General features: G+C 41.1%; 10 protein-coding genes across 18 annotated transcripts; 7 read left to right on the plus strand and 3 right to left on the minus strand.

Moving 5' to 3' along the window:
* Positions 1 to 19,417: 19,417 nt before the first annotated feature.
* Positions 19,418 to 22,189, plus strand: LOC113028339 (zinc finger protein 503-like). The gene is made up of 2 exons (XM_026178536.1): positions 19,418 to 20,108; positions 20,592 to 22,189. The coding sequence occupies exons 1-2, from the start codon at positions 19,854 to 19,856 to the stop codon at positions 22,029 to 22,031; spliced, it is 1,695 nt and encodes a 564-aa protein (XP_026034321.1). The 5' UTR covers positions 19,418 to 19,853; the 3' UTR covers positions 22,032 to 22,189.
* A 28,425-nt stretch (positions 22,190 to 50,614) lies between these two features.
* LOC113028346 (catechol O-methyltransferase domain-containing protein 1) lies at positions 50,615 to 58,212 on the plus strand. 2 transcript variants are annotated; one of them, XM_026178542.1, is made up of 7 exons: positions 50,615 to 50,737; positions 52,543 to 52,667; positions 52,781 to 52,886; positions 55,904 to 56,022; positions 56,618 to 56,672; positions 57,759 to 57,892; positions 57,991 to 58,212. In XM_026178542.1, the coding sequence occupies exons 1-7, from the start codon at positions 50,641 to 50,643 to the stop codon at positions 58,141 to 58,143; spliced, it is 789 nt and encodes a 262-aa protein (XP_026034327.1). In that variant the 5' UTR covers positions 50,615 to 50,640; the 3' UTR covers positions 58,144 to 58,212. The 2 variants fall into 2 exon arrangements, with proteins under 2 accessions (XP_026034327.1, XP_026034329.1); XM_026178544.1 differs by lacking the exon at positions 50,615 to 50,737 and adding an exon at positions 51,034 to 51,186.
* Positions 58,213 to 59,554: 1,342 nt separating this feature from the next.
* Positions 59,555 to 65,797, minus strand: LOC113028345 (voltage-dependent anion-selective channel protein 2-like). Its single transcript, XM_026178541.1, has 9 exons — positions 65,643 to 65,797; positions 64,741 to 64,812; positions 64,563 to 64,612; positions 61,394 to 61,546; positions 61,266 to 61,318; positions 60,950 to 61,177; positions 60,700 to 60,850; positions 60,517 to 60,574; positions 59,555 to 60,430 (listed from the first exon to the last, which is right to left on the minus strand). The coding sequence occupies exons 2-9, from the start codon at positions 64,805 to 64,807 to the stop codon at positions 60,339 to 60,341; spliced, it is 852 nt and encodes a 283-aa protein (XP_026034326.1). The 5' UTR covers positions 64,808 to 64,812; positions 65,643 to 65,797; the 3' UTR covers positions 59,555 to 60,338.
* A 2,217-nt stretch (positions 65,798 to 68,014) lies between these two features.
* Positions 68,015 to 73,775, minus strand: samd8 (sterile alpha motif domain containing 8). Its single transcript, XM_026178540.1, has 6 exons — positions 73,582 to 73,775; positions 72,181 to 72,756; positions 71,556 to 71,651; positions 71,367 to 71,484; positions 71,140 to 71,290; positions 68,015 to 69,607 (listed from the first exon to the last, which is right to left on the minus strand). The coding sequence occupies exons 2-6, from the start codon at positions 72,735 to 72,737 to the stop codon at positions 69,303 to 69,305; spliced, it is 1,227 nt and encodes a 408-aa protein (XP_026034325.1). The 5' UTR covers positions 72,738 to 72,756; positions 73,582 to 73,775; the 3' UTR covers positions 68,015 to 69,302.
* Positions 73,776 to 74,371: 596 nt separating this feature from the next.
* LOC113028347 (dual specificity protein phosphatase 13) lies at positions 74,372 to 75,475 on the plus strand. The gene is made up of 3 exons (XM_026178545.1): positions 74,372 to 74,538; positions 74,632 to 74,849; positions 74,963 to 75,475. The coding sequence occupies exons 1-3, from the start codon at positions 74,390 to 74,392 to the stop codon at positions 75,154 to 75,156; spliced, it is 561 nt and encodes a 186-aa protein (XP_026034330.1). The 5' UTR covers positions 74,372 to 74,389; the 3' UTR covers positions 75,157 to 75,475.
* Positions 75,476 to 78,461: 2,986 nt separating this feature from the next.
* LOC113028348 (dual specificity protein phosphatase 26-like) lies at positions 78,462 to 80,181 on the plus strand. 3 transcript variants are annotated; one of them, XM_026178547.1, is made up of 4 exons: positions 78,462 to 78,822; positions 78,989 to 79,026; positions 79,123 to 79,206; positions 79,705 to 80,181. In XM_026178547.1, the coding sequence occupies exons 1-4, from the start codon at positions 78,695 to 78,697 to the stop codon at positions 79,914 to 79,916; spliced, it is 462 nt and encodes a 153-aa protein (XP_026034332.1). In that variant the 5' UTR covers positions 78,462 to 78,694; the 3' UTR covers positions 79,917 to 80,181. The 3 variants fall into 3 exon arrangements, with proteins under 3 accessions (XP_026034332.1, XP_026034331.1, XP_026034333.1); XM_026178548.1 differs by having other exon boundaries at positions 78,775 to 78,826; XM_026178546.1 differs by having other exon boundaries at positions 78,467 to 78,822; positions 78,989 to 79,206.
* A 3,079-nt stretch (positions 80,182 to 83,260) lies between these two features.
* LOC113028352 (dual specificity protein phosphatase 13-like) lies at positions 83,261 to 87,892 on the plus strand. The gene is made up of 4 exons (XM_026178551.1): positions 83,261 to 83,329; positions 84,529 to 84,713; positions 86,318 to 86,538; positions 87,278 to 87,892. Exons 2-4 carry the CDS (start codon positions 84,559 to 84,561, stop codon positions 87,496 to 87,498), a joined length of 597 nt encoding a protein of 198 aa, XP_026034336.1. The 5' UTR covers positions 83,261 to 83,329; positions 84,529 to 84,558; the 3' UTR covers positions 87,499 to 87,892.
* A 1,682-nt stretch (positions 87,893 to 89,574) lies between these two features.
* Positions 89,575 to 91,558, plus strand: LOC113028353 (dual specificity phosphatase DUPD1-like). The gene is made up of 3 exons (XM_026178552.1): positions 89,575 to 89,860; positions 90,087 to 90,304; positions 90,900 to 91,558. The coding sequence occupies exons 1-3, from the start codon at positions 89,733 to 89,735 to the stop codon at positions 91,085 to 91,087; spliced, it is 534 nt and encodes a 177-aa protein (XP_026034337.1). The 5' UTR covers positions 89,575 to 89,732; the 3' UTR covers positions 91,088 to 91,558.
* A 2,290-nt stretch (positions 91,559 to 93,848) lies between these two features.
* Positions 93,849 to 95,092, plus strand: dusp29 (dual specificity phosphatase 29). Its single transcript, XM_026178553.1, has 4 exons — positions 93,849 to 94,000; positions 94,134 to 94,353; positions 94,446 to 94,669; positions 94,757 to 95,092. The coding sequence occupies exons 2-4, from the start codon at positions 94,172 to 94,174 to the stop codon at positions 94,969 to 94,971; spliced, it is 621 nt and encodes a 206-aa protein (XP_026034338.1). The 5' UTR covers positions 93,849 to 94,000; positions 94,134 to 94,171; the 3' UTR covers positions 94,972 to 95,092.
* Positions 95,093 to 97,634: 2,542 nt separating this feature from the next.
* On the minus strand, positions 97,635 to 121,295 carry kat6b (K(lysine) acetyltransferase 6B). 6 transcript variants are annotated; one of them, XM_026178556.1, is made up of 17 exons: positions 120,920 to 121,295; positions 117,766 to 118,628; positions 113,643 to 113,751; positions 111,642 to 111,757; positions 111,341 to 111,422; positions 110,710 to 110,839; positions 108,310 to 109,271; positions 107,069 to 107,190; positions 105,670 to 105,791; positions 105,398 to 105,539; positions 105,105 to 105,266; positions 104,625 to 104,718; positions 102,888 to 103,119; positions 102,459 to 102,618; positions 101,765 to 102,034; positions 100,671 to 100,962; positions 97,635 to 100,545 (listed from the first exon to the last, which is right to left on the minus strand). In XM_026178556.1, exons 2-17 carry the CDS (start codon positions 118,381 to 118,383, stop codon positions 97,745 to 97,747), a joined length of 6,414 nt encoding a protein of 2,137 aa, XP_026034341.1. In that variant the 5' UTR covers positions 118,384 to 118,628; positions 120,920 to 121,295; the 3' UTR covers positions 97,635 to 97,744. The 6 variants fall into 6 exon arrangements, with proteins under 6 accessions (XP_026034341.1, XP_026034342.1, XP_026034343.1 ...); XM_026178557.1 differs by lacking the exon at positions 120,920 to 121,295 and adding an exon at positions 119,376 to 119,526; XM_026178558.1 differs by lacking the exon at positions 120,920 to 121,295 and adding an exon at positions 119,268 to 119,369.
* Between the last annotated feature and the right edge of the window lie 2,145 nt (positions 121,296 to 123,440).

Raw genomic sequence — 123,440 nt, forward strand, 5'->3', positions numbered from 1 at the left:
AACTAGGCATCTTCCAAATTTCAATCATTAAAATATAAGTCAAACGAAAAAAAAAACAACATAGTGTGAGATTAACATGGTACTATCATATAATTGGTGGCGAATTGTAGCCAGCTGAAAAACAGGACCACCGGGACTGCAGAACTCAAGCTTGTCATTGTCAGCCCACCCTCCTCAGTGCCTAACACACCTCCTCACCCCATCACATGAATCCCAGTCACCACCCTCCCCTGCATCTGCAACAAAAGATACTTTGAGGTCATGCTTCTCTTCTTTGTGCCCACCACAGTGTGAGAACAGAACCACTCAAGACAAGGATGACTTAAGTGGCACTAATAATGAATAAAGTCCATCATATAAGGGAAAACCAGTAGTGCTCCAGAAGAAGCTCCAAAGCGATGCGCAAACAAATCAAAAGTGAAGAATTTAATATTTTGTATAATTTTCCCGGCCTTTAAACTGAAATTATTTGACTTCCCTCATCAAACTGCGTAACGGACTTCATTGATGATAATATGTCTGAGCTTTAAGCCGCACCCCTCTCTATATTCATCGCCCCGAGAATCCTCTGTGGGGGTTTAAAACTTCAAACAGTTCCTCATGAAAAAGTCAGAAGGTGTCAGACATGTGTTCCCCCTCCTCGCACCCCTACCCTGCCGGCTTGCCAACACCAAAGGCCAGAATTGATTTTGTGTGAAGCAAGACCAGCTCCACCCCCATCAGGGATCACCTGCCTTACTCCCTGACTGTGCCTCTCACACAGCACTAACAATCAGGGGAAAACATCAAAATACTGACAAGATATCTGTGGTTATCAGAGTATATTTTGCTAATCAAGCATCACATAGTGTAGAAGAATTGCAGAGCGCGTTTTGTACAAAGTGATTTCCTGTCAGAACATCTGACGGACGTTAAATTGTTACATTTAATTTCTTTCTACTCTAATTCCACATGGATGATCCTTGTGTATGAGCTAATAAAGTGAGGTTTATGTTAGATTCACGGCAGATTATGTGAGATAAGAGCATTGTCCTTCGACTCAGAAGGCTATAAAGCTAATCTAGCTGTAAATAAAAAAAAATGCAGCATGAAAGGTCAGTCAAGAGCCAACAGAGATAAAAGTCTGAGATGGCTTTTCATGTAGGGTGATCCATTCACGATCCCCTTTAAATTAAACATTCCTTCCTGTTTGTCTGCATGTGCTCATCCTGGAAGGCACCGGCAACATGGAGTGGGTCAGTTTCTGATTTGTTTTGTGTTTTGAGTTCCTAAATTTGTTGTGATCCATCATCACAACATCAAAATCTAATCTGATAAGTTGTTTAAGGAGAATTCAAAAGGCTAATCCAGTTTACCGTAAGTAAGCTATTTTTTTCCTATAGAAGACATTTTGACTTGTCAGAGCAGGTGTAGCACAGCTGTAGCTAACGCCATTGTGTATTTAATAACATTACTAATGGCTCGGTTTGTTGTGCGTTCCAGTAAGCCAAGCCAGCAAGTGTGTTTAATAACAGGACCGGAACAGCTAAATACAATACAGCTATCATTAATGTAATGGCTTGCACCTGCTTTCTTCCTACTGTGACAAGTTAGCTTCCACCAATAGCAAAAAATGTTGTGTTGAGCTGATTGCTCAGATTGCTTTTGTTTACTGACCGATTCAATAAATGAGTTGAAAGTAAATAGAAATGCAGTAAATATACAGTTTTTACTCAAAATGATAGTTTTGTCCGTCAATGGCAGCCATGAATTCCAGTTGACTGTTTGTTGACATTATCTGATAAATGTTCACTCCATGTCTCGTGAACTTCCTCTCACAAGTTGGATAACAGACATTTCATTGAAGGCACTGAGCTCCAGTGGCTACTATCACCACTCCATCATAGACAGAATTACAGCTAACAGCTTCTTCTCTAAATATTTCTCGTCTGGCTGTGCTTTGGGTCATTGTTCTGCTGCAGGAGGAAATTGGCTTCAATTATTTGATAATGTTCCTCATTCCTAGATCTGAAATCAACTTACCATAAGCTAAAATGTTTCAGTGGTTTACGGTATAAAAATGCATGTGCTAATGTAATGCCTGCACCTCATTAGCAGGCTACTCGTGAACCATGCTAACATTTCTGTCTGTGTCTTTCAACAAAATACAATGTTGATATTTAAGGACATAGGAGAATCTCTTTGGGTTCCTTTGTTGCGGTGTAAAACTGGATATTTAAAATCGTGTGATTCTACTGGTACAGATACTTGTTTCTAAATTTCTGGCACTGTGGCATCCCTAACCTGTACTAGTTTTTTCTTAGCTTTCTCTCTCTACAGTTGAAATTGTTGAACTTCCATCAAGAAGACCCGCACCCAGGTGTCACCTCTTCACTGTTGCTGTTAGCTCGTGTTTCGTGCCTACTTTTTAATGAACCTGCCAGCTGAGGATCAGTGAGGATCCCTTTCTTAAGCGCTTGTTAGTTATCCACCGGGGTCTTCCTCTTGTCTTTATATTCTAATCAGAGCCACTTTGAGTTGTTTCATGAAGGGAGTAGTACACGCCTTTGCATGAAATTGTTTTCATGTTTTTAGCCAGTTGAAAAAAGTTCTCATTTTGTTCTTTTCTAATAACCTTGTAGTATTTTAACATGCTAAATTTGCAATAGGTGGCACGATGTGAAATCTGTACACCTACATAGATTCCACTAAAAATATTTACTGTTATATATAAACTTAATTCATCATTTCTGATCATTTTAACAAGCAAGTCCAATTTCGTAAGTCATCTAGAAATTATCCTAAACTTCGAAGCAGTAAGGTTTTACTACCTTACTGCTTCGAAGTTATTATTACTGGTTGATATTTTAGAGAAAACTACAAGAACACAGTTTGAAATAAACCCAAACACTCACAGAAGTTTAAGTTCTAGCATTGTCACAGATAACGCTTACCTCAGCACCAGCAATCAATGAAACTGCGAGCGAGTTGTGCAGTACTTTACTAAAAGGATACCTAAACACATTACAAAACCAAAGCTGAACATAAAATCCTAATGGCAAGCTAACATTTAATGACGTGTTTAAGTGCTAGGGAAGTTTATGCATTATGATAGAGCATCCATAAAAACTCAGTTTAACACAGCTGACTTCACTCATTAAATATTAATGCATTTTAACAGATTTGACATAATGTTATTTTCCTACCTACTAACAACATGTGTCATTCATGCTATGTAATAGCTTAATAAAAGCATCTATAAAGCAGAAGGGAAGCATATGAAAGGCCCAGAACAGGCAGGGAAACAAGCAGCCATGAATGTGTTTTGGAATGGAGGTTTTAGGAGCCTGGCGTCAATGTGTGAGACGCGACTTCCTTATTTTTAACACTGGGCACTTCAACCACTGGCTTGATGTCAACCTCTCATTCTAATGGACAGCCACAAAGCTGACAGGCTGTAAATCAGAGGAACTATAGAAAGCCATTAGTCCTGGGATACACAATAAAAAGCGGTAATGGTCTCATAAAGCCTGCAACACCACAGCAGACATTCTGATTCTGTCTATTAAGGGCTGCACAGAGCCTCGGATGAGTGAAAATAAGGAAGCCATTTTTCTTTTGTGCATTGTTGCCTGGGGTCTCGTGCTCATGATCAATGTACAGCAAGATGCACTGCGCTGAGAGCTATTTATTTACACTGTACTCCAGCTGAGTGAATGTTAGAGGAGAACATTGTGATTATGAAGTGCTTCTGTTGAGCCTCTATGCTACAGATGCCTCATTGATTTACTGTGAGTTGGTTATAAATGCCATGTGTGCTCAGAGTGCTGGTTATGGAACCAAGAACAACAGTTTACATTAGTTTTTATAATGAGCGCGATGTCATACTCAAATTGTAAACAACAACATGCTTACCTTTAGTGCTCTCCTTTAGTCTTCTATGATGGGTGGGAGTGGAACTTCGTGTCTACTGTTAATAGCAGCAGTAGTAGTACTCCTCTAGGAAATATGAACAGCTTTACCAGATTCATGGTAATCTATCCAATAATGTTGAAATATTTCAGTCTGGGACTAGATCTACAGACCACAAACAAACGGGCATTATCATCCCCATACAGCCATGACTAAAAATGACACTATATAACAGCAACATCTCGTTCTAGTGATCTTCAGTCTTTATCTTTCTAAAGCTTGCTTTTGTTATTCGGTGTCAGACAGAGATATCACCATGAAAAGAATTCTTTGAAACTGCTTTCTACTGATAAAACGTCCCATTTAACTTTTCCACTGTTTAAACTATGACTAACGCATTTCTACAGGACGTCACGGACTGTAACTCCAAAACCTCGGCAGAAGTAATCGAAACTTTGGGGATGGTTGTGTAAGACTTAAGGTTTGTGTTTTGTTTTACATTTACTTTAACTATATCTGCTTTCCCTATTTTTGGGAAAGCTATTCCAGAAGTTTAAAGTTAGACTGCTTTATCCATTACAATACCAGTTTTGATGTGTACTGGGTGTCAATGTCATGCTGGAACAAATAATTGTGTCCAAGTTTCAGGTTTTGACAGTTGTTACACTGTTCTTAGGTTTGGAAGTCTCGCCTTTACTCCTTTAAAGATATCTTATGTCCTTGAGGCCAAATAGCTCAGTTTATGTCTTATCTGACCATAAAAGGTTTCTCCAGAAGGTCTTTGGTTTGTTCCTGTGGGCAGCTGTTAGTGTCACTAAAGTTTGAAGGTGTAGTTTTTGGAGGAGGGACATCTTTCTCGTGGACAGTTAATGGCAGGCTAGAGTCTTGGTGGTTCATGGGTTGTAGGTTTCCTTCGAATGGAGCCTTAGCTTGACGCTCCGCTTAGTCCCTCTTTCCATATCCAAAAAAACAAAAAACAAAACAACAGTCCTTGATAGTTTCTCAATATTTACTTCGAAAGTCCAAACAGGTACACAGCAACAGAATTCCAAATTACGAAAACTTATAAAGTTCAATTCAAAATGGATGAAGAGAGATTGCGAGGTCAAAAAACCATGTGGCTCCACTCTCCTCTCGCCCAACTTCCTGTTTTTTCTGCACTATCAAAATAAAAGCATACATTTCAAATTAAACTGCATGTAGGCTTCTACATTACCGGCCCCTAATTGTTATCAATGTCTTTGAAACAATTACTCCAGAATCTTTAACTTAAATGAAAAGGTCTATGGCTACATTACTTAACTGAACTTCAACTATCTTAAAGAAATCTTCTTTTACTTTCCTCCCCTCAGAGGAAACTAGTTCTTGACTTTCGAAGAGTGCATCAATTATCTTCAGCTTCTTGCAAAAGGCACAGCTTTGTAACTGGTCGACAAAGCTCATTGGTCTTGGTCTTTACTTTCACCTGATGCACCAGACCTTTCTGGTCTGGAAAGATCTCTACGATTCTTCCTAGTGGCCATGAATTTCTGGGTGCTGTGTCATCTACGATCAGCACAACATCACCAACATGGAAATTTCTCTTAGGTGTAGTCCATCGTTGACGCTCTTGGAGCTGCATGAGGTATTCCTTGCACCAGCGTTTCCAAAAAATGTCTGCAAGGTATTGGATTTGTCTCCACCTGCAATTTACATACTGGGCATCCTTGTTGAAGATTCCTGGGGGTAATTCTGGCTTAACCTTCAGCAACAGGAGATGGTTGGGTGTTAAAGCCTCCAGGTCATTGGGATCTGAAGATTCCTTTGTAATAGGCCTGCTGTTTATAATAGCCTCAGCTTCACACAGCAAGGTGTGGAGACCTTCTTCATCCAACAGTTGTTCTTTTACTGTGACGTTCAAAATTTTTCTCACTGAGCGGATGAGTCTCTCCCAGCTTCCTCCATGGTGAGATCCTGCTGGTGGATTAAAATGCCATTGGATCCCCCTTTGCTGCAATGATTTTATGATCATACTGGAGTTCCATTCTTTAATTGCTTTCTTTAACTCACTGTTAGCTGATCGGAAGTTGGTTCCATTATCCGAGTACATCTCTTTGACTTGTCCTCTTCTGGCAAGGAATCTTCTGATGGCGTTGAGACACGCATCAGTGTCAAGTGAAGATGCAACCTCCAGATGTACAGCTCATGTGGTAAGACATGTGAAAATGACACCATATCTCTTTACTTGACTTCTTCCCCTTTTTACCAGGAATGGACCAAAGTAGTCAACACCTACTTTGGTGAACGGAGGGTCATCAGGCAGGATCCTGCATTTTGGTAAATCTGCCATTATTTGTTTGCCAGCACTTCCGTGTAGCCTTTTACAGGTGACACATTTTGACAAGAACCTTCTAATGGCTCCATTTGCTCCAGGGATCCAAAATTTTTGACGCAGATGAGCCAACATGTGATTCCGTCCGGCGTGAGCTGTAACATCATGGGTGTGTCTTAACACAAGCTGTGTGATATGTGACTCCTTTGGCAAGATGACTTGCTGCTTAGCATCATCTGGTATTGCTGCTCGACTCAACCTTCCTCCAACTCTTATGACTCCATCTTGCAGTACTGGAGTCAACTTGAGAGCCTTTTTTCTTCACCCTTTGATGTTCTTTCAGCATTGCCAAGTCCTGTTCAAAACTTTGCTTCTGACAGTACTTCACAATTTCCATTTCTGCTTCAGACAAATCGTCACAGGTTAGATTTTTTCCCTTGAAAGCTTTCTTGAATTGGCTCATCCTGATTTCCTCACTCATTGTGCTTGCTTCCTTTCTCTTTGCTATTAATTCCTTAAGCAAACTCTTCAGTTTCATGAACCAGGCTACAGCACGCTTTAGCTTTGTCCAAGATGAGTAGTGATTCATCAGCTGGTCTACTGAGTCTTTGAGCCCTTGCATCTGAATGACATGTGTCTGAGCTTCTCTTTTGACCTCTAAGTCATCAAAATCCAGCATTCTGGGATCTGGATTCTTCGGCCACTGATCTTCTGAGCAGAATAGGAAACTTGGACCCGAAAGCCAATCGCCACATTTTAAGAATGCTGCAACAGTCTGTCCTCTAGAGACATGATCTGCTGGATTCAAAGTGGTATTGACATATCTCCACTGCCGAATATGAGAATGGCTCAAGATCACTGAGATCCTATTAGAAACAAAGGTCTTGAATCTTGTGCCTTCACTATTCAAGTACTTTAGCACAGCCGTGCTATCTGTCCAAAAAACAGATTCATGCAGTTCTACTTCTAGTTCCTTCTTTAGAAGTTTATCCATCTTCACTGCAACTGTTGCGGCAATCAGTTCCATTCGTGGGATGGTTGGACACTTCAAAGGTGCAACCCTTGCCTTTGCCATTACCAAGGTGGACTGAGTCTCGCCACTTGCATTGCGCAGCAACAGGTAGCTTGCCATAGCCTTCGCTTGCGTCAGCAAAATGATGCAGCTGCGCAAAGACTGGTGCACCAAAATGCTTTGACTTGATGCTCCTGTCAACTCCAAAGTCGTCAAGCCTTCGCAAATCTGCAACCCACTTATTCCAGCTCTTAATGACATCCTCTGGTAGGGATTCATCCCAGCCGTATTTCCTCCGACATAAATCGTGCAAGATTTTTTTTGCACACAAAATCACCGGAGCAACAAATCCCAGTGGATCAAAGATGGAGCTGAGAAGGGAAAGCAGTCCTCTTCTAGTGTTCGGTCTGTTTTTAAGGTTGATCTTGAACTTGAACTGATCTGATTCAGCACACCACTGAATTCCCAATGCTCTTTCCATCGGCAAATTACTCTCGTCCAGATTCAGAACTTTAAATCCTTGTGCTCTTTCTTCATCAGGAATTGAGTTGAGCAACTTTCTGCTGTTGCTTGACCATTTTGTTAGTCGAAATCCGCCTTTTGCCAACATGTTCCTCAAGTCAGAACACAGGGTGATTGCTGCGTCTTCCTCTGCAATTGACTTAAGACAGTCGTCCACATAAAAATTTTTCTTGACTGTCCTTGCAGCTTCTTGACCAAATTCCCTTTCGAAATCAGTAGCGCATTTCTGAAGTGCAAAAGATGCAACACTTGGCGAAGAGGTGGCACCAAAGATGTGGACCAACATTTTGTGTTCTGCAAGCTTCTCCTTGTAATTCCCATCAGACCACCAAAGAAACCTGAGGAGATCTGTATCTTCCTTGCTGACTCTGACCTGGTGGAACATGGCCTCCACGTCAGCCATTACTGCCACAGTCTCCTGTCGAAACCTCAGGAGGACTCCCACCAGTGAACTTGTCAAATCCGGTCCCTGCAAGAGATGCTGGTTCAGCGATGTTCCTTGAAAGCTTGCCCCACAGTCGAAGACAACACGTAACTTTTGCTTGACTGGATGTCTCACTCCATGATGAGGCAAATACCATGTTCGTCCCTCCAGTGACTTACATTCAGCATCGTTCAGTTTGATCGCGTAACCCTTTTTTAGGATATCATCCATATGTGCAACATATTCCTCGTAAAACTTGACATCTCTGGTGAATCTTTTCTGTAAGTTCAGCGCACGTTGCACTGCGACTTCTCTGTTGCTTGGCAAGCACAGCGCCTTGCTTCTCACTGGAAGACAAATACTATAATGTCCATCCTCCAGTTTTGCAGACTGAGACACCATGTTCAGAAACTGACGATCTTCCTTGGACATTTCAAGATTTTCGTCTTGTCCCGCATCAGGAAAGTCCTGCTTAAACTGTAGCTGCCAGAGCTCTTCCAACCTGGCTACTGATATCCTATTCACAGTCACTTGTGCCAATCTGTTTCTCCCACTCATGTCGCCTCCACTCCTAAGTGGTCCATTTACTGTCCAACCTAATATTGTTCTCACTGCGTAGGGTCCATTGTCCACGCTGTTTACCACCTTAAGCGGTTCCATGGCTTTGGGAACATTCACTCCTATGAGTAATCCAACATCCACTTGGATAGTGGGAAGTTTCACTTCCGTCAGGTGTGACCACCTGTCAACATCCTCCTGGCATGGGATATTGTTTTTACTTACCGGAATGTGGTCTTGTGCATACACCTCTGAAAGTTTAATAAACTGGCTACCATCCAGACTACTGACTTCCAGTCCAGTCACAATGCAGGTGTTCACAACAGATTCATTTCCCATCGTTCGGAGTGAAATTTTCGTAATTCGTCCGTTAAGGTTCAGTTGTTTTATCAGTGACTCTGTCACAAAGGTGGCCGAGCTGCCTTGATCCAAGAATGCATATGTTGTTACTGTCTTGGTTCCTTTCTGGGCCTTGACACGTACTGGAACGATTGGAAGAATACAATCTTCCTTACCGGCCCCAGTCATGCTGAAAGTTGCTGTTGTTTGTACAAGAGCACTTGATACGAACTGTTGAACCGCCCCCCTTGCTGTTTCTTCTTGTGAGTCCCTATTGGTGATGTGCAGCAGGGTAGGATGCAGTCGAGAGCATTCTTGACAATGGAGCTTGTCTTTGCAACTGCTACTCATGTGACCATGTTTCAAACAGGCAAAACACAGTCCTAAGCTCCTTAAAAACTCAATCTTGTCCTTATGAGGCTTGTCCTTGAGCTTTCTGCAGATTTGGAGGTTGTGTTGCTCTCCCTTGCAATAAACACAAGGCTTGCTGCTTGAATCCACTGGGACAGTCCGTGGTTTTGATGCCACTTGTTTGGCACTTTCTGTCTTGTTTTCCATTTGAGGGTCAGTGATTGCTGTTGTAAACACTTTCTTTGGTTTGAATGCCTCTGCATATTGTGGCTTTGCTCTTTGCCTGAATGAGTCCTTCACACCTGTTGTAGTTTCCCTTATATTTCCATAAAGTGGGTGTAGCACGTACCTAACTTGCTGATTGATAAAGTTGACAAAATCCTTAAACTTGACTCTTTTCTTCGTTTTGTCTTGCAGGTCACAAGCATATTTTCGCCACGATTCTTTAAGTTTGTAAGGAAGCTTGTTAGCTAATGCCCTTAGGTTAGACGTATTATCCAAGTCTTCCATGTAGTTAACATCTGTCATTGCATTGTAGCAGCCGGTAAGAAACAATGCAAAGGACTGTAGTGCAGTGCCGTCTTCTGGCTTAATTGTCTGCCAATCCAAGGCCTCCTTTATGTAGGCTTCAGCTATCTTAAAGTCATCTCCAAAAAACTCTTTGAGCATTTGTTTCGCCTTTGTATAACCCACTGAAGGTTCCATGTGGATGCAACTTTTAACCAACTCATGGGGTTGTCCACTCGTGTACTGCAGCAAATACTGTAGACGATCACGATTATTATCAGTGCGGTTTTCAATTCCATGTTCAATGGAACCGATAAAAGAGTTGTATTCAAGTGGATCTCCGTTGAAAGTTGGAATGGAGATGTCAGGTAATAGAGAAGCTTTGTGATTCTTTACCAGGTACTCAGTGACATTAAGCACAGGTTCACCAGCCCTTTCAGGGCTTGGCGCAGGCACTGTCCTTTCTTGCATTGGTGTCTGCACATCGTCGTCATCGTAGGGTGCAGATGAGATGTATTGCGATGTTGGGTGGAATGTGGTTTTAGTCTCAGTTTTGCCATTCTGATCATCATCTGCAAAAATGCTCATGTCTGGCTGTGTATCTTCATATTTTTGCAAAACTTCCAGTTTTGCATCTGACTCAGCAAGGGCAGTCTGCATAGCATGCATTTCCTTTTTAGCCTTTATTGTAGCCTCTCTTTGTTTTTCTTCCGCCTGCAATTGAGCTTCTTTTCCTTTCATTTCTGCATACCAATCCGCTTCTTCCTTTTCTATTGCCAAACTCTTCTCCAGAGCTGCAGCCTTTGCTTTTAATGCAGCACGCTCCATTTCTACCTTTAATCTAATAGAGGAAGATGTAGAGGAAATGCTTCCACGTTGTGATCCAGATCTACTGGAGCGTTTGCTTGCCGACTTTGATGACGTGGACCTATTATCTGCCTGCTTTCCTGTGTCGTCCTCTCTGTTCTGTTCAGAGCGTTTCATGACTTCATTCATCCACCCTTCACATTTCCAAAAGAAATCATTCAGGGACTTGTTCTTTGGATCAAACCAACTATTTTGATCTTCCAAAAATTCATCTTCACTCATAAGTTGTTGCAGTTCAGAATTTAGGCTAGCAAAGTCTTGCTGCAAAGAGCTAAAGTCAACTCGTAATTTATTTTTAACGAGGTCAACATTTGCATCATCTTCCATTAATTGCTCAATTTCTTTTTTTCTCATGCCTGTTAATTGAGAGAGCTTATAGAATAGCCTTTATAGAATAGAATAGAATAGAATAGAATAGAATAGAATAGCCTTTATTGTCATTGTACAGAGTACAACGAAATTGGAGTGCCACTCCCTTGGTGCAAGTTTCAATAATAAATATAAATGTAAAATATAAAAAGTACAAAAAAAACAATCGTAAGTACTAAAACAATAGTATGTACAATATATACAGGATAGCAGCATTAATATATGTTATGTCTACGTGTGTTGACATTTCTAGTCTTGCAGTCTTCCATAGCCTTCTCAGTCATTTTTACAATCCTTTTTCCACTGTTTTGTTCATCCATGGGCAGCAAAATTCCAAACTCAATCAATACACATGCAACTCAGCAAATTGAAAAAGGGCAAGGCAATTTAAAACTTACGGTTTTCCATCTTCAGTTTTTCCTCGGTTCGGTATTTCCTTCTTACTTTATAATCAGGTGTTTTCAAACTCCATTAATCTGTGAAGAGCTGGTTTTTTGACTAATGTAGGTTTCCTTCGAATGGAGCCTTAGCTTGACGCTCCGCTTAGTCCCTCTTTCCATATCCAAAAAACCAAAAAACAAAACAACAGTCCTTGATAGTTTCTCAATATTTACTTTGAAAGTCCAAACAGGTACACAGCAACAGAATTCCAAATTACGAAAACTTATAAAGTTCAATTCAAAATGGATGAAGAGAGATTGCGAGGTCAAAAAACCATGTGGCTCCACTCTCCTCTCGCCCAACTTCCTGTTTTTTCTGCACTATCAAAATAAAAGCATACATTTCAAATTAAACTGCATGTAGGCTTCTACATGGGTTGTTCCTGAACATCCTTACCAAATTCCTGTCATCTGAGGGTGACAACCTGGGTCTTCTTTCAGACACTGAAAAAGTGGCAACATATCTGCCTAACTTAGACTTATGATGATTAACAGTTCTTTGAAATGATCTTTGAATCTGGAGTTGTTTAGAAGTGACTCCAAGAGACCTTCCCGACTCATGTAAATCTACAAGTCTCCTTCTTAGATCTTTACTGAGTTCCTTTGACTTGTTCTCAGTATTGGTCAATCCAATGACTTCTGTCAAACAAATCTTTTTTTACCCAGCAAAGCTGTAGTCAATCAAGTTAACTAATGAGAAGTTAATAGGCCTCGGCCTTGTCAAGATAAAAGCCACTGTAGAAACTCTAAAGTCATTAAAGATATGTGCTGTACAATGATTCCACCTGAAAAAAGAGCAGTTCAAAGAAATTGTTCAAACCCAAAAGCTTGACATGCCCATGATGGATGTATGTAAACCTCTAACCACAACTGTACAAAGTCAGTGTAGTTTAATTGAGTTCATATACACTCAACAAAAATATAAACGCAACACCTTTGTTACTGCTCCCATTCCCCATGGGATGGACGTAGAGACCTAAAATTCATTCCAGATACACAATATAACCATCCCTCCCAAACAGTGGTCACAAATCAGTCCAAATGTGTGGTAGTGGGCACATCTGCTATATTGAGATAATCCATCCCACCTCACAGGTGTGCCACATCAGGATGCTGATCTGACATCATGAGTAGTGCACAGGTGTACTTCAGACTGCCCACAACAAAAGGCCACCCTGGAATGTGCAGTTTTTTGTGCTATTGGGTGTCTGGGGACCCAGAACCGGTCAGTATCTGGTGTGACCACCATTTGCCTCATGCAGTGCAACACATCGTCGCATGGAGTCTATCAGATTGTCAATTGTGGCCTGTGGAATGTTGGTCCACTCCACTTCAATGGCTGTGCGAGGTTGTTGGATATTTGTGGGAACTGGTACACGCTGTCGTATAAGCCGGTCAAGCACATCCCGAACATGCTCAATGGGTGACATGTCCGGTGAGTATGCTGGCCATGCAAGAACTGGGACATTCTCAGCTGCCATCTGCCCTGAACAATGTGAACCATGATTCATCCGTGAAGCGCACACCTCTCCAACGTGCCAGACGCCATCAAATGTGAGCATTTGCCCACACAAGTCTGTTACGGCGACGAGCTGGAGTCAGCTCAAGACCCCGATGAGGACGACGGGCATGCAGTTGAGCGTCCCTGAGACGGTTTCTGACAGTTTGTGCAGAAATTGTTTGGTTGTGCAAACCAATTGTTCCAGCAGCTGTCTGGGTGGCTGGTCTCAGACGATCTTGGAGGTGAACCTGCTGGATGTGGAGGTCCTGGGCTGGTGTGGTTACACGAGGTCTGCGGTTGTGAGGCCGGTTGGATGTGCTGCCATATTCTCTGAAACGCCTGTGGAGACCTGATGTGGCACACCTGTGAGGTGGGATGGATTATCTCAATATAGCAGATGTGCCCACTACCACACATTTGGACTGATTTGTGACCACTGTTTGGGAGGGATGGTTATATTGTGTATCTGGAATGAATTTTAGGTCTCTACGTCCATCCCATGGGGAATGGGAGCAGTAACAAAGGTGTTGCGTTTATATTTTTGTTGAGTGTAGAAATATAGCAGATATTTGTCTGTGAATCCAGTATGCTCAAACTAGACTCGAACTCTCGATGCAAGCGTTTCCAGTTTATGTTGCATTTGAGAAAGTGTAATGTTGTACATAACTGGTAAAAACGGCTCTGAATAGTCGCCTTCCAGAAAAATTTCAAGAATAAATACAATGTGGAGAAACAAAATGCCAAAATTTTAGACTGATGATTTTAAATAAGCTTCAAATGAAGGCTGGTGGCTCATGATAGGTTTCGATGTTCAACATAACAAATCTAATTTACCAGAAAGCATCTTTTTGAAACCACGCCAACCTTATTTAGCTATTCCAAAACCCGATGCCAGATGTCTAAATAATTTCACCAGATCAACCCAAATTTCCCCTCTCAAAAGATAAGAAAGTGTTCTGAGTGACATTTCAACAGGCTGTTCCCAACTTCCAGCAAGATTGAACTTGCCTGAAGACAATGACAAGCTCCTCTCTGTCTGATGTCACTTCCCATTTCCAGGCCGACTGCTATCTGCTACTGGCTTCTGCCAATAATAGCTCATCAAAACAACACAACCCTTCTTGGCACCAAAATAAAGGCTGCGGTCCGCGTCTGTGCCACTCAGTTGTCAATTAAGACTCCTCTTCACACTGACACTTGTGACTTAAAAGAAACAGTCGAGAATGTGATGAATTTGAGCCGACAGATGAGAAGGCAGTGCGCTGCGTTGCAGTACCATAGTGCGCTTGAGATATGGATAACAACTGACACAACTGGCAGGTCTTATGAAGTTTGATTTCATTTGTCAGGCTTGCTTGCTCCCTCACTTTTCAATCATCGTGGTAATAGCTCATTCTGATCGCCTGAAGACACTCACTCTCACTTCCATTTAAAATGCAAAGACATAAATATAGTAGGTGCCGCTATGGGCTGCACATCAAGATGGCATTTGTTGTATCCGAGATTCTGTAAATTCATATGTTTAAATGCGTGTAATATAGGTATCAGCGAGGATACTGAACCAGGTTTTGGGTGGTTACAAAGGTGTCGTGATCTCTAGAAGTGACAAGGTTTTGCAAAAGAAAGAAATAAAAATGAAAATACATATCACATAAACCATAAATGACAAGGAAATAACCATCAACCTTGGTATTTGATCGCTAAGTAGACAAATGGAGCAGTAAGTGTCCAAGCCTGTCTCGGCGAATACCTTGCATGCTTGTCTCCAGCCGACCACATGACGCTAATTCCTGACTGAAGCGCTCCTCCTGTGCAGCCCTAATCCTGCCTGTGAAATGTGACAAGATCATTCTTAAGGCCTACTTTAGTCTGAATAATCTGCCCATCACAGACATTCATCCCAACCTGCACAGTGCCTCCAGCATCATAACACGCTACCTGTATGTTTTCACCATGACTTAGGCGCCATAAATTAAATCTACACGAGCAAAATGTCGGTGTATGTCCATGTGGACATTTTACATTGATTGCACTGCAAACATTATGAACAGTGTCCAGAAGATTTACTGCAAATGATCAATTAATTGCGTCAAAACACAACAGGAATTCTTAAGTCATGATAAACAATTCATTAAGCTCTTTTTTGGTTTGTTTGTTTGTTTTATATCCTTGCAAATGCATTAATATCTTGATTTTTGGAAATGGTGATCCGACAAACAAGAAATTCGTCAAAATAAATAAGCCCGACCAAGTTGCGTGCCATAATCTCACGAGTGCTTTCCTTGTTTTCTTACAGCTAATAAAGTACAGTACAGTGGATCTCACAGGCGCTTCTTGAAGTTTCCACAAAGTTCTGTACCAATAATATGGCAGCTGTCAGATTGAATTGAGCGACTGGTTCCCGACGCTAACGTGAAGGTTAGGTGAAGTTAACTCTTCTTTACAGCATGACTACAAGCTGCCAGGAGCCTCACCTTCCCGATGGCAAGTGGACGACAGCATATAATCTCCACGGGCTTTACTTTCTACTCCTGACCAGCTTTAACTAATTGAGAAGACAAAGTGAAAAAGACCCTTCACTGCCACGATCTTGGCTGCACCTCAACTTTTCTAACTCTCTCAGTCATGCTGCGCTCCTGTCATCTGACTTCCGGCGAGACGGCATAAGTTCTTCGTGTCAGCTCCGAGTTGAGAGCTTGCAAATGAAGTCAACGCTGCAGTATTTGACACTCAGATTGGGGCGTGTGTGTGGGTGGGTGGGGGCGAGGAAAATATCTTGGGTGTAGTCAAGGGGAATGGGTATGACTTCTAAGTATCTGAAATGTCCTGTCTTAAACACATAATATCCGTAATACTTCCTGACACATTCGCCTATAACCTCTTATTCTGTGCCAGCTTCTGTGGGTCCCTTTTTTCTCTCTCTGGGCATAGAAGAAAAGCAGTCTATTTTCTTGTCATATTTGCTTGAAAGGGGACTCTCAACTTGGAGTCTAATTTCCTGCACTTTAAAGACAGTCCACATGCAAGGTGCATTACCATGCTATCAAGGTGATGGGAGCAATTTCAAACTGTCAGTCAGTCATGGAAATATCAGAGAGACTTAATGTCTAGTGCAACCTGTCAAAGGCTCCTGTGAAGAGGTGGAGAGCATAATCTGAGTTTTATTCACTCAGTACCATTTACTTGTCAGTGTGGCTCTCTGTTTCACTCTAGATGGTAGCTCATAAGGAGATGGGGATATAATATGCCCATATGTATAGAAATATATATGTATAGAAAGTGGGAGAGAGCTACTTAAATGAAGAGGTCACTATGGCAGGTTTAAAAATGTATAAGAAGACCAAAGACAAAGAAGGAAAATGTAGAGCTGCTGCATATCAACAGAGAGCACTTATGTACCAAGTACCATAGCTTCAGCCCGAGTATAAAACTGCTCCATCTCGTATGATCTTACAGCGCTTGCTTCGCAGACAGCAGTTAGTTAAGGCTGTTAATTTCCCGATAGACGCACCACTCTGGGTGACACACTGGGGCTGTACTTAACCATTATTAATGTGACAGGCCTCACTGCAAAGCAAATCAATTAAACAGGAGCAATCACCATAGTCTGGATAACGGCCCTTTTAAGGCTGTTTTCATGTGACAAGGAGGTCCTCGATCCAGGCCTCTGCGCCGAGACCTGACAGGTCAAGAAAGCGGCATGAAACAATAGCACCTTCTAACCATCATCTCCCCTTTTTACCTGTCAGATCCAGTCGGCCTGTCTGGCTGCTGACGCGGCGTGCCCTGCGCCGCCTGCCACAAGGTGAATTTTCATGTCATGTCGGGGGAATTTCTTATTCCATTTGCTCGACATTATAATGCCGCATTTATCGACCATATCCTCTTTTTGAAAGCTATATGTCAGGGCGCCTGAGTTTTTGTCATTTTTTTCCCAACAGATTCAGTTACTTGTCCCTCGTAATTAGCTCAATGTACACGTGCAAGCATAAAGGGAGCGTAATACCAAAAGTGGAGCACGCACTTACTTTAGCGCTTTTCGGGCGATTCTTTCGCTTGTGACCTCTGAAGTGTCTGAAAGGGTGGAAGGAAAGCTGCTTTCAAAAAAACACGACTTTTTACACTTACTCACGATGTTGGTTGTCATTCCATTTTTTTTTATAAAAAGACAAAAAATTATATAAAACCAGCTGAAATATATTACAAGCATGCTTTTGTCTAATCAACCCTGTTGTGGAGACTATCCATCAGCCCGCAAAACTGAATTATGCAATACCCATTATATAATTATACATTATACAATACAGTCATGATAGAAGCTCCTGACAGGGTGACCCTAATTGCCATTGTTTTCCATTTTTAATAATCCCCAGAGATAAATTGTCAAGTCGTCTCCAGTGCTTCAGCACAGAAAAACCACCACCTGAAAATAAAACGAAGACTAAAAGCTAAACTAAAAACACAAAAAGTGCCACAAAGAGGACAGAGGAAAGTCTTCACCTCTGATCTCGCTTATTTTACTTCCACATGAATCCTCAATAAAAAATATTTTGATGGGCAAAATGTAGAACCGAATAAAAATTGTCAAAGCGATGTGAAAGATGCATTTCTTTGTATTTTCTTTGCCCATTAAGGCAAAAGATAAGCGTGGTTAACAGAACAGAACTCAGAAAAATAGAAAAGCTGTTTCTAAGGATCATTACTGAATGTGTGTTTTTAAAACACATGGATTAAATATCTAATTTCAGATGATAAATTAGGGCTATGTTTTTGGATATTTTTAATAAAGGCCAGAGAAGATGCTTTAATGAAGAAATGGATGCAAAAAGAACTGGGTGAATTAAACCTGATTTCTTTCTTTTTTTTTTATTTGCAGAACTTAAAGTTCAGACATTTTTGCTGAATTCATTATTAAATGTGAGCTGGAGGGAACTTTTGTAGAAGAAAACGTGAATTAATCCTTTAAAAAAATAAACAAACCCTTAATATTTAATAGTAAAGCCCAGAGATGTGCTTTCTTTCGGTGTAATCACCAACTAGAGGTACCCAGCCCTGCTTGTAAACGTTTGTATTTGCATGGATTCTGGGTGATTCATAAATGTGTCCTTGTGTGAAATACTAGCGGGAGATTTCAAGCTTTCTGTTTCAAAGTAATGAATTGCGGCGACGGAAAAAAAAGTGAAGCCATTTAAGGATAAAGCCGAGAATTTGGTGTCTGCCGCTGCGAGCCATCCATCACGTCCACAATAAAGGAGCTTTTGCCTGACGTTCGAAATTTATGGTCGCCCTTCTCTGCCCTAATAACTCAAAGCGCTGTGTCAGAGCCTGACAGCCGTTGCCGAAAACAGCACCCCTTTTATCAATCAAAAAACACTTGCATATGTTTAACTTTCGCCTGATCAGCAAGACATTTATAGGCTATTGAGTAATAAGATAAGTGGGTCTATTTCGATGGGAAGAAATGTGGACGCTTTAATGATTAATGGCAGCCACAAGAGAGTTTTTTTAAGCGCTCTTGGAACAAAAAAGAAGGATTTTTGGCATGAGTGCGGAGGAAATGTGGAGGTGTATTTTTTAATTTCCTACACCCAGAAAAAAAAATATAATAATGATAATCACTTGGAAAAATTACATGCTATTAAATCAGTGTCTGTAGCAGAATTACAGCGCCATATAAAAATACCTTGGAGCTTATCTCCAATTAAACAAATTGCTGTTTTTAGTTTGACCAGACCAGGCGGTGTAAAGCGGCCCTGTGCGGTGATGGAGCGGTTAGGGGAGATAATACAACACGTATTATCTGCCCTTCTCGTGGATTCACTTTACAGCTTTTGACCTGAGCATGGCTGAGAAGAGGCAAAAAATAAATAAATAAATAAAATAAATCTGCAGACAGTTGACTGGCAGGACAGGGAACTGACAGATGACAGGCTGTGATTGAGGGAGAAAGTTGCCGAACATGTGAAACATGGCGATAGATGTTGCACACTGTAGGCAGGGGATGTGACCTTACAAGTCCCTCGCTTGATTACTTTTTATTGTTTTGAGTAACTGGGTCCAAAGACCGTCTCCTTTATTAACTGCAGTCTAGTTATGCAAAGAAGATGCAGATTTTAAAGCAGATTTTAGCCGCAGGCGATAGTTTGTCCACTCCTACTCTCTTCTTTTAGGGGAAATAAATGTCGGCTGTACAAACGTTTCAAAACAAATCTTTTCATAATCTTTGTCATCTTTATTCCCTGGTTCCCCCCCCCCAAAAAAAAAACCCCCACACAGGATGCAGGTGCAGCGCATGCGTCAAAGTGCCAATTACGCAAAAGGCGCGTGTAAAGTCTGGAAATTAAAAGCGCTCGGAGTGGGTGAAATATGAAACAGACACCCGTGTGAGCAGGAAACGTCACATTACCTCGACCCTCTGATCACATCGGCATCTCTTTTTGATTGGGGGGCTGCACGGGCAGCAATCCGCGGACTGATTCAGATGCTGCTAGTGAGGAGGCGGAGTGATCCCTCCTGCCCGCAACCCACGTAAACCGTGCCCGCTCTCGGACCCACAGCCACAGTGTTAGAGCGACGCCGGAGATGAAGCAACGAGGCTGAGAAGCGCACGGATTCTGCTCACACACTCCGCGTCTCTTCCGAGGATTTAACTGTGATTTTCTTTTATTTCTGGCAGCGGCTCCAACCGTCAGACGTTTTGAGTGCTGGCTTGCTTAACCCTACCCATGGCATTTTTCAACCATTTATAGGAGAATTGGGTCATGATCACATCGCCCACGGTCTCTGTCCTGAGAAATAGCACAAATCTAGCGTGGGAGAGCGGCTCCTCGGGGGAGAAGGGAGCAGTGAAGATAAGCCAACTATCCGTCCACAACTCCGTCTCTCCCGCAGACCCTACTCGACAAGCCAGTCGTCTTCCCATAAAGGTTTTGAAAATGCTTACGGCACGGGCAGGACACATTTTACACCCGGAGTACCTACAGCCGTTACCGTCCACTCCTGTCAGTCCCATCGAGGTAAGCGCTACAGCGGTTAAAATAAAACACGTTGTTTTTATTCGCTTATTCTCAAACTACTGCGTGTTCACTCCGAAATTGCAGGACACCAGAGCTCCCGACACGACACGAGTGGACAAACTGTGGTCAAGATTTGTATTTAGGCTATGTGTTGAAATACAGTAATAAACTGTACTCTCGATGTTCTACTCACTTCAGACTTTAACGACCCTTTTATGCAAACTGATGCCAATATTTTGAATGTCATTCCGTCGTGTTGTACAATCTTATCTTCCACCTAATGTAGATCAGCTACGTGTGTGCGCCTTCCTCCTTTACATACCTATTATGCTGAGTTGTTTTGAGTTTCATCCCGAGATAACTTTATGCGCAGTGCGTAAAATGCGCGAAACGGACATATGTGACTATTTATCGCAAAATATTACATGTACGTGTGAGTGTTTTCCTGAATTTTTTAACGTTGTGTTTGTTTCAAATTCTCAGCTGGATGCCAAGAAGAGTCCGCTGGCCCTTCTGGCCCAAACGTGCTCTCAGATCGGCAAACCGGATCCGCCGTCCTCCTCCAAGCTGTCCTCTGTAACCTCCAATGGATCTAGCGACAAGGAGGCCAAATCCGGCCCGCTGAAGATGAGCGACATCGGAGCCGACGACAAATCGAGCTTCAAACCTTACTCAAAATCATCAGAGAAGAAGGACTCGAGCAGCAGCCTCAGTGGAGATAAAAACAGTTTCCGAGTGCCTAGCGCCACCTGCCAGCCGTTCACCCCCAGGACAGGCAGCCCCGGCTCCTGCACCTCCGTTTCTCCTCTGCCATCTGAAGGCAAAGCGGGGGACAAGGAGGAAAAGAAGGAGTCTGATAGCAATAAAAGCACTATGACGGAGAGCAACGGCAGCCACGGGATAAGTGGGATTACCTCTGACGGCAACCAGCAACAAGAAAACACATCTGGATCCAAGGCTGTTACATCAGACTCCATATCTGTAACCTCGTCATCATCATCCGTCCTCGGCTCCGGGCTGGTGGCCCCTGTCTCCCCCTATAAGCCCGGTCATACAGTTTTTCCTTTACCACCTGCTGGTATTTCCTATCCTGGAAGTTTAGCCGGTGCATATGCGGGTTATCCGCAGCCGTTTCTCCCTCATGGAATGACCCTTGACCCCACCAAATCCAGCAGCCAGCTTTTAAGCGCACAGTTTGCTGCTGCCAGCTCGCTGGGATGCAGCAAAGCGGGAACGAGCCCCTTAGCTGGAGCATCCCCACCGTCTCTAATGTCTGCTAGTCTGTGTCGAGACCCCTACTGCCTGAGTTACCACTGCACGAGCCATTTGTCCGGCGCAGCCAGCGCTAACTGCGCACATGACTCTGCGGCAGCTGCGGCAGCTGCCTCGGCGCTCAAGTCTGGATACCCGCTCATGTACCCGACGCACCCGTTACACGGCGTGCATTCCACGACCCCTTCTTTCAGCGGACATCCCTTATATCCTTACGGGTTTATGCTGCCCAACGACCCCCTGCCGCACGTGTGCAACTGGGTGTCGGCGAACGGACCTTGCGATAAGCGCTTTTCATCCTCCGAGGAGCTCCTCAGCCACTTGCGGACTCACACGGCCTTTGCCGGCACGGAGAAGTTGATATCTGGGTACCCGGGGTCGTCTTCTCTTGCTAACGCTGCTGCTGCTGCTGCTATGGCTTGTCACATGCACATGCCTCCAAACGGAAGCCCGAGCAGCCCGAGCACGCTGGCCCTCAGGGGCCCTCACCACCCCCTCGGACTCAGCAGTCGCTACCACCCGTATTCAAAGAGCCCCCTGCCCACTCCCGGGGCCCCGGTGCCCGTGCCCGCGGCTACCGGACCATATTACTCCCCGTACGCCTTGTATGGACAAAGACTGACGACAGCATCGGCCTTAGGATATCAGTAGTGACAGAGAATTACACATTTATAAAGGAGATTTAGGCCCAATGAGTTTTATATTGTACTTAATGCAGGGATTGGATCCAGGTGGGGATCAGTGTATTTATTTGCGATAGCTTCAAGCGTGACTAAAATAAAAAATAATTATAATATAAAATTTCAAAAGACTCAATGTGCATTATTTTTACACAGGAGAAAAGCGTCTTTGCAAGTTAAATAAAGTTAGGACCCTTTTTCTTTCTTTTGAGTAATGTGGAGTTTATTGTTTATTTGATTTATTGTGACTGGTGGGGTTTTGTAAAGCAAAAAGTTATTTTAAAATGTGCCTTACTCAGAGGGATTAGGGGGCTGCCAGAGCTGAGTGCGTGACGGAGTGATGGACGTGGAAAATCAATCAGAGCAGTTTCTTACAGAACTGCCATCGATTTATTTTATTTTATTTATTTATTTTGGGGGGGGAGAGATAAACGTTTCATGAGGGTGTTTGATTTACCTGAAGAGTATAAGACAGCTGTTTGGTGAGGGTTTTTTTTTTATTATTATTATTTATTTATTTTATTTTAAGGCTCCCTTTTTATTTTTAAGTATAGGGCAGGGTCAAATCAGGTCAACAGTTTTAATTTACAATAAGAGGATTTTCTCCCTCCAGTAACATCTTGTTTTGTTTTTGCTGTGTTAGTTTGACTATATATATATATATATATAATTAATTATTTAACTTCCCCAACTTTATTTTATTCCTAAAGTTGGGGAAGATGTTTAATATCTCACTGACATTTATGGCAGAATTTTGAAGATACTCCCTTTTATTCACAACTGTGTTTTTGCTTCTGGTCTCACCATGAGGCTCATAATGGGGTTTTTAAAAGGGCCCAAGGATAGAGAAGCAATAACTGCAAAACCTTTGAAGTTACAGAGGCTTCTATGAGCATCTGCTGTTTTTATTTTATTAAGTTTTAGTAACAAGAAGCAAGAGAAAAAAAAGAACAAGAAAAAAACACCACTTGGTGCTGCAGCTACAGTACGTGTGTGTGTGTGTGTGCAAATGTGTGCTCAGATACAAAATCTTTTGGGCTCATCAAAACATGCTGAATCTTCTCAATCACACGGTCATGGATTATTGTTTCATTAACGAAGACAAATGAGCTGCTGATACCAGCGAGGCGCTCGCTAAACAAAGATTTACGATGACACCAGATGTGGGACGTTTCCACAGCTTTTGTGATTGCTGTAATGAAGCAGAGAGCATGAAATAAAGTGAGGCCTAACTATTTAATCAGCCCCCTTAAAACAAATCAACTAAATCAAGCCAGCAGTGTCATTATCCATCCTCAGTAAATCAGGCTGTTCTCCAGCAATAAAATCACCATCATTAATGGTCAGATGTCATATTCATCAAATCCAGCCATCCTTCATGTAGATGAGGCCTAAACATAGCTCAGTGATAGATGGTAATAAAGCTGCTAACCTATATTTCAGCACTGCGACCAGTCAACCACCGAGTCGGCATAGATCATATGTGATGCATCTTTTTTCATTTACAAACAGCACATTAATATGATGTGAACAAATTGGGTCACGATCTCTGAACTTATTGCTCGAAGGCTGATTGATGTTTGACTCTGCTGAAGAAATTCACACATCTTCACAAGCAGATAAACCCGCTAATAAATGATTCAGTTTCAGTTCAATTTTATTAGCAGTGGTTAATGAGCTAGTTTAAATTTAAGGATGGGCCTAAAAGTCTGTGCGTGTGACTAGATTAAAGGTAGACGTGCTCATTTGCTTTGCGTTGTTAAGTTGTTTTTCCTAACTAAAAAAAAAAAAAAAAAGGTGGCTTAGTGGTGTAGTGGTTAGCCCTCTCCCCTCACAGTATGAAGGCCCTAGGTTTGAATCCACTGGCCAGCTGGGAAGTGTGCCTGTTGTTGTCCCTCCTGATATTTGTGCTTCCTCCCACAGACATGTTTCTCAGTTTAACTGATGATTCTAAATCGGCTGTAGGTGTGAATGGTTGTCTCTCTATGCTTGCAACCTGTCAAGGGTGCACCACACTTTCATCCAGTGATAGCTGGAACAGGATCCAGCCCTTGACCTGCCACCCTGAACTGTACAAATGGATGGACTTTCAAATAATCCTGAACCCAATGAAGTGAACAGCATTTTGTTGCTATCAGAAATGATACTCTAATTTGCCGTCTTTAGTTTTGAATTCAAATTAAAGGACAAAAAAGAAAAACAAAACATACATTAATATGTTGTCAACGCAAACAGCAAAACCCTGGAGGTGTGTGAATGGTCCGCAGTGCTAATTCACTAACAATACTGTAGATTTTCTTTCTGTTTTAAGAGGAAGAAACAAGCTAATATCTAAAGTAGCGATTCCTTTTAAGCTATCTGCATTATGAGTGTTGTAGCATGATCTCCAGCCTTTGTGGTCTCATACAGCATCAGTGTAATATAGTAGTGTAGTGTGCAATATAACAATTGCAAATTAAGTAAGCCCGATCAAAACTGATATTTTCCTTTTTCAGCAGAAATGAAGAAGCAAACATTTGATCCTATTTGAAAGAGTGCTTATTAATAAAAGGTATGAAACAAATAGCTAATCTTCCATATTTAATTTTTTTTTTTTTTTTTTAAAGCATGTCAGTCACATGGAGAAGTACACTCCTGCATTCAACAAACCTTCAAAATCCATAAAATTAGAATCAGGGGTTCCAGGTCTGTGCCAATGGTAATAACGTCTTTTGGGAGTGACAGGCAGAACCTGCCTTATTTAAACCTCAGACATGTGGTGTTCTTGCTATTGAAGTGTGTGGTGTCATCATGCCAAAGTCTAAAGAGGTTGCTTCAGAATTCTGAGTCTGGGAAAGGATTTAAAAGGATCTTCAAATTATTTGCAATAAATCACTGAATTGCCAAAGACAAATTCATCCCAAAAACAGACTCTTTGCAAAAAAACCAAAAAAATCCAAAAAGTCTCCAAGAACTTCCTAATCTGCTGAGTTTGCAGGTATCTCTCACAGCTGTTGGTGTCTGCGATCAGAAACAGAAAGCACAAATCTGACCTGCATGGAAGGCGCACCAGGAGAACAAGGAACGTTAGAGGAAGACTACAATTTGACAGCGAACAATTAAGCAAAGATCAGGGTTTTTGGAGTAGTGTGCTCCAGACAAATGCATTAAAGATGGAGTTCTCTGGCTGCAGTAACAGCAAAGACATTTGGCACAGATCGAAGACAGCCTCTCAGGAGAAGAACCTCATACCACCTGCAAAGCATGTTATGATTCGAGGTTCTTTCACTGCCTTGAGGTGCAGGCAGCTTGCAGTCACTGATTCAACTAAAACAAGTGTTTAAGATCACGTGGGGCCAATCAGTCCTGAAGCTGAACTGAAAACTGACTTTTCAGCAGGGTAATGATTCTTAACAAATCCCCAAAGAACATGAGGAACGACATGCAAGAAAAAAAAATTTGCAACTAGGAATCTTGCCATTTTGCAAGGAAGAGTGAGCAAAAAATTTACCCGACAGATGCCAAAGACTGGAAGACAAGTATGCAAAATTTCTACAAGTAGTTATTTCTGTTAAATGGCAAAATGATTACTTCTGATGCCAAGATGTAGCTGCTTTTTCAAAGATGAACATTATCTCTATTTAGATATCTTCGGTCCAAAATTTAATAAAGCTGCAAAATGAGGAGGCTGTGGGTCGTCAACCAATTGGCATGTTGATGTTTCAATCCCTGGCTCCATCAGTCTGTATTTTTAAGTATCCTCAGGCAAGACAGCGAACCCTAAGATGTGCCTGATGCATCCACTGAACTGTGAGTATTTGTGTGAATACGGTTTGAAAATCACTATAAGTACCAGTCCGGCTATTATACGAACTCAGTGATGGAATCGGCTAATTTTGTGGTTGTGCTGAAAATTTCCATTGGATGTACTTATTTTTTTTCACATAACTTTCTATCCCACCATGATGAAGTCTACCCATCTGTTTCCATGTGACAGATGATGTCTTTTCCACGTGTCTGAAAGAAAAATGCAGCCAGGAGACTCTGGCTTAGTGACTCCATGCTGAATCACGGGGAAGGCCCCACCTGTTCTGCTTTGAACCACACCAAAATCAAGAGCCACAGCCTATCACCTAAGGAGGAACAGGCCGGCACAGTACACCCTGGGAGAGACGCATGCCAACGTTGAAAAAAAATGGTCACCTCAGCACAGCTGCGCGCCATGTGTTGCACTTTCCGTGGCAAGTTCTGGTTGAAGGCAGTGGACGCCATCGCTGCTACGCCGAGCTGACGTTCCCTCACAAAACGCCCACAGTCATGCATGAAAATGTCTTTTTTTCCAAATCAGCTCACGCAGATACATAAATCAACCAGCCCTCAAACACGTGTTGCCGTCACATAATGAATTTAACACCCTTTTGTCAGCAATATTAATGATCCAATCAAGGGATTTCCCCATCGCTACATAAACATTTACTGCTTTGAATAAACCTTCCTCGGTGCTCTGGAAAAGCAAGCAGGACTCTGTTTACAGGCACGAAAGGAAAAACCAATGACCTTTTGCGTGTTCAGCCAGCTGAGAAGTGTGTCTTCCATCTTTCAGAGAAACATGGTGGTTTATTTTTGCAGGAGAAAGGCTTTTGCCTCTCCAAACAAGCCCCATATTTATCATCACTCCATCATTTCCTGCCTTTGACAAGCAAAGTAAACGGTAGAAGCACAAAGTTAAAGCTGAGTCTTTGTGAGCCTTTGACCTTTGGAGCTTGTCTTCTATTATTAACCCTCCAGCGACATCATAAAATAAAGGAAATGAGTTGGTACGCTGAGATTATCTTAATGTGGAAGGCTTGGCATGTGTGTGTTCTATACTCACTCACACACACACAGACAAAAACAAAAAAAGCGTGCCTTTTTGAGCTAGAAGCCAGCCAATGGGAAAGGGAGAAAAGGGGAATTTTCCCTTGAAGAGTCTGTCAACACACAAAGCAAAGGAAAGAGCAACAGTGAGTTAAACAGTGGGCTCTTGTCTTTCAGCACTCAACATGCTCTATAATTTACACACCACTGACAGGGGCCATTTTGAAGTCTGTCATAGACGGCAAACTTTTTGTCTCCAAACGTCTTGCTCACAGTGAGTCGACTTCTGCCGGGGTCCGGGTGATTAATCACTTATGGCCTTATTGTGTGGAGGTGGCTAATTAACTGCAGGCTGACTGAAGAGACACGCTATAAAAACCCGCCTCTGATAACCCCAACTTTTCCCCTCCTCTTTCGTCTTGGCATGTGGAAGCTCTTACTGACAAATTTGCAAGAACCAGACTAACATTGAGTAAGATGAATGGCCTCTGCGCACAGTAAACAGCCTTTAATTTAACCATGTTTAAATGTATGACACACTGGCATTGTGCTTCCTCGCTGTTCGTGCTCTTTGGTTGGGAAACGCAGCCAAAGTTCCCCTGCTGTTGGTTTAAAATTAGGCTCGGCGTATTCACGGAGGGCGTTTCTGGGTGCTCGGCCTGGCAAACATGTGTTCGTTGTCTCTTTTGGTTTTCGGCCTTTTCTTCAAAGTGACGTTCTGAGACAAAAACAATCAGTTTCTTCTTCTTTTTCTTTCCTAAACACATTAATCGGGAAGATCTGGCATTAACTTTTATTTATTTTTTTAACTTATTTGTCGAGCAAACAGAGGAAGACAAGAAAGAAAGCATTAAGTTGTGCATTAGCAATAAACTGGAGCTGTTCCTTAAGGTCAGCAGCTCGTATCAGACACGTGGCCGGCCAAAAATTGTGCAGCCATGCCTTCCACTCCATCTCCCCCCTTCCACATTATTAGGTTTGTTAACATACTGTATTGCAGTGTTTGCAGTCATGTCGACAGGCTAACTTAATCAAGTTACTATTGAACTTGTGCGCCTTGCCCAGCATGACAGTTTTAGTGCCAGAATTATTGCCGTGACCTATGAGAGGAAATTAGCAGCGGACACAACACGGAGACTTTTCTTCCTGGTGGAAAAAAATAAATCTATCCTATATATTTACAAGAACAGTGACAATGATAGAAAGTAGGGAGCAAAAATGTTTGCTCGATAACGCCGCAAATGAAAAATGCCGCGTGGACCCAAAGTGGTGCAAAATGCATAATGCCAGCTGGCAGACCATTACAGGTGATGGACATTTCACTTACCTAAGTCAAATATAACAGACTGCTGTTCATTAATATACAGGCAGGCCTGCAGAATCGAGTCTGCCATCTGGTTAAATCGACAGAGTAATCTACAGCTCGTAATTAGGGCTGAGGAGCAGAGTTTCTCTTTAATCTTTTTTCGGCTTTCAACAAAATTTCCATCTGCACCATGTGGCACATCATTTTTCTTTAAGACAAATCGGTTGTTTTCGTATGATCCAAAATTAGATCAGCAGAAAACAATCAATCTTGTAAAGGGCCTGGGAAAAGAATTGTGATTTCGAATACTGTTTTCCCTCCTCCTGTCTTTAGCATCTCAATTCTCACTTTCCCTGCATGACTGACTTTGCAGCCATCAGCATCCCTCCCATGATGCTCTCTGCTCAGTGCCGTCACATGGCATATAATGGGGACCCGGGCTAACGATGAATATGAAATTGTGCCTTAATATAGCGATCTCTCCTCAGCTGCTTTCCCTGTGGCGTTCCACAACAGATGGTGACCTGTAAGAGTCTGTGACACCAGAACTAAAATCCACACTGAGGTAAGAAAGAATACTTCGTGTCACCCTGTCTGCAAATTAGTGAGATGACACAACTGTCAGGTGCCAGCCTCCCGTGGCAGTCGTCTCCCCCATTACAGGAGCAGCGATGCTTTCCCTGCACGACAAAAGGGAAATGGGTGGATGTTTTTTTTTTTATAGGAGACCTGTCTGTCAGCTGGCTCTCAGGTCATAACAAATCACCAGCACTCAGCTGAGGCTGAACATTCAGGACGTCGGGAAGAAGACGAATGACCTGCAGGCCTTTGAAGTGCTCTGGCAGTTCAGATGGCTCAGCGGCGCTGACAGAGAAATATACACAACAGAGCAACCAATAATGAGAACATTAAACATTCCAGCCACCTGACAGGCTGACAAAAACAGCCTGGCCCCACATCAATCATTCACTGAGTCATAACCTTGACAATTAGTCCCCTCTGATACCGCCCGTAACCCCTGGGCCCCGCACTGCGGTGTGACTCCACTTAAAGAAGAGAAAACCAAAGGGCTTAATCTAATTTCTTAATTCTGATTGATAAAGACGTAGCAGCGACAGAGACCGCAATATATCGGTTCAGCACATGATGGATTCGGAATCGTTTGGCAGGCTCTTTGCAAAGTAATGACTCTCCAAAGATGGATGTGAAAATAGAAAAATGCACATACTGTAGTTCAATTACTTTTGCTGGCTGCCTCTGAAGATGTTTCGGCTAAGACCACAGAAATGTATCCAGCACATGTTTACGGCCCTGCCTGCGCAAATATGTGTTTTAATGACACCCCGCAGCCATTTGGAAGCTATAGTTGCAGGGGAGCCAACACTTATATTTCAATATAACTCGAGCCATAAGATCACTAACACGAGCAGTTCTTTAATGCATGCCTAACGAGGTTACATATCCTACATCTGTATTAGTGTAAACATGTGCTAAATGTCAAGCCTGCTTTTAAGAAGCTCCATAAATTTTGCTCACTAAAAGACTTAATATCATTAATGTTCTCTGAAAAAAGATGAGGTTCAGCCCATTTTTCTTCTGCACACACTCCCACATTAGCATTTTTTACAACAGAGCTCAGTGTTAAGACTCCAGTCTTCGCTCTGAATCCAAAGCAGTTGACCCTTTGAAAATAGCGAGGGGGCCATGTTGTCATCACTCCATTCACTCCAACTCTGCAGTTGCCATATGACAAATGAGCCACGTGACATGACATTTCCCTTTTGCCTTCACACCTGTAGAGTTAAAGCAAAGCGTCTGACAGAGGAATTGATGGCAGCACCTCAAAACTACTGTATCTCCTTTTCATTTGGCGAAATGGAAAGAACCGGGCCAGTGGCTGTTTACAAAAACTACCTGAGACGGAGCTGCACAGCTCCAAGCCCCGAGGATGATAAATGGCTCTGCTAACCCTGTGGGACTGCAGACCCAAATGAGGACGGAGCTAATTGCCGTGCGAAATACTTTGGCATGAATGGAAAGAAAATGCAGGCGAGCCACAGCCAAAAAAGGGCCCAGTTGCTGCTGTGAACTCGGAGCTGGCTTTTGCTTACAAGAGTTCACTTGGTGTCCATAAATCATGGACTGCTTACAGCTGAAACTGCCCTTAGTCATCAACATGCAATAGACTGAGTGACAGATTCCATCCTGACTACATTAGCCGCCGGTTCAAACGAGGCTCCTTTTTTAAAATCTCCTACCATCTTGAACCTCGCAGGAAATGAAAACCAGATGGGTAAGGATTGCTGTGTATAACATAAAGCTGAGCTTGTATGAGAGAAAAAGACACAAGAGTCTAAAAAAAGAAAAAAAAAGTGTATACATTGTTGAAGGAAATGACAGGGGTCAATTTGAGGTATCCTGGGTTTTTGATATCCTTCAAGTACAGCTTTAGATATGGCTTTACCCCGAGGCTGTGATCTGCATCACATTACTCATTTTCAGCTGACAGGAGAATTGAAATGTGGTTTCAGTCTGTGTTACACCCACACAGGTGAACACAAGTGCAGACTCCACAGTCAGTCTGAGTGATTTGAATTATAAATCCCTATCTTGGGCTTGCTCAAAGACTCAAAAAGTTATCCTCACTAGAAAAAAATGTTTTTTTATTGCGCCAGGACCGCAATCTGTTTGGGCATAATAGCAGTAAAAAGACAATAATGAGATATTTAAATAAAAGAAAAATATCTGGCACATGTGAGAGGAGAAATCAGGATGAAGTAGATGAATAGGTGCGAGGATTAAAAAGGAGATTATTTTGCAATGCTATAAAATCGTCTTCTTTCTTTTTTTTTAAATCCGTGGATATGCAGCAGTAGTGTAACCGCAAACTTGACAATTTTATTGAAATCAGTTTTGTTTTCTTAGCAGGTTTGATGGGTTGAAGTACTGACTTAAAGTCTTTCATCAAGAGAAATTAAAGGATAAAGCCGGCGATATTCTATATTTTTGTTATTGTCTACAAATCCCAAAGAAAAGACCAACACTAACAATGACTCGCTCGGTCTCATTCTCAGACACTCGCCACTGAGGAGAAAGGTTCCCACTGAAGATGTAAATATTTAACAACAGGACAGGAAAACATACTTTTATTTTTAAAAAGGCTAAATTATTTCGTAAAACAGCAGGTCGGCGTGGTTTGTAGCAAATTTTATTCAAAGATGAGTGCATAGAGCATTACTGGATTTCATTTTTAGTCAAAGTTTTCAGTTTGTTCACTTCAGAGTATTTCTGACAGTGGAATCAGGTATGTGGGGATGATCCACAACTAAAAGTTGAACTGAAATTTAATTATATTTACTTGCAATTGCTTATCAGTGGATACACTAGAATAAAAGGGTAATTCAGGTTTTCACACAATGAAGAAATAATCATACTGTAAGTAATTTTAAGTAGTGTGCATCTTTATGATATAGAAGATACAGTGTTTTCCTATTTAATAGTGTTAGATGGGCAAATTGTGTTGTGTTGTGAAGCTACACACTATCTAAAGTTACTCAAAGTATAATAATTTCTTTTTAATTATTATTTTGTTCTTTCCTGTAAAAAGCTGAATCTACCAGTAAGGATTTGTAGGTAAATATAAATAAATCACAATTTCACCGTATTATAAAGTGCTACCAAAATGCAATAGATCATTTAATAAATTAAAAATAAATGAATAAAAATTGATGGTTGTGAAACCAAAGCGTGTATTCAAAAATCACCAGCAGATAAAAGCTTCCACTTAGTCACTTGATCAGTGCCAATGTTAGGATTCAGCTCATTTGAGCTAAATAGTAAATTGATTTTGGTAATCTGATACAAATGGAACCAAAACTATCTCACTACATACGCCCACTTGCTTCATAGCGTTCTGAGATATTAGCAAGGCTAGGTTGTTTAGGTTACCTTTAATCTGGGAAGTCTTCTGGGTCAAGACTTTCTTTTTTTGTCTATGTTTATGAATGTAGAGATACATTTTAAAAGCATAAAAACCTCAGTCGTCATCAGTGGATAGCTGGTGGTTTTGAGGTTGCATTTTGCCAATGACTGCAATTTAAATGGAACCTAAGCTTGGTCAAGCATGACTGGAAAATATCATTCAGACCACAAATTGAAACCACAGACATTCAAGCATGAAACATCTCTCATTCTATATCTGTTTAAAAAGACAAGGATCTCATAGTTTTGTAGACAGTCTTAAGAGTCTTAACCCCCAAGAGCGTTTGATGTGTCATCATCAGAAACTTTAATTTTGTATTACAGGCCTGACAATCCATTAACCCATCCATGCATCCATCTTCGGCACCAAGAGGGGACAGCAGCCGAAGCAGACACACCCGCACCTTTTCCCCCCAACAATCTCCTTCTTTCAGCTCTTCCAGGAGAACAACAAGACGCTGTCTCCAGTGAGTCCTGCTCCACCTCCAGGTCTCCTCCTGGTAGAACATGTCTGGAGCACCTCACCTAGAAGAGCCTGTCAGAAGCCTCAAAGAAACCTCAACTGCTTCCTTTCAATGTGGAGGAGAAACAGCCTTATCCCGAGCTTCTCACGCCATCTCTGAGGAAGGCCTTGTGTAGGTCCAGAGCTACCCAGAGCTAATAAGTCAAACAAATCAGTATTACACACCATTCTTACTCGATAATAAAACACTGAAATGTCTATATAATGATCATATTTTTACCTCAGTGGTCAAAGCTTCACCCTTTAATTCATTACCAAGAATGCAACCAACATCTTTCACATAACCGCATTTATTTATGATGTGTTTTGTTGGGTCGAACTCGGCACTCTGGAAATTCTTCCAGTAAATACTTAATTTATGAGAGGTAGCTCTCGTAGCTCTAAATATTTGGTGTTAAATGTTTGCTTATGTGCTTAAGTACCAGCATCATTAGACCTCTAAAGCGTTCCATTTGTTGATCTCTAATGTAAAGGCCATGACGCACAAGCTCAGATGGTTAAGTAAACATCAAAGAAACACTACAAAGGCAGAAAGCTGAAGTAGAGAAACGGATGGATGCTAAGACAAATTCCTATACATTTAATCCGGTAATCTTTACAGTCAGTTGTAGTTTCTTTATTGTTGTTTTCTTGCCACCCTAAAGCAGAGCTATGAAATACTCCCCCCTGCCCTTCACGTTAGAACATTAATTGTGTTTTTTACTTTATGAGAAAAGCTGCTTGTGACTCATTTTAATTCAACTGCATGAACCAGAGGCACAATCTGGTTTTCATGTTCTCTGGCTGAAAACACCTGCCCTGTTCTCACAGCTAATATATTAAGTAGTAAGTGCCTGAGCAGATGTTGTGAGGTCAGCAGGGAGCCCGGGGCCTATAGAGCACGCAATATTTATTGGACTGGATCAGAAGGCAATGACATGGGCCGTCTTCCCTCTTGACAAATCACATTTTGCATACAGGTTGAAGCCAGAGCCTGTTTCCTTCCTAGAAACACCTTTTCCAATTTGTCAGACTTCTTAGAGAGGCCCGATTGGGTCTTTCTACTTTTAAATGCGTGCTGCCAATCACAGAGAACGCCTTTTGGAAAATATTCGTAAAACAGTCAAACTTTCTTACTGGAAACCGTAACACGCCCGAATCTTTTATTTGTGTTTGCTTTGCAATCATCCACGGAGATCAAAGGCCGTGCTTAGGGCCTCAGTGTCAGCGCGAGACATCAATGACATCTCCCATTCACACCGCATCTTCTCCTCACATCTCGCATGCACTCAGTCGTCACATCCCACAACAAAGAGAGACGCCCCGAGTTACCATCCATCAAACCAAGCCTTTTATGGCCCATCAAAAGACAATGAACTGCCAGAGTGAAAGGAGTGTTTGCAACATGAAGTGACAGCGAATACTCCAGACACAGATTAAACAGTGGGAGAAATGAGAGAACTACATAATGTTTGGGTAATTTGTGAGAATTAGACGCTATGATTCATCTTTATGAAGGAAACTAAGCTCAGATATAAGCTCAGCGCAGCTCCGCGCTCTGATAGTTCAGGCATCTCAATTTACTTTGGTTTTGAAGTATAGGCTTCTTACGGTTACAGACTGGAGCAGTTTGTTTTCAAACATTGCCACACATCTCACGCCTTGGTCGTGAGGTATGAGCTACATGTTAAGATATAAAACAGACCTTCAAGGCTTATTTTCCCTCAAAGGGATCCCATTTATTCCGTCTACTGTCAAAGCACGGAAGGTTTGAGAATTAAGGGAGCTACTGGCAACACAGTACATCATTGTGTACAATAAAAGACTTGCAACGTAAACCATCAGCAGCCCTTTGTGTGTTATCTCCCATGGATTATTCCTCTCAAGTCAACCATCAAGCATTGTGGGTATGGCAGCCTATGCGGGGTGCAGCATGCACCATAGAGTTTGCTAAAGTGTTCAACAGAGGTTGAGTGAAACGGGACACTGGCATGATTATACTGTATCCTGTCTGTTGCTGATTTATTGTGACAGCAGTAACTCCCTGCAGAACCATGTCGTCAGGTGCCACGACTGGTGCTGTGTCAGATACTTGATAGGCTTCGGGCTTTCAGTAAAGATCTTGTGAGAAAGTCTCCAGAGACGCTGCTGAGAACACACAAAATCTTCGTTTCTAAATATACAAGCGCATATCCACTAATGGTGAAGGGAAACAGACGCTCACGTTTGGCCTGCTAAGAAACAGCTGCAGTGTTTTCAGGAAAACAACCTCAGTAAAATGTGGTAAAGTCACAGACCGAGAAATGATATTACTGTATATTACAACACTTAATATCTCCATTACTGCTGTGCAAAAGTCTACAGCCACCCTCTCATTTCTGTATATTTTGCAAGGAAAAAGGGAAAATGCTGCAGTTATTTACTAAAACATAAACATGGAAATACAGTATATAAAGCAAAAACAGAGCAGGTCAAACCAATTACAGTACGCATCCATAATCTGGACCCTGATCAACTGAATTCACAACAGTCACCCCAAGGTGCTTTATATTGTCAGATAAAGGTCTGACGAATATTATAGAGGAAAACCCTGACAATCAGACAAGCATGTATGAGCAATTACTTGGCGACAGTGGGAAGGAAGAACTCCCTATTAACAGGAAAAGACATCCAGGCTATGGGAGAAACTGCCGCCTGCTGTGGCTGGTTGGGAAGTGAGAGGAAAGAGAAGAGGAAGCAGGAAATAAAAATAGGGAAGTGGAAAAGTATCACATCATGGGAATACCTCCAGCAGCCTATAGCTGCATAACAAACGGAGGGTTCAGGTTCACCTAATACAGCCCTAACTATGAGCCAGCAGCCTAACTTGCAACCATCACTGTCATTGTGTACAACACGAAATGTCTGTCTGCTATGGAAAGCAAAGTACCCTAACTCTTCCTACTAATATTAAGTAAAAATACTCAAAAGCTAATGCATACTATGGGGTCAAGTGAGGGCAGACTGTGGGTCTTGTCTTCCTGTTTAAATCTTATCAACTCCCAGAGGTGCAGCTGGTGGATTGACGGTGCAGGAGCTTGGAGAGAGAGACTACGTTCCACAGCAATCGTCTCTGTGTTATTCACTGGAACTACTTAATCATTGCTGACCGCTCCACACTGCTGTCCCACATCACATGATGTCATTCATATCCCTTTAAGCTATTTCAGAGACGCCAGATCACCTTTTTTCCCCCTTTTCTTTTCTATTTTTTTTTACATACGTTGCTCCTATGTTTCAGTAACACTCTACCCTCTGCTGTGAAAATGACACTAAAGTGTTTTAATTAGACGCTCTGCAGCAAATTATTCATGATAAATCTCAGTCTGTGATCCCCTTGAGGAATAATTGAAAATATACTTAATTAATGCTTTCATTATAAGCTTCCCTGAATATTGTGTGATTGTTGCTTTTCTTCTGTCGCTTACAACACGATTTCGTTCAATATGTGTTCGTCTGAGGGGGGGAAGGGACTTAGAAACAGTTTATAGCGGTATCACCTGACCGCAGCACTTTGAGCATGAAGACAGACATTATTCAGAATAAATGGATTATCAGGGAAACCAGCATAAATGACTCAATAAAACTGTTAAGCAGCCAGCCAGCAGTGGCCAACGTGATTAATCGCAGGCGTTCCAAGATTGGATTTATTTTGTCTTTTATTTCTCCTTTAATGACTAGCTGCGAACACCACTCTTAATACATCGCCCATGTTTCTAGATTACCGGTGACTAATGAGGATTCAAAATGGCTGTTATCTACATTAATGTCTTTTTATTTGAAAAGTCAATACTGCCCGCGTGTGTGAGGAATATTATTAAGCGAGGGCGACTTGCAGTGATCTGTCTAAGCCTCCCAATTAGAAGGGTTTCGGGAAGCATTAAGGTACGCTGGCATTTATATGAATACACAGGTGCGTCATTACATTTATAATTTTCTACCGCTCTAAGACTTTGCTTCTCCAATTATAGCTATATTTACTATGCCTCCACATACGTCTGAATTATTAAAAGGCTCCAAGAATGCGTTGTCACCCACTCTCCCCGCAGAGGATCAATGTCCTGCATTCGAGGGATAAATGAAGCTATATTTTACATGTTGCTGTTTTCAAAGCACATAGAGACACAGTTTATTCTCTTGGCGGAGGGCTCTTTGAAACCCTTGTGTTTAAGCAGGAGGCATTGTTCACTTTAATGAAAGAGTCCAGAGCAGTTATGACCCCGGTGATTCATATATTCATAAAAGAAATCAATCCTACATCAGCTAAACGCAGAAACAGAAACGTTCTGCAGCCTTAAATCTTAGCATTTTGTAATATGCAATAAACTGAGTTTAAACTGGAGCGTGTCATTGATGTGCACAATAAGACAGATGAAGTTTATTACAGAGCTAAAAACAGGTATGAAGGAAAAACACTGACTGCAATAACGGGCTTTGAAGAGAATGTAAAATGCAGGCCCAAGGCGGTGCTTTGTCAGACTGGACTGTTGTGGCACCAGACTGTTGTTCTTTCTATCTATGATTTAGCACAGCTGAGCCTGACTAGATGGCACCCAGGAGAGAGCTTGATTTTCATGTTTGCCAATCTCCCTTTATACCTGCCCGTGGTGACCATAAATACAGTTTTGTGCCTCCCGGAGAAATGCTTAAAGAAGCACTTTGTCCAAGTCCTGTATGGACCCGCGTGGTAATATTCTTGATTGATGACAGCAGCAAAGTTTAGAGGACGCTCCGGAGAGTTTTCCAATCTCATTTGTTTGGGAGTTTTACATTTTGAACATAAGTCCCGCTTGGCTGTATTTATGTGGTTCTGAGGCCTCTGCATTCAGCCTTTTGTTTCCACAGTTCATTAATGAGGGGCAGAAACACTAGTGGCCAAAGTCATCTCATTCTGGGGCACTTTGTGGGGGCACATGGAGACTTGGTCACCCCTAAACAGAACACTAATCTCCAGAAACCCATTTATATGCCTGGCTGACCCCTAATAGATAAAAATAGCTTGTGGTCTATTCAAAGCCGCTGGTCTTTACTCAGATTGACTTCCATTCCTTCGTATTGTATTTTGGGTGAATATTGTCAAAAATCTATTTAGTAACATGACTGGTATGATGAGAAATGTCAAAAAGAGGGAAAGCGTTCGTGTTTGAAAAGTTAACCATGAATTATTTGATGCATTTAAATCATATGAAGTCACTAAACTAGCTTTTATAAAAATCATCCAGTGTTTGTGTCCTCGTATCAGCTGAAAGCTTCCAGATGTTTAATTATCTTGTAAAAGCTGTTTTTGTGAATATTTTTAATTGCTGCATGTTTACTTTTGCACAGCCTCTGGAACAACACTGCTATGTCAAATTATCATCAGGACAGTCTTATCGTCATATTCTACACCTGCGTCGACGCCCAATCAGTGCTCTATAGTGCCGCTGCTGGTCAAAAAGCAGACAGAGAATGGCTATAACTAACACAAAGTGTAATTCTCCTGATTGAAACACTAATATCGAGTTTTTGTCATATATTCTTTCCTCAGAGTGACAGCTGTTTAATGCAGGCGTATTTTGATAACACAGCAGAGTTTGCCTCGACCATCTCGTCCTGACAAACTGGAAGGACTTTGTACCAAATTAAAGTACATGAAACTACACATAGGGAAGTGATGCTTTAGCCTTTTCCTGCAGATGATATGTCAGAGAATGACAGAGAGAAGCTACTGTCATAAATAATCACTGAGTGAGTGCTGGCTTTGGTTGATAAAGTTTTATACAAGCATCGTGACATTATACACTGTAAAAAAAGCAGCTATATGTGTTATCTGCTTACTTTTCCCAACTTTGTGATACATGCTCAAATAAAGGATAAATAATATGTTCTAACAGTTGCCGGATGACGAGTTGTTGGAAATTAATATATTGAAATCTAATGCCAGAATAAAAACAACAAACAAAAGTGTCACTGGCTGAAAGAAAGTCATTCTTTTTTTAGATGCTGATGTTTCCACGTCTCAGAAACAAATAACAAACTTTCTGGGTGTTAACCTAAGGGTTTAATTGACCTATAATTAGGCGTGGGCTGCATTATAAAGTGTAACCAAATCCTAAAACCAAATCCTGACTGAGTTTATTAGAGAAAGGAAAAAATGATGATTAACATTCCCCTTAGTGTGTTTGATGCTCAGAAGGTTAGGGCTGAGGTATCAACTTTCACATGCCAACAAATCAGGAAAAATAGGTCTTGGGAATGCAAAGTAGAATTAGGATAAACTCACCCAACACCCAACACTCATTATTTTCTTTTAGCTGATGTTTGAACAATACAAAAAAACATCACAGTGTTATTAGTTTTTCATGTTTTCAGATCCACTGAGATAAGAAAAAAAAAGATCCCCGCCAGTGATGCCTGCATGGACCCCAAGTGTAGCTACCTTAAGACTCAGAGCAGGAAATAGGACAGGAGACGATTTAAACTAAACAAAAAAGGGGGGAAGAAATGGTGGCAAACATTTTTTTCTGGATTCGGCAAAGACTTGCAATTACTTCTTGCAATCACAAGGTCACTACATAGGTCGCTTCTCACCAGGCAACTGGTGCAGTGACCTGTCCAACCTGTTTTCAAACGATCGCAAACCCACTCAGAGAGACTGCAATCGCTCTCAGACAGATTGCAAAGGATTGCTGTCTAATTTATAAATGCAGACAAAATGCCAACAATCTGAGACCATTTGCGCCAATTAGAGCAACTAATCTATGATGCATTTCTCTGAGGACCCCTCAATAGGGAACTCCACTCAGCTGTTTGCCAACTAGTTGTATTCTGTTCATTTTACTATATAAAATGTGTGATTTTGCAGAATTTCTGAATTTCAGTTTTAAATCTATGAGTTTCTGGCTGGACTCTGAATGTAATAAGTTTCCTTTTAATATGCATATCTGTGTATGTAAACAGCATTAATCAGTTAATTGCCAGTTTGACCTCTCATAGGAGACGGATGCCGTCTTATCATCATCTTATCGCCATTTTGACGCATCAGTCACTTTGCAGAGGGTCACAGACCTGGTCAATGTCTTGAAAGCATCCATTTCAAAGGCAACAAAAAGAAATCACCGTTCTCCATAGTGTGACTGTAAAAATGCAAACAGGACAGCAGTTTTGTGGGAGGTTAAATCTATAATACTCATATAATAAGCAGTAGATTACTAAATATGATCAGCCTAAATCAGAAAACACACCCTGACAAGTCTGATCAACCCAAAAACTGCTGCTGGGATTTTTGTAAGACATAGTAAAGCAATTAAGCAGGGAAGTCAGTAGCACTTTATAATAATGCCGCAAAATTAAGGTATTAAGTGTTTAATTCACCATTTATATGTCACTGCTCCTACTTATTATGTCAGTTATAAATACAGACATGTTTATCCATCTTTTACACCAGGTACAGCCATCACTGCTGTACATGGTGTAACTATGTGCATCTATCACTGCTACTATAACACTGAATGATCATAATCATATTAATATATCTAGATTTATAACTGACATACTAAAGAGGAGTAATTCTATATAAATGATGAATTAAGCACTAGCTAATACCTTAATAGTGTGACATTAATATGAAGTGCTACCAGGAAGTCAGATAGATATTGAAAGGTAATCTGCCCAAATACCAACTTATGCAAAGCTTCTGTGGAAAGCTCACTAAGCATAAACAAACAAAAATTCAGGTCAGAGGGATTTTACAGTATCAAATTTTCCTTTATAATCTGTTCTTCATACCACAACGTCTTTTTTAGAGCCATGCTAGTTTAGAAAAACTATGTTAACATTTATGTAATAATTATTCACAGTGTCGAATAAGCTCCAGTTTACAATACGGGGAAACAGATTTGGGACTGTGTTAAGTTCATTCGGCAGGTCTGTTTGAGAACCCACTGACCTTAAGCTAATTCCAAAAAAGTAACGGCCATTTCTAAGCCCTGTTATTTCCATGACTAATAAAACCATTGACACAGTCTGAGAACTGCCCAGACGCCTGTTGTGTGATCCGGTCTAGAAATGCTCTGAGCAAAATGGAAGAAAGGAAAAAAACTGAATCCCTCTGAATAACTGAACCACATGGTTACACAGATAAATACACTGCAATGTAGCATTTAGAGTCACATTACAGCTTTCCCAGTCAATAACAAGATGATTGGTTGGCAGTGGCAGGTCTAGTTAGCGGTACAATGTCGCGTTTGACATTTATCATAGCTCCAGGGTCGTGAACTTGAAGCCAAACAGCAGCTGAATCATTAGATGTGAACGGCTGCAGCTTTGCCATCTCTGAGGCACTGACATAAGTGTTTTCATGCTGAAATGTGACTAACTTCCGCTAAGCTAAACGCGTCTTTGTTCAAACTGGGACATTATGCGCCAAGAGGGACATATACTTCAGGATTGGTCCAACAATGGCTGCTTTAACAAGCAGATTATTTGCTGCATTAGATATTAATACCGATTACTGTTACAGAAGGATGTCATCCTGTGATTCAGTTCATGTGTTTTGTCTGGAAAGGCGAAAAAACCCCTCCGATCATCTCCACTCACAAAAATAATGCAGAAAAGCATAGTAATCGTAGTATACCATAGAGAAATAATGGCAGAAAAACTGATCAATACACAGCAACACAAAACAAATGTCCCACTGGCCTCTGCAGGAGGTCATTTACCCCTGCATGGAAACATCGTAGTTTTTTTTCGTGACTCAACGTATGAAAACATTTCCAATACAGATAAAATTAAACAAGCAAGAGGGCTTAGCCATTAGATAAATTAATTCAGCGCAGATTCTGTAGCTCAATAAAACAAACCAAATAGCTCCATTTCTACTCTTAAGCTCAAAGCAAATAGGATGCTCAATAAAAACACTGTACTGGCCCTCTCGGCTAAAGAAATCAATAGCTAGAGGACAAAGAACCTATAGCTATCACTTAATTCTCTTATCAGTGTGATTTAAGGGACACGGATGATGTTAAATAACTGTAAATCCTTATCTTTGACTTTGTGGGTGGTTTATGGCAGTTTCAACAGCAGTTCAGAGACAGAATGTCCATACCTTCTGCCGCATAGACGATTTATAGCTTTATTACTCTTTGTCTAAAAGAGCAGAGAAACATATAATTGAAAGGAAGAGATAGCAGCTAGTGAGTAGAGGAGCTGGAGAGGGGGCAGGCAGGAACTGAGAATCATCACTGCTAGAGACATATCACAGCGACAGCTTTATGGCAAAGGAGCAGCCCTCTTTGTTTTTGGAGGAGGGAGGGGGCTCGTAACGAGCAAGATCCAATTTTCTGATTCATCTGCAAACGGTTCGGGTTGAGTTTAGTATTCTGACGCCAGGCTTCAACCTGGCCCGCATGGGCGTAGAGGTCACCGAGAGGGCTGAGTGAGCTGAAGTCATGAGTTTGTGCTCACACTGTCACAGGCCTGCTCATATTTTTGCCCTCAGTGACAACGGGCCTATTGTTCTCCCTGATAAGGCTTCAGTGTGCACAGTAATGGGAATTAAGCAGGGCATATAAGTCATGGAGAAATTGGGTGACAGCAGATCAATAGATAGTGGTGAAGCCTCAGGGACCATTAGTGAAGAGGGCCCCTTTGTTTGTCCGCTGGTGGGGAGATTCTGTGGATGTTTGGGCCTGAATTAAGTGTCGAAGCCAAGAATATGCCGAGTTCACCAGAGAGGAGGGAAAGGTGCTTGGCGACACAAGCCTGACACGTGTGTTTTTGCAAATAATAGGATGTCTTTATCAGGTCACATCAACCTCTTCTTGCAAAGTCAACAGCAGCAACTGCGTCTAGTAACAATTTCCCAGTCACTCTCAGCAGTCCCCATAAACACGCTGTGATTTCATTTACAGGGACCATTATGTTATTATTCAATCTATGGATTATCAAGCTTTATTAGGACACTAACGCTCAAAAGAAATGCAGCTTTTGTTTTTATTTTTCCTCACTATAAAAAAAATCCCATGTACCTCCTCAGAGGCTGACACTTTAAAGCACATGGGCATTTTCTCTTTTCTAGCATTTTATGTGTTTATGTATAATTTGTTTTACCCTTTTACTATAATCCTTTGGCACATTAAGGTAGATTTAAACCTTTTTTTAGATTTTTCATACAGTGGCAATACTGTTGATCCTACTTAACCTGAAGCTGACTTTTTAAACAATTGTGTATTTAAAAAAAGAAAGAAAAAGTCAGTGAATATAAAAAAAAACAGAAGTCTTACACTGCAGATCCCAGAAACCAAGCCAATAATTCTGACTAAATATTGTCATGCTGCAATCAATTTAGCAATGGGTCAAGAAATCTATTTTAAATCCGTGCTAACAATGCGGCTCTCAGTATGAGTGTGTTACCGAGAGCATGCGTGGCATACAGTTACTTATAACGGACAGTGGAAACAGTGCAAATAAAGACGCCCTGCAGCCCTACTTTGGAGCTGGAGGATGAAAATGCATTAGCCCTGCGCTTGACGTGTTTAAAATGATTAGCCACAACATGTGACAACTCTGATAAGGAAGAGTCTCCCATTAAGTTCTTCAGGCAAATGCATATTGTGGCCATCACTCCGGGACATTCCCACTTAAATGCACAGATAATTTGTTGTTGCGATGCATTATTCCTGCCCCATAACCAACCCCGGCCCAGTGAGCAACGTGCCACTGATAACTAAAGATATTAATTAGTATATCACCATCGTGGCACATCCACTTTCACTATTAATAAATTCCATGCCATCAGGTTGTGATTTAATTATAAATTATGTAAATGGTTGCCATGAATGATTTAAGCCTGTGAATTTTATTGGCTAAATGGGAGAGCAGAATTTAGGCGTATCACATGATCACAGTGATGAGGATTTACACACTCGAGTGATGACAGCACAAGTACAGGAAGGATTATTGTGACTAGATTACGATTCCACGTAGCCCCGCCCCCCAGTTAATGGCAGGAAACAAGTCAGATTCCTGAATTATTGAAAAACGATACAACTTAATGGCTATTAAGGGACGTTTGTTAGCGTGTATATTAAAATTAGCCTAATATGATGCTTTTCTTAATTTGTGCATGATTACAATGGAGGATATCCATACTAACCAAAATGAAGTAGGTCGCTGTTTGTTTAAAGTAATCCCTGTAAGCCAAACGCTTTGACTTCATACTGCTTTAAACACTCAATTTGTATTTGTTTTACCTAGGGTCCGGTATACCATGCAGTCACTGTCCACTTCATTAGGTACATCAGATCAACTGCTGCTTTACACAAATGTGTAATCAGCCAATCACATGGCAGCAACAAACAGCATTTAGCCATGCAAACATGGCCAAGACAAGTTCAATCGAAGCATCAGAATGGAGAAAAAAGGTAATTTAAGTGACTTTAAATAATCAAGGTATGCAGAAGAGCATCTTAGATGTACAAGAAGCAGCAGAAGGCCACACAGGGTGACACTCAGCCAAGAGCAGGAAACTGAGGCTACAGTACACAGGGCTACACAGGCAATGTGAAATCAATGTGATATCATGTCGCTATCCACCAAACCAAAACTGAAGAATGTTTCAGGCACCTTATTGAATCAATGCTATGAAGAAATAAGGCAATTTTGAAGGCAAAGGGGAGTCCAAACCAGTACTAGGTATACCTAAAAAAGTGTCCAGTGAGTGTAACATCAAGCTGCTAATGTATAACTATGTAATACTGTTTCATTATTAACATTTTCTTTTTGTTTTGTAGTTTTTTTGTTTTTGTGGTTTCTTTAAGACTTGTTGTTCACAAATCACAAATTAATTTTTGGTTCCATTTCTTTTGGAAGGTTTAAATTGTGACGTGTAAGTCAAGCAGTTGGATTAATCAGCTAATTGCTTCACAGCCGCAGTTGCTAACTTGGTCGGCAATTTAAATCATTCTGATCTGCAGGTCACTGCTTGCTGTATTTCCTGTTTGGAGAATTTTGCTGTAATTAAAAATGAGGACATCATCTTCCCTAGGCAAAGCTAGAAATATAGTAACATAAAAATGTCCACAACAATGGTGACTAGCATGAGAAAGGCTTGTGCTAGACTGACTTACAGAAATAACACCTGATGGACACATTTCTGCATTAAAAACATTACGTTAGTCACTCATTGGAATGATTTTGGTAGGATGGGCTCAAGCACAAAACGCCCTCCTACCAAAATCAAAATGGACACGATGTCAGGCGGCACGAATGACGTGAAACTAAAATGGCAAATCAGTCTGACTGTCGGGTGATTTCTTATCTGTTTTTGACATTTTACAGTCTCATAATCAGCGGTCTGACAGGCATAAGTATTGTGTAACAGTCTATAAAGGCTAGAAGCACAAAGGGAACCTTTTTTCTGTCCTTTTACAGTGAAATGGATAGCCGAGTAGAGAGCCAAATCTTTTTCTTTTCTTATTTCTTTAAACCACTTTTCTTCCTGTCAAGTTGATGTAGTGCCAGGAACAAGGAGTATATTTGGTCTGAAGATGGCTGTCAAATCAGACTGTCAGGCTGCACTTTTTGATGGAGTTGTATCACTCGCTCATCTGTCAGTCAAAAAGAAAGACTGCTGCCAAAGTCAAATTCAAGAGTTGAGACGAGCGGACTTACGTGGCATTTCATTGTCTGGAAGGCAGAGAAATCTGAGGAGTCGAGTTCAGCTCTGGTTTAAAATTTGTGGGGCACGTTTGCTAAGTAAAGGAGTGACAAGGTGGACGGCTGATATGGCATGACACTTAAATCTTCAAGTTCTCTGAAATGCTGTGCGCAGACAGATAATTGACTCAAACGTTCCCGGTAATCAGTGATAAAAACAGAATATTGCCTCATCACACTTACAGAGAAAGCCTACACACTTCGCAGAACATTATTCATTGTGGCATGAGACACCATAAAAACACTTCTTTTCAGCACACTTGAGTCAGGCCAGACTATAAAATTCAATCATCACAACAGTGTCAGACATTGTTCTGGCATACCAGAAAAATCCCCGACCCAGGAAGCGTGCAACTCTGCCTGATTGTTATGGTGTTTACTCACACAAGAGGCTTACCCCGAGGCAAGCTCCACGCCTCGGCCGCCCAGCTGCAAGTGTCCCAACCTCCTGCAGAAATACACGATGCTCTCCAGCTGTTCGGGCTCCGTCAGCGTCCAGCAGCGGCCGGTCAGCATCGAGTTCTGCCTTGGTACAGCAGATCAGAAAGTGCAGAGATAGCAAGTTATCTGTCAGGTACAACCGGTGCGGGAAAGTTTCATTTAGGAGCAGCAATTGATCTATTTGCACTCTGAGAATGAATCCAGCCCAGTGTGGCTGACTCAGACAGACAGTGTTGTATTACTGGCCTCCAAATGCACAGGACTTACAAAGCTCCTCATTCAGTGTAATATGAGTGTTTTCTCCAATCTCCATTCCCAAAAAATTATAGACATAAAAGATTCAGCAGCCAGAGTTGCTAAAAGATTTTTTTTTAAAGACACAAATAATTAACCTTAAAAGCATCTTAACTTTTATATACACAGGAAATATGTATAGAGGGCAGATATAAAACAAAAACACATCTAATTGTTGTTGTAATACTCATTAGTCGGCTTTCATGGTAACAATTCTGGGTTTTAATTGCTAATTTTCAGCTAAATTAGTTGTTAATTGTTGGAGGGTTTGTACCATACAATATGAAGGATGCTGTTGTTCTGACCTGTCAGTATTTGCTCACCATGTTACTGTATATTAGAGTTATGTATTTAACAGCATTTTAAATTATTGTTACTTAGCCTCATTTTTAGATGATCACAATTTCTTCTAATTTGAGGTTTCTGTAAACAACTGAAAATTCATTTCTCATCACTAACACGCATCCCCACAAATGCTCCTCTAAAATCTTTATTCCCCTCTTTTATTAATCAATTTCTTCTTTTACTTTGTGTGACAAGATTTAAAACTCAAACCAATTTTTTTTGTGTTTTTGAAACAAGATGAAGATTAATAATAGCTGTTTAAAAGGTTCGAGTCTACACTTACAGCAGCTTTTCTCCCCTGTTATCCTGAGTGGCATATGAGTCATAGAAGTTATTAGAATGAGGTGTTAATCAAAGCTGTGGCTTTTAAATGGCTCTCGACAGCAGTTTGTTGAACAAAAGCTCAACTGTAATAATCTTAACGCTTACCCTGCTTTTAATCAAAATGGCCCAGTGTGACAGAATAAAAATGTTCCAGCACGCCACAATAAATAAAGGCCGTCTGTGCTCTGCTTGGTTTATTAGCTGATACTTTCCCTGAAGTGTGAGTGCAACACTTACTGTATCTATACACTGTAGGATAATCTCATCTCTTTGTGACTCCCTGACCGAACAGCAGTCATCATGATGGCACATGCTGCAGATACACAAAGGAAGCCGTTTAAAAGTTTGCATTATGTCATGCTTCTTGTTCCACATCAACACAGGGGTCAAACCAGTGCGATTTAAATGGCATAAAGGTCAACACTAATAATCCACATGTGAATAAAACAACTGCTTAAAACAACAACAAAAATGTGTCTATCAAACCTACAAACTATGTCAGATAAAACTACAGGCCACTGTTCTTGTTTAGTGGGCGGTAAACCAAAACCTCACATTGAAATAGCTGGATTTCATTAGTATGAGGATGCTGCCCCCTTGTGTAAGAACTCTTGTATTACATGTCTTCTCATTTAACTTTCTGTTTAGCAAATACAATGTAAGAAAAAAAACAATAAAATAATCTAATCTTGATCACATTATATACAGTATTACTTATGATTAGCTAATAATTTATGTCATGGATGATTTTATTTATAATATGTGAATAAAGTTCAAATGAGTACTAAACTTAAATATTAACAATGTGAAGACTGACGGATACTCAAGGAATAAAAGGAGTTATATAAGGAGGAGTAATATTAGGACAGAGATGTTGAAAATTGACTGCAAAAGACAAAAACATATTGTCTCAGTGCTCACATGGAGTTAACAAACATTAGAACATGTAAAAGACAACTGGGAATTTGGGGTCAAATTTGGAACCAGAAAGTGAGACAGTTGGGTAGTGTACACTGTTCTGCTAAAGGGACAAGTACACGCTAATTTGTGAAACTTCGGATTATTTGGTAATTTTCCACATGGAATAACTCATTCCTTAGAGCAAGAATACACTGATAAGCTTCATAAGAACATGGTTGTTGTTGTTGCCTTTACGCTTTAACCAAAGCAATGAAGGCTGGTAACGACTAACTAATCGAAATGCATTTCAATTGAATTGGTTTTCACAGATTCAAGTGTTTTTACTGGGTCATTCCAGCACATGAATTTACATGAGGTGAAATTCATGTCACAGCAAAGGCCCAAAAGAATAACACACACTGAGAGCAATTTATAGAAAAACAAGAAAGGTATTTACAGTGTAACAGTGTAACCAGGAATATATTTAAAGTGGATTTTCAATAAGAAAATAAAAATACAAATAAATATAAATGAATTTCAAAGTCTCAGAGCTGTGTGTGTTGGATAGTACAACATTTATCTTATTTTGGAGAATCAGAGGCTACAGAGCACCATCATAGTCCAACAGCCTTACAGACCTTTCAGCCTTTGTCTCCAATACAATACAATAAAATCCAACAGACAGAAAAAGTAGTTGACAATGAGAAAGCCGACCAATGGCTGGACATAGCAGCACAGGAGGCTGGGGTCTGCCACACCAGACAAGACCCCATGTGCAGGCTGTGCAAAGATGCCCCTGAGACAATCCAGCACATAACAGCAGGGTGCAAGATACTAGCAGACAAAGCATACAGTACCTGGCCAACAATGCCATAACCAAGTGGCTAGCATAGTACACAGGAGCATCTAGGCCAAGTATGGCCTTAAAGTCCCAAGGTCAAAATGGTCAAAATGTTGAGAATGACCGAGCTAAAATCCTGTGGGACTTCCAGAAATAGATGGACAAACTGGCTAAACAACTGGACATAGTAGTGGTGGGCAAGCAGAGGAAGAAGCCCATAATGTGAGATGTAACTATACCAGATGATAGCAACATCAGGAAGAAGTGACACAAACACAAACAAAAAAAGCCCAAGGTGGAGGGTGAAGGCAACAGTGGCCCCCGTGATAATCACAGTACTTGGGGCAGTGAGCCCCAATCTGGGCGAGTAACTCAAACAGATCCCAGAAACAACATCCGACATCTCTGTCCAGAATAGCACACAGCTAGGGACAACAAAGATACTGTATAGGCCCCGAAAGCTCCCAGGCCTCTGGTAGAGGACTTGAGATTGGAGGATAAAGGATGTGGATAAAGGGAATCTGCAAAGTACTATTATTAGCATTATTACTGCAGTAAACTATCATAAATATAGTATTTGCCTCCACACTTTAATAAAATGGAAACTTTGGCTTTATTAAAGTGTATAAAGTTCCATAGAAATAAAAATATTGATTATGGGACACAACATGCCACTGTGCCAAAGAAAAGTTCATTCCTGAGTGGCAGTAAAGTTTAGAGTTTATGCTATCACTAGTAGGGCTGGGAAAAATTATTTACATATATTATTTTCCTTATATCCTATAAAATCACTAGAAAAACTATCTTAAGCCCTAACTAAAATACCCTGAACCAACTGAATCATACTTAAGTCTGTGACAGTGTATGGAAAATAAAAACTACAGCCTAAAAAAATTAAATAAATCAGCAGATATTCATTCGGTTCTTAAAAACATTAATGTCACTGAATTGTTGCTGTTTATTAACTAAATTGTATTTGATTATTTGTTACATTTGTTTCTTTAATCTGAGTGAAACACTCACTGATTCTACAGCCTACTTTACAGTTTTCAGTCTACGGTTTCAGACGTAAAAATACGTGCTTTTGACACTGCATTTCATGGGAAGGGATCTCAAAACTGGATTATCTCTGCCATCTATAATCCAGTTTTGAGATCCCTTCCCAGACGCCTTAACGCCCACTCACATCCTGGGCCATCTGATCTCAGGAATTCGCATGATAAGGTGGGGCCAGGTTTCACAATGAACTCACCCGAAACTCTGGCTGATTGGGACCCACACCCAGTTTCACACCTTGGCTCAGGCGATTAGAGGATCATCAGGGGGTCCTTTTGTCCCTCTGGTTTATATCTGGGACTCTCCACCATTTGACCTTAGAACTGAAGAAGCTTCTCGGATAAGAGGTGAAACGTCTTCAAGTAACTTAAAGAAGTCCAGACGCTTTTCTTTGCAAGCTCCTTTGAATAAAACCTTATACTTCCATATTGCATTTTTTAAATTTTTACTTTACTACAATAACAGCTGTATTTACTTTGCAGATTTAGACTGCATATAAAACCTGAGTAGACTTTACAGTAAACCATGTTTCTCAGAAATAAATTAACCAAATAAATGATGAGTCACAGTGAGTCGGCTGCACCACTAGAACAATAACCAGTGGAAGGATAACCAGGGGATTATGCAATGGCATCCAACTTTAACCCCATCAATGCTCTACACGAAGAAACATGAAATATATAACATCATAAAATTAGTAACAAAAGTAACAAAAAGTATACTTACAATGACGTTTTATAGTGCAGAACTATAGAAATGAAAACTTTTAACTTTCTGCATGAAACGTACTTCTAGTTCAGGTACTTGTTGATCATTAGAAATACACATTAATCTGTTTAAAATTTATTTAATCTGCGAATGTGCGTGTTTTATTAGGATTACAGTTACACTTTCTGATATTTGTCTCCTCGCATCTTTAAATCATAGCGATCCATTTTCTTTCTGCCGTTAGGTTTCTGTTTTACAGTCCTATCAGGAGAGCTGAAGCAGGTCACATGATCGCCACTATGAATACATGAATGGCCATATTTTTAAGGTTGGTTAAGCAGGAATTGAGTTATTCGCGTTTCTGTCGCGCCTCCAGACCAACCACACCAGACCCGTCTCTACTTTGCGGTGAGTTCTCGTTTTCGTGTAGTCGATTGCAGCTACAGTATACAGTTTATTTAAAACCCTGAGTGGGTATGCAACATGTTTTTCCCTTTAGTTAAAATGATTCCGCCACTGTAATTATTATGTTTATCAAAACACACATTCCCTTCTTGTGACCCTTTCTTTCTGAATTGCCTCTCTTGTTTGTTTTGATTTTACATTTTAATCGTGGTGTTTTGTGCCAAGCAGAACACAAAACAGTAGGAGACGCAGACTTGTAGAATTGTAATCGCCTTTCACCCACCCCGGAGCGGCGCCTTTACGCGTAGTATTACGGTACAGTGGCGAGGAAACCCGGAAGAGCTCAAACAGCGCTGAATTTGTGAAAGAAATGTCATTTCGTATCGTTTCTAAAGAAGCGCTGGTGGGCTCCGTCACGCTTGGTGTTGTTTTTGTTGCCGGCTATTTTATCGGTAAGTTCAAAGGCGGACAATGCTACAAAAAGTAATCCTTATGACGTGACGTCGTCGCTAAAGCAAGAAAGCCTGTCTGTAACAAGGTGTGCGCAAGGTGACTTAAAGCCGAACCATTGTGTTTGTTTTTTATGTTTATTATTAATGAGTGGAATACAGGAGAATTGTGTGTGACTCAGACTTCTATGGTATTTTTTTTAATTGTATTTATTTATTACCGCAAGTTAAAAGCTTCAGGGTTATAGTGGTTTTATTATTGGAAGTTATGTTTAGGCTTAGCCTGTATTTGTTGCGTTGTTTTGAACGGGGGAATTTTCAAAAAAATCATATCTCAGGATCTGTTTATCGTATTTTTTTTTCTTCCTGTTAATACAGACAATTAAACAAAAAAATATTCCACTTCATGTTTTGTCGCTGTAAACACTTCGAGTTTGTGTTTATGCCGTTTATCTAAGAGGTAAGAGCTTCGATGCTGATTTGGGGTCTATTGAAATAAATATGCGGTTTCCAGTGATCTGGCTTTTAGTTAAGTTGTAAATTGTGTGAATTACCTTGGTACAACACAAGATGAAGAATATGTTGGTGCACTAATGAACTTATGAGAAGCTGAATCTGAAAAAACAAAACAAAACACAGCCTCCATGATCACATCAATCTTATTTTTAGATTCAGATTCTATTATGTAATGCATAAAGTTTGTATAAGACTGAGTGAACACCTAGTGTAAGGCTTTGCAGTACAAAGTCCTCTTCTAATCATATATTTGCTTCACTTTCTAGCTACTGTTGAGCTTGATAGACTTACAAAAAAACCCCAACAGCTTCTGAAGTGACATTTACAATACAAATTGCATGGTTCACGTGCAAATAATAATTGTTTGTAATGTAATAAAGGATTTATTCTCGACTTCAGTCTTAGAATCATCCCATACAGTTTGCTCAGTTTAAATTATAAAAGATTATGAGTGTAGAAATGTTAGAAAAACTCCTTCTCCTTCCTCCTTAAGTCATATTTTTACAGCTGATTAAATGCCATTTTACAGTAAATTAGGCCCCATATTTATACAAATTTACAGATGCCACATGGATATGTTCTATGTCTACCAAATTATATTTAACAAAAGATGTCAGGTTATCTTATCTTACAGTATTCAATATTAATTTTTTGTCTTTGCTGCTGCTGCAATAATTTAATTTCCCTGTTGAAATCGTTTGGGTTTGAACTTAATCAAATAACTTCTACTTATTAACTAGATCTTAGGTTTCCTGAAATATATTTAAGCTGGCTAGGAGTCCTCTGACATCATTGTGCTCTTAAGATCCTTATGTCTTTTTTATGGTTTGTTTGTGCCCTCAGGAAGAAAGAAATCTTCCAGAATGAGCATCTCCAAAAGTCACTGCGGGGGGAAAGAAAATCCACTGTTACAGTATGTTGTCAATCACTCCGTGAGGGAGCATCCGGTGCTGAAAAAACTCAAATTGGTAAGGAGGTCTTGCCGCTTGTGCTCTGGCAAATCTATTGTAATAAATCTAATCAGGTTTCATATGGCATTATGAAATTTTATGTAACTGGCTTCCGCTCCGCTTGCTTTCAGAGAACAATGGAAGACTCCTGGAACGGGATGATGGTTGCCTCTGAAGAGTCACAGTTGTTGGCCAATTTGGCCAAACTAATAAAAGCTAAGAAAGCGATAGAGATTGGTAAGGGTGACGAATTTGACATCACACGAACATCCAAACTGATAAAAACATGCGCAGCTTTTATGACTAAGCTTTCCCTTTTTTTCACCTGTTCAAACACAGTAACATTGCACAATATGAACACAAAACACTGGCTACTTGGAGTGCACAGGAAATTGCATAGAGAGCAGGACATAGAGCAGGCAAGTCTTCAAAGTGGACTGAACCTTTTTTTTGGCATGTTTAGCAATCAATCAATCAAGGAGCTGTGGAAGCTGCTTTAGTTCTTTAGGACCAAAGTAAACTCGATTTTAATGATTGAATCCATTTTCTAATATGTGCTTTAGTAGTTGCAGTTGGCAGCAGATTAGAATCAAGGATAAAAATATTTTACTTTCTCCATCACCACCAAACGCATGCAAACTTCAGTAGCAATGTGACATGCAGTTTGAGATGCTTTCCAGTTACAGCGAGATTTAAATCGATCACTAATCTGTTCCTGTTCTCACACACACACACACACACACACACACACACACTCTTCTGTGAGGTGTGAGCGCTGTTTGTTTTTAACATAGGTGGAGAATGGCTGCTGACATAATGTGGATCCGAAGATCAATAATTGGCCTTACTGGGGTTGAAAGTCTCGATAAATGCATTCCCACCCATGTAATTGAGCTTTGCTTGGCACATCCGACATACTGTTTTACTTTTGTTTATGATGCGCTTATCTTCAGGGTCATACTCCACATGAAGACCAAAATAGTTCCAAAGGCCAGATCTGAATGAGGGTGGGGGAGGTTCAATTTGCCATGTTGCAACGAGCTTAGCTTCTGTCTTGCTAGCTTGCGCTGCGCTCAGTGGATCTGCGCTTGACAGTGCAGCTTAGGCGGACTAGTCGAACGCAGATCCACTGAGCTCTCAACACAGACAGCATCGTCAGAAGAAAAGTTGATAAAATAAATTAAAAATTTTGTATTGTTCGATACATATGCGTACTGAACCAAAAGCACTGTATCGAACGGTTCAATATCGATAGGAGTATCGTTGCACCCCTAATATATATATATATATATATATATATATCCTGTACATGGATGACATCAAGCTGTATGCCAAGAGTGAACGAGACATCGATTCACTGATCCACACTACCAGGCTATACAGCAATGACATTGGAATGTCGTTCGGACTGGAGAAGTGTAGTCGGATGGTAACAAAGAGAGGGAAGGTAGTCAGAACTGAGGGGATTGAACTACCAGAAGGCAACATTGCAGACATAGAGGACAGTTACAAGTACCTGGGGATCCCGCAGGCAAATGGGAACCATGAAGAGGCCGCTAGAAAAGCTGCAACCACCAAGTACCTGCAGAGGGTCAGGCAAGTCCTGAGGAGTCAGCTGAATGGTAAGAACAAGATCCGGGCCATCAACACCTACGCCCTGCCCGTGATCAGGTACCCTGCTGGGGTAATAGGCTGGCCAAAGGAGGAGATAGAAGCCACTGACATAAAGACAAGAAAGCTCCTTACCATGCATGGAGGGTTTCACCCCAAGTCCAGCACCCTGAGGCTGTACGCTAAGCGGAAGGAAGGGGGCCGGGGACTGGTGAATGTCAGCACCACAGTCCAGGATGAGACAACGAACATCCAAGAATACATTGGGAAGATGGCCCCAACTGACCGAGTGCTCAGTGAATACCTCAGGCAGCAGAAACCCAAGAAAGAGGGGGAAGGCGAGGAACCATCATGGAAGGACAGGCCCCTGCACGGTATGTACCACCAGCAGATAGAGGAGGTGGCTGATATCCAGAAATCCTACCAGTGGCTGGACAAAGCTGGACTGAAAGACAGCACAGAGGAACTAATCATGGCAGCACAAGAACAAGCTCTGAGTACAAGATCCATAGAGGCTGGGGTCTATCACACCAGGCAAGACCCCAGGTGCAGGCTGTGTAAAGATGCCCCAGAGACAATCCAGCACATAACAGCAGGCTGCAAGATGCTAGCAGGCAAGGCATACATGGAACGCCATAACCAAGTGGCCGGCATAGTGTACAGGAACATCTGTGCTGAGTATAACCTGGAAGTCCCGAGGTCAAAATGGGAGATGCCCCCAAGGGTGGTGGAGAATGACCGAGCTAAGATCCTGTGGGACTCCCAGATACAGACGGACAAAGTGGTGGTGGCTAACCAACCGGACATAGTGGTGGTAGACAAACAGAAGAAGACGGCCGTAGTGATCGATGTAGCGGTTCCGAATGACAGCAATAACAGGAAGAAGGAACACGAGAAGCTGGAGAAATACCAAGGGCTCAGAGAAGAGCTCGAGAGGATGTGGAGGGTGAAGGTAACGGTGGTCCCCGTGGTAATCGGAGCACTAGGTGCGGTGACTCCGAAAGCTAGGCGAGTGGCTCCAGCAGATCCCGGGAACAACATCGGAGATCTCTGTCCAGAAGAGCGCAGTCCTGGGAACAGCTAAGATACTGCGCAGGACCCTCAAGCTCCCAGGCCTCTGGTAGAGGACCCGAGCTTGAAGGATAAACCGCCCGCAGGGGCGTGCTGGGTGTTTTTTTTTTGGTTTTTTTTATATATACACACACATATACACACACACACATACAGTATAGATATATTTTTTTGATGGATCAGTACTATATAGATGTCTTTTTAGGGATGTTTGTGGCTTAATAGGCTATTGACTTATCTGTTTAATAATTTTAAGCATGAGAAAGCACAAGTTTGACTGTATTTGTTGCTCCTTAAAATAAAAAAAATATTTTACTTTAAATTATTTTGAAGACAAAGACACATCCTTACTCTTAAAATTCTTTCATTTCATTTCATCAGTGAGGTGCTCCCGTCCTGCATATCCACACATGTAAAAAGCTAGAATCCTAGGAATGTGCAGATGTGGTCAGGAAATCAATTTCTATAGCAAATTGGCTAAAAAAAATAGAGAAAACTGTATTAAAGTATGCAGTATATCACACCCCCTTTCTGTTGTCATGCACAATGATGATTTCTTCTTGCGTCTATAGGAGTTTATACAGGTTACAACACACTGAACATGGCACTGGCCTTGCCTGAAGATGGAGTTGTGATAGCATGCGATATCAGTGAAGAGTACACCAACATTGGTAAACCCTTCTGGAAAGAGGTATGCTTCAAATCTGTGTTTTATTGTTTTATTAAATGTAATAATGCTTATAACAAAGTACCGAACAGTGCAGAGGATGATCAGTCATCACAGGGGAAGTATACAGCTCTGTCTGACATCTTTGCACATAGTTGAGTAAAAGAAAAATAACTATAATCAGTAACTACTGTAACTGATTATAGATATCACATAAAGATATCACTTTATTAAACAAAATATGATTTAGCAGGTTTTTATTTTTTAAATGACTGATATATAAGAAATATTCAGATGATTCGTCTATGATAAGTTGACTATGGCAGTGTAATTATGAAATCTAAAATCAAGCAAGAAAATATTTGTCGAAAGACAAATCTCTTAGCAGTGATTTGTGTCAACAGAATCTGAAGAGCTTAAATGGTCTGATTCTTATATAGCGCTTTAAACATAATAATCTAGGTAAGAACAAGTGTTACACAATACATCTATGTAACGGACTCTGAAAGGTAACTGAATAATCATGCAGATAAATGTATCAGCAACAGGCTTCCTGATATTTTGTGACACACCCTTCACTTCTTTTACTCTTTAAAACATTGTTTCTTTCCATTAACAGGCTGGAGTCGAGAAAAAAATTGATCTGCGCATTCAGCCAGCACTGAAAACTTTAGGTATGGTAATGTTTCTCTTTATTTGCTCTCATACATTTAACTGGAGATTTGCATTTTACTGATAAAAATGTTCAAAAATGTCTTTCCCAAAGGTCTGAGGATGCATTCAATTTCCTTTAGTAGGACAGAGCAGTTTGTGGTAATCTGCGTCCAACAACTGATTTAATTACTCTGGGGGTGTTGCTCTGTTAGTACTTCAGCTGGGGTAAAGGTTTTTGACAAGTTCAACTTGTTGAAAAAGATAATACTTGTTGCAGATGCAGTTTAACGGAGGTTTGAGTCAGAGACTTTGGTACCAGGGTAGCATGGATCGTTAAAATAACTTTCTGGAATCTTTCACCATGTATGATTTAATAAATACTAAATAACTATTTAAGTAACATTGCAAGTAAAGCAGTACTTTATAGTCTTACATTCAGATGTTAAAGTGGGATTTGGGAGGTGGTAGATCCGGTGAGCCTACTTAGAAATAAGTCATGTAAGGGTCATTCCACATCCACTGAACAATCATTTCCAGGCTGATGACCTGCAATTTCTCTAAATATGCGTCTTAATAGAAAATTGCCAAATTTGAGCTTTTTACTGTTGTAAGTTAAATTTAAAAAAAAAAAAACATTTTCTTTTTAATTATGATGAAGTAATAAAGCCTTCAAAGCTCGTGTGCAGCTGTCAAATTTGAAATAAAATCCAGCACTGAAGGCACACAGAGTGGTTGCATATGAATTCACCATTAATGATGAGCAGCACCAATGTTGGCTCTTGGTATTATATATATTGTTTCATAGACCTTTCTTTATAGATTTCTATCACACATTCTTCTGATAAGGTATCTGACTGAAGTAAATGGCACTTGGTTGATCCATCTATCCTTTTATGTGAGCGTGCACAGAGCCTGAAGCAGAAAGCCTGGGTTAACAAAGAGAGACGATAATCACCACTGTGTTAGCCACTATCTCTGCTGAGGGTTTGCAGTTGATGCAAATTAAGCCAAGCTGTGTCAAAGTTGCTTTGTAGTACACCAGCTGTGTGACAGCTACAATACCCTGAGATGGACATTTTACCCCTCGGTTTCATTGTTTCTTTCAGATGATCTCCTGTCTTCTGGCCAAGCAGAAACATTTGACTTCATCTTCATCGATGCTGACAAAGTTAACTATGACAACTACTACGAGAAGTCTCTGCAGCTGTTGAGAAAAGGAGGTGTCATTGCTATCGACAATGTAAGCGCTACAACCAAAATAAGCACGAAACACACAAATTCTTGCACCGTGCCAGTTCAAGCGGCAAAACCTCTATAAAAATGTGTCTGGTGCTGCAGGTGCTGTGGGGTGGGAAGGTGCTGAATCCGTCCCCAGATGACGCCGACACTGTGGCCATTGACAAGCTGAACAGGAAGCTGTACAGAGATGCCCGAATTAATCTGAACATGCTGACAGTGGGAGATGGAGTCACCCTGGCCATCAAATTATAGTGCATATCTGAGAAGTGCTGCTAGTGCGCAGTACTGAAGTTATACAACAGGATTTGATTAAAAAAAATTTAAAAAAACTCCATGTGTTTTGTTTTTGCATTATTTCACTAAACTGACTTCATATAATATCCTCTAATTGGCATCAAGTTAGACATGAGAATAATGTTGATTTCAGTGCTTTATTGTGAAGGACACACAAACAGCTCCGATTAGTGTCGCAGTCCAAAAATGGGAAGTGTTTAATTCACTCAGTCTGACTCAAGCCACAGTGAGGAAAATGAGAATGCATTTAGCATTGACTTGCAACTTAGCAGCTATTGAAGGTAGCAGAGGTCCTGAACTCTTAACTGAGCACAATCAAGCCTCTCTAGGAAACAAGTCCAAACCAAGAGGCTGGGTTCAGTCTTCAGAACATATTTTGTTAGTGACCCTTCCACAGGTAGCACAGTACTAACAAAACACAAAAGTAGAAAGGGTTTAAATAAGGGCAAATTCTACTGTGTGCAAAGTTCCTCTTAGTCATCTTGGATTCAGCTGTGTCAAAGGTCATCTGGTAGCCTGCCAACCACCAATTTGTTTTATTGTTCAGATTTTTTTTTGGGGGGGGGGTTACTGTGAAAAAATACAAGCATTTGGCAAAATTTTACAATAATAAAAAGGTTATGAGAATACTAAGAGTATAAGAATAATAATTTCCAATAAATAAAATCCTTTATTGTCTAGAAATATCTAGAAAGACAGTTTCACTAACCCTGGCTAACAGCACCAAAAACAACAGCTGTTACTTAACAACTCACCTCAAAATTGCTGTCATTGGTCACAAGTGAGCTTCACAGATTCAAAATCTCCTTTGACAAAGTTTTAAAGCCTCTTCTAGAGTAAATAAAGGTGGATGATTCTCACATGGCACTGACAGCTGAGGTAAACAGTGAACTGACCGCTTACGCAATAGGAAAAATCTTTGTGGTTAATCCAGTCCAGAATATGAATGCATTCACTACAGATCAAAGGTTGCCAGTTTTTGAAGTAACTCTGGGATAGAAACAGATTATTCCCTGTTTTTTGCTAAGTGATATTACAAAATGTTTTTATGCAAACAGTAGTAGAAACACGTCAGCAAGCCGACTGTGGAAGTTATGGGGTACAGTCTAAACTTAACTAAAATTTTGTTTTTGATCTCTCTTGACTGGCTCAAACATGTTTGTCCTATAGGAGCGACTGTAGCTAGGATTATGCACTCAACTGAGAGGCGTAAGAAAACCATCCAGTCGACTGCAATCTACCCTAACCTTCCTTCTGTGTGAGTATTTGATTAAAGTAAATTGCACGTGTTTTGTTATTGCATAATTTAAATAAGCTGACTTTGTATAATATCCTCTAATTGGCATCAAATTAGAGGTGAGAAGAAAGGTTGATTTCAGGACTTTATTGTAAAGGTAGACACACACCAACACACAAACAGCTCCCTGATTAGTGTCACAGTCCTCAAAGGGGAAGTAAGGTGGATAATTCACTCAGTCACTCAAGCCACAGTGAGGGAAATAAAAATGTATTTAGCATAGCCTTGCAACTTAGAAGCAGCTAGCAGAGGTCCTAAACTCTTCAGTCAGAACATTTAAACATCAGTCAAACTGCTCTTTAGTTGTTTTCTCTAAGAAAACAACTAAAGCACAGCCAGGAGGCTGGCTTCAGTCTTCATAGCATAATTTGTTGGAGTAACCCTTCCACAGGCAGTACTACCAAAATATAAATAAAATGTGCAAATAAAACAAAGGAGGAAGAGCTTAATTAAGGGAAAAATCCTACTGTGCAAAATAACACCTCAGGTTTACATTCTATGTGATCACACTTTAGCAAAGGAACAAGTTTTTGTTTTGAAAACCACTCTTTGTCTTCGTCAAACTAAAAAAAAAGCTCATGTTCAACAGCGAGTGGAAGGTTTTTCTATAATTATCATTATGGTAAATTGAAAGGAGTAATAGCTGATTAATAAATACATGTGACTGACTACTTATTGTAACCACAATCAAAGGAAGTAGGTGGAAAGGTTTCCATCTCATCAGTGCTTGTGTCCTGGGGGTTCTACTTTGTTTTGGCTTAGTCGTTAGAATATACGTTGCTGACCACACAGGAAGGCAGAAGGTCAGGTTCTGCCGATAATCCTTCCTCTTCTTATGAAGTAGCAGACATTATCCTTATGCCTCCAATTCTAGGCCTAGACCTAGTTTGTGGCCACCAGCATTGATATTCTTCCCATCAACAAGTGCAGAGAGGGTGAGTTTCATGCCTGAAATATTAAGTGAACTTAATGAAACGAGTTCCTTAAGATATAGAAGTGTTTTTATTGGACATTATTAATGAGGTTGTTCTTACCGGGCCGGAGAGTCTGGGTGTACCCAACTCCTACCAAGCTGGCATTATTCACCTTAGCCTGCAGGGAAAAAACCCCACATGAAATCATTTAAGCACTGAAAGTTACTGTTAGTCTTTTATTCTGGACTACAAACTAGACTTTATAATATCTTTAAAATGTAAGAAAATGTGAGAATATCTTACTGATATGGAGGCACTGGAGTCTAACTGGTATTTAGCAGCGATTCCAAAGGAAGTGCTGTTGTTGCCCGCTGTCCAGGCAAGATTCACAGCGGTCTCCAGGTCATCATTGACCTTCTGATAAATAGAGCCACCAAACTCTGAACCATCATTTCTGAGGGAAATGGGGGGAAACAAATACACATTACACCTTGACTCACGGATCAATAAATTATATTAGAAATCATTAAAATATTGTCTTCAAAAAACATACACATTGGTGTGGAGCTGGAAGTCCCCAGTTTTGTAACCGACAGCAAAGTTGCTCTTGGTCATCTTGGATTTAGCCGTGTCAAAGGTCATCTGGTAACCTGCCAACCATCCCTCATATCCGGCCACTGCTGCTCCATGAATAGTAGGACCAGCAAAGTCTAAATCTACGTCAACACCGGCATTAAGGTACTCCCTTTTATAAGCCGTTTTAACCTTGCCACTCTTCTTGCTGTGAAATTAAAATGAACATTTTACATAAGACTACTGAGTTAGTAACAGGCTGCCAATCACGAATTTCCAATCAGTAAATAACCTACCCAGTATTAGGTGAAAACGTTGTCTCAAATGTAAGTTTCAGGCCTTTGGTGATCTAAAAAACAAAAATTAATTTACTTTCCAATTTCATATTTGGAATGGTCAACACTATAGCCAAGATATAAATTACCTGATCTTCAACACAAATTTCTGTCCCGAGAGTGTTTTCCGTGGTCCACTTCTCCGTGAACGTCAGCCCATATTCAGCCCATTTGTACTTGGTTTCAAGGGTTCCAGTGACCTTGCTGGTATCGACATTGGATGAGCCTGATGTTTTAAATTCCTGAAACAAATAAATGAGGGAAAACGATACTGGTTAGAAAAGTCTGTTATCTGTCATACATACAAATGTTAATAAGTCTGATGTGTATTTTAGTGTATGGTACCACTTGTGCATTGTGCAAATTACTCTTGTATAGTACTTTAACCTTTTTTTTTTTAAATGTACCTTAGTTTTCTTATTTTTCTGATTTTACTGTTTTCTAAATATAAACCAGTTCACTTTTTCTGACCCTTGTGCTGCTGTCAGAAGTTCACTTCTATCTATTTCAGACTGTCTTTATATATTTTCTAGATTTTACACCAAACATAATAACAGGAGTCAAAACAATTATCCGTTTAATTTATATCTCAGAATTTAAATAAACAGTTAAAACAAAGTTGACTGATTTTTCTTTCACTGTGACAATAAATAACAATTTATAATTAACTGTGATCTTCATTTCACAATTACAAACAAGCACAATCTGATTAAAGTAATAACTCACAAAACAGTTGTACTTCACGATTCTCCTGAAAACACTGAGTATTAACGCACAACACAGCTTTTGTTTTCTTTTTTAAATTGTGTGTTTGGAGTTACAATCTTGTTGGTACATAGATTTTTATTTTTTTTTATATTTTTGGGGGGGGGGGGGGGGGGGGGGGCGCAGTTGTGCATCGTTTTCCAGTTACACTTCTATAACAATATAACAATCCTTCTACAGGTCCTGCGAAAGCTGGTGTGTTTTGCAGCAACTAATTCTTCCAGAGAAGAGCAGATTTCCTTTTGTCATCCTCCTTAATGGGAGCACCTGACTCCAAGAAGGTTTTAGAGAAGTCACTAATACAAAGCTTTATATACTTTTTCAAACCTGCACTGCATGCTTAGTGTGTTCACTAAATACATATTTGTGTGCTTAGTTTAGTTAGATTGAATTTATCGTTAAGTTTGACTTGGATCAGTAATTGCAGTAATCGTGGATTAACAAGCTTTTTTTCCTCTTCTTGGATTAGCCAAAGAAAACAAATAAACCGATGGCCACAAGTTTTCTTGCAATTTTATCCATAATGTAGCGCTGGGGGAGCAAACCAGATGTCGTGAGGTTATGCCTGATGTGACGTTTTCAAAGGTGCAACAAAATCAACCTTTTTTTAATGTCTTTAAATGATTAGACTGTAAAGACCACAATGAAGCATCTTAAGTGAAAATCTGTTATATACAGAGATGGGCAGTAACGCGTTACTTGCAACGTGTTACTGTAATCCGATTACTTTTTTCAAGTAACGAGTAAAGTAAGGGATTACTATTGCAAAAATGGTAATTAGATTACTGTTACTTTCCTGTAGGAATGCTGCGTTACTAAAACCGTGATTTTTTTGCGAGAATGTCTCATGACAGTGACGTAAGCGAGGGCGACGTCCGTGACAACATCTGTGTGCAGATCAACAATGGATAATATATCGAGTACGGGAGAGAGTATGAGCGTGCAGCGTTTAAAGCGTGGAAGTACTGACCTTATTTTGAGTTTGATTCCATAAAAAGTGACAAAAACATTAGCGTCAGTTATGCGTGGGAAGAAAACTTCTTTTTACAGCGGAAAAAAACCCCTAAACTTCCAAGCTAGCACCGAGTAGCTACGACGTAATGGGAAACTCACAGAGAAACTCGCGGATTCTTCAAGTGACTGCTGCGGCACACCTGCACCAGGGTAAACCTCCGCCTACCCCACTCCTGCTTTACAGGTGAAAATAGAGCAACAGGACCGCTAGTCTTTGATTTTATTTATTTTCTGCTGTGTTTCACTTGCATCTATTTGAAAGACTGAGTGTAAACACAAAGAAAATATTTTATTTTATGTGCTGGAATGTGCAGAAAATAGGTTTAAATGTAAAACAAATTTCTTCCAGTCAGAGAATGTTGCATATAATTTAATTTTTGCTTGATGCATAAAGTTAAAAGATTAAAACTAACAAAACAAGTTTTAAAAAGAGACTTTTCCATTTGATTACATTTTGTATGATGGATTATGCAGGAAAAAGCAGAATTGGGCTGAAAGATCTATCGCTTTATCACCTACTCAGGTTGTAAATCGTGTTTTTAAAAAGTAACTAAGTAAGTAATTAATTACTTTTGACAATAAGTAATCAGTAAAGTAATGGGATTACTTTTTTGGGTAAGTAATCAGTAATTAGTTACTGATTACTTTTTTCAAGTAACTTGACCAACACTGGTTATATAACCATATGAAACCAAAAAAAAAAAAAAAATCTCAAAAATAAACTCACAACAAACTTACTTTTAAAGGACAAACAACACAAGACATAACTTCCTATGAAACATTGACAATTTGTAACACTACTTTACAAAGTTCCATTACTAAACAATATACTCAGTAACACAAACTGTTAGGACCACACAGCACCAGGAAACCGGGCGAGGCAAAGAAAACACATTAACAGGTGTTTTTACATGGAGACAGAATTATTTTACCACCAAACTTGTTAAGACTAACTCCAAACGGAGTTCAAAGCTACATTTTATGGCTTTGCTGTGGAAACATCAACACAAACAAGCCAGATGCTGACTTTATATGGTAACACAAATTGGCATTACAGTTTACTTCATTTCCCTCTTGTTAGCAGAACAGTGGAGCATTTATTTTATTTATGATTTATCTATTTTTATGAGGCTATTAAAATCTCGTACTCCCCAGGCAGAAGAATGAGCCACTGCCAAAATACAGAAAGGCCCATCTATGCAAATAATAATAAAAAATACAATGTTATGGAGCAAGAGTATGAAACATGCAAGAGTATGCAAGAAAAAAAGTGCCTTGATACAAATGTTTGGTCATGCTGCTCAGCACTAACATGGAATCACATATTTGATAAAATGAAAGAAATGTTTGTTTGTCATTTAGGATCTGCAGGCCCTTTACCCTCTAACCTATGTGTTGATATTTCATATCTATGATAACAATATTAGTATACATTAGCTACATTTCAACATTGGATGTTATATTTACAGTTAAACTCACCACTCCACTTGAAGACTTAGTCTTCACATCAAGCTTGACGAGCCCAAAGCCTGCAAAGACAATGACAGTGAGATACTACTTCCTGTGCTTGGAAAAGGCATTTCCAGCCGCAGACCTGACCTCTTCAGGTCAGCAAATACACACTTATAAAGGTGCCTTTTATCTTTCTTCCAGTTACCATATCCCTTATTGAAGATGTCCTTTGCTGATTTGCCCAGGTCTGCATATGCTGGAGGGACTGCCATTCTGCCTATACACACAAGAGAAAAGTGAATGTAAATGGTGACACAGGAGTATAAAAAGCAGCTTGCTTTTAATTAAACGTTAGTTAATAAAAGAATTAAAACCAAGCATATGTATAGACATGGGCAAAATGTGCGTCTGTAAAGTGTGATAGCTGTGGCTGTCAAATGGAGAGGAAAGTTACAAATTTTACAACTGGAAATATTTTTAAAATTCTTGTTCTACTGTCAACTGCTTTAAACTCAATGATGGTGAAACATTATACAGTGAATGCATTAAGCAACCAAAAAAAACTAAGAGAGAAGTAGTAAAATCCCAGCTATTATAACCTTGACTACAATTAATGTTTCTGTCAAGTATTTGTAATTCAGATTTTATTTTAATATTTATTTGTTTAACTGCTGTCACTAGCTATATATAAAGACACGAGTTCAGGTGTCTTTCACCTTATTCTCAAGGTTAGACCGACGTTTTCAAGTAATCAGAGCATGGAGGTTATTGGTTAAGAAGGAAAAACGCTATAACAGATTGCATACAAAAGAGGTTTAAATAGTATGGAAAAAACTAAGTGAGCATCTGGGTCATGGATTCAATAAGTGAACTGAGCTTTACTTTGAAGACGTTATCAAAATTAAAGAGTGTTAGTTGAATATACATTTATTTTCCATGCAAATACTTGCAACCACAGCACTGAGTGTAGTAAGGGCATAAAATTACATACAGTCTATGGGTAGGGGGCGTTTTCTAGCTAGCAAATAGAATGTCTGACAGCAGTACCCCTGCACTACAACAAATAAAACACGGATAACGTGTGTAAATACTCAGCCTATTACTTACCGAGAGTTTCTTCTCTTTATTATATACCCACTAACTTGACAGATAAGAAAAGCTGCGGAATGAGCGAGTACAGCCGGTGTAGGACGATATGGAGGAGACACCGCAGCAAACAACCTGCTGACCTCGGCTCAGCAGGACCCGAAAATATAGCTGTGCGTTTTGTGCCCGACTGAAATAGGAATCGTGTAGTAATTGTTTAAATCATATGGATATTAATTTATACATAAATTATATTTTACAACAGGAAACTGAATTTTGAAAAAGCGACTTTCACGTTAATAATGCGAGAGGTCTTCCAGGCAAATGGAAGACCTCTAAATCACTATGGCAACCTATATACGACTGAAAGTTACGGGCTTATGCATACAGAGCTGTACAGAAATCAGCTATAGTGCTACATTGGTGCCGCTCACCAAATCTAACGTATCATTCACAGGTTTTACATAATCAGGAGGAAAAGCCTTTAATGACAGGATACACTCGTGGATCACTTTATTAGGTACACTTTACCTGCTCGTTAAGACAATCTTGTAGCAGGCCCTAGCATGACAGAAGAGAGTCTTTAACGGGGCATTCGCTTATTTTCTTCATCAGGAGACGTACGGTAGTTCTGAGGAACTTCTGAACATTTTTGGACATCGTTTGAACGCAGTGAAAGCTACAAAATAAAATATATAGTCCTTTTGTTGTGTCACAACATGGCACAGTCTGTGACTTCAAGCACCAAAGGAGTGCAAATAAAGTGAGAAAAATCCGAAAATAAGTGCTCAAGAGTTATACATTAAGTCATTAATGAATATAAAGTAAAGTATTTAAATACACTTGTATCTAAGTGCTGCACAATGTCATCTCATCGCAAACCTCGATCCGCTTGCAAAGCGTGCAAACACCTGCGAGCGTTAAACATTCGTCTCTTTTTCATGCTAGCTTGAGAAACACGTGTCTGAGCTAAAGACCACACTCCCTTGTACAACCCATTATGCTAATCTGAGGACTGGTGAGCAGCGACTGGTAGTACAGCTTTGCCAGTATAACTTTGAAGCGTGTTGCAAAGCCGGACAGGACAACACTAATGGGGATGGCTCCAAGATTCCATACCAGGAAGAACCTATAAGGGGAGGACACAGATGAGGACATTTTTTCCATGTGCTGAACTTCACATATCAGCACTTGATGAAAGGCGACTTTACCAGCTATTTGATCACCTTAGGCTTTATCAGCGTGTGGTATACACACAAAGACTCCATGATGGGGAAGAGATTCAGCAGCTCATTGTCCTAGAACCCTTGCAACATAAGGTATGCAAGAGCCAACATGAAGATGGGGGCATTTCAGTGCAAAGAGCACCCTCAGTCTGTTGAGGAGGACTGGCTCGGCAGTGCAAGCGGTGCACACTGGTTAAAGGTATCCAGTACCTAGTGACATTCAGCAATATTACAACACCACTTGAGGTCCTTGCAGTGGACTATGTGGTGATGGTGAGCCGGATGAACAGGTAGAGACTGCTGAGGCCTCTGAAGCAAGTGATGAGGCTCAAAGCAGCTCTGTGAATAGCCCAGTATCTTTCCCATTGACTTCCACAGAGACATAAAGATATGGTTTCTCCCTTCTTTTTGTTGGACTTTTAACCTGATATTTAATTGGACATTTCAGCTGCTGTGGTTATAACTCTAATGGACTAGGACACATTAAGAAAAAGACTGCGTGTGGGACCATATTCAAGGACTTTTGTTACTCACTACTGATTACAGACTTTAGGAGCATGTTTTTATCAGCATTGTGGGTCTTGTTATATTCGTGACACAGTATTAATCATTCCAGGGCGAGTGAATAAATACCATCTGAAGGCTGTTGGGGTTTAAAGGGGGTTATTTGGTTTTATCCCTGTTCAGTAAGCGCTCAGCATATGCTTTGTTTTTTGCGGGTCTGGGCCCTTCTCGGAGTTTCTTGAATGTTTTTTGTAATTTGCCACTTTGTCATTTGGAGCCCATGGTGGCTCACGGGCCACTGAGTTTTATCTTTACAAATTAAAATGTTGACTGTAACATGACTGTATTGAAAACGATGTTGAACCCAAGTTTCCCTGGAGTAAGGGCACCCTGCCAATCAAGCTTGGTGTAGGAAATTAGAGGAAAATTGTGTTAGGCTAGATTCCTGTCTGTGGGCGCAGTATACTTCAGGTTGCCACCATGTCAACACAAGTCGCTCTTTAATACCTAAAGCAGTGGCCTGTAACAATAAAATACACATTTAACTCAGCCTGTCAATTTTCCAAATGATTGCTCTTAAGCTCTGGCAACAGCGCGCATTCCCCAGGTGGTCGTACAGCAAGTGGGGCAAAATAAATAGATAAATAAAAAAGGAAAGGAAACTCCTGTTTCAGCTCTTTATTGATGGAAATGACTGTTGGGACAAGAAGTTTAATGGCTCTACAGTAGCACATAAACACATCCTACTTCTTCAGTGAAGGGATGTGTTAAGACTGTTAACTCCACTCAGAGTCATGTTTCTAACATGCTGCAATGACGATGATCTTTTACGATTCTCTCAATGAAATGTACAGGACAAGCTGGAATATGTAAATTAAATAACACGTGTTTCCAACGAATACAGAGTTTGAAGCAACTGTAAACATAATTCTCTATGTGCACATTGCTGCAACCTTGTACACAGAATATAAAAATACCTATTGACATTTATAAAATGGAATAAATTAATCTAAACAAATACAAATTTCAGCATCTGTTTACTACATATTAACATCAAAGAATTAATATCAAGAAAAGGTTGTTGCACTTGGTCTAAGTCTAGTAGTTTACACTGAATGTGGACTTCTTAAAAAACCTATACATATATTCAACAGTAAACATGAGCAGTTTGGAATAATTCTTCACAGAGAAATGTATCACAGTAACACTCCAGGTAATTGGCAAATGGAACTATGTTTAAGACAGCTGGATAAAACTTTATTCTAACTTTTTTGGCTGATAATGTCATTTCCTTAAATGCATATTTTCTAGGAAATAGCAGGCGATGTCATGAGTAAAGACACAAGATTCGGTGTATGTCGTTTATCTGAAAAGGAGCCATGAATTTCTGTTTCAGTCTTTAGTAATGCTGTCAAAATGTCAGCGTGTTATAAAGGAATGCAGAAAATTGAACAAACATGATGACAAATTATGTTTTTCTATATAACATAATATGAATCTATACATATTGCTTTAACAGTGGTCCATACAGATACATACATACATCGTTTTTTAAAACTCAAATGTGGGATATGAGGAAAAACTCAAGAATCCAGATCCAGATATCTTAATTGCACAGTTTCCTGTAAAGGTTTAGATGCATTTTTAAATGAGAATTTATTTCATAATTTTCTTGCTATCCAAACAGTCTGTAACAGATGTCATTGTATTGTAAAATCAAACTGGGATGGGGCCTTTTAGAAACTCTGCAGGTTTTTTTGTTTAAAAAAAGACAATAAAAGCAGGTTAGGAGCTAAATCCTAAAATGTAAAAGGATATGGCTCTGTGTATTCCATCAGGCTTTGTGCGGCTCATATTAGGCGTCTTTTTCGCACACCGCCTCAGTTGGCAACTTGACAAAGCAGACGAAAGAACACTGTCTGTGTCTAACAGTACTGCTGCAGGCTGCTTATTATCCGATCAGCCTCTTTAGCACAGCAGGTCTAGAAAAAGGCCAGCAGTACTCGTTGGGGACTGGCCCGTTGACATTGCACTCAAAGAAGGAGAACATGGGGAACCAGATGCGAGCTCTCCGGCTCTGCTGGTAGGCCCGAGTGTTAGCTAGGGTGTGGTAGTACAGGAAGAGTCTGGTAGTGATGTAGAAGGCTATGAACACGTCAATGGAGTAGTGTTCATGCGCAGCCAGGATGAAGAAGATGCCGAAGAGGTTGAGCACCCAGGACAAAGTGTGGATAAAATTCCAACTTCTTGGAGTGTCTGTGTAAATCAAAGACGGAAGAGCGTTACTGAGCACTTTATGTGATTCCATTCTAAAATGTGGCACATTGTTAAGTCTGTTAAAGTTATTTTCATTCACATATTTAATGTAAAAATATTTTTTCTGCTTGTGGCTCATCTCAGGCACAAAGCTCTCAGCCACTCCTACCTGCTATTCAAGCTTTTTGTTTAAATCAGAAAGAAAGAAGGGTGGCTCTACAGGAGGAGGAGCTGAAATGGCTTGCTACAGACACTGGAACTGAGGATGAATCATACAAAGTTTCTCTAGCAGAATCAAAGACTAAAAATATTTCAATGGAAACAACTATAATAGGTTTATTATTAATTTTCAAGAAATACTTGCAGTACCAGTAGCGGACACTGGGTGGCAACATAGGGACACCTTCTCCAAATATGGCTAATCTATGTCTGCTTTATCATTTACTACCACTATAGGGTTTATTGTACTGTGTACATAATAATAGTGCTCTTTAGACTTGGATTGAAATTAATAAAGCAACAATAATTTTTTTTAAATCAAGTTTTAATTATATAGGACCAATTCACCCGCCCTATGCATTCCTTGAACATATATGCACATTTAAGGTCATATCATGGTAAACCTGACTCCCAAGTTTCCACACAGTGTTACTGTTGGCCAAGGTACTGCCACCCAGAGCAAGCATCTAATATGACAGCATGTTTAACAGGATTTATAGAAGGTAAGGGCCAAGTTCAATAACCTCAGTTTTATCTGAATTTAGAAGCAAGAAATTTGAGGTCACCCAGGTCTTTACGTCTGTAAGACATTCCTTAAGTTTAACTAAGTGGTGTGTCATATCTGGCTTTGTGGATAAATAAAGCTGGGCATCAACTGCACAGCAACAAAAATGTATGTTATGCTTGGAATGATACTGCCTAAGGGAAGCATGTATAATGTAAATAGAATTGGCCCCAGCACAAAGCCCTGTGGAACTCCATAATTTACCTTATTGCGTGAAGAAGATTCCCCATTTTACATGAACAAATTGGTGTCTATTAGGTAGATATGAGTCCAACCACTGCAATGCAGCATTTTTAATTCCTCTAGCATGGTGTAATCGCTGTAATAAAATATTGCTGTCGGTAGTATCGAAAACTGCACTGGCATTTAGCAGGATAAGCACAGAAATAAGTTCACTGTCAGAAGCCATAAGATGATCATTTGTGACCTTCATTTATGCCTTATTGTGTACTGTGATGAGTTCTGACACCTGACTGAAACTCTTCAAATAAATTAGATCAGTTAGCTGTTGGCTAATGGACTAATATGGTTTGGAATCCATTAACCTGGAAACATACAAATTCTCTCACATGTGTTAGTTAATGTCTAAAATGTTTATTTACTTACAAAATGAGGGGTTTTAGGGATTAGTTTTGAAATCATTGATCATTTTCCAATTATAATTCCAACTTATTCCAAGGCCTTTTCAACTCATCTTAGCACAAGTGTGTTTTCCTCCTCACAGAAAACAGAAACAGAAGCTACTCACATTCTGTGACAAAGAAGTTGAGCATGGTAAGGACCACAGTGTGGCCACTGAACATGTAGTCGCCACATGTGTGAACCCCTGTCAGTGTCATCCCAAAACCGCTCCAGATGGCCACAGCTCGCTGTAGTTTGGCCCACATGTCGCCGTACATCTAGAAGGAAACAGGCAATACTCTAATCTTGCAAAGAGATCTGATACATGAGAAAAAGAGAAAAAAGATGCGTTACCTTTCCTGAACACTGCAGGTGCTGTCCTGGAACAGACAGGGAAGTGACAAACATGGTGATACAGCGCAGCATGAACACCGTCCCCATGAGGCTGCACATCCGCCGCAAGAGAATGGACCTAGAAGTAGTGAAATGTGAGTTTCCTGTGCTACTGACAGGCTCCTGGGATCGTTCAGAGCACCTACTGACCTGTGTTTATGGAGCAGCAGAACCAGCATCCAGATGTTACAGAGGATCACTCCACATGCCTCGGCCATGGCGAATGCCCAGGGTATTCTAGGCACACTGCGGAAAAGGACAACATCAGTGCTGAAATAACAGATTGAAAGTGAGCATTTATAGCTGATGTTGCTTAACATCTTACAACAAACATGACAGAAAAATTAGTTTGGTGTTTTGGTATATTAGTTTTAATAAATCATTTCAATGCATATAGATGTTATCTCCCAAGATATCTCTTTTGGAGATAATTAACTAGCCTGAATAATTTGCCTCAGTGTCTTGCCAAACACACACTGGAAATTCCTTGAAATAATCTCTCCTGGTAAGTTTTCATTTCATGAAAAGCCCAAAGCTGGTCATAAACAAAAGTAGGTCACCTTATAAACAATCCTCGAAGGTCTTTTTGAACCTCAGCGAGCACATCAGGAGTATATGAGGACAATAATAGAAACACGCCATAAGGAATTAGGGCAGTTATAATGTCAGCGATTTGGTGTGATACTCAAACATCATCGTTTGTAATATTTCAGAGGTGATTAACGTTTTGGTTGTAAGAAAATTTAAGAAAGCTCTTGTGAGCGATCACACCCACCTGTCTAGAAAAATATCTGGGAGCGGAGGGTATGTGCGCATGTCAGGGACCCTCTCGTGTACAATGACCATGACGAAGGATGTAAACCCAAACACGAACACCACATAGACAGAGCTAAGCACTGTCTTCCAGTACTCGGGATCGAGGCGCCGCATCTGCTGCTTGTACTTTCCATTAGTGTACTGGTGATACTCCTCTCCCACTGGTGCTGTGTCAGTGCTGTCGCAGTCTCTCCCCGGGTCTCCGTTACACAACCAGTCCAAACTGCCTCCGGAACCGGTGGGAGAGTGGCCATCATAGGGAAGACCCAGCTCCTCCAATAAATCAATGTTCTGTTTCTGAAGTTTCCGAATGGAGACCATTAGCCGCTTGATGTCCCCCAGCACCTTGAGCTCCAGTGGTGGCGAGCGGAGGTCGTACTCACTGAGGGCAAGCAGACTGGTGCCATCCAGCCGGTGCTTGTTGCACAGCAGGTCCACATAGTCGCAGAAGCCCTCTTCCTTCAACCACTTGGCAACGTGCTTAGGTGTCCAACGACGGACACTCAGCTGGGTCATTTCCTCCTGACACCAAAGGCTAAAAAGAAGAACAGCCACATTTAAGTTCAGCAGTATCAGTTCCTTATTGGCTTCCAAAACACCATGCAAAATAATATTCAGGATTAGTTTAAGGCACAGTTTATTTGCTCTGAATCAGCAGTAGTAACTTTAAAGACACTATGCAAGACTGCTGCGCAGACAGAAAATACATCCATTTTGTGACAAAATTATAGGTGATAAACAAATTTAAGACAAATCCTGAGTTACACAGGAAATCTGGGTAATCACAACTTATGCAGTTATATGACGCAAGTACTGGCAAGGATTTCCTATGGCACAATGGAAACCACACCCTACAATGTAAGTGAAGGAGCAGCTACATGTTATCCCAGGCCAAACAGTCAATTAAATCCTAAGGTATTATTGTCCTAGTCACATTAAAAGACATTATGACTATTTCTAACTTCATTATTAACCGAAATAAACGCTGCCTCAACAGTCTGCTCCTTGGACTGACAAGAAAGCAACACATTTCTGTGTTTTTTGATAAAAAATAATTTAAATAAACAGTCCAGCAACTACAGTCGACCTGCAATAACCCATATATTTAACCCATTTAAATATATCACTGGCTAGCATTTAAATCGGGCTTAGAAGCTCTTTGTATACTCCGAAGTTAACTTATCTCAGTATTTTGTCAGGCAACTATCTGGCCTATTAGTATGTAAAGACAAATACGCCAGAGATAAACGTGAAAGCATCCACATGCACCCCTGCCCACGGGGCTAACTCAGCTTAATACTAAAGACTGCTAGCTCACTGGTGCTAGCTCAATCAATGCGTGTGCTTTGCGGTCACTCACCAGCTCTGAGATGTAACAGAAGATGACACAGAATATATCTCTCCGGCTAACTAACGAAGTGACATCTCACAAGAATCAGAAGAAATCTTATTAGCATTTGCTTTAGTGACACGAGTTTGCTGGACATCATTACGCCCAGGCTTTGCGCTAGCTAGGAGTCCTGTTGACAACACAAGGCGGTAATGTCCAGAATAGCGGCGCACGCTAAAAGAAAACGCGGAACAACAGTGAAACAGTGACACTCTATGGTGAACAGGTGGTACTACACCGTTCTTACGTGTGAAATCGTATGACCAAAAACATTAAATAGAGTTGTAGTTATTTGCTAGGAGACATTAAACCAAAATTAGTTGGGGTGTATTTATACCCCAGTTTCTATACATGTGGCACTCTGTGGATTAGATAATATCCAAAATAGATTCAAACATGTGTCCTCAATTCTCGTTTTTTAATTAATTAAAATGCATGCTGTACAATCATTCCACTGTGAAAAAAGAACACTTTAAAGAAATCATTCAAAACCCCAAAGGACAATGACAATAATGAGCATGATGAGTGTAAACTTCTGACCACAACTATATGTATTTTTGCAACTGATAAAATTAGAAATTATGAGTTGACATAAAATGTACTTTAAAAAAAACATTTAGAGATGTACAGCTGGCCTACATTCAGAGTAAGGTAGGTCACTGTTTTAATTTTAGAACAGCAACACCTGTCCTTGTCTGTGGCTGCCAGCGTGGTCTCAGTGAAGGTTTAACAGTTTGAAAATAAATGTTGAGAGAATAAATCATACATAGGGATATGCATGTGGTCAACAATGAACAATCTGCAGGAAAATAGTGCAGCTTCTCCTGCCTCTCCTTCTGTGAAAGACCTTGAGAAGATTTTGTATGGAGGTAAAAGGTTTGGTAATCATGTTGATGAAGTTTGGCCTAACCTGTTCATTGGAGATATGTAAGTCTTTAAAATTGTTCTTGATGGCTTATACAACATAATCAGCCTAGATCAATTACCAGTTAGAAAGACTGATTGCTTTTTTCTTTGTAGGTCAGTGGCTAATGATCGCTACAGTCTGTGGAAGCTGGGAATCACCCATGTTGTGAATGCAGCTCATGGGAAGACGCACTGTCAGGGGAGTCACTACTTCTATGGATCCACCGTGGATTATTATGGAGTGCCTGCAGATGACTCACCGTCTTTTGACCTCTCTCGATATTTCTTTCCCTCTGCTGAGTATATTCATAACGCACTTGACACGACAAGTGGTAAATACCCATCATGTTTAATGTCAGCCTCCGCCGACCTCTCACTCGTCTCATCCCTTATCGACCACATGCTTTATGCTCACCGTGATATTTTTCTTCTCCTTCCTCTCCAGGTCGAGTTCTCGTCCACTGTGCTGTTGGTGTGAGCAGGTCTGCCTCCATCGTCCTGGCCTACCTAATGATCCACCACAATTACACGCTCCTAGATGCAATCAATAAGGTCAAAGAGCGCAGGTGGATCTTCCCAAACAGAGGATTCCTTAAACAGCTTCGTGCTTTGGATATGAAACTGCAAAAGACTTCATGACCGCTTCAAAAAATAAAGATCTTCAAATGCACATAACCTCAAAACAGCTTTTTCTCCAGACAAATGAGAGACTTGATGACTGTGTCAGTTGAAGGAAATGCTGTGCTTTGACTTTAATCAGTTTGTTTCAGGAATGGAATCTAATCAAATGTATTTCCCCCACAACTCTGGCGCTGTGTTTGATGTGAATTATGCGGCATCTCTATATAATATCGACCCGCGTCTTAATAGGAGATCAATGTAATGAACTCTCCTCTGGGCAGAATCAATTTAAGGGACTGAATATGAGATATTGTTTTTATTTAACCTTAGTGTTGTGTTGAAGAAGCTTTTATCCAATGTGCTGCAGGTGAAATTAATCTGCAGTGTGTTTTCATTTTAAACCTATTCATTTTTTTGGGGGGGGGGGGGGGGGGGGGGGGGTTTCTTGGTAAGTACAAAAACTTACATAAAACTTTTCTTTTGAAACAACATAACCAGTACACCATGGAAGCCTTTTTTTATCAGTATATTAGCAGTTCTCTTGCAGATGTCCTAAATTTTATTTTGTTACCACAATTGTGATTTGGGGTAAAATGTCTCCAAAAATTATTGGATGAATTGAACCGAAATTTGTCCAGACACTGTGATCCCCTCAGGAACTTTTTATTGTTGACTCTCATGAACTAATGTCATCAGGTCAAATCCACAGTTCTTCTCAAGTGGTGCTTCATGACTAAGTACCTGTAAACAACAGATTAACATTATCATCTGTTATCTACAGATGAGACATTCGTGACTGTAGCAATGCTTACATATTGGACCAAGGTGATGAACTTGATCATCATGAGGCTCTTTGATCCTGTCTATACTCTATCTTTGAATGTGTTCTTCATTTAAAGTTGTTGCTTCTGTCTTCAAATCTCCAGCTGATTGTTTTAATCAGTTCCACTAATAATAATACTAATAAATTAAATCATAATCATTATTTGTTGGCACAAATGGAATACTATAAAAGTAAAACATTATATAAGATGGTCATGGTGATTTTTTAATAATATAAAAGTCACTCCTGAATCAAATGGTAAGCCGTCCAAGTGTTTAATTTATATAATATATGTATAGATATATATGTTTCCCGGCAAATTTAGGTTACTCATGTTGGTTTGCTAGCAACATTTTTTAACAGCATTAGCTAACTTCTTCGCTAATGATGTTAAAATGCTAACTGAATGCTCAGTCTGGGCGATACAAGACCTATCTAGACCTGACAATCATCTATAGAAACAACAACAGGTTTTATTTTAGAAAGTGAAACCTTTCAGCTAATAAGGGTAACTTTGCTTTCGGTTACTCATGTTGGTTTGCCAGTAACAATTTTTAACAGCATTAGCTAACTTCTTCGCTAATGATGTTAAAATGCTATACAAGACCTATCTAGACCTGACAATCATCTATAGAAACAACAACAGGTTTTATTTTAGAAAGTGAAACCTTTCAGCTAATAAGGGTAACTTTGCTTTCGGTTACTCATGTTGGTTTGCTAGTAACAGTTTTTAACAGCATTAGCAACTTCTTGGCTTATGCTAACTGAATGTGCAGACAATGTTGATCCTTAACCAACACTGTTATGATAATGTAGAAACAACACCAACATGAGGATTCAGCTAATAAGGATAGCTTCACTTTTATTGCCACTAGAAGGTCAAAGAGCCACTGCACAGACATTATGTTGGTCTGTTGCCACACTCCTGACTTGCTAAGCTAGCTAAGGAATGATAAATAAACAAAAACACTGTTAAGATTAGCAAGTCATAGTGATGCAAAATGTCAAAGGACAAGACAAAAAAGGAACACTAAATCCTTTGCTAATGGCACATTTTCCTACATGGCATCCCTGTCAAGGGCATATGTGGACACATGATGAAAGGACCCTGGTTAAATGCATCCTGGAAAACCTCACAAGAGATTTTAGCAGATGAATTTCCATTGTTATCACATTAAAAAAACACACACACACATCTTAAAACCAAGTGTTAGCAGGATCAAGGTTTTATTTTCTGGCATTTCCAGCAAGTGGTGGCGGTTTCATTATCTTATTAACGAGACAAAGCACAGCAGCCTTCCCGTGTCTCTTCAGCATGTATCACATTCCTTGCAGCTGATAATGGGGAAATCTGTTCAGAATTTTGCACACCTAACTTTTTTGCACATTAGAAGAAAGAAAAAAAATAAATAAAGATTCAACCTTGCCTCCGAGTCTCAGGTATAATGGGCTCCCTCCATCCCCGCTGGTGATGGCTGTGTGCATCAAAACCTAGCAGGCTGGGGAACTTTTTCAGATAACACAGGTCTTTGGAATGTGACAATGTGCTTTGGGTTTCCTCCGACGAAAGTGACTATGCAGCCTGACAGTCTTTTGATTTCAATGGTCTCTTAGCAAGAAGAATCCTCTTCACAGATATCCTGAATCACCAACGGCTCAGAAACATCTCCCTCTACATTACCGCTGTTCTCGAGAACAAAAGCTAATTTTTAGTGTCTGGTAAATTGTCTGGAGCTCATTCTTAAGTGTCTCTTGTAGAGAATAACTATTCTTAAAATGGTTGTAAAAGAGCTTCTCAACCAGAAAGCTCAAAGGGGAACAAACGCACAATCGCACCATGCTTGTCAAACTACTCTTTCTCTAGCATTTATGGATCACATTCTTAAAGTTTCACATACATATTCAGCTGGATTCCCCCCCACATTTTCACACCACTCTAGAGTCTTCAACAAGGAGAAGCAGCACTTTGAATTATCAATCAATAACCGTCTCCAGGTTAAAAATGACCCGGAGACATTTATTGACTGATTCTGCATCCAACATTGGTACTGGTATTCAACAACACGCCACTGCACCCACATTTTACATACACATTCATGACTCCGAATGAAGAAAAGTCATTACATTTCATGGTGCGAGGGAGAAGTTAATTAGTTTTTTAAAGCTAAAATGGGTGAAATTGACCTGCAACATAATAGAGGAGTTAAAATAGACATTTGCACAGTATGAGAGGCTGTTTAATGTCATGAACAGCCCACAGCAAAGCTCTTTTCTCTCTCTTTTTTTTTTAAATTTCCATTTTGCTTTCACATGATATTTGTGTCAGAGCGTAAACTAGCTGCATGAAGCTGTTACCCTCTTTCTCTTCTATAACTGCCAAATTACACTGGACTTTCTGTCACACAGCATAATCACTTCACTTAAACATTTTGCCCATAATTACATTTAGTTATTGCTCGTTTATGGCATGATTCATCTGTTTGAGGCTTATTAAATCTCAGTCCCGCCGTGGTGTGAAAAGTACAAGCCCCGGCTGCAGTGTTTGTTGTTCTGCCCTCTGCACGAGTAAGACTACACGCTAGGTTATGTACTAAATTGGGTAACTGTCCAGTGATAGCAGATAAACACCTGCTCGTACACATCATCTTGAGCCGGAGAAAGACGGGGAACCGCTTTAAAACAACAAACATTTGGACCAGTGATCGATCCAAGACAAGGGATTTGGATTTTAAAATGTCAGCGCTGAGAAGCAAGAGAAAAGAATATCTAAGTGTGAAGGATTTGCAGAAGCTTTTGGACTCTTGCAAGCTGCACCTCAATCAAATTGACGAAGTGTGGCCGAACATATACATAGGAAATGTGTAAGTATGTACTTTTATTTCAGATGATTCGGTTGCCTTGCAAAGGCTGTTTTCTTTGACATAACTGCTTCCACGTATTGTTTCATTCTGGCATAAAAATCATTGTGCTGTGATGCGTAGAGTTCCCATAAGTCTTGAACCTCTTTCTGTCTCTTTGTCTTGCTAGGGCAGTAGCCCAAAACAAGGCTGCCTTGCTGAAATTAGGTATAACTCATGTATTAAACGCTGCTCACTCCAAGCGAGGCAGCATAGGGAACCAAAGCTTTTATGGCAACGACTTTGTGTATTGTGGCATTCCAGCAGATGACTCGACACACTTTGATCTGGATGTTTACTTTCAGCCTGCAGCCGATTTCATTCACAAAGCTCTGAAGTCACCTGATGGTAAGACTGCTTGAGGCTTTTAATATAGTATTACAAGTGCTACAGTTTTCCTTTCTCAAATCCCTGTATATCACATCTTTTATTTAACTCTGCAAATCCTTATTACAGTAAACCCACTCATTCCACTCAAATTCTCCCACCACGCTGTCCTTTCAATGTCACCTGTCAGCACAATGTAAGACAGCTTTAAGTGTATTTTCAGCCAGCTGTAATAATAAGAGTCTTACCTTGCAGAATTTAGGTATATAATGTGACCATGGCTCTTTTCAAAGAAGCTATCAAGCAGCGGACAGGTTGGGATTAAGGAGACAGTTGGGCCCAGTCTGCAAAGGGACCTTAAATGAACAAAGAGTGAATTGTAGGCACTATTTTTAGCTCGCAGCAGGGAAAAAGAAAGACCACAGCGTGAGACGGGCAGTCATGTATGATATTAATAAGTCTGAGGCTTCTCGCTAATCCTTTCTTCACATCCCTCCCTTCATCTTGCCTGTTCTTCAGGGAAAGTTCTGGTGCACTGCATCATGGGAATGAGCCGGTCATCGACCTTGGTTTTGGCATACCTCATGATCTACCATCATCTCCCACTCAAACAGGCTCTGCAGAAGCTGATCCAGAAAAGAGCCATCTACCCCAACAGAAATTTCCTGGCTTTGCTGTTGGATCTGGATCTTCAACTGACAAAGAAAAAGAAAACATGTCGGATCCTGTAGTGAAAAGAGGCATTTACATCTTCAGCCACAAAGCCACGAGGTGGTTTCTGGGAATAACGATGCCAGCCAGTCTGTCGGTGCAACAGTCCAGACTGAAACGTTTAGACACATCATCGTGAAATTTGGTTCGACTGAGTGAATTTCTGTCGACTCAACTCTGTACACTCATTAGTCTTTACTTTTATTATGATGAGGTTCACCATTCTAAACAAGCTCAGATAGATAGATAGATAGATAGATAGATAGATAGATAGATAGATAGATAGATAGATAGATAGATAGATAGATAGATAGATAGATAGATAGATAGATAGATAGCAAAGTTTCATATTAAAGGAGATTTTCAAATGTTAACATAGGCCTATACAGGCTCATAAAGATTACATGCTACATGATTACAAGCTAAAGAGTAGCAAATAAACATGCTAATGTTAGCATACCGACATCGTATTGTATATGCCCGCGGTCCCCAACCCGTGAGTTGTTTGGTACCGGGCCGTGAGAGTTGAGGCTCAGGTGTGAAATTTATGGTTCTCAGGGTTTTTATCAGTTTTTATCGTTAACTCAGTTTCCCTGGATCTTTTCCCGTGTGTTATGAATAAATATTCTTTTTTTGGTATCGGTACTGGTTTTATTTTGTTGTATTTATCCGCGACACCTTAAAGGCCGGTCCGTGAAAATATTGTCGGACATAAACCGGTCTTAGGCATAAAAAAAGGTTGGGGACCGCTGGTATATGGTAGATCCTAATAGCGTGCTAGCTGTTGTCAATAAGCGTGAAACTTTAGGTCTGATAGTAATATGATAATACTTGAATACTACAGCATGTTAGCGTTGAACTACCTCACATTTTTTATATTCTGGATCAAACAATCATTCTCCAGGCTTTCTGAAGAGAGAGGGCATTGGCTGCTTTTTCATTCATTTTCAGTCACTGAACCTGACCATTTTCAGAAGAAAGTTTTTTTGGGGGGGGGTTAGGCACTGTGTTACTAGCAGCCTGTTGCAAAACTAAACAGCCAGTTCCCATTTCTTTAGTTGATTCTGGCACATTTTGACAGATATAAAAGTTTTGCACCAACAAGGTGTCTCCCAGGGGACTGTTAGCCAAAAACTTGACAAATCTGAGCACTGTGTGCAGTGTGTGCTTAAAAATGTGATTAAGTGAGGTGAAAAAAGTGGCAGGCACGTATCTACATGAGATGAACAGTATCTGAAAGCCATGTCTCAGGTCTTAGTTGAAGGGTGGCTGTCAAGAAACTATTCTTAAGAGATGAAAACAAGCAGAAAAGACTTGGTTATGCCAAATTACACAAGAACTGGACTGATATGAGCTGCAACAGGTCTAATGGAGTGATTATTATTTAATCATCAGTATTTATAGAGGAGGTCAGGAGAGAACAACAACAGTGAGTGTCTGCATTTCAGCCAATATTATCAATATTACCATCAGCATGTCACTGATCCTAAAAACACTACCTCCGATGTAAAAGCATAGCTGGATAGAAAAAAGACACAATATAAGTCACGGATCTGCCTCTTCAGAGCCTGGACCTCAAGCAGAGCGGGATCATCTTGACAGAGAACAGAATAAAGGGCAGCCAACATCCAAAGAAGAGCTTCAAATGTCCTTGAAGCAGCTGGAGAACTATTCCTGAAGACTACTTAAAGAAAATATTAAAAGAAAGTTTATCTGACTTAGGTTGCGTTAAAGAAGAAAATGATGGTGATAGCAAATACATTTCTCGTTAGAATTGTACAAACTCTCTATGTATGTTTATACATGTATCAATAAATTTACCAATTTTGTTTTTCCTATCGAAAAATACAAAATGAGAGGTGGCTCAAGGGTTTCGCACAATATTGTTCATGGACATTTGAGCCCAACGAAAGCAGATGCTGGCACGAAAATAGCTTAATTATCTTTCTCCAAATCCAGTGATCTTCATTTATAATAGACTAAGCTGCATCATCTCCTCATTAGCCTGCTAACTGGGATTTTTAATGCAGCGAGGTTGTTGGTTTTTTTTATGTCTTAACAAAAAGAGAGTCTGGTTGCAGAAATAAATTTAATGTCAAGTAAAATGACAACAGGGCATGTTTACAACACTGAGACAAGTCTTTACTTCTCATTCTTGTAAGACATTTTTTCTTCTACAACAACAGAGTAGACCAAATGTCTAATGGAACATGTTTTGCAAAGCATAACATTTTAGTAGAGTCTCTAGGTAACTCAGAAAAGAGGGAATCAATCAACAGCATCTGTTCAACACATCGCTGTTCACAGCGTGTGAAATTCATTTGGTGTATTTGTCAAGGCAGTGCAGTTGATCACTGCTGTGCATGAAAAGGTTTCAGGTCTTTTGATTGCCCATGAAATCAACTGTAGAGGCAAAGGTACACACACATTCATCTAGCTTGACACCAATGATTTCGACCTGTTTTGAATTATTATGTTTCTCTGAATCAAACATTCACAGTAAGCAAGAATGTACAGTATTATACACAGAATTACAAGTCATACGTTCAATTTCTAGATATAGACTTTGTCAGTACTTACAAAAACATACAATAAATGTAGACATTTTTACAAAGAAATGTTTGTATTTGCTCATCCATCTATATTTGTGTCATTTTTCTGCAATATAAATATATATTTTTAGCTTTTTAAAACTTCATCAGAGTGTCAATATTGTGGGTTTATTGCAAGTTCCCATTTTTGCTGATATAATTAAGAAAAAATCTCTGCTATCACTTAATTGCACCAAGAAAAAAACATAATCTATACTTTTTTTTTTTACATCGAATGACCGAGTGTTGATTCAAACACAGTTCAAAGTGGAAAAAAAGCTCAGGGAAGTCAGGTTTAAACTCAGCTACAAGCAGCTCTGATCTAATTTTCTTGCTATTGAAAAAGCCGTGTCCTATCCTCCCTCCTGTGCTGGCAGCTCGGGTAACCTTTAAGGAATGCAGAATATGGTGCCAGAATTATTTTGGGCTGAGATTCAGATGTTAAAATAGCAAAAAAGGTTGCAGGGTAGATTACCAAGGAGAACACAGGCAGTTGTGCTGTCGACCTACATGTAGCTGTTGTACAGAGAGGCCATGAAAAGCAACGTTTCCAACCAAGGCAAGTGTCAACCAACAATGTGTGCTTACAAAGTGATTACAGATAAATGTAGGCGATGTATATTCATAAGTGTGTGGATTTATTGCACTGTATAGCTTTATTTGCAAGATAAACATGTTGACAGAGTACTTGTGAAGTAGTATTCACTGTGATACTGCATTGCCTGACGGATTATGATACTTTCTTTTTTTATTAATTGGCCCACAAATCCAGATGAACCACATCTGAAAGGCTAAAGAGGGAAGTGTAATTCATAAAACCACCAAGAAGAGGCCCAGAGGAGGTAAAAAGCCATTTTTATTTGCCCTCCATGTTAACCGCGGGCACTTTCCCATACATAGCATCTTTAATTACACAGAAGTGGAGCAGGAAGGACAGGTTAGCCTAAGGGGAGAGGGTATGAAAGCAGTGCTGCAGCTCAACATGCGCACCAGGGAAATCAGTTCTCTGCCCCTGAGTGTGGGAGGCAGGAAAGGGTTGTGCTTATAGATCAATGAGGAGAAAGAAGAGCCCTCAGGTACGCGAGGCGCATGTTGTACCTGTGCAAAGACACCATTTAGCTCACACAATCGTATGCATGAAGCTTACACTGCGTTAGATGCAGCATTTCCTTCATGCACACGTGTTCTGTGTGACACACACGAATGCACATGCAGGGATGGATAGAGGCAACATGATGTTTGAGTAAACCTCCATATGTCACACCAGCGAAACAAAAGGTCACTAAAACAGATTTGGTCTCAATGACTCATCCCTGTGGACACGACAAAAAGTCTCAAAACCCTGACAGCAACATTATGTCTCCACACGCGGCGAGAATGCAAATAAGAAGCTCGGCTGCTGTTAGTTTCTTTTCGATAACAATGCCTACACATCTCTTGTACGTCCACAGCCTCAAGCACAGTCACACACCTGCCTAAATGGATGCTAATGCATACAGTTTGCATAGTACGAGTCTCTCTAGAGCTCAGTGTGTAAATTGTAAATGCACAGGTTAGACTTGCCTGCAGCAAATGAAAAGTGGTTTATAGGCATTTTTCTGCATCTCTGGAAATAAATAAATCTATCCAGTGCTGCTATATAGATACAATAATGAGAGCATCATAAGGTCAGCTTACAATCACATGATCCTTTGCTACTGTGGAATGTGTTAATTGTCATAATTGCAGTCTGTATTTAAAGGCTACAGACCTGTATATGAAACCTGCTAATTAACGATCCTTGCTATAATCCCACGCTGCACTTAGCAGTCGTTTCTCGGTGTTTCCTAAGATGATGCGTACATTTCAATTAGGCATTTCAGTGGAGTTAGTTGGTATTCATGGGCAATGCAGATGAACCCCGAAACTCTTTGAGCATCTTTCTTAAAGTTTGAAGTATAGTAAAGGGCAAAGTGCAGTAAAACATACGCTTTTATTGAGTTCTCAGTTTTTATCGCGGTTCAAATTTCAGGGCAACGACCACTTCTTTTCTTAATGAAAGGTTGTAAAAGCAGAAGTGGAGAATTCAGACATGCCCAGAGGCCTCAGCTGCCTGGCGAGCCCTGAGGGGGCAGAAGGCCGGTATGAAACCCCCCCAGCTTCAGAGCTTCAGAGACTGATGTGGACAAAAAAAGGGACCAGTAACCATCTGGATGAGGTTCATCCCGGGATCTACATCGGAGACATGTGAGAGTGACATGTTACTGAAATGATTCACTATGGCTAATGTGTTTAAATATAATTCCACCGGCTTTTGTAATAAAGTAATTAAGTATTCTCTTAATTGGGCTCAGATTGTGAGTGCATGTGTAATTAAAGGCACCATTATGATTTTTACATTATTGAAATTGATCTTTTTTTTATAAAAGCACCTGGTTATCACACTAATGCGCAAAACATTAACAAGCTTTCATCACAACTGTATACACAGTCATCCAAGTGCTAATGCCCATGTGAATAGTGTGTCGTAGCCTTATGCTAACATGCTAACATCCAACTTTACAATAATAAAAGTAGCTGTTTTATGAATACTGTTTTGTAGCATACTGTCTATTTTTATTTTTAGATACATGGGCAGTTTTTTGCCTTCATCATAGAATATTTAGGTACACCTGCTAATTGTTAGCAATTATCTAATCAGCCAATCAAGTGATAGCAACTTAGTGCATTTAGGCATACAGACATAGTCAACAAGACCTGCTAAAGTTCAAGGTGACCATCATAATGGAGATGAAAAGTGATTTAAGTGACTTTGAACATAGCATAGGACATGCCAGATGGGCTGGTCTTGTGATTACAGTACCGTCTCTAGTTTTGACAGAGAAAATATTCTGTGAGCGGCAGTTCGTAGGGAGAAAACGTCTTGTTGATCCAAAGAGTTAGAATATAGAATATAATGGCAAGAGCGCTTTGAGCTGATAACAAGGTAACAGTAGCTCATTACAACTAAGGTATGCAGAAGAGCATCTCTGAACACATGACATGTGGAACCCTGAAGGACCACAGCAGCAGAAGACCACACTGGGTGACACTCATGGCTGCTATAAACAGGAAAGCAACCCTTCACACAGACTCACCAATATTGCCTGGCGTGATGAGCATCAATTTCTGCTGCAACATTTGGCTGGTGGGGTCAGAATTGGACATAAAAATCATTAGAAGCATAGATCCATCCTGCCTCGCATCAAAAGTTCAGGTTGTTGGTGGAAGTGTAATGTTATGTCTCCTTAAATACCAAATGAGAATTATTTAAACACCACAGGCTACCTGAGTACTGTTGTTGACTGTGTCCACCCCTTTATGACCACAGTGTACCCATGTTCTGATGGCTGCTTCCAGCAGTTCCCTGCACTCGGATGACCTCCACAGTCACCGGATCTTGATCCAATAGAGCACCTTTGGGATATAGTGAAACATAAGATTCACATCACAACATACTCTTTACTTTTCATATCATGCATGAAGGGATCTTGATTAAACTCTAAGAAGGATAAGGTAGGGCATTTGACAGATATATTATATGCATTACTATATGTGTAACCACAGAGGAAAAAAATACCCCCTTAAAGGGCAAAAAACAGGGACTGCGTCTTGTGCACTGCACTGTGCAGTCTCTCTGTATCATTCATAATAAAATGTAATATTATAACAATTCAGTTAATTAACCTAATGATCTACATTTTCCCCCACTGCCTGCCATCTTCCTTCTTCTCCTCGAGTTAGCTTTCTTTGCATTATCCTCATCATTTGTCTCGTTTGATTGCAGAGATAATTGTAATTTTTCCCTTTAGGTACGCAGCCAAAGACAAAAGGACTCTCCAGGCTCATCGCATCACCCACGTGCTTAATGCAGCTGATGGGAAGTTCAATGTGAACACAGGGCCCAGCTTCTACCGAGACACCGCCATCACTTATCATGGAGTCGAAGCTTTTGACATGCCATCCTTTGACTTGAGTCCCTTCTTTTACCCAGCGGCCAATTTCATCAAGAGCGCTTTGAGCTCTCCCACAGGTGAGGCGCTCTCACAGCGCTCAAGGTATCCTTCATCGTTTTCACACATTAACTCGGGGAAGACGAGCCAAGGCAGAGAAACATTTGTCAGTCAATTCCCATTTACAGCAGACCCCAGTTGTATCAGTCATTAAAATGCAAATCAAACACTAAACATAATATCAAGCTAATATCTTTCCCCCATGGTAATCTTCTCATAAGCTCAGACCTCGGCCAGGAAAATTGGTTTTAAATGGATTGCCCTGGCAATTTGTAAGCAACACTTTTATTGGACATGGAAATTACACAATTATGTTTGTGGCCTGTGCTTTCCTGGCCCGTTATGCAAAGTGAAGTCAGTATCTGACATGACAGTAATAAGATGAGGCCTCCTTCTTCACATGCTGGCTGATCGGGGGCTCCAGTGTGTGGCGGGGCCTACAGTAATCCCCGGCAGAAATACACAGAAGCCAAGACAGTTCAATTACGCGCTCCTCTGCGCCCTAATCCTCAGGCCTGATAAGGAACCAGGGATTACCGTGTGTAGAAACATTTGTTGCAACATTGTTGAAAACTTTTAGTCGGGAGTAAGAAGTACTCCTCCCTGTGATGTGCACGGTTTTTAATCCACAGAGGAGTTACAAATTAGATATTTAGAACAAACTTTACAACAATAATCCACTGATTGCTGTAGGCTGGTGGGCTGCTGCGTTCTGAAATGATCCACAGGAAGTCTGATTTTCTGCCTTCTGACTGGCAGGTAAAGTCTTCGTCCACTGTGCAATGGGCCTCAGCCGCTCATCCACCTTGGTTCTGGCTTACCTGATGATCCATGAGAACATGACTCTGGTGGACGCCATCAAAGCTGTGGGCGCCAACAGGAACATTTCTCCCAATAACGGGTTCTTGGAGCAGCTCCGAGCACTGGACACAAAGCTCCACTGCCAGGGATTATCCAGGAGCTTCAACGGGCGGACGTAAAAATAAAATCCTTCGGCCCATAAATTTGGATAATATTTTTGACCCCTGTCCATATCTGAGTGTTAAAAAGCTATTACAGTGATAATGTTTTTGTAATGAACAGGTACTTCAGCTGTATTTAAAGGGCTTCAAGGTAAGAAAATTTAATAACCTGATGAAGAGTGATTTTTAAACATTAACAATTAAGTTATATGAACAAAACGTGCTTAAATTATCAGCTCAAAATACCCAAAAGTATGACACAAAAGGACGACTGTGAGGTTTTAAGGTTACAAAATCAGAATTAACACAAAACACAAAGAAGATTACATTTGTGTTTAACTGTTGAAATTCTTCCCCATCTGTGCCTGTGTCTCCTGTCTGCAGTCAAAGCCTTTAAAAAGCTTCAAAACAGTTACATTTGTGTTTGAGAAACTACAGAAAAGTTACTGCACTCAGTGAGTTATACAGTCACAGATTACACTACAATGTTTACTTGACAGTGAGTCATACAAATGCTACAGTTCTTGCCCTTTAACAAATACAGTCAAATACAGCCCTTTGACTGGGCCATCGCAGCACTTTCATTCTTTTCTTTTTCAGCCGTTTGAATGTAGATTTGCTCTTGTGCTTGGAATCATTGTCTGGTTTCAGCCAACCTTTAGCCATCAGACAGATGGTCTCATATTTGATTTTAGAATAATTTGGTAGAGGAGTTCAAGCTCAGCTTAATGACTGAAAGGTGTACATGTCCCGAGGCTGCAAGACAAGCCCAAATTATCAGCCCTCCACCACTGTGCTTCACAATAGATATGAAGTTTTGTGCTGATATGCTGTGTTCAGTTTTCTGCTGCAGTGGATTATGGACAAACATCACCAGACATTGTTCCACAGGTTTCCAGACAGAAAAGAGGTTTTCTGCTGACAGCCTTTCTAAACACTTTTGTTCAGCCTTTCTTCAAAATTTGCCTTCATGAAGTTTAACATTTACTTTCCTAACTGAGCCCTGTGGAGTCTGAGACGTAAATCTTGAGTTTCCTGAGGCTTCCCCGAGCATTGTACCGAATTTGCTGAGAAGACTGTGGCATTGTGTTAACACAAGCCTGCCAAAGCCCTGCTTTTACAGAGGCGCTGGCACTGCTGATGATCAGTTAATCAAATCCATTTGATTAGCAGCACCTGGCTGCTGCCCTAACCTCGTAATTCCTATGAAAACAGTCAGTGTGTACAGAGTTTTGTAAATAGTTTCTTCTTTCTTCTTTTTTTTCTGCCCGTCCAATATTTACTACTGCACCTGTAAAACATCTATTATTTTGTTTAGTCTATATAATATGGAATGCACACACAGAAACGTGAGGAATTTATTTTGTATTTTCATGAACTTTCTTTAAAACTTTTTTAAAGTCAGACTTTACCATCAGAAAACTCAGTTTTCTAATGAAGTTCATGAAATATGATGGAGAGTTTAAAAGCAGCTGCTAAATGTACGCTTTCCTAAAGATTGTCTTGTCAACAGCACAGTGTGGTTCGCTTCTCTCAGCAGTTTAAATTATCCTTAACATACTGCCTCAGACCTTCACTCCAGAAATTCAACTCTCAGTATAGCTTATATAATCTTTGTGTTCTTCATAATGACAGGAGCATCCTATGCAATCAAAGACGGGACTTTAATAGTTTGTTGACGACGACATCAGGCAAAATAGGAAGTCATTCATTTATTCTCGTCAGATGATTTAAAATAAAGAGACACAGCAACACCATCTGCAATAGCTCAAACTGTGGTTTGAGCTCAAACTGTGGTTTGAGCTCGTTCAGCGTGGCAACCTGACATTAATTCCCCACCATGTTTTGGATCACTTGCACTATTACAACCATTAAAACTGCAACGGCTCAGTAGTCGAATTTATCACAGCACAAGCAGCCTGGCTTCTGTCACAGTCATCTGAGGAATAAATAGTCCACACTGCTTGTGCCCAGTCTCTGGTATGTTCAGCTGTCTCGTTCCAGTGGGGCTCAGCCTCAAAACAACACTGATATCCAGCTCAGATGTAAAACAGCGCGAGCCGCACCAGTAAGGTTAGTATTCGCTGTTGGTTTGTCTCAAAAGCCTGCAGCAAGAAACACCAGCAGGACAGCAGTAATAATCAACATTTGCATCCTGGAACATAAAGTATCTTGCAAAGTTATTTATCTATGTACTGAGTTGAGTGAAAGTGATAATTATATAAAAACACTGAGGTGAGAGAGATACAGATATGACCTCAAAGGAGGAGCCAAAGTATCAGACACCACCCACCTGCGATCTGCTCAGCCTTCTGTTGAAGAACAGACGCCCCACTGGAGCTGTCAACGAGGTTTGGCCCAACCTCTACATCGGAGATGCGTAAGTGACATTCTCACTTTGGGGGCCCCTAACTGCAATATGGTGATCTGATTGTGAAACTGTCGCTGCAAACAAGTGTATTTGGCCAACTGATGGGACAAATATAAAATCTGTACATTTGAGTCACCGGTGATGCATTTACACACATATGCTTCCGGAGCTGCACACAGGCGAGAAAAATTGCTAAAAATGACATTTCTCATAGCCTCTCCTGTGTCATTTACAGAGCTGCAGCTCGGGATAAAACCCTGTTAGCAAAACTGGAAATAACACACGTGGTGAATGCTGCAGATGGCCCCCAGCACATTGACACCGGGCCAGGTTTCTACGCAGACGCCAGCATACTGTATTACGGAGTAGAAGCACCAGACTGTAAAGATTTTGACTTGAGCCCTTTCTTCAGTGAGACTGCTGATTTTATTCATGGTGCTCTGAGCCAAAAAGGTACCAGTCTATTTTAGCAACACATGACAAAATAAACACATAAGGATTGAGCTTTAATAATATGTTACAGTCCAACACATCCTAATATAGAAAAATGATGCATCATCAAGCTGAAAAATGATAAATAATAATGATATTTTATGTTTTGTTGCACATATTTAAATGCATGAAAACATAAATAATTGCCTTTGCGTCTGGGTCGTGTGCGGAGACTCCAGCTGCTCTCTATAATCTAAAATAATTTCACAATGTTTTATTATTTTTAACTTTTATTTTAAAAATGTAAGGCTTCTATTTTTCCCCATTGCACAAACATTTAGAAGAACAATAATTTGAAATAAAATCAATTTAAAATGGTAAAGAGAGTTAAAGTTGTGAGCAGTTACTACAGGGACACGTAAACACTATTAATGCTATGACAGCACCTGTGTGTGTGCCATCATATGTCATCATTTCTGCTGTGAAAAGAACCTTTTGTGACTGTTACACCGTGAGCTGAGCCCACAGTTGTAATTAATCCCTTTGTTGTTTGTGTTTAACCTAACGAGCCGCAGAATTCGCAGCTTATTTTAGAGTCTGCCTTTTGTCCGTGCAGGGAAGGTGCTCGTCCACTGCGCTCGGGGAATCAGCCGCTCGGCAGCTCTTACGCTGGCCTTCCTCATGATCAAAGAAAGGCTCACACTGGTGGAGGCTGTGGAGGTTGTGTGCCGGCACAGAAACATCCTCCCAAATGTTGGATTTCTGAAACAGCTCCGCGAGCTGGACTCATCCCTATTCACGTAGTAGAGCACATAACGCCAAAAAGGGGACAGTTTCATAGTTGGCATTATCTGTGCAGATGAAATCGTCCTGGTGGCTCCATTTGGGTGGCTTCGGGCACTCGCATCTTAAGTGAATTAAAGCACCATGTAATCCAACTTGGCTTGATGGGATTTTGCTTAGCTTAGTCAAGCGATACATCAGCATTCATAATAGCACACTTAAACACACAACATGCAGAGCACAAAGTAGAACTGACAGACAAATGTTTTGTCAGGTGAGCGATCAGCACAGACAGTCTGCCTGTCAGAAAGGGTTTGTCAACACTAAAATAAAGTTAGCTGAAAGTTAAAAAGACTTCAATCCTGTCATGTTCGGTTCATTTTTGACACAAACGGAACCTCATTGTATTTGAGACAAGACTATTTCAAGCCTTATTTTTTAATCTCTTTGTGTTTTTCACACTACAATTCTCCATTTTACAAACCAGAATCCATCACTCCAGATTTCTGGGTGATTTCTTTTTTTCTCAGTTTTCCATAATTGAAACGTATGAAAGTCAATTAGCCCACTCATGCATGAGCTGTGTAATTGATTGCTTCAAAAGCTCATATTGTAATATAATGCTGTTTATGATTAGACTAAATTTTAAAATATTATATAATTTTAATAAAAATGAATGCACAATTACTGCTCACTATGGCGGACTACACAGCTCAAACAGTGCCATACACGTCACAAAAAGTGATGGTTCTTTGCTATTATTGTTATTAATAATAAACTGCTCTTTATTTATTAACAATAGTGTTTTATATTGCAAGATAAACACCCTTCAAAATGACACACATTAACCCGATGAGCCACAGATCTCTGTGCAAGCACTTGGAGAAAGAAACCTCCTTTTTAAGAGGAAATCATGGACAAAACCAGTTTGTGGAGAGCAGCCATCTGCTGTGACCAGTCAGGATGAGGGAAAAGTAGTAAAATGTAGCAAAAGCATATCCGTAGAGAAAAATACAGTCATGACATTGGTCCTCCCCAGACCTCAACATTATTGAAGCAGTGTGGGATCATCTTGACAGAGAACAGACTAAATAGCAGCCAGAATGCAAAGAAGAGCTTTGAATGTCCTTCAAGAGGCCTGGAGACGATTTGACAAGAAGACTTTCTTAGATTGTTCAGACTGTGTCAAAGACTAAATACCAAATACTTTGACTTTGAAGCTCATTGGAATTCCGTTTTTGCCTTAAATACTATATTTCCATGTATGTTTGCACGTTTCAGTGTGCAAATGTTTCACTGCACGCAGTTCCCATTTTCAATTTTCAAGTTAAAAAAGGAAGGCATGACTCAAGACTTTTGCACAGTACTATATAACATTCCTTTATATTTCGATAACCCTTGATTAATTAAAAACAAAAAAAAAGCTGTTGTTTATTGTAGGAACAACAACAGAAGACAAATCATTTTGCAAAAAGTGTGTGTTGTGTTTGGGGTAGCCAGACTTTTCTGTGACCTACAAACTCTGTGGGGGCCAGGGCCACCCTTGGCCACCTCTTATCTCTGCTCCTGATCACTGGCACAAAGTGCTACAGACTTTAGATCTCAACAGACTAGGGCAAATTACAAAAAAAAGCAAATATTTGTGTTATATTAATCTGTATTATATTCAGATTTTAAATCTGAACATCTTCCTCTCCACTTCTTCATACTTGACCTGTTCACCGGTAAGGCAAAGCACGCAAGGAGCTAAATGTGCAAAAAAACAGCGGCATGGGCCTTTAGGCTCACGTCTTAAGCGCAGCACAATCAAGATCAAGACCCCTGCTGTACTGGAACAACACACAGACAGTGCATGCTTATAAATAAACAATGCTCCACTTACTTATTCACATTTCTCAAAATACTGCGTCCTAACTGCTACAATCCAGTGACGTACAGTTAAAACTGTGATGTGTCTAAAGAGTCTTGATACAAGATGACAAAAATATGCCAGCGTGCTTTCTGAGCATGTATACAGATTCAGGTCAGACTTTGAAAAGAGATGAAACACTGAAGCCATCTTAATAAGAGATGCTCTCCAGAGCTCGCTGGGAGACAGATGCTGTCAAAATAAAAGGAATTGGATATCACAGGTTTAATGATTTCACTGTCAGAATGAATGATGGCAGAGTAGGAAGATATGAGGGAAAAATAAAGGAGTTTGATGGTGTGAAAACTCTGTCTGACATGTTAGCAGCTTCATCTAGCCATCCTGCAATACAGCCATCATCACACTCTCACTTTGGGGGCTTGCATTTAGATCACTGAATGGACTGTGCATATCATATAATGGGGAATCAAAGACGTGTGCCATCTTGCGAAAAACCTCATCTGTCTAACAGTCTGACACATTTCAGTTCTCTTTTGGCCCCCGAGAGGCTCCAGAAGATGCTGAACATCCTTAACGGGTGTTGTGAGGCTTCGCTTACACAGCTTCTCCCAGCGTCTGAAGATATGCAGAAAGGCTAAGAGAGACTGACACAATTTCAAGGACTCGCTCGTACGGTTGAGCAAAAGCTCAGAGTGCCCTGTTTACTCCAGTGAATATGGGTATCCTTTGGCAAGTGCAAAGTTTGGATAAGCACAGCTTCCTGCCAGCAGCAGAGATTAAAGTTGTGTGTTCAGAAGTGGATGGCAGGGACTGGCTGGGTGGAAGTTTTCCCCACAGGCAGAGAACGTGGCAGCAAAGGTCAGAGGCCCGCCACATCACAGCCCTAAAAATATCCTCTGCATTTGATGCCCGTCACAGAGCGGTTATACAATCTGTGCCCTGACTTGAGCCTGCCAGAACTAAAACCTTACCATGTTCTGCCTTCAAGGGCTGCTTCACAACCAGCTGCCAGAATGATGAAAACCGAATTCCCGGGAAGAAAAACGAAGGACTTCAATCTCCGGGTGAGTGCTGCTGAAGATGCATGTGAAAAACAAAAAAAGCAAAAACTGTGCTTTTTTATGACAGTAGTTTGAGGGGTGGAGGAATATAAGAAAAAATAAAGAAGCAAGTGTGGCATTTCTTTTTCTCCTTAAGCAAATAAATCATGTGTGAGAAGAAGCCACGGTAAGAAAATGGCTTCTCGCGAGTCGAAGACTGGCACAAAGATAAATGTTACTCGGGCAGCTGAAGAATCCAGTCCAGTGGATGATTATTCCACACCTGGGGGCTATGAATTGGAGAAAATCCTCAACCGAGGGAGTGTGGCTTACACTCATGTCAACGAGGTTTGGCCTAATGTCTTTATTGGCGATGAGTAAGTAAGAAAAAGGTTTTATAAAAGCATAAAATGTCTAAACTGAATAAAAATAACAGGATTAAAATGATACTGACACTGGCTTCTTGTAGGGACACTGCAAAGGACAAGTACACACTGAAGAAGCTGGGAATTACGCACATCCTGAATGCAGCAGAGGGGACATGGAACAACGTGGACACTGGAGCTGGCTACTACAGTGACATGGACATTGTATACTATGGTGTAGTAGCAGAAGACGTCGCAACCTTTGACCTCAGCCAGTATTTTTTCTCCGCTGCCCAGTTTATTGAGAAGACACTGAGCAATCCTCAGAGTAAGACAGCTGCACAGGAAAAAACTAATATTTTGGCTGAAAATTGCCTAAAACATGCCGTGAATCTGTTCTCCGATTCGTCTGCAGATAAACTGCTGGTGCACTGCGTGATGGGAAGGAGTCGGTCCGCCACACTTTTCCTCGCCTATCTCATGATCTGTGAGAACATGACGGTGGTCGACGCCATAGAGCACGTAAAAAAACGCAGGCGTATCATCCCTAACTGGGGCTTTTTGAAGCAGCTGCGAGAGCTGGATCAGCACCTCTTGGAGAAAAGGGGGGAATCTGCAGGGGAAAGCTGATTGTGTGGCTGATCAGTCTGAGACTAAAGTCAGCGGAGACTAAGTCAAATCCCAGCCATTAAGACTTCGTCATGCTAGGAGTTACAGCCATGTGAAAAAAATAAAGTCCTATTAAAACTAAGTACAGCTTTACTGCTTCCATAGGAATAAAAGTAAAGTCAGGGGTAAGTAGCAACCAGGTGCTGCTAATCATCAGCAATTTGAGCACCTCTATAAAAACAGAAGTATGGGCGGTTTGTTGGTCTGGAGGCATTCAGCTGTGCGTTAACACAATGCCAAGGAGGAACGACATCAGCAACTGTTGCTGCCCATCAATCTCAGAACAGTTATGAGGCTTTTTTCCATGCAACCTAAGAGTCCATCATTGTACAGTGAGAAGTATTGTTCACAACATCTTCCTGGGAGCTGATGTCCTGGTAAATTCACAGACATGTCAGAGAAATTGCAAACAAAAACCTCGAAGAGCTAGATCTCAGACTCTGCAGGAATCCATTAGCATGTTAAATGTCAAAGGTCTTGACAGTTTAGTTAGAAAAAGACTAAAACTTTCTAAAAACACTGGAACAGACAAGAGCAAAGTGGGGATGTTTGGTCATAATGCACAGAAACATATTTGGAGAAAACCAAACACAGCATATCAGCACAAACACCTCATGTTAAATGTGAAGCACGGCGGTGGAGAGGTCATGATTTGGGCTGTTTCTGTAGCCACAGGACCGGGACACCTTGCAACCATTGATTCAACTATGTATGAACTGTGTATATCAAAATGTTCTCAAGTCAAATATGAGGCCATCAGGTCAGCCACTAAAGCTTGGCCCAAAACGTATCATGCAATAGGGCAATGATCCAGAACACAGCAGCAAGTCTCCAAAAGAATGACTAAGAAGGAAAATAATTAAGGTGTTGCAATGTTCAAGTCAAAGTCCAGACCTCAACCTGATTGAAATGCTGTGATGGGAGTTTAAGACAGCTGCAAACCTCAGTGAACTGAAGAACAGTGGGCCAAAAGTCCCTCACAAAGATGTGAGCGACTGATAAAGTCAAACAGAGAATGATTACGTCACGTTATTGCTGCTGAAGGTGGTTGTACAAGCAAATGAATCACGCGGTGCACTTGAGTTTTTCACATGACTATATATCAGGGACAGTCTCAAACCAAACTGCAAATCATAGTGAGAAATCCAAGTTGGCTCTCAGATTACTGAATAAATGTCCTACTCGAGGATCAGGTCTATTAAAGCCCGACTCATAAGTATTTTGAGTGCAAATCAAGTTAAGCCTCAGCCTCGTCCTAGCAAATCTCCAGGAAAAAACACCTGCCTGGATTATCACAACCCTTCAAAATCTACCGCTGGGTTCTGCGACACGCATGTTTTGAAATTAAAAGGGGAACAGTGAAGTACATGGTCAATCATAATTTATTCTTATGCTAAAATGTACAGCATTTTAAGTGACTGACAAAAAGGAGAAAAGTCATAAATACAAGAATGTCATTCTGTCCGATTTGTGTGCACATAGCCAGGTATTTCCCCCCGTTCTTACCAGCAACTCTGTACAGGTAGAAAGATTACAAAAGAGCAATATAAACAAAAACACAAGTACAAGTTGCGTTTTACATGCAATCCATTAGCTTAGTTTGGTCTATTCACAGGATCTATTCTTCTACACTTCGGTAAAATATAAATCCAACATTTTATAAAGATAGAAAACAAATCTACAGATGGAATGAAAACGTAGCTTTAAAGGCATTATGTAAAATATCGACTTTGGACTAAATTTATATTTTCTTTATTGTTATTCATCATTATAATCATTTAGTTCTTTTTTTTTTTTAAATTCTGCCACACTTCTGGACATTTCGAAATGTTTTAGAATTTTTCAGGGTAAAAACACTGAGATATGCTTTGTTACTTTGACAGAAATCAGTCTGCTTTATTAAACAGAAAGCTGCCTCAAGGAGATCTGTTACAAAAGACTTCAGAATTATACATACATAGCAATAAAACCTCTCAAACCAAACAGAAAACAAGACTAAGTTTACATATTTTTTTTTTTACATTATTAGAATTAACAAAATATAGTTTTTCATCTTTCTCCCCATAGAGGGAAACCTAGTAAAGGCCAGATATTTTTAAAATGGCTTGCTATTAAGCACAACACTTGTACAGTACTACTCAATGCACTGTCACTAACAGAGACTGAAGCATGCTAGTTGTCACTTTACAAAATAAGTACAATAATTTAAATATACAAAGGCATGAGTATAGTACAAACTAACTGTCAGCACTGTTAGACAGGTACACTGAACAGGTTCAAACAGCCACTATCTCCACCTGTAGCAGGCACGTTAAATGGCTTCATTTGAGGCTGCTACACAAGACCACTGATGAAATCTCTATCTGTGAGCTCTGAACCCGCCTGGTCTAAAGACACATCAGAGACACTAACACTAATTAAATAGATTTTCATCATAATGATGTAAGGCTTCCCATCTGGAGGAACAAAAAATACTTTTCAAACATTAACTTCAAAGTTTACTCACTGATGAAATTTTTTGCATTCTTTCCAAGTGCTGCTGCTTCTGCTGGTTTTTCTAATAAGTCATTAACAATAACAACAAGAAGAAAAAAAAAAAAAAAAGGAAAAGGAAAAATGAAGACATACACACACACACACAAAAAGAAATAAAGAAAAAAGGGAAAAGGCCAAATCAGTGCATCTTTTAACAGCAAAATGCACACGAGGAGAAGCAGCTCAGTCCTGCGGACAGTTACCGCCTGATGAAAGGCCCTTTCAGGGACTGCTTGGATATGCCTGTGTCCATGTAGCCATGGTGCCCAGCTGGAGTGTACACCATGTTGCCATGTGGTGGAGCCTGCATGGGCTGCTGGGGGTATGGCTGTGTTCCCATCATGCCCATCTGCATAGAGTACTGGGGTGACTGGTTCATATAGGCATGGTTGCCATGGTAGCCACTGTTCATCATGGGCTGGCTCATGCTGTAGCCGTTCATGGCGTTGAGGGAGGGCATGTTCATGGAGTTGACGTTGTAGGCTGGTGCCGGCATGATGTTCATGCTCATGTTCATGCGTGGCATGGCGGTCAGCGTCCTGGATGGCGCCTGCATGGCGACAGCCTGTGGCGGCCGGGGGTACATCTGCTGCTGGTGGTGCGACAGCGAGGCCGACTTGGAGCGTGCAGAGATGTGATTTTTGGAGGCCATCTGAGGCTGGATCCGCTGCGAGTGCGGGATGCCCATGTTGCGCTGTAGCATCATGGGTGGCGGTGAGCTGAGATTCGGGGACGGGGTCACGGTGGCCTGCACCTGTGGGTTGGGGACTCGATGTGGCGTCTGGGACAAGGATACCAGGCTAGAGTGCTGCGATGATAATGAGGGGGTGTTGGCGTATGATGTGATGGGGTGTGAGGCCGAGTGGTTGAAAGGCAGCGAGTGAGGGTGCTCTATGAATGTGTTGGTAAATTGTTGCAATTTGGCGAGACTAAGGCCAGAGGACTGAGAATAGTGCCCGCTGCCATACTCCCCCTGGTGGTTGATCCTCTCATAGAGGGTAAAGTTTCGGTTGTCAGATTCAGGGATGTCTGCCAGCTGCATGGTGGTGGCGAAATTGGTGGGTATGGCGCACTGAGTCATAGACTGCTGCTGGCTGTGCTGACCGTGCTGATTGTGAAGGCTATGCTGAGCATGCGGATTGTGCTGGCTGAGCTGATTGTGCTGCAGGTGATGATTGTGGTGGTGGCTATGCTGGTTGTGGGGATTGTGTTGAGTGTGCTGGGTAAGCTGATTGTGTGGACCGTGCTGATTGTGTTGGGTGTGCTGATTGTGTGGGCCGTGCCTGCTGTGGGAGGTGTGTTGATTGTGTTGGCTGCGCTGGCTGTGTTGACTGTGCTGGTTGTGCTGGCTGTTGCTCGGAGGCCTCTCAACCACGACGCAGCCCTGCGGTGACTTGACGTTGCAGTGCGGCGGTGAGCTCAGGCTGTTCTGCTGGATCATCCCGCAGCTGCCGGGGTTAACGGCAGCCATTTGTTGGCTCACGGCGCAGCTGCTCTGGGGCAGGCCGCTAGGGGGGATGCTGCCGTATGAGCAGCTGTTCTGGCCCATGGTGGAGTCGTAGCTGCTGGGGTTCTCGTAGTTCTCTGTCGTACTCTCAATGCTGCCCAGATCGCTGAAGCCACTGTCCACCACCTGCTGCGAGTGATCCGACACCGACGGTACATCCATCATGGGACTTGTCTCCATATTATGGAGCGACGGCACTGAGATGGCACTGTGGTCAGGGCTGATCTGCGTGTAGCCACTGTCCAGGATGGAGACAGCTGGGCTGTTAACTGAGCGTACTGATTGGCTGGGATGGGAGTGCGCAGAGGAAAGGGGGCTGCTGTGATCTGACTGAGGACAGTCGTCCAGCGAGGTGATCTGGGGGCTCTGGCTCACATGGGCATACGTTTGCAGGTTCCTGCAGGGCTCCTGGCTCTCCACGCAGTCCTGGAAAACATTCTCCCGCTCGGTCTCCTGCGTCAGGGACTGAACAGCTTGGGCTGTCTCTGAGTCAATCTCTGTGCAGACTGGGGGATCCTCCCTCAGCATGGGATTGAGTATTGGCCTCTCTGCAGGCGGAAGAGGCAGGTGGTGTTCTGGACAAGGACTATGCAAACTCTCTTCCTCTGACTCAGAGTCTGCAGGATTATCAGAGTCTACAGCTGCTTTTGAAGTGACTGCTGCTGCTTCAGGTGCTTCTGATGGTTCTGCCGGCGCACTATCCTGGATGCTTTCTGTAGCAGTAGCTGGTTCCGCTTCACTACAGAGTACTGTAGAAACCTGCTGACTCAACTCAGAGTCATTGTCTTCTTTTGCATCTAAAAAAGTTGGCATGCATTTGGGTAAGTCTTTTGAACTCTCTTCCAGGTCTTCTGTATTATTCTCTGGCCCTGCTGTCTTGCTGTGGCGGTCATCTTCATCATCTGCATCCTGATCCTCTATTTGGGCTCTTTGCTCGCCCTCCTCATTTTCCTCATTCTCATTCTCTAGCGATACAGCACCCTCTGTGCTGTGCACTACATCTTTGGCTGGGGATTTCTGCTCATGTTGGACCTCCTGCTGGTCATCTTCAGGTGGTTCTGGTGAATCAGCTGCATCAACTTGCCTTGGGGACACTGCGCCAGGAGAGGCAGCTGGGGAGCACACCAGAGAAGCTACCGGTGATGCTTCTGGAGAGCTCGACTTGTGGGAGCCATGGTCAGCAGGACTTGGGGGCTCAGAGGGGAACCTGTCCAGCATTATATTGGGACTTGCCGAGCCTCTGCCTGCCTTGCTGCCCTCATCGACATGGACGCCATCCTGGTGCGGCCCATTCTTTGCTTCCTCAGTATGAATGTGGTGCTGCTCTGCCTCCATTGGAGTTTCAGGGGGTGTGTAGAGGTTCAGCTTAAAGCCCATCTTTCTTTCGTTCTTTAGCTTCCATTTAGGAGGTCCACGTTTCACTCCTTTGGGCCAGCCTTTCTTCCGTTTCACTGGACGGGGTTTGCTGGGTCTCTTAGAGAGAAGATCAGCTCCTACAGATCAAAACAATGCAACACTTTACTGGTTTGCCATGACATAGGCATAGAAGTGTAGAGAAATAACATAAGAAATATAAAGTTTAGTTGTTTTTTGTAAACAGCAGTCATAGCTCAAGTACCTTCATTCCAGTGTTCGAGATTGTCTTTTTGCACATTTTTCTCCAGCCTTGGGCGACCTCTTCGTCGTTTTATCGGTGCAGCTGGTGTCTTGTCCTTGTGTGCCTCCTCCTCATCTTCTTCATCCATCTCACCGACTCTAAAAGTGCGCTCCAGAAGGGGCATGGGACGCTCATCCTCCGAGTTGTCGAATGGCTCGTTCAGCACCTCTGTCGTCTCTGAGATGGTTTCTGTCGTTACGCTGCTGTTTATCCGCTTTCTTTTACGCCCTCTCTTCTTCAGAACCAGGGTTCTCTGAAATACAAACATGAGAAGAACCAATGAAAACAAACCTCAATCAAAGCAGATTGGTTTTTGTTAATGCTGGAAAGTGGGGCAGTAGTGGATGACCTCCATGATGGTACAGCTTTTAAACCCATACAGGATTCTGTGCTAAATGCAAAATGTTAAAACCACAGCTCAAGACTAAATGTTTGAGCAATGCAGGCTGGTGTGGAAACCCACAAATGAGAAAGGCAGAGTAAGCAGAAACCACAGTCTATATTTTACATTCTCCAGTTGTTTCCCACCGACTGCCTCAGACTGTAACCGCTCTTCCCTCCGAAATCCTTCATAAGAAAAATGCGAAATGAATACAGTAACTAATGCACCAAATAAACCCCATCAACCACTGTCATTCTTTTCTGGTTTCCATAGTGTTTTAGTTGAAAAGGTCTCCCCTGACATCATGCAGCCAGTTGTAATATTATCTCCAGCACAAGGGGGCAGTGCCATATAGACGGAACAGATGTGAGGAGCACAGTGGAGGGCAGTAAATTAACCATGACCACTGACAATAGTACAAGGTTTAGCCTGCACAGTCTCGACACCAGCAGTGAAAACACAATCTATTATCTACAGCTGCAGGCACACAGGGAGGCTCGAGATGACAGGAGGAAGCCACTGAACCCTACACTGAATTCATGAATATTTATCAAACCTTTCCATCTCAACCACAACATGCTCTTTAATGAAGGAAAACATCTAGACATACACTCAATCCCACTTTGTCCTAGAAGCAAACTCCACAGTGGCACACACAAACACTGACAGTCACCTTTCTCTTGGCTGCAAGCATTGCATGGGCTTTTGTCAAGATGGGTGGTGAGCCATCTGAGTCGTCGTCATCGTCGTCAGCTTCCTCATCGCTCACTTCCTCAGTCAGCTGGATGCGCCTGGTCCAGGGCGGTGCGGGCCTTCGTTCGTAGGTCCTGTAGGGAACCTTACAGTGGACCTTCGTGAGAGGTTGCCTACTACTGTGAGTCATCATGTAGCCCTCTCTCTCCTCCTTCTCCCAGCAACTGGCCTGCTCCTTCAGCCGCTCAGCCTGGTAATTAAAAAGACAAGATGCATTATCTCTGGGAGAGGCGCACGCACGGATCCAACATCTGAGCAACGACGCTAATGGGAAAGCAAGAGATTGGAATTAACATCATGACAAATGAATCACTGCAGGTTTCTCCTGATAATAAGAGCAGCGTCATGATTGGATGTCTGCCCGTCATGAAGGAAACGTTCCTGTTAAGCGACCGTGGAAAGATTGCATTTCATGGAATATTCAGTACTATCAATTATGCAGTGAACTGATTTAGAGCAATTTTGCACAACATTAGATGCCTGCTGACAGTGAGAATGCCTTTCCCATTAATGGCCTCTATTTGAACTCCCAAGCTAATCAAACAAACATTTACTAACAGCATTGCAGGCAAGCAGAAACAAATAACTAGTGTTTCTTGAACAAAGGAACCTACATCCATCTCTGCTTCCCTCTCCTCCTCAGACAGGACAGCGTTCAGAGTGGTGGAAGGTGTCCAACGCAGGGCGTCTGGATCCACCTCGATCTGACGTGGGTTCGCCCTGAGCTTCTCCATGTGTCGCTGAATCAGTCGTTCCCTTCTGATCAGCACGATCCTATTTCGCGAAGAGGAAAGCACATTACTCTACATCCATAACAAAAGGTAACAGAGGGTGAAGTGTGGTTAAATACGAGCGTTAAAGTAGCGCTCATTGGGGCAGCAGGTGCTTCGTGTCCTTGGGGGTGCTTAACCTGACTTACTTCTGTCAATATTCGGCGGCATTAATGGATATGCTGTTAAAAATACCCGCTGGCCTGGATAAGTCAGACAGCAGAAGCAGCAGCGGCAGCGCAAGTTGAAGGAGACTGTGGCTCTGAAACTGACCTGCCATCCTGTCTGTCAATCATGCCAAGCTGCTGGAGAGTAGCGGCGATGTCATGTGGACACATCCCAGTGGCCCTGCTTATTCCTTTAACACTGATGTGTTTATCTGGGTGCTTATAAAGGTGCTCCAGTATGACACTTTTCCAATATGCCAGGTAGGATAAGCGACCCAGATCTGACAGCGGCTTCTCTGGGGATCCAGCTTGTCCTTCTTGCCTGGTGAGAAGGTAACCTAAAAAGACACGATTCAAACAAAAACAAAATGCTTTAGTCGAGCTGCAGGCAGCGGCTGGGTTATTTCGGATTGTAATCCAATCCCTGCGCCTCCCCCCTTCCCTCTGTATTCATGTAAAGATGTGACGCCAAACCCTAGTTGGGATTCACCTTCAAATAGTGCGAAAAGGGAGAGAAGCTTTCCACTCCTTCAACCTCCGTCAGAAGGTATGACACATGCCAGCAAGGGCAACAAAGGAGGTTGAAAGAGGAAACAAAGCCACAGAGCGAAACAGAGAAGCAGCTGGATGTCATTGCTCACAGGAGACTGCACTTAGGAGAGATAACGCACAAGGAAAAAATACTAATATGGATCTGTGTGTAATTAGTTTTATAGCAGCCCTGTCAAGGGTCATCCATTATGAGCGGCATGAAATTAATTAATGCCTTTTAATGTGCACCCACTACTGAGAACCAAACAAGCTAACCTAATCACAAAACAGGGAACACATAATATTCCAGTAATCATGACAATATTCATTACTAAAGCTAACAGCAGCTTGTGATAAATACACTTAGAGATGAATATTCCAATAAGTTAATTGAAAAAGTCGTTTTTCATTTTGTGTCATTTCACAAGTATATTATCATTAATAAAGCAAAACAAAAGCGCTACTCTGAGACCTGTGAAGTATGATTTGAAAGAGAACGCTTTACACACACTAATGCTCTGCTGTGAGAGCTACCTGAGACAAAGTGTTCCTCTAATACAATCCAATATAACAGAAAATCTTAATCTAAACAACTTCCAGCTCCAAAGCTACATTTTCCAATAAAGCCGTCAAAGAGCTCAGAACTCAGCTGTGTTCAATCTCCCTTAATCCCTGTCTTTGTTATCAGCACACTCTCAATATCACAGATCCTCTCGCATCTCTGTCTCAATGGTTCCCAAAGTGAACAGGAAATCAAATGCTCCATTACCGCCTGCCCACCCCTGCACTCGCTCCTTTTTTTCCTTGTCTTCCACGGTCGGCACGGAGACAACCCTTGAAAAATAATAAAATGCCTATAATGACAAAAAAATGCCTGCCTAAACACAAAAATCCACTCAAGGCAGCAACTGTTTTCATAAGTGGACTGTGGGCTTTAAATATTGTATGTGTTGCATTTACTAGACTTAAAACAAAAAACCAGCATCCACGGCTCATCAGAAGTCAAGGAGAGAGAATTTGGTGTGTGTGTGTGTCTGTGTGGGGGGGGGGGCTCTTCAGGCAATGCTTAGGTGAAAACTACTGGCCATCAAATTAATACTGCAGCCAGAATGTTATGTTTCCCACTCCTAATCTTCTGTGATTGCCTAAGCACTGTACATGAATGCTCTTGATTAGACACCCTTGAAAAGCCTTAACAAAATAACAGCACCTTGCCATAAGCTACAAAACTCTGCCTTTAATCTGAAACTGTTTGTAAAGACCAATAATAAAAACCAAGTGTGGTGGTCTAAAAAGGCATTAAGGAACTTACTGAAATCAATAAGGAACCTTCCAAATCCTTGCCTTTGGTACTGAGGCATGATCATTATGCAGGAGACATTGTACTTCTGCTGGCAAAGCTTTTCCTGGGGGAAGGAGAAACAGATCAAGTATGTCAGAGCTCTGCTGAAGCTGGCAATTTACTGCACCTGCCATTGTCCTTGTCTAAAGCTGTGCACATGCACATGCACATCAAATACACAAACCGAGATGTTTCACTAAAAAGTATCGCCGTGTGAGAATTACGGCTGCAACTGACATTTGAATTTTTATAACATTAGATATTCCAAGATGATCAATTTACGGTCATCTAAAACTGAGAAAGCAGAAAATTTCCCCACATTTGAACCACTGTGAGGAAGTTAAATCCACATCACTAAATAGACAAACTACTGTGAGGTCTCAGTATCAGCATTCACAAATGATGTGCGGTATTCCTTCATTTCCCATAAAATCACTCCGTAATTCTTACCTTGGAGAAATAGCCCACAAGATGACAGCCTTTCTCATCATTCTTTGTAAGTATGTAGAAGAGGAAAGGCTCCACATCATAATACAAGGTCTTGTGATCCAGGAAAAGCTTGGCTAACAGGCAGAGGTTTTGGCAGAATAGTTTGCTGACATTTCCATCAACCTAAACACGGAATAAAAAGAGCAAGAGGACACTGTTCAAACAGTTCCCATTCCCCCACCCTCCCAGAGCCCATTCAGTGGGATCTCATGCAGCATACAGTTATTGCTTTATTGCTGTAAAGGGAAGCTGACCTCAAATACGGAGAGGTTGTCCTTTCTGTAGATTTCATTGGCTGGCGGGTGGAACCAGCCACACTTCTTTGTGTGTCTCTGGAGGATGTTTTTGCTTCTCATGTACTTCAGACAGAACTCGCATATATAAAGCTTTTGTAATCTGGTGAAGACAAAAACGAGAGCTGAGGTTTGTACTTCAGCATGAGAGGCTTTATAACAGGACACTGAAATAAACTCGGCACCAGCAACAAAAGAAATTGGCATTATCTGGTGCAAAAAATACTACTTACCTTGAATATTCAGGTGGGTAAGGTGATGAGTACCAGGTCTGGATCTCATACTTCCCAAATTCAATGACAGCGGGGCATCGAACGGAGTCTGTGTTCATCAGTGATGAACGAGATCCGGTTCTCTGTAAAAAGATTTAACAAAGACACACTGATAAATATAGTGACCCAGATAATTCAGCATTACAGTTCCTCGTGTCAAGAACTCTGTCGAGACGAGATTGTGGTTCATGGTTCTCGTGAGAAATGAAAGATACATCTGCCCAAAATCAGTCGCACAAATAAGATAAGCTTTACCATGCTGACACCCCAGTTACCGATTGAGCCAGTGGTTTCCGTTTCTTTTTTTTTTCTTTCAAATGACTATTTTTACTCAGCATTTCTGCATATTCTCTGATGTCTATATGGTTTTCTGAGTCTATAAACAAACTATGTTATATTTGAGCCCTTGATCTTTTTAACCAAAGTTAGTACCTTTTAAATTCGTAAGTATTAGTGAAATAAGCTTTTTTGCTTATTAAGACCCATGCATTCCAGACGTATAGTATATCTATCTGTTTAAATTAAGAGTGAAACTCCAGAGTCATGCTTCAGGGTCTTAGAAAAACAAAATGTTCTGTGGAAAGACAAACAGTTTGACTGAGGCCAAATTGTACCCTCAGTCAAAGATAAACAGTCTGAAGAAGGCGGAGAATTTAACCTATACGAATGTTTTGTTAGCCTGCTCAGTTATGCCCTGCTGCACGGGCCTACAGACCGGACAGTGGTGTTTTACTGTTACAGCCAACACATTTCAAAAGGTGCAGTTTTTAGGGTGAACGTTCTCCAGTTAGCATTGCACAAGTTTCCTTACAGCTCGGAAAGTGAAGGGTAGACAAGTCACTTTCTTCCATGCAAACTATGGGCAACCTGCTAGCAACCAAAACATGCAAGGAGCCTTTGGTGCAGCACCCTCTTTGCAACCGATTTCATATGGACACTGCCAGCAACCTTAATTAATAACTCCCAAACCGGTCAGGAAATACACTTTTCCGGAGGGTCTCTAGGCTTGTATGTCTGAAGTGTTAGTCTAAAAATGCTGACAAATGTTCACCTCCAAGAAGTGCAAAATGACACAAAAAAGTCAAAAAGAAGACTTTCTTTTACATGGGTTATTGTTTCATGTATTCTTGGCTTGTATTTAGCTTTTTTATTGGCAAGAGTTTACCAATTAGGCAATGAACACAATTGGATTAGAAGTTGGCTCCTTTTATATTACAATATACTCAAGAGAGCTGAATAAAACTGACATGACATATTATCACTGAAAGACCTTCTTTGTGTATATAATCCCACTTTGGTTCTCCTTTCAGTTTTCTTGCAAGCACGTAAAATGAGCAAAAGATTTATAGCGTTTTCCTACCTGAGCAGCGAGTTCCTGGATTCGTGTGAAGGTCTCGATGTCCTCCTCTGTGACGTGGTCTCTGGACATGGCCGCAAAGTCTGCCTGGGTCTCCTGCTTCACGTGCAGCTCCCCGTTGTGGCCTGTTAGAGGAACAATAGCACGACATCAACACATCAGGCGGCACATCAACAGCGCCCCGTTTGAAGCAGCCGTGGAATAATCTCATAAATGCATTCTATGCAAATGTGCTTATACTGTGAGCACTGCTGCTGAGCCTGTCTGAGGCTGTGTCTCAGAGGAATTTCATAATGTATCATCTTTGCATGTTTATATGAAAATCCCTAATGTAATGAAGTGAAACTAAATCACTCTAATTGCGTAACCGCTTTCATGTGCTTAGTCATCCACCAAGACAGTTTCCCATGAATTAAGAAGCAGATGCAGTGAAGGGAGCGAGTGTCGACATGAAAAGCAACTGATGCTGGAAAGCAGGCAGTAATTTTATGAAAGACATCAACACCATGACTTAACCACCAAAACAAAAACCCATTACAAGTGGAAGTGATGCATCATTAACATATTTATGGAAATGTGCTGGAGGAGTAACGAGTGTTTGTGCGGGATATTGTTTAGAACTTCTTGAAACATACATCCGTTTGGTTTTTTTCCCCCTACATGTCTTTCTTTTTTTTTTAAGCTGTGACTTCACTCCTGAAGACAGTGAAATGTAAGGGTTACTGCACTTAGGCCATAATCATCATGTCAGCTCTGAGTCAGCTTGGGTGGGTGAATCACTGGTTCGTAATGACCGCTGGAAGTGAGGTTGAGAGGAGACAGTGATTTCAAGAGTGAGGGTGGGATGAGGAAGAGGGCGATGGGACTACAGTCTCTACTAGGTAGTGATCACAATGGGCGCACTACTGCAGACGGTCGAAGACAGAGCAAGGAGCAACATGAGGGAGTTAGTGGGCCATGCACTATGACAAAAGCCAACGGGCGAGAGGATGGAAGCCACGTATACTCCGCAGTCAAGTCAAAACGCAACGAAATTGTGTTAATAAACTAAAAGAATTTAAATTAGGAGGAAGATTAGTAGTCTGTTAGAGTGCTGAGGGTGCCTTCTCAAAGAAAAGATAAGCTCTAGTCTGGAAAAAAATAACTGCGAGTGTCAAGCTTTTAAAAAATGAAAGTAAAAAATAAAGAAGAAGCTTAGAGGTGTGGAGACGCAGGTCTTGGTTGGAATTTCGAGCCTTGCTTACCATGATTATTCTCAGGCTTAATTCTTCCGTCAGTCAAGTCTCCCTTTCCTGGTGAGAGGGCTCCCTTCTGAGGGCTCCCTTTATACCTCAGCCTGCCTAGTGTCCTGCGCTTTTTAAAGAAAGGGTTACGTTTGAAATGACTGACCATCTTAAACGGGTGTCCTCTGGGTCGGCCTGGCCCAGCAGTTGTGGAGTCTAACCTATTTTTATTAAACTCGCTCTTTCCAAGGCGCTGGGGCCCCGTTTTGGACGTATGGGGGGAGTACTGCTTATGGGGCAGGGGCTTAGGTGGCGCATAGGAAGGTAGTCGCTTTTTCCGTGACTGTCCCTGAGTAGTAAAAATGTGAGAGAGTCCGTCAAAAAGTCCCTTAAGTTGGCTGCTATTGCAGAGACTACTCAGGGAAGGAACACTAGACTGGCTGGAAGAGCTCTGGGGAGAGTTAGCAGAAGTGGAGCTGCTGGACACCTGCGAGGGGGGGCTAAGTCCGGGCAATGTGGAAGCAGGAGGAAGTGCAGAGGATGAGGGGGTTATCTTTTGAGAGGCATCAGCAGCAAAGGCAAACAGCTCTGGTGGCTTGGACAGTTTGGGTGGACCCTTTTCTCTAGAGCTTAACTGTTTGGCGGGCGACTCTATGGCTACAGCTCGCATGTGACGGCCCACGGGGGAAGGAGTAAAGAATTTCGAAAGCCCATCGATAAGCCCTTTAATTTTCTTGTTAACAGTGAGTGTAGCTGGGGTGGAGGTGGGCGTGAGGAGGGGAGTGGTGGAGGGAGTGGAAGTGGTGAATTGGGTGGCGTCGACCGCACAACAAGGGTCTGCAACAGCAAATCTGTCTCGGGCGTCCTTCACAGATGCAGCATGACCAGATGAAGGTGTGGAACAGACGGTAATCTTTTGACCCCTACCAGGTGACCCCCTTCCTCCCAGTGCTACCATGGAGCCGTCACCACTGGTTACAGACCTGCCGGGACAAGAACAGCAAAGTAAATGTAGATCTCACTGCTGACACATGAATGTAACCAAAAACATCAACTCAGACGTGTAATTATGTCATTAACGTTTTGAGGCACAAATCATTCTCAGAAATGTAATGTCGTTAACAGTAATATTTATACAAAGCCTAAAGTCTTGCTTCATATTTCCTGTTCAGAGTTATCTGCGAGATTCTTAGTTAGACACAATAATTTTTGTTTTCTCTACCCTGACACCAGGAGCTCATATTCCCAGGCACAGGATGAATAAAATGCTCACAGCATGATGTAAGTTGTGGACATCTATTCATTTTCACACATAAAAATGTCTGTTTATATAATTATAACCTGTATAACCATCTATATAATTTAACTGTTACTGTTGTTGCTGTAACATACAGCAGAAATGCCCCCACGCGGCATCAATAAAGGGCATTCAAACTATTATTAGCACTGCTACTGACTGAAAATAGCATTTAAATAGAAATATTGTAATGATAGAGGGGCTGCACAAATCATCTTACATTCACTTTTTTAAACATTTTTATGTCAAGATATATTTTCAAATCAAGATATAAAATACATCTGCACATCTTGCCTGAATACACAAGAGAGTGAAAATACTAAACCTTCTGTAGTTTTAAGGGGCTTGCTACAGCCCAGAGCGAACACACCGTCCAGCTATAGACTGTTTAAAAAGATGGAAGTAGCCACACATATGTCAGCCATCACTGTGAGCAGACGCTCATAGGGGAAGTGAGCCATCAGTTCTAAGGTAGCCCTACCTTAAAGCATACTCAGGTTTGTTCTCCTTTTTGACACTAATCACGAGCATTATTTACAAAAATAACTTCAACTATGTTGTACTTAGTATGACAGAAACCACAAATTCATTAGGAAAGTGGTTCCAGAGGTCACAGAACAAGGGTGCAGAAAGGTCATTTTTGAGTAGATGAGTCTCCTCCCGCTGGCTATTAGAAAAACAAGACTTGGTAGCAACGACCATCTTTTATAAAGGCTATATATATATATATAAAGTCTACGGATCTCCTTTATCCAATAACAACACTTAAGTGCTGTTTACACGTGAATTTACCAATATTAATTCTATGTAATGCATAGAAGGGATCTGTATTTGTTTTCCATTTTTGGGTGTTCTTATTCTCTGTGGAGGCTAAATGTATTATAGCTTATGTTTAAATTTATAGTTAATCAGGTCAGGAACTTAAACCAGAGTCAAGCTATAAACTGTAATGCATGCATGTTTGCAAAGGACCATGGATCGTTTACTATAAAAATGGCAATTTGACTTCTCTACAGAAATGTTGCCATGTATTGAGATCTTACCAGCAGATGCACTATTATTACACCAAACAATTAACCTTGAGTATAATGTAACTGCTGTTAGTTAGATTACAGCACACTTACATTCTTTGTTTGAGCTTATTTCTGGGCCTTCCGATTGGCTTTGCATATCGACGTTTGATCTGATCGGCTTTCTTGTGCAGCAGTTTCTTCCCGTTCTCCTTCGGCCTGCAGACTTGGCAGATCCAGGTTCCTGGAGGGTGTCCAAACAGAGAGAGTACCGTTTGGGTGGGTTCATCAATTCAGAGGACATACAGTACATTCATTTGAAACATTTCCTTTAATAGGAAGAGCTGGCGAGATTCCCACCAGCTCACAATGACAATCAATTACTCAGCACAAAGCGAAAATCCATAAGAAAAACATTGGGTCAGTTCTCCGTTTGGAAAAATAGACTTTGCGTCAGCTTGTTGAGCTCAGCTATGTGACTCGTATGAATTGCCTGCCAAATATCCTACTACAGTACGTGCACCATCATTACAAGCCTCAATGTAGGGTCAGTACTGTAATCCAGAGATAGCAAATCTCCCCAGGGAAGCTGGAATAATTTGATATGCATGCAAAGCTCCTAATAAGCCACCGCTGCTTCTCTGTGTGCTGAGTGACAGCCCCAAACGGCCTTCTGTGAAGAAAAGGCTTTGAATTGACAGCAGAGGGGGGAAAACAGAGAAGCCAGACAGTATAAACACCTCACCTTTTGGCATTCTTGAAAGCGGCGGATCGCAGCATTCCATGTGAAAGCCCCGATCACATGAATCGCAGAACAGCATCTCATCCTGAAAGGGAACAGCAGGCATGTGTAAAGGATGTCCCAGTTGCATACATGTAACACCCCCGTCATTTAAAGTCTTTCTTTTTTTGAAAAATAAGCCCAATTGTGCACAAGAGAGGCTTTACAAATCTCAACAAATCCTCAGGGATGCACAAAATGGGATCTACCTTCAAGCCAACAACACTGAAAATGGTGTGTGTTAAGATGCATGTGTAATACTCACAGCGTTTTTCCCCTGTATTCGACAGGAGCTGCAGGTTTTGCATTCAATACACTGCCACCGTAATCTCTTCACATTTGAGGTTAATTCAGTGGAAAACTTCAGACATGATGGATGTCCTTTAGGAGCAATAAAAAATGCATATTAGCACAGGACATTTTACCACCGCTGGCGCTGTCACCGAGCCAGAGACAAGGTTTTTCATTTGTCAACACAGTCAGGTTAAACATTAACATATTACATCACTAAAAAACAATGCTGGGCCTGTGCCTGTATGTCCACAACACTTTTCCTCCTGGCACAAGTTGTGTCTAAAAACAGTATGATCAAACATCTGAGCCACTAATTACAGATAATTTGATCTTAATGAGGCAGAAACAGTAGCAGCACTCATTCTAATGGAAGCTGATCCATGAAAGTCATGTAAAAGCTTGCCTCTTCTCTCACCCGGCTCCCTCTCATGGTTGTAAAACAGCTGTTTTACAGTGAGAGCACAATTTGTGTACACTACGAGTGGTTAATGAAAACCACCTCGACGCTACTTAGTCAAATTTGAGCTATAAAAATGTCACCAGGAGAACAATTCCTTACGGCATTTAAAATAATTGTTCAAACATAAATGACTCCTAGGCAGAGGTAATTTTATGGGGGGTCAGCAGTTTTGTCTGGAACAAAAGAACACTAAAGGAAATGCCAACAATCTGCAGCGGGGAAAGGTTGATCTTTGATCTGCTATAACTGGAGTGGCTCTATAAAATAATTTGAAGTGAGCGAAAATGACTTGGGTGATTTCAGATTGTAATGGTCACTTGGAGCATCTGCCCTTCTGAGGCTTGCAAGTAATTTGGATCCCTCCAGCCACTCAATTTGCAGATTGTTCTTCCAATAAATCCCTTAAAGGGACGAGAAAAATATGGTGAAAGAATATGAAATCTGCCTAACCGATGCAGAAAACTGCTACCGCCAAGGTTGGATGACTTGAATATATACTGAACACTGTGAGATGACAGAAATTTGTTGGCATTTCTTTAATACTGCTGATGTAATTAGTTTATATCAGGCAATGTGTCTGCTTAATGCCCCACTCTACCCCCGAATAATCTATTTATGTCTATATATTCACACTCTTGGAGCGTGACTTCTACCCATTAGGTTTTGACTGCTCAACAGTTGTTCTGTGTATCAGGTACAACATGGTAGGAGGGTTAGCCCTTTAAAGCTGAGTACACAGTGTGTGTGTGTCTTTTTTTATTGATCTTGTACAATGTGTTAACTTGCTTTACACATTTTAATTGGCCTTCCTCCACGGCCAGAACCTGCTCGCACGCTATGGGTCAATCAACCTGCCACAATGTAAAAGCTCACTGTGAGCGCAAACACCCAGGTAATAAAGTTTATTCAAATAGGATTGGCTGTGTATTCAGTGTTGACAAGAAAGAAGGAGAAAGAGTCACTCACACACACAGACAGAAAGTGGTAATTCTGCACTATTCTGCAGCCAAAACTGACACCGCTGCCTTTAAATGGTAAATTTAGGTCAAGTAGGATTTATTATACTTGAGAAATAAACAAGTTAATGTATCACAAAGGAGCGTTACTGAAAAGAAGATGTTTATGTTTTTGTTGGGATACTGATAATATGCCAAAATAATGCAAGAACATGTTTTTGAAAACATCGAGCACTACTGAGTCGTGATACGAAAACACAGGCACATACTAAACTGTGAATTTTAACACCATTAAATGTGCAAAATGTTTGACTGATGATAGAAATCTAGCTTAGTTTGCACAACATTTCAAACACAACATTTCATACATATAGCATAAATATGACATCATGTTATACGCCAGTGCAGAGATTTTAACCACATTTCTGACCTATGTCCACATATACGCTGACACTGTTGCTTCTGAGCTAACATACCAGCAGTTTAGTCTTGTTTACAGTATGTTATGGCTCGTGGGAACATGCAGTAAAGTGAAGCGTTACACAAGGTGACTTACCACTGCTCCCACAGTCTGCACAGGACAGCAGCTCTTCTGGCCGCTTGTCCCGATTTGACTCTTTCGTTCCGAGACAGAAACTGCATATTGGGATGGGGTCGACCCGGAGCTGGTGTGGGAACACAAGCAAAGACAAACTGATTAAGGGACAGAATGACAGACTGTGTGTGCAGCGCTGAAATCTTTGATCCAGATTTTGAGATAACTATTCATGTATTGCTGGTTAACATGAAAAGTGCGGATTCAATGAACTCCCATGAAAATATCAGCGGGAAGAAGCAGCTTAGAGAATGGGAAAAAAATAAAAGAGTGGAGTTCTCACAGACTAGAAATGAATAATAAATGAATCTTATCCTCAGAGATATGCTGCATCTGAGATCCACCTCTTTTATCCATTACATCTGAATGGGTAAGTGATCTTAGTAATCATAGTTTAAGGGCTTAATCCAATTCTTAAAGCTTGCACTCCAGTCTGAAAGGATTAACCAGCATGTAATCAAATTACCTCAATAATAAAACATGCTCTCATTGTTACTGCCATGATCCACAGTAAATGTTGCAAGTCTCAGAACAAACGCTCATTTAAGGGCTTACGGTTAAGTTCAGAAGAAGTAAAATATGAGCTCAAGGTTTAAGAGGATTTCCCCATTGATCACTCAGAATGAAGAGAGGCCGACTTCAGAGAGAGCTGGGAAGACTTTGTGTCATTACTTCATACAAAGCCAGTCAAAGTCTAATGAATCTTAGGCTGAAATCAAGACCAGACTTAACTGAGATGGCTGCAGTATGGCTTTCACAAGTCTCCCTTTAAATGTGAGATCATACATAAAAGCCTCTTACAGAAGCAACAAACAAACTGCGGTTTCCTTCTCAGCTCGAGAGGAAGTTCTTAACGGAAAATGACACTCGCAGGGTGTGACCGTAAATAACCCACCTCATCATCAGTTTACACACTAAGGCCTCACCAATTGACTGGAGCCTTGGAGGGCCCTCTAGGGATGGCCATAATTAGTTCCTGGTTTCTATGACGCAGATCATCATCCTGACCATAACCCAATTTGCATCTTTCAAATTTCTGCTGGCACTGACCTCCCTCTGACCCTCATTTGAATCGGGGGAGGTGTTGTTTTTCCTTTTCCATTCGTCAACAAAACACAAAAACAGCAGCATCCCTTCAACCCGTCACTCCACTCCAAATGAACCCCAGAGGGAAAGTGAAGCAAGGATGCAATGGCAATCTGGTCATTGTTCCTGGCTGTATCAATTACTTGCTACGGCGAGGGGAAGCAGTTTACTGCCACATCAATGATTACTCTATTTTCCAACCTGCCAGGTCAATATTTGAAAGCGGGCTGGCATTAGAAGCAGACTGCTGCTCACACAGCTGTGATTATGGACATAAAACCACAAAAAAATCTATGTGATGAGCTTTGTGATGACTCTACACCTGTATGATTTAACACTGTGGCTCGGAGGTAACTGGTGATTTTTGATATATGTGATGATAACTCACCCAGACAAAAGGCAGCAAGTTCAAGAAGGGCAGACAACATTGCCTTCACAGTCCAAATGCACATAATGATCTCAATGATTTTTGTACGCAAAAGGGACAAAATAACAATAAGATCAACAAACAATCAGGAGCAGAGTCACAGAGGGTGGATAACCTTATATGCTGTTCAAACCTTCTGCTTCTGACGGGCAACCAATCAGAAAAAAGCTGGTGTGAAGGGGGCAAAAGACAGATAGAAAATGGCTTATTAGAGTCGATATAATATAAATAAAGATTATTATCAACGCATAAACAACGCAAAGCTACTGTAGTACAGTCCAAGAATTAAAATATAGAGCTGAAATTACCATTACAGGTCACCTATAAGAACAAAATGTTATAATGAATATCTCTGGTGTAAAGGCAAAAGCTGAATTTTTAGAACTTGTTGTGGACGTTTTGCTTAATTTTCTGTCATTTCCAAAATGTTGTTGCTTTTAAAGCCCTGTGTTTTGTTAACTCGACTGTGCAAAATCTGCCAGCTAAGGCTTCATCAAAGTTGAATTGAGACTTGCTTCAAGCAGACAAAAGGGGAAAAACATTAGCAGTCGTCCTTGATCACCGATCAACGAAGTCTGTATTATCACTGCTAACAGATGCAGACAACAGGATTTGAGAACAGAGCCTTGGTGTTAGGAATACTTTGGGTTATGCCTTGTTGTTTAGGTACACGAAGTGCACTGTGTGACACTTTCATTATATGTTAACAGACAACTATAAATATGATTTCCGCTAAAGCGATAAAGACTGATAATGACAGTGCTAATGTGCAACCTGTGTACGCCGCTGATGAAATGCTCCAAGCACAGTGATGTGAAGTTGTTTAAAATAATAAGTCTTAATAAGGCTCCATAACACAGTCTCCACTGACTCAGCTATGAAGGCTGGATTAATTTCCATTAGGAATATTCTTGTGTCTGGTGATTAAAAACCAATAGCAATTTGAAATCTGTACAAGAGAAAAATGCAAAATAAAGAAAGAAAGAAAGAAACGCAGCTGAAGAGATGCTGATGATTTACTTGGGGATTCTAAATTAAGTACATTACAGGAAATTATGCTGCTTCAAAAGAGCAGGCTGTCCTGAGTGAGGGGGTGGGGTCCTATTAGAACAGTGCTGGTAGAGAGAAAGAGAGAGAGAGCTCAAGTGGTTGCATAACACAGCAGGAAAAAAACTCTCATTCCTTGCCTTTGTTCCTGCCAGAGTCTCTTCAGAATCTAATAAACTCTAAACCAAGACTGCTCTTTTTTACCTCAAAGTATCTCTTATTCTCAGCACACACACTCAACTACTGAGCAGGCAGAGCTGTCTCATCCTTTGAAGTGAACAGCAAACCTGGACCCGGCGAGGTGATGTCATCAGGCCGCGAGCAATAGGTTGAAATGTTCCAAATGGAAAACAGCAGGCCTTCCTCAGCTATGAGAACCACTGCAGGACACTGTGTCTCTAAACACTTCTCAGTTTCACTTTTGGCCTCACCACAGACACAGTCACAGTTGTGGCTGCAGTATCAAGGTGTCGCTTCCTGATTATTCACTGTGAAACTGGTGAAGAGCAGAGTGACATCTCTATAGCCTGATGCTGCTTGCTACTTCAGCTGCATAACTTGTGCATAAACTAGACCGCATTTCATCTTGATAAGCCTCAACACATGATATGCAAAAAGCCTTGACAACACACTAACTAGATGACTACACACTGCACTTTAGGTCACGCAGTGAAAACCATTTTCCATCAAGCACTCTTCCCACTCTTTGACAGTGTCTTAAAATTGCAAAGCAAGAACAAAAGTGCTGTCATCTTGCAGACATTTGTCAGCAGCGTGTGTTATTGTTAAACACCAGTAACAAAGACACAATCTCTGCAAACTATAAACCACCCTGTGGATGTCGAAAGTTTGTTTATATGGTGTTATTTCCTCTCTGGGGCATCTCAGTTTGCACCAAGTTCATAACAGCTGCATGCAGTCGGGAGAATATTCAGTCTTACTTTCTCAACACATGCTCATTCACGTGCAAATTACCAATAATCTATCATAATTTTGTTCACCAACTCACAAGAACGCCAGCCACATCCTTTAAGGTCATTAGGCTAGAGTTACATAACCTGTGGGAAGCCTACAGCAGACTGCCTACCACACAGTCAGCATGACTTTCTGATTATCCAAGCTCTCTTATTATGGAGACCAACAGCAACACAATCCCAAAGGGACGCACTCTAGATGGCGTTGTTTCAGACCTGCCCAGCTTTAAGTCCCAAAGATTAAGACAACAATCATAAAAGTCCTACTCTTAAGTGGCCTGAACTTTCAACCTTCCCAACTGCTGAAGGTTTCAAATAAATGCCACTGCTGAAGAACCCAAAAAAAGCTGTGGCACATGTCAGAGCTTGACAAGAAGATCAAAAACAATAAGACATCAACAACAGCAGGAATATGTTTCTACTTTTAGGAATGTCTCCTTTTGGGTTAACAGCAGCATTAGGCAAAGAAAAGCTCAGAATGACACATGAATCAACACGACTGAAGTAAGATCAAGAAGGAGTAACAATGCAGAGGCCGAGGAGTGTGTACCTGGTCTCGCTCGTGGGGGAGGAGTGTCACAGATGACAGGACCAAGGTGGAAGCACTTGGACACCTGGAGCTCCTTCCCTCTACGCTTCCATGGCTGAGCTTATACCTCGGACCATTTTTTGACAACCTGCCAGTGTTAACTGCTCGCTTAGCAGCCAGCCGCAACCTCTGCCGGAAAGCGGGGTTATCAACAATGTCTGAGAGGTCATCCTGGTTCCTCAGATACCTCTCGATGTTCTTTAGCGAGGAGCCATGGGTATCATCCAGGCCTTCGATGGCCCTCCTAAGCATTTTATTCCAATCAATATGGCGCAGATCGCTCGAATTCCATATAGATTCCTTCGATGGCACAGGTGCATTTGCAGGCAAGATTGATCCAACTCTTCCGGGATGTCCTGGGTCCTTGTAGGAGGCGCTTCCTTTATTTGTAACCTTGAGGATAGAGCCATCGTGAACACTTAATTCCAACTGCTCAAGGACGGTCTTCTTGTCCAGTCCATGTGACGTTGCCACCGCATGGCAAATTCTCTCCTCTGAGGGCCTCTGCTTTTGCCTTTTGATTTTCTGTATTGCTTCAAGAATCCACTCAGTGTAAAGAGGGTTTGCAAGTTTTACCATGGTTGAACAATTAGCCTCACAAAAATGAGATCCATAAAGATTCCCCCTTTCTGCTGCTGAAAACTGGGTACATCCACATCCTTAGTAAGATCAAGAAGTTATGTTCCACAACCGCATCCGCTCACTATTTCTTCTCAATCCTGGGTATCTCACATTGAACTTCAACAAAAGTTGGCACTAGTAAATTCCACAATGGTAGTCACCAGCTGACCAGGAGCTGAGTTTATTAAAATTCCAGATTAAATCTAAAAGAAAAACAGAAAAAAGAAAAAACAACAAATAGTCAGATCACCTTTTATTTCTCCTTATTCACATTCTGTAAACTATCTGATGGCACATCGGGTATGAAAGCTAAGCCAGAGGAATGCAGGACTTTTTAAGATGTGCTAAAACATGAGAAACAGATGGATAAAAACAGATGCAGGCGCTGTCATGGCTGCTAAAGAAATCAGAGTGACTTAATCCATAGTCTGACACTATAATCCACACACCAAACCAGATGTCCATTTCAAAAGAGACTCTTTTTTTCCCCTTCTTCTAAAAGTAGTAAGTTTTCACACTATGACAGGCAGCTAGAAACTTCTACCGACTTCTGGGAAAGTGTACACAGTCACCTCGAAAGAAACACATTTTCGGTTTCAGAGTCCCTTTCGCATTTGGAAAAAAACAGAGGCAACCTTAGGAGTTAACATTTATTTCTGCTGCACGTAAATATCACACACAAACTGGCTAAAAACACACATATTACAGTCAAAAAGAGAAAATCATACGTAAAAGTTTAACCGTTAGTTGTCCGCACGAGACTTTTTTTGACAGCTCCACGTCCGCGGCGACGAAACTGATCAGCGCGAGCTTTAATGACACACGTAATAATCAATGCTCACTTCCTGACAGCTGCTGACAGGCGCTTCGGGGCACGTCCGCAGTCGCCACCGAGCCGTTTGACGACGGAAGAAAGCGGTGGTAAGACAAAAAAAACTACGTTAACACACCGAAGAGTTTGCGCTCCGCCGAGTTGAGCAGATAAATGACAGCGTTGCCAGCATTACTGATGTCACCTAAACAGTCGCCATTTTGTTACAATGTTGTAGTTTACATGAATCCGACATGACGCTGATTACAATCCAATGGAGTCTCATTAAAGCTTACCTACACTAATGTGCCCTCCCTAGCAACTTCAATATTGGCTGTAAAGACAAGATCCGATTTCTGGTTTGATAAAGCACATGTCAATCTTTATGTATGAGCTCACTCTAAGAGGCACGGCACTGGCTGTATGATCTGTCACTTCACTCAATTGACCCGCCTCTTAAGGTGCCTACAGTGACGAATTGATATCATTCACCTCCAGCACGCGTTACATCTGAACTTGCGGCTCCATACGTAGCGAAGGGTTATTATTAAGTTATAAATACACTATATCAGGCATTAAATAGTAAGTTGCAATTAAATGAGACGAATATTTAACCTCATTTACAAAGCGTTTAACACCGGCCCACCTTTACTCCGATTCCCTCCTTGAAACAGTTGGTTACACTTGAAAGTGATTTGGATCGTTTTAGACTTTAATTGGCTGTTTGTTAAATCTATCATTTGTTTGCATAAAACCTGCAAAGGCCCTCACTACTGGTTTAAAGTGGCACACATATCTCTATTTATTTATTTATTTATTTTTAAATAATTCCAGGTAGCATATGCAAGACTCCTGCAGGCATAAATGCATGCTATCGCCTTCTCCCCTCCTCCGTCCCTGCCTCCTTCTCTCTTTATCTTCCTCCCCTTTTTTATAATTTCCCCTAGAGGAGCCGTAATTCTCCCGATATTTAACATTTAAACTATTAAATTGAGAGGGGGGAAGATAAATATATATTCCGTTACGCGTTATGTTAAAAAAAAAAAAGTAGGTTTTGCGCTCGCTCCACATCCGCCAGCAAAATTATATTAACGTCCCGTGTTGCGCCGTGCAACGATGGCATGACCTCTTTATCACCATTAACTATCAAATATCTCCAATGAGGACAAATAGTGAGCCCTGGAGGCGGGAGAGAGGGATGTGAGGGGGGGAGTAAAGATGTTCAGTAGGGAATACAAGTTAACACGGCTGCCGGGAGAGTGGCTCCTTCATCACCGCTTCTCAATTATGTATCGCTAGTTCTTTCGCTTCAAGTAGTGCTCCCCATCTCTCAGCTTCACCTCACATTTCTCACCTAAGCTATACACATATATATATTAGAAATGATACACAAGCCTCCTTTTTGATTTTTCGCAGTATTTTTCTTTCTCCACCCCCCCTTACACACTCACCACCACCACTGTTAAGATGTTATAGGCTGCACAGAACCGATCTCTAATCAGACGCCGCCGTGGGCGAGAAGGCACAACAAATTAACGGCAAGTTTCATGCAAGGATGAACATATAACTAGTAGGAAAGAGGTAAAAAAAGAAAAGAAAGAGGGAGCGAGAGAGGGAGAGCGTGAGGGAGAGAGGGAGAGAGAGAGGGCACAGGCTACCGTAAATATTTGCTGGTAGTTTTACCTCTTCAAGTTTTTCCCCCCCTCGGATAGTCCTCTTCATTATCGGGGAAAACGTCGAAGGATAAAATGCGACGCGACATATCCGAGCGATTTTGCGGGATTTGATGTCCTGAAACGAAGGCTGAAAAGCTTGCGCCGAGACATGGAGAGGACCTGATAACAACTAATTGAAAGGTTAATCTACATAGCAGCCTGTGACAAAGTGGTACCCTCCCCCTTCTTCTTCTTCCACTGTAGACATCCCTACTTCAGTGTAGTGGAGCGGACCGTCGCCCCTTTAGTGCGCTCCTACAATGATATTGTCAATTTCACTTTTTTTTCCTCCCCTCTCACCACCACCACCTCACCATCAACACGTCCAGCGATGAGCCAAGAGGAACATTTTTACACTTCCATGTTTTTTTTGTTTTTTTTGTGTGTGTGTGTGTGTGTGTGTGGATTAGCCACGGCTTGCTACGTGACATTTTGATGTCGTAACAGCCCCATTAACGCCAGCACCTCGTGGGCATTTAAAACTTCCAGTTGATGCGCTCTGATGTGGCTCATTTCAACACAAACACATAAATCCAGACTTTTTTTTATTATCATTATTCTAAATATACATATATACATATTACACATTTCTTGCATTGGCCAATACTATCCAGCGCCGCAAGGGATATCACACACTACCCCCCCCATCCTAATCTGTTAATTAACTTCACCAAGCCCAAGGAAGAGCAATAGTTGTAAGCAATAATGTAGATCATTAAATTTTCAGTTTTTTTTTTTTTTTTTTAAGATTTGCGCTCGCCTCTCTCATTCACCAACTCTTTAGCAGCATTAGAAATGCCAGAAAGCTCATTTTTCAAGCAGTAATACGGATGTAATTAGGGAGAGATAATTGGTAACTTCCCATCAGATTATGAACACATACAGTACTGTACAAGAAGCCTTTAAAAAGACTTTAACCAAGGAGGTGGTGGTGGTGGTGGGGGAGAAGAGCCACATTTGATGTGTAATTTGATTTGCATTCATTTAACACTTGTCTTGTCATTTTTGCCATTATGCTGCATCTTCATCAGACACGCTCTCCTCATTACCTCCATGACCTTGATGTTTTCTGTTGACCTGCAGATCACTCACCATCTTCCTCCCCGTGCAGTCCTTGACATTTGCTTGCATCTCCTTAATGATAATTTGTGGCAAAACGTGCGCAAATAAAAATGCACATTTCCTTTTAGGTGCAGTCGTAAAACCGCAAAGAGTCCAGATTTGATGCTTTCGGGACTCGCGTCACGATGGAGGCGCTGACCAAAACCTGCCTGTGTCTGGTTATAATGAATGCCACCCTGGGCCCCAGCAGGTCCTCCACTGCTGCATGGGTCCAGGGATAATTTGAATTGGAGCATGTGCCATTGCAATCTGCCCATCCCTCCCCCACCACCACCACACACACACACACACACACACACAGACACACACCCCGCCACCTCCTCCTCAATCCCTGCCAACTGCCGCACTGGTGTTCACAAACACTGCTGCCCATCTGCGGGGCAAAACACTGGCCAGGGCCCCAGTTACTCTTTTGCCTGCAATTAAAATGATGCTCAATTAAAAAAAAAAAAAAAAAGTAGGCAAATGTCACAAAATTAAGACATTCTTCTCCCTGCTTCAAAGCTCACAGTGTGTTTAACTCAAACCTGTAAATCTTGTAGACTGGTAAGCAGAAATGGAGCAGCAAACACACAGCACAGAATCGTAAAAATGTAAATCAGATGTACAGTTTTCCATGTCTGCTTTCTTGCCTTTTGCTTTCATAAAGCAAGGCAAAAGTTAACCAGCAAAAAGTGGGGGGAAAAAGTATGTTTGGTAGTTTCCTTATTGTGGCAGGCATTCTCATTACTTAATCATGGCTCCCTCTTTTTGTGTTTGTGTTTTGCCATCTGTCATCTTGAGAAGCAAATGAACCAGCTGCCATGGAGTGTGATCTTGCCCAATCAGAAATGTGGTCCTTTTCAAAGCGCATCTGTGTGAAACCTTTAAAAAAAATGCTGATTGAAAAAAAAAGTGTCTCAAAGTTGTTAATAACATTTTGGCTGGAGAATATTTTCACCTAGATGGCCCCAATTAGCATAAATGCATAAACGATGCCTCATTATGAAAGTGGGGCTGCGTGTGCGGGGAGTGTAAATACTGGATTCCTTCTGATGTTCTCAAAGAAAATAAAACGACAATATGATGTAACAGGTTGTGCGAGGGGAACCGAAAAAAGAAAAGAAAAAAAATCTCAATCACACTTCTTTGTAGAACAGATAAGTGTTGAATTATTTTCCACAAAACACTCGAGACACTGCCCGACACTTCTGCTGGCCCTCAGTGAATAGGACAGGAGGAGGGAGGCAGGGAGGGGGTGGTGGTGGTTGGAAAGGGCCTCCCTCTGATCCCCTTCTCCAACCCCCAGCGACAGCACAGCTGGGTACGAAGGATCAGCCTAATTTTCAGGTCCCTCTAATGACTCCAGCGAAGAGCGACCGCTAATC

Source organism: Astatotilapia calliptera, chromosome 8, assembly GCF_900246225.1.
Source record: "Astatotilapia calliptera chromosome 8, fAstCal1.2, whole genome shotgun sequence".
Classification (NCBI taxonomy): domain Eukaryota; kingdom Metazoa; phylum Chordata; class Actinopteri; order Cichliformes; family Cichlidae; genus Astatotilapia; species Astatotilapia calliptera.

Excerpts from the sequence above, each read along its gene's own strand:
- LOC113028339 (XM_026178536.1), top strand. The coding sequence starts at position 19,854 with ATGATCACATCGCCCACGGTCTCTGTCCTGAGAAATAGCACAAATCTA. Across the intron at positions 20,109-20,591 it reads CTCCTGTCAGTCCCATCGAG|CTGGATGCCAAGAAGAGTCC; the intron begins GTAAGCGCTACA and ends TCAAATTCTCAG.
- LOC113028346 (XM_026178542.1), top strand. The coding sequence starts at position 50,641 with ATGGCCATATTTTTAAGGTTGGTTAAGCAGGAATTGAGTTATTCGCGT. Across the intron at positions 52,668-52,780 it reads TGCTGAAAAAACTCAAATTG|AGAACAATGGAAGACTCCTG; the intron begins GTAAGGAGGTCT and ends GCTTGCTTTCAG. Across the intron at positions 56,673-57,758 it reads GCCAGCACTGAAAACTTTAG|ATGATCTCCTGTCTTCTGGC; the intron begins GTATGGTAATGT and ends TGTTTCTTTCAG.
- LOC113028345 (XM_026178541.1), bottom strand. The coding sequence starts at position 64,807 with ATGGCAGTCCCTCCAGCATATGCAGACCTGGGCAAATCAGCAAAGGAC. Across the intron at positions 64,613-64,740 it reads CATCTTCAATAAGGGATATG|GCTTTGGGCTCGTCAAGCTT; the intron begins GTAACTGGAAGA and ends TTGTCTTTGCAG. Across the intron at positions 60,575-60,699 it reads ACTCCAGTGCCTCCATATCA|GCTAAGGTGAATAATGCCAG; the intron begins GTAAGATATTCT and ends TTTTCCCTGCAG.
- samd8 (XM_026178540.1), bottom strand. The coding sequence starts at position 72,737 with ATGACCCAGCTGAGTGTCCGTCGTTGGACACCTAAGCACGTTGCCAAG. Across the intron at positions 71,652-72,180 it reads CCAGATATTTTTCTAGACAG|TGTGCCTAGAATACCCTGGG; the intron begins GTGGGTGTGATC and ends CCTTTTCCGCAG. Across the intron at positions 71,485-71,555 it reads CTGCTGCTCCATAAACACAG|GTCCATTCTCTTGCGGCGGA; the intron begins GTCAGTAGGTGC and ends CACTACTTCTAG.
- LOC113028347 (XM_026178545.1), top strand. The coding sequence starts at position 74,390 with ATGTGGTCAACAATGAACAATCTGCAGGAAAATAGTGCAGCTTCTCCT. Across the intron at positions 74,539-74,631 it reads AACCTGTTCATTGGAGATAT|GTCAGTGGCTAATGATCGCT; the intron begins GTAAGTCTTTAA and ends TTTTCTTTGTAG. Across the intron at positions 74,850-74,962 it reads CGCACTTGACACGACAAGTG|GTCGAGTTCTCGTCCACTGT; the intron begins GTAAATACCCAT and ends CTTCCTCTCCAG.
- LOC113028348 (XM_026178546.1), top strand. The coding sequence starts at position 78,695 with ATGTCAGCGCTGAGAAGCAAGAGAAAAGAATATCTAAGTGTGAAGGAT. Across the intron at positions 78,823-78,988 it reads AACATATACATAGGAAATGT|GGCAGTAGCCCAAAACAAGG; the intron begins GTAAGTATGTAC and ends TTGTCTTGCTAG. Across the intron at positions 79,207-79,704 it reads AGCTCTGAAGTCACCTGATG|GGAAAGTTCTGGTGCACTGC; the intron begins GTAAGACTGCTT and ends CCTGTTCTTCAG.
- LOC113028352 (XM_026178551.1), top strand. The coding sequence starts at position 84,559 with ATGCCCAGAGGCCTCAGCTGCCTGGCGAGCCCTGAGGGGGCAGAAGGC. Across the intron at positions 84,714-86,317 it reads GGGATCTACATCGGAGACAT|GTACGCAGCCAAAGACAAAA; the intron begins GTGAGAGTGACA and ends TTTTCCCTTTAG. Across the intron at positions 86,539-87,277 it reads CGCTTTGAGCTCTCCCACAG|GTAAAGTCTTCGTCCACTGT; the intron begins GTGAGGCGCTCT and ends TCTGACTGGCAG.
- LOC113028353 (XM_026178552.1), top strand. The coding sequence starts at position 89,733 with ATGACCTCAAAGGAGGAGCCAAAGTATCAGACACCACCCACCTGCGAT. Across the intron at positions 89,861-90,086 it reads AACCTCTACATCGGAGATGC|AGCTGCAGCTCGGGATAAAA; the intron begins GTAAGTGACATT and ends TGTCATTTACAG. Across the intron at positions 90,305-90,899 it reads TGGTGCTCTGAGCCAAAAAG|GGAAGGTGCTCGTCCACTGC; the intron begins GTACCAGTCTAT and ends TTGTCCGTGCAG.
- dusp29 (XM_026178553.1), top strand. The coding sequence starts at position 94,172 with ATGGCTTCTCGCGAGTCGAAGACTGGCACAAAGATAAATGTTACTCGG. Across the intron at positions 94,354-94,445 it reads AATGTCTTTATTGGCGATGA|GGACACTGCAAAGGACAAGT; the intron begins GTAAGTAAGAAA and ends GGCTTCTTGTAG. Across the intron at positions 94,670-94,756 it reads GACACTGAGCAATCCTCAGA|ATAAACTGCTGGTGCACTGC; the intron begins GTAAGACAGCTG and ends ATTCGTCTGCAG.
- kat6b (XM_026178556.1), bottom strand. The coding sequence starts at position 118,383 with ATGGTAAAACTTGCAAACCCTCTTTACACTGAGTGGATTCTTGAAGCA. Across the intron at positions 104,719-105,104 it reads TTGTGGGCTATTTCTCCAAG|GAAAAGCTTTGCCAGCAGAA; the intron begins GTAAGAATTACG and ends TCCTTCCCCCAG. Across the intron at positions 100,963-101,764 it reads TGCTTGCAGCCAAGAGAAAG|AGAACCCTGGTTCTGAAGAA; the intron begins GTGACTGTCAGT and ends TTTGTATTTCAG.